Consider the following 105,945-nt stretch of genomic DNA (forward strand, 5'->3'; position numbering starts at 1 on the left):
TCCATCAAAGTCCATCTATAGACTTCTCAGAAAAACTCAAGATGTTCCACTAACTTATGCTTACTCTCTGCCTCTTCTATATGTCTAAACTTTATAAATTGCTTAATGTGGGTTAATCACTCATTTCCCACCTATTATTATGTTTTACATTTGCTATTCTTTTGATTCAGCTTGACTGGGTTTCAGGCCAGCCACGGTCAGGACCATACAAGAGATAAATGAGCAGCACTTGCATAATCCTCAGAGTATTGTCTTTAAGCACCTGCATTCTATTAATCAACCTTATACAATTACATCTATTCTTCAACCATTCTATGATTATTCTCAGAATATATATAAAAAAATCTAACAAGGTCTAAGTTACTTAAATCACTTAAAAGCTTATATCTTTTACAATTGCTCATTTCTTTTACAACCAGCAAGGTAGAAAGGTGATTTCTCAGCTGTTGTGAGCTCTGTGCAGGACTGAGGATTGGGTCCGGCCTCCAATTCCCAGCACCAGTAAAAATGATCTCCTCTACAATCAATGAAGTCTGTAGCTGCTGAGACGGTGTAGGACCATCATCTCTGTAGGGATGTAGGGTGACAATATGGCCTTGTGAGGGTCAACCCTGATGTCAGACCATCATCCCCGTAGGGATGGTGGGACCTGTAGGAGTTTCCTTTGTGGTGGTGTAGGACCTTTCACTTTTGCCTCCTGCCATAGGGATGACCACGCAGAGTAAACGGGGTGCGCTGAGAGAGCTGATTTGCACAGCTGAAGTGTTCTGGATGAGGGGAGGGAAAAAGGGAGTCTGAGACCTGACTCTTTCTGCGTATCAACACAGCTTGGCACCGACCTGAAAGCCACAGCCGCCTGCCCCTCTCGCTGACACGGCCGGGGCTGAGCTGGGCAAACAACGTTTGAGCGCCTCAGCTCCAAGCCAAACACAGCACGCCAGCACTACCACGGGCCCTGTAAGGTGTGAAATTGTTCTCGTTCATTTGGAGCAAGCCACTGAACATCTCATAATAACACAGCTAAAGCGCTTATTGAAAATACAAAAGAATTATCCTGACAATAACTCCTTGGAGTATCCTGCAATACAAAGTCTTGGCTGATATAAAAATTGATGTTGGCCTCTTGCTTATGAATATAACCTAGAACTAACTGTTAAATGTGCCAGGCCTTGTAAAAATGGGTAATTCAGCAAGAATAAGGTCTATCTACTATTTAATCAGCAGGCATCATTGCGGCTGGCAGCATGAATAAAGTCTATTCCAGGAATCAGTTAAAGGGAGTTTTCTCAAGAGACCTTGTTTTCAGAAGCAATTTCTCCATCAGATGAGAAATAAAATCAGATGAATGATTTACATGAGTGTCATCCTGGAAAGGGCAGTTTCCTGTGCCACCTCCCCCCCCAGCTTACCACCGTAACCACCTGCAGACCCGCCATTGGCCCCTCTTCATCCCTACCATCACACTGGGGACCTTGGGGGTACTAAACACCTGAGTGTTTATGGGGCAAGTGAGTTGAAGAAAATGATGTTGCGCTGTTGTAAAAACTCAGCAGTCATGTTTTTGTGATGTTTTTCTGACACATGGGGCCATCGCTGAACTGCCTGCAGGTGGAGCAGACTTACTTCATCTGAGAGCTGACCAGAATGGGTCAGAGGAAGATCACAGAAACACAGAACCTCCTAGACTGGAAAAGACCTGTAAGATCATCTAGTCCAGCCATTAAAGATGTCCTTCAAGAGGCTATTTGTCTGCACTGGCTATGAAAGGAGCCAAGAGACATCACAGTAGAGAACACCTAAAGCCAGGTGAGGTGGATGCCACCCAAGAGTAGCTTGTACAGGGCAGAGACTGGCTTTTTCGTCCTGTGATTGTACCAGGACTGCTATAAGGGCATCCAAGGCCATGGCAACATTACAAAAAAGTAATAAACCTAAAAAAAACCACAACACTGGGGCTTTGGATGTGGAGAGGAATGCTGTTTCTTCCACTATTATTTCCTTCTCAGCTCGGTGCAAGGAGCAGCAAATGCAAATAAGCTGGAGCCCCTGCCCCGGTGCCGAGCATCCCGCCTGATCCCCAGCCAAGAGCTTCACAGAACTATGTGTCCTTGAAGCGAGGAAGCCTTGAAAAACGTGTCCTCCCCCCGGGGTCTGTTTTGAAATCAGAGCCCGGCCACAATGAGGGCTGCCGCGTGTAAGCTGGTACCCGCGCTGTGTGTCAGACATCCCAGGCAGCTGCGCATGGGAAGGGGGGACATGCAGACGCTTGTCACCATTGCAACGGGCTGGACAATTCTCAGTCCTCCAAGAGACCCTTTTGTCGAACAAAAAAAAAAAAAAAACCAAACAGCTGACTTGTCTTTTTAAACAAGGACAAGGGAAAAAGCATATTATCCTCAAGGAATACGGGCAGCCCTTTGAAATGGAAGAGGAGTACCAAAGGTTAGGAAGAAAATGAATGGGGTCTCAACACTCATGAGGTAAAATAGAGTAGGATTACTGAAAAAAAAAAAAAAAAAAAGCACTCGAATCTAGCTCAGCACAATGCACTTATTTTACATGTTTTCTGGCAACTATCACAGCTGATTTCTGTTATCTGATCTCTCCAGCCTGAAACACTTGCACGGATCCCTGCTGCTAAGTGCTGCTCGTACTGCTGCTGCTCTTCACTGATGCGTTGAGCCGACATGCCAGGCTCACACAGCACAGGAATGGGACAGAAAATGCCCTGGTATCCTACCTGTGACATCCTTGGTCAAGGCTGAGTGTTAATGAGTAACAAGATGTCCTTTTCTGCCCTGACTCCAGTGGTGATAGGGTCTACCACTGCTACAACTCTAGTGAATGGAAAAGCCCTCCTTGATCCCAAAGTGAACATCTGATTGTCTAAGTCACGGTCTCCTCATCCAGAAAAGATGCATAAATCGTAGAATCATTGAATGGTTTAGGTTGGAAAGGACCTTGAAGATCATCTAGTTCCAACCCCCCTGCCATGGGCAGGGACACCTCCCACTAGACCAGGTTGCTCAAAGCCCCATCCAACCTGGCCTTGAACACCTCCAGGGATGGAGCATCTACAACTTCTCTGGGCAACCTGTTCCAGTGTCTCACCACCCTCAGAGTGAAAAATATCTTCCTGATATCTAAAGTATATATGGCTTATATATATAAATGGCTCATAACAGTGCTGTCCTTTTGAGAAACCAATAGCTGTGAAGAACAACTCTTTCTAATAACTTCCTCTGTACTGGAACAGTTTTGCCACAAACCCTATTCCTCCACTGACACCTATTATCTCTGCAGGGTTGTTTTTTTTTTTTTTTGGCGGGGGGGGTGGGAATTATTCTGTTTCCTTTCTAATTCCTGTTCTCTCAAATGCTTGTCATTCTTAATACCTTCCTCCAGACTCGAGCATGTACCCACCCTCATGCCATAGCAAAACTGAGCCAAACCCAGGCACTGAAGGCAATGGAGCAACTACCCCAAGTTTTCCATAAAACACTCCCGATGACTTCCCAGAATGGGATGTGCTTTCCTTCCAACACCTTTTTTGTTATTGACTCACATTTTATCTGCAGGCCATTTACTTCTCCTGATCCTCTTTCCAGCCAGGTATGCCACTTGCTGCCTCCTTCCCTCCCTATCACCCATTGCATTTCATTCTGCCGACTTCGGACCACCACTAACAAGATCATTTCTAATTCTCAGCCTAACCTCCCAAATGTTTGCAGACTCTTCTAGACTGATATCCTTGATCATTGCCAAATCCAAGGTGGGATTTACTTTACTAACTTTAGATGCCTACCTCGGAGCCATTGCACCTCTTACAATGCTGCAGCAAACAGCTTTTTGAGTGGTTGGGGGAGGTTGTCTGGAGGTGGTGCTCCTGCAGAGCTCATGAGAGCCTTATATATTTTAGTGGTGGACTTGACAGTGCTAGGTTAATGGTTGGACTCGATCTTAAAGGTCTTTTCCAGCTTAAAAGATTCTATGATTCTATATATTCCCTGCTTATTTATGAGAGAGCCACTGGGATGGCAAGAAAAACCTTCCCTAAGTCAAGATACGGCCAGTCGTCCTCTCAGAGTAGAAAATAAAACTGGCTTTGTATGATTTATTCTTGTCAAATCCACATTGGCTATTTTTTAATACCTTATTATCCTCTAGGTGCTTACAAATTGATTGTTTGATAATTGTTAATGGCATCTTCCTGGCTACTGGAATAAAGCTGGCTGGTCTCTGATTCCCCAGATGCTCATTCCCCTCCTTCTCAGAGACAGGCACAGCATTCGCCCTTCTCCAGTCCTCCGAAACGTCCTCACCACGTCCCCTGTGATAACCCCCAAGGAGCCAGGCTTTACTCTGCCCATTCCACAGCTACTCCTGCATAGGTTTCTTCAGGCCCTTGAATACATCAGACTTACCTCCTGTCATCTTTTAACCCTTTCTTGCCCTGCTCCATCTCTGTTCCCATTGTTTGAAATTAATTTCACTTGCTAATCCTTTTATGAAGGGTGAAAAAAAGAAGTTTTTTTCTGTGGTTTCCATTATATGTTTTTTCACTCTCTGAGAATTCACAGATTTACTGCCTCCTTCATTTTCCTCTCACTTACATGCACGTACAGAATTGCCTGGATTGGTTTTTGCATCCCTCGTTACTTTAACTGCTTTGGTGTCTTGGCTTTTCTGATTTTAAGCTAACACACATGGCCTCATATTTAAATTCTGTTTTCTTGGGTCTGCACTTTCTTTAATGACACCTTTATTAATTTTGAGTTCTTAGGAAATTTCTTGCATAACTTCTTACTTGGTTTGCTTTTTTTTACTTTGCTGTTTTGGCAAATATCATCAATATTTCTCATCAATATTGCTGTGAGCTCCTGAAAATCAATGGGTAGATTGAAGTAAATCAGCATAAACTGACCAATGCTCTGTGAGCCTCTCCAGACGTTTATCCAACCAAGGTTCAGGGAAAAGAGAAGGATCACAGCACTTACCATCTCTTTTCTGTCATCACACCACTCTTGCTGCTGAGGTTGTCTGGGAAGTCCCACCATCACGAGGGCCTTACCCTGAACAAATAAGGGGGCACATTTGCTCTCTGAAGCTTCCTGCTTGGAAAACAGCTTGGCATCAACTGAGGAGAAAATCCATAGCCCCAAAGTAAAATTTTCTTAAGGAAAATAAAGTCATAGAATCATAGAATGGTTTAGGCTGGAAGTGACCTTGAAGATCATCTAGTTCCAACCCCCCTGGCATGGGCAGGGACACCTCCCACTAGATCAGGTTGCTCAAAGCCCAGTCCAGCCTGGTCTTGAACACCTCCAGGGATGGGGCAGCCACAGCTTCTCTGGGCAACCTGGGCCAGTGTCTCACCACCCTCACAGTGAAAAATTTCTTCCTAATATCTAATCTAAATCTCCCCTCTTTTGAAACCATTCCCCCTCGTCCTATCGCTACATGCCCTTATAAAAAGTCCTTCCCCAGCTCTCCTGTAGGCCCCCTTTAGGGACTGGAAGGCTGCAACAAGGTCTGCCCGGAGCCTTCTCTTCTCCAGGCTGAACAGCCCCAATTCTCTCAGCCTCTCCTCATAGCAGAGGTGCTCCAGCCCTCGGATCATCTTCATGGCCCTCCTCTGGACCCACTCCAACAGGTCCATGTCTTTCCTATGTTGGGGGCTCCAGAGCTGGATGCGGTACTCCAGGTGGGGTCTCACCAGAGTAGAGTAGTGTTGGGCTGTGGCACCTGAGGCACCGCCTCCGGATTCGGGTTTAGCTGCTCTGACGGTCACAGCTCCCACCGTTCACAACCAGGCGGGGACACACTTTGGGAAGCATGCCCAGTATAAACTGGACCCAGTGCCTCCCTGTGCCTCTGCGGAGAGATAGAAAGCCCCAGGGGGGGCGAAAGCAGGGAGACAGCTGTGGGGCATTCACGTTGCCAAAATAATAGAGCAGAAATTGGCAGCCAGAGATCCCAGGCTCCACCTCGGCTCCGGCCCAGCCTGAAGGGCTTTTTGCACCAGTTCAGAAAACCCAAACATTTTGAAGTGCAAATCACACTTTTGATAAAGCAAAGCTGTGGTTTCAGGATGGAGTGTGGAGCAGCAATAGCTGCTAAATGGTGTCTGCCTCCTCCTGAAAGAAGGGGTGAGATTGGGGGGGGGGGGGGGTGTCTCTTTATTGCATTCCTTTACAGCAGGGTGTTCTCACACGTGTGAGGTACTGCGCTCTCTTGTAAATGTATCGGCACTTGGAAATAAGGCCTGAGACGACTTTGCGCTGCTGCATGCAGCAGCAGGGAAAATTCACCGTTAATTGGGCGAGCGAGAAAAGGGAGGAGGCAGCACTGGTTTGGAGAAAGCCTTAGGAAAACTTTCCCCTTGTGAAACATGTGCAATCCACCGATGCATCACCATCTCTTACAGATTATTTGCAGGTTATTCCTAGAAAATGAAATTTTGTTTATGAAATACCAATCTAGTTCAAACGTTTTTTTTTTTTTTTTTCCTGTGTTCACCTATTGCTGTGCCATACCTGGGCAAATAGAGTCTGAGGCGATTCCCGGGTGAAAAAATATCATCCAGCGACCCATTCTTGGAAATGGTTCTTTAGCAGCAGCCTAGGAAATTTGAGAAAATGTAAAAAGTTAGAGCCTGAGTAAATCTGTGTTAAGATACGTATTTGCTTAATAGATGCTTCCACATATAGTGTGTCCAACTGGTTTCTATGAGTACCAACTTTAATATTTGATTTAGAATTTAATATAGAGGCGACTGATTGCAAAACACAATCAGATTTACCAACTCAGGGGAATGAAGCTTTTTATGAAACTAACAATTACACATATAAAATCAGCTGAAAGTAAGTTAGCAAGATCAAACTTCCAGCTTGTTGACCGACCTTATGATTAAACCATGATTAAAGTCGGCGAGCTAAATGAACATCTATCAACCCAAAATTCAATTCACCCTTGAAAAAAGGAGTGACTATTTCTGATGGGGGTTATTTCAGCGACGGGGAGTCAGCACGTTGGTACCAGGGGATGTGTTGGCTCCGTGGAGGGGTTGAGGGAATTCAGCGCAGGCAGCGACGGGCAGCTGGAGGAGGAACCCGCTGCCCAAACTGCCTGGCACTAACAACCTCTCAAGGACAGGGGATTCCCAAGCCCGTGATAACACAATTCCCTCCTGTGTTGTAAACAGGACCTATTTGGGAAGCAGGCCAGCTCCCACGATTTTCTTGTCTCACAACATTTACCGCTGTTTTTAAGGCCATGGCTCAGAGTCATATGATATGATGAGATTTGCAGCCTCTTTGGCTTTGTAACTAAATGCAAGCTCCTACTTCTCAAAGCCAGGGAGGAAAACTCAGGCGCCTGACCTCAGTGCTCCCTAAAGGCAGCCTCAAATATACTGAAAAGAGAGAGAAAATGAAACGTACCCTCTGGGAGAAGGACGTAAAGGGGGATGGGACCAACAAAAAAAACAGGTTTGAGGCTGCAGTTTGAGATTCTGATCCCGTCAGCACACCCTGCAATGTCTCAGATCATCTTGCCATGGACAACAGGAATAGGAGCGTAGGATAATTCTGGTTAGAAAGCACCTGGGGAGGTGTCTGGTCCAACCTCCTACTGAAAGCAGGGCCAGCTCTGAGATCAGACCAGGATGCTCAAGGTTTAATCCAGTCTTGAAAACCTCCAAGGACAGAGTCTGTTCAGCCTCACTGGGCAGCCTGTGTCACTGCTGTCCTGGAGAAAAAGTTTTTCCTTACATCCAGCCAGATCCTCTTGTGTTTCCATTGATGCCCGTTGCTCCTTGTCCTCCCACCATGCACCACTGGGAAGCATCTGGCTCTGTCTTCCTAATGTCCTCCTCACATGGATGAGGAGGCTGCTATGGGCTGTTCCCAAAGCTGTCTCATCTCCAGCTCCCTCAGCCTCTCTAATCTGGGCAAGTGCTCCAGCCCTGAGCATCCTGGGAGACCCCAGACGAGGACCCCCAAACACCTCAGGGCTGACTCCATGCTTTCCCAGGACCACCAAATCCCTGGCTAGCACTACTCCCCTCCCAGCCCAGCATGCCCAAAGTCTTGCTGGGATAATCCATATCTTCACCCCACGCTTGACTCCCTGACCCTGCTGCCCACCCCCATGCCCATAGACCAGAAACCCCAAAACCTGCTGGGGCAATTTCATGCCCCCCCATTCTCACAAGCCCTGCTGGGATTTACTCTGTCTTCCTTCTATCCTTATTCATATTCTATTCTATTCTATTCTATTCTATGATACTTCTATGATTCCATTTCCCAGCCCAGTATCCCCAGCCCTCCTGGCAACCTTCCTACACTCCCCAGACTGGTACTCAAAGTCCCACCAGGACTCCTCCCCAGTCCAAAACCCCAAACCCTGCCTGCCCTCTCCAGCCTGGCAGCCCAAACCCCACTGGGACCTCCCCAGCCTGGAACCCCACTCCCTGTCAGAACTCCCCAGCCTGGCACCCTGAGCCTTGCTAGGACTCCCCCAGCCTGGCACCTCAAACACCTTCGGGACTCCCTCAGCCCATCATCCCAAACGTATGAGGACCCCCACCCACCCTCCCTAGCCCCACAACCCAAACCCCCCTGCCACACCCCCAGCCCAGCATCCCAAACCTTGCCAAGACCTCTCCAGCCAGGGCACCCCAAACCCCACCAGGACCTCCCCATTCTGGCACCCCAAAGACCTCTTGGAATTCCCCCAGCCCAGCATCCCAAACCCCAACAGGACCCCTACCCACCCTCCCCAGCACCCTTGTCCCCACCAGGTCTCCCCCAACCCGGCACCCCAAACCCCACCACAACTTCCCTAACCTGGCACCCCTGTCCCTGCTGGGACCCTCCATCCCCAGCCCCATCTCTACCTCCATCCTCATCCTTATCCCCATTCCCATCTCGCTACATCCCCACCTCCACCCCCACCTCTGTCCTCATCCCTATCCCCACCTCCACCTCCATCCCCACCCTGATCCCCACCTCCACCTCCACTCCCATCCCAATTCCACCTCCACCCCCATCCCCATCCCCACCTCCACCTCCATCCTCACTTCCACCTCCACCCCAGTCGCCATTCCCATCCCCATCTCTGTCCTCGTCTTCGTCCCCATCCCCACCTCCATCCCCTGCCTCCATCCCCATCCCAATCCCCATCCCCACCTCCATCCTCTGCCTCCATCCCCATCCCAATCCCCATCCCCACCTCCATCCTCTGCCTCCATCCCCACCTCCACCTCCATCCCCACTTCCACCTCCACCCCAGTCGCCATTCCCATCCCCACCTCTGTCCTCGTCTTCGTCCCCATCCCCACCTCCACCCCCACCTCCATCCCCATCCCAATCCCCATCCCCACCTCCATCCTCTGCCTCCATCCCCATCCCAATCCCCATCCCCACCTCCATCCTCTGCCTCCATCCCCATCCCAATCCCCATCCCCACCTCCATCCTCTGCCTCCATCCCCACCTCCACCTCCATCCCCACTTCCACCTCCACCCCAGTCGCCATTCCCATCCCCACCTCTGTCCTCGTCTTCATCCCCATCCCCACCTCCATCCCCTGCCTCCATCCCCATCCCAATCCCCATCCCCACCTCCATCCTCTGCCTCCATCCCCATCCCAATCCCCATCCCCACCTCCATCCTCTGCCTCCATCCCCACCTCCACCTCCATCCCCACTTCCACCTCCACCCCAGTCGCCATTCCCATCCCCACCTCTGTCCTCGTCTTCGTCCCCATCCCCACCTCCACCCCCACCTCCATCCCCATCCCAATCCCCATCCCCACCTCCATCCTCTGCCTCCATCCCCATCCCAATCCCCATCCCCACCTCCATCCTCTGCCTCCATCCCCATCCCAATCCCCATCCCCACCTCCATCCTCTGCCTCCATCCCCACCTCCACCTCCATCCCCACTTCCACCTCCACCCCAGTCGCCATTCCCATCCCCACCTCTGTCCTCGTCTTCATCCCCATCCCCACCTCCATCCCCTGCCTCCATCCCCATCCCAATCCCCATCCCCACCTCCATCCTCTGCCTCCATCCCCATCCCAATCCCCATCCCCACCTCCATCCTCTGCCTCCATCCCCACCTCCACCTCCATCCCCACTTCCACCTCCACCCCAGTCGCCATTCCCATCCCCACCTCTGTCCTCGTCTTCGTCCCCATCCCCACCTCCACCCCCACCTCCATCCCCATCCCAATCCCCATCCCCACCTCCATCCTCTGCCTCCATCCCCATCCCAATCCCCATCCCCACCTCCATCCTCTGCCTCCATCCCCATCCCAATCCCCATCCCCACCTCCATCCTCTGCCTCCATCCCCACCTCCACCTCCATCCCCACTTCCACCTCCACCCCAGTCGCCATTCCCATCCCCACCTCTGTCCTCGTCTTCGTCCCCATCCCCACCTCCATCCCCTGCCTCCATCCCCATCCCAATCCCCATCCCCACCTCCATCCTCTGCCTCCATCCCCATCCCAATCCCCATCCCCACCTCCATCCTCTGCCTCCATCCCCACCTCCACCTCCATCCCCACTTCCACCTCCACCCCAGTCGCCATTCCCATCCCCACCTCTGTCCTCGTCTTCGTCCCCATCCCCACCTCCATCCCCACCTCTGTCCTCGTCTTCGTCCCCATCCCCACCTCCATCCCCTGCCTCCATCCCCATCCCAATCCCCATCCCCACCTCCATCCTCTGCCTCCATCCCCACCTCCACCTCCATCCCCACTTCCACCTCCACCCCAGTCGCCATTCCCATCCCCACCTCTGTCCTCGTCTTCGTCCCCATCCCCACCTCCATCCCCTGCCTCCATCCCCATCCCAGTCCCCATCCCCACCTCCATCCTCTGCCTCCATCCCCATCCCCACCTCCACCTCCATCCCCATCCCCATCCCCATCCCCATCCCCACTTCCACCTCCATCCCATTCCTATGTCCATCCCACCCCCACCTCCATCCTCACCCCCATCTCCATCCCCATCCCCACTTCCACCTCCGTCCCATTCCTATGTCCATCCCACCCCCACCTCCATCCTCACCCCCATCCCCATCCCGGCCGGTCCCTCCCCCTCCCCGCCCGCCCCCGCCCGTAGCCACCGCCCCGGGGGCCGGCCGGTGTGTGTGGCGGGGGGGAGTGTCGATTCGGGGCCGTCTTTGTGCGCGGCGGGGCCGCTCCGCTCCGCACCGCACCGCACCGCACCGCACCGCACCGCACCCGCCATGGCCGCCCCCCGCCCGGCGCACGGCTGCGGCAGCGGCGCGCTGCTGGGTCGCTTCGGCGTCTTGCTGCAGGCGCTGCTGGCTCTCTGCGCCTTCAGCACCCTCATGTGTGAGTACCGGGGGATGCTCGGGGGGGGGGGGGGGGGAAGAGGGGGGTGGCATCCCTCTGCACCCCCCCGGGGACCGCCGTTACCTTCGCCGGGCTGTGGCCGAGCGCTGCTCGGGGCGGGTTGGGTACCCGTTTATTTGCAATGAGCACCGAGTTTTGCCTTATCTACCGGTGGGATTTAGGGTGAAGCGCGGTGTTTTGTGGCTGCTGAGCCGGCGGCAGTTGAGGCGCCAGATGCTTGTTCCTCAAACTCTTGTTTCGAGCCTTAATCTGATGGTAACGAAGCACCACGGACTCGCCGGCTCTAATTTGTAAAGATTGGCTCCGCTTGTGCGAGCGATTACTCCATCGCTTAGAAAATTTTAACGAAGGGTGAAAATTAATGGTGTAACCCGGTGATTTACGAGGAAGAGGAAAGTAATGGAAACAGGGCGGGTGTCAGATACAACGCTGCTTCGTTAGAGGAATAGCGCCCTTAATTGCACTGTGATGTTGTTTTGTTTAACTTTGCTCAAACCGGAAAGTTTTAGGGTTTGAGAGGGAGGTTACCGAGAGAATGTGTTTTGCTGATCAAGGGTGGTGAGAGAAAGCAGCTGAGCGGTGAGAAAAGGGGGGGGGGGGGGGGGAACACTAATACTGAAAGACCCGAGAAAATTTACTGTTCGCTTTGTGCTACAGCTGCGTTTGACTCACAGCAACGTGTGCACCGCTTCTCTTTAGGGTTAAGTGGTTTAACACAAGTTGAGTAACGTGCCAGAACGCGATCTGTTTTCCTTGTTTAAAAGCCTGTGGTGACGGTGAACTAAATCTTCCAAGTTTTCTGGCTAAGTAGCTGCAGATTTTGAGGCTCGCTTGCCCCTCGCTGCCTTCTGCGAGCCGCTTTCGCAGGCTCCGGCGCTGCGGTTTAACGCCAAGCTGCCAGGGAAAACTGCAACAAGTTCTTCCTGCGATAATGGATAGGTCTTTTTCCAGCTGGAGTAGCCCAGTTGCAACACTTCACTGCTTGTGTTTCACCAAATACTGACAGTAAGAACAGATTAATTTTGTGTGCCTGGTGCCCTCGGTGATGTGCGCATGTGGGTTAATTGTCCTGTAAACTCCATGGGGTGTCCCATAAAATCGAGGATGTGAGTTAATCATATCAAAATACTCCTGCGGACGAAGGCTTCGTAATCCCTGCTAGCAAATCATCAACTCTGGGCTAACCGTTCTCCCCCTGGTGCAAGGGCTAATATTTCCTTGAACATTAACAACCTGAAACCGAAAGCTGATCTTATTGCGGTTTCGCTGTGAATCAGCTCAATGACTAAAGCTGCAAAGGGAACTGTTGGCTGGGACCCCGAAGGCAGATGTGTTTACAGCCTTGGGATCTCAACCGCAGCACCTCCTCTGGCCACAGCTGGGCTGGTGGTCCCTAATTCACCCCAGCTGTTTCTTATCTGTGCCCTATTCACACACTCCCAGCTGGAGGCAGATTTCTAACCTGCGATGGGTGCAGTGGGCTTCCCAACAAACTTCACGTTAAGCAGTAAAGTGCTTTGAAGCAGCTTTTGGGTTATTTATGTGGCCCATTCAGTTGGCAGCCTCCTGGGGAGGAGAAGGCTCCAGCAGCTGGAAGGTATGGGAGACTCTTGAGCTGGGGTGTTGTGTGTCCAGAGTCAAAAAGTTTCCTGCGAACCTTGATTTGTGTTTTCCTTCCATCTAGCCCAGCATCAAGTTTGGCAGCGCCAGCTGGATGACTTCCCCATCTAGATCTTGGGACACTGCTGTCACTAGAGTCAGCGTTTCTTTGATACTTCTACCTTCAGTACCTGTACCCAGTCCTTCAGTACTTCACCCAGTCTCTGGGTGTGTATTTCTGTCGTTTGTATGTCTGCGATTTTTGCTCTAATGGGATGTTGCAGACCAGCTTGGTCCCTCTTACAGGTGCTTTTTGTGTTCCTTCTACTTTAAAGTCCCAGTTGAGCTTAGCTGAACTTAGCACCTGAATTTGAATAGATAAGATTTCCAAATTGTGCAGATACTGTTCAGAGCACTTGAAAACCTCTAGAGGAACTTGGACTAACAGTAATGTGGTGTTCTGCAAAGTTTTGCAGGTCCTTGTGCATGGGATGTGCTCACAGAGCATACAGCCAGAATGTGGGTCCCAAGTACGGCCCATTGCAGGAAGGACAAGTTAATTTGTTGTTATCAGAAGAGTTTGTGTCCTTGCATTTCTGTCTCTTGGGGCTCTGGAAAGATTCTCTCCTGCCAAACTGGTAGGAGAACCCAATGGAGGAGGAAGTTAGTCTTGCATGATTGTCGGAATGGGATGAGTGGGGTGGTTGCTCCTCATTGCTGTGGGACATGTGAAATGGGTCCTTCGTGTGGTCAGAACAGGACCCAGAAGTAAATGATGCCCAGCCTTGGCAGGGAATTGGGAAAACTGTTTAGTGTGGTTATATTAATTTGTCAACTACTGTGAGCAATAGCGATGACAGTGTTCACTTAAGCCTATAAACACTCTCTCACTTTTCCAGCAAGAAGGTCTTTGGGGTTGTAGTCAAGCCCGATTCTGATATGGTCCAGGGCTTGCTCTGATTGCAGTTTTAACCCATTTGGTAATTCAATGACAATGAGTTGTTATCCTTCCCACCTGCGGTGGCTTTGGAGGTGCTTTGGTTGTAAGGACATTTGCTACAAGAACTAAGACACAAAGGTTTGAAAGAAGAGGCAGTAAAGCCCAGCAGCTGCGTGTGTGTGGCACTCCAGGTTCCTGGGCAAGAACTTGCCCTTAGGGAGGCCATGACATGGAGGAGTGTGGATAATTGTGCAATCCCATCTGAAGTAGTTTTTAACGACCATCACTCAGCTGAGTGGAGGAAGCATGTTGCAGTGATCTCAGCTGCAGATGCTGGCTGTGATTTGGGGGTTGACTCCCTACTATTTGTTTAAACCTTTTTTTGGGGAAGGGGCTGTACACTAGCAAAGGTTGTCCAGGTTTGCACCCTGGAGAACAAAACCCTTTGAAATGAAGAGAGATCTTGCAGAGAAATTTAACCATAGCCTTCTTTGTGGATTAACTGGGATGCAAGAGAAACAAATCTTTTTCTTCATTGTGAATGGAAAAGGCTTTCCTTGGAGAGGGTATTCTTGTTTTCTACCCCACTACAAACAATGTGGAAGACATTTAAGTCTCTACCAATTTCCTCTCTTCCTGAAACTGTCTTGGCAGCCCTCTGACCTCTTGAATGAAGTTTAGTAGGACTTGTGCTGCACGTGTCAAAACAGACTTAGCTCTTGGAGAGAATTCATGCTGCCCGGCAAGGAGAGCTGTACTGGACTGAGCTCTGTAGCTCTCTTCACACAGTGAAACCTGGTTTTCAGCTTGACTTCTGAAAATGTCTCTATCCTGATAAAGAACATAAGAAGTACCTCCTTGCTCTATGGTCGGTGTTTTCCTGTCCCTGTGGACTTACCAGCAGACCTTCCAATACATTTTTCTCCAGGACACTGGGCAATTGAAAATAGGAAACAGTCTCCCACTCAGTGGAAGTATCTGAACTTCAAGAAGGATTGATGGAAGCCATGGTACTCATCTCCATTGGATAAATAACACTTAAGCAACCTTTTGTGACTTTTTAGTAGGCTCTGTAGTGATAGGACAAGGGCCTTTTAAACTAAAGGAGGGAAGATATAGACTAAATGCAAGGAAGACCTTTTACACTGAGGGTGGTGAGACACTGGCCCAGGTTGCCCAGAGAGGTGGGAGATGACCCAACCCTGGAAACATTCCAGGTCAGGTTGGACGGGGCTCTGAGCAACCTGGTCTAGTTGAAGATGTCCCTGCTCATTGCAGGGGAGGTGGACTAGATGGCCTTTAAAGGTCCCTTCCAACCCAAACCATTCTATGATCCTGCCCCACTGCTAAGTTCAGGCTTGTTGCTGAATACATAGTTTGAGTTGCTGCACTGTTTCTGTGCTTCCAAATTTTCCCGAGTGCTTTCTGTGTTGTGTTTTGACTTTTACACTGAAAATCTCTCATAAGGGGAGTGGGGGTGGAGGTGTGAGTCCATGTCAGGAAAAAGAAGAAATAAATGGTAGAGCACTTGATCTGTCCAGATTTCTATTCTGTTTCGAAATAAACTTGCCTGGGACAGGAGAGCGCTACGAGCTTACTTGTGCCCAAGACAGGCTCTGCTGACTTCGCTTCCTCCAACACAAATGCGTAACTGTGTGTGATTTTGATTATTCACACGTGTATATTTAAATGGGAACTTCACCACAGCAGATGCTTTTCCCTCTAGGGGAAAAACAAAACCACAAAGGTTAACTGTGTGTCTGGAGGTGCGCAGCACGGGGCTTAATAGCCAATTTGCATGTAGGTTTGTGAGTTAAGCAGAAAGCTGCATATGGCAGGACTCTCAAGGCGTTTTTCTTCTGCTTCGCTACATCTGAAAACTGGCTGAGCTTGAAAACGCACGTTGTGCTTTGTAAGCTGGAAGCACTTGACGTGCTTCATTAAGCCGAACGAAGCTTTCTACAAAGCTTTTGAATTTCAGCTGTTGATTACGTTGACCTCTGCTTGGAAGTCACCTTTTGAACAGCTAAACCGAGCGGTGAAAGCTGCGTGCTAAGCGAGGACCGTGAGGTTCCTGGTTTCTGGAGGAACGCATGGGTTGGGTGAGCCGAGAAATGAGCTGGCAAAGGAGAACTGCGTGAGAAGTTATCCGTGACCCAAGCGCTGCGAAGCAGCTCGCACCTTGCTGAATTGGTTCTGCGACAGGTGGTGAACAGTTGATATTCTAGGTGTCTTTTAACTCTGTACAAGAAACTTGACAGGGATACTAGTTTTCTGTAATTCGGGGATGGAGCAAGTAAAGCTTTAAGGAGGAGTCTGTTCAATTTCTGGCTGTTTTGTGAGAAAACTGTATGGCAGATAGACTAGTGATAACTACTAGCCCAGTTGCATCACTTCATTCTTCAGGTGGTGTTCTCTTAATGATCTCGTATCTTATGGTCTTAAGGTAAAGCATTCCTTGTTTAAAGGAATTCCATTTTTTAAGGGACTGACTTGGAATGTAGCGATGCTTTAGAAAGAGTCACGACTGCCTCCCTCAGGACAGCGTTGAATAAAACACTCTGCATTTGAGCTGGAGCCCAGCCCCAATCCAGGTCTCCTATAAGCCCTACTGTGTCATCAAATAATGTGCCCTGTTCTCAATGCGCAAAGCACAACTAATGCTTATTATCTCAAAGCTATGGTTTATGACCATCTGGCACTTGGCTATAAAGACAGCCGTAAAAATCCACATAAGACATATAGGGTAGAGCTTAAAACCGAGAACCATACCAAAGTACTGTATGGCCTTCATCTGGGGAGTTAGGGTCCCCAGATGGATCAGTGTTCCAGCTGAGGCTCTTGATATGTCTCTGCAGGGTGAACGAGATGGTGCTGTTCTGTGGGTTCCAGAGCTTCACCTGCACTGGACCTGCAGATGATTCTGGATTTATATGGAGAATAGGAATAGATGGGCTGAATAACATCAGAAACTACACAAGAACGGGGAGAAGAGCAGCTGTTAGGTGAGATCTCAGGGAGGAAAGATGTCCAAGTCTCCTTCTTTTTGGTTAAGAAAAATCAGAACTATTTCTTTCTTGTGGTCCACCAGCATCAGCCTGGGAGCTCCAGTATGCAGCACCATGCAGGACTTTGCATAGGGCCATTGCTCCAGCAGCATCTTCCGGAGTGCCTGCTGTCCATGCATCCTCCTCTTGCAAGTCAGAGCACTCTAACCCAGAATAAACTCTTATGTGAAAGATGCTGTAGAGTAGCCCAGCAAAAGTTGGATATCTGCAGTAGGACCTAGTTCAGGCTATATACTTCCCTGCTGCCTCATGTCTTGTAGACCCAGAGATGACAGGCTGAGAGAGTTGGGGTTGTTGAGCCTGGAGAAGAGAAAGCCCTGGAGAGACCTTATAGCCCCTTCCAGTACCTAAAGGGGTTACAGGAAAATGGGGAGGAACTCTGTATCAGGCAGTGTAGTGATAGGATGAGGGGTAACGATTTTAAACTGAGAGAGGGGAGATTTAGATTAGGTATTAGGAAGAAATTCTTTACTCTGAGGGTGGTGAGGCACTGGCCCAGGTTGCCCAGAGCTGTGGCTGCCCCATCCCTGGAGGCGTTCAAGGCCAGGCTGGACGTGGCCTTGGGCAACCTGGTCTGGTGGGAGGTGTCCCTGCCTATGGCAGGGGGTTGGAACTCGATGATCTTCAAGGTCCCTTCCAACCCAAACCATTCTATGATTCTGTGATAACCTAGAACATATCTTCTGTTCCCATTCCTTCCTCTGCCAGTTTTGCTATGGGTGGTTCCATTCTTGAAGCATTGGTACAAGGGTACTTGGGAGGGAATGACTAAATACATCTAGTGCAGACTAGAGGGTGTAAGTCGGTAGCACTCTGTCTCCTCAAACCACTGATGCAACTTCTGCTGCTCCCTGAACTGATGGAGGGTATAAGTTTTGATCCTTTCCAGCTCGGGCGCGCACTTGCACGTTGGCTGCTCTCTGCAAACGGTGGCTGCTGCTTCCTCTCATTGTGTCTGGGGTCGAGCTGTCTGAGTCGCTGCATGCTCAGGCTAAGAATAGTGCAGACCCCAGGGTTTTGGCCTCTGTATCCTGCCTGTTGGCTTCTTTCCTGCCTGGGGCTTGGAAAAAAGCCTGGGAAAGGGTGTGTTCTTTGAAATAGGTTGAAAAGTGTTATTGGAGACTATACTGCCTATAAATAACGTGGAGATTGGGCAGGGGGAGAGCTTCTGTTTCCTCCCGGCTACAGTAGCTCCGAGTCCTCTCCTGCAAAGGCCAGAAATAAGGTCCTGACCCTTTTGCTAATATGATGTTGCCTCAGAGATGGGCTCTTCTCTTAAAAGCAGGTGACAGCGTAACCAGTTCTGGGCGTTGCAGCCTTTATTTTTGGTGGACCGTTCACAAGTTAAGTGTGTTAACACTGCAGCGTTTTCTCTGAGTACTTCTAGTATCGGGTTCATTTTCAGTATCCATCCTCTGGGGTCAGGCTTGCATCTCCTGTACATCGGGTCCTGAAAGCTTTGTCTGTTGAGTTGACGTCTCCCTTCCAAACCTCATCTTCTGAATCCTTTGGTCGATTGCAGTAAGACTTATCAAGGAGGTGGTCTGACTCCCAGCCGAGCACACCTAAGCTCCTCCTAGGGAAATAAGTTTCCCCCTTTAATTTTGTAGAAACCTGAATTAGTAGTCTGTTTTGCTAATCAGCAGCTAGTTGCTACTGCACCTAATTTTGCTTGGATTAAGGTTTTTATGTCCAAAAGGGGTAAAAGGCACCTGTGCCGATGCACGCACCTGCAACAGAGCTCTCTGAATGCAATGCAGGGTCAGGAGATGCAAGGGAGGATGTTGCACGTGGGAATGCTCCACCATAAACGGGGTGAGGAACAGCATGAGGGAGTTGGGTGGTCAGTGCTGTGCTTGTCTTAATTAATTACGAGAATCGGAGAATTTGTTTAAAAACAAAAGTAGACTGTAGGGCAGCATTGCTGCAGGCTCAGGTAGCTTCAGGGAACTACATGTGTCTACGGCAGGCAAAGGTGTCCCCTTCCTACTGCATCAAGAAAACACCATAATAAATGTCTACCTCTTTTTGCTCTGGAAAAAAAAAAAAAAAGTGAGGATAGCTTTTCTATAGCTTTTATGTAGCTTTATAGCTTTTGTCATTGAGCTTTTATCTTCCAGTTTTCTCACTATTTACAGACATACAATGAAAGGCTCTCCTCCCAAATATTTTAATTTTTTTTTTTTTTTTAAACATTTCACTGGTGCTTATTCGGATGTCCAACTTTCACCCAGCCTGGTGATCCTCAGGGAATATCATGCGTATATGATCTTTATTGTCCTTGACTGAAGAGGAAGGGCCTGGCAGTATTTTGCTTCCTGCCCTGCCCTTTCTCAGCCATGGGCAGGGTTTGTCTCTCAAACTGTCGCTCATCTTCCTTCCCTTTTGTTTAATTTCATGGCTTTTTACCTGCAGTAACTGGAGCCAAGTAGAGGCAGAGTGGTAACGAAGAGGACACCAACTCAAGAAGGCGGGGTGTCATCTCAGTGGTGCTCTACTCCTGTTGGATGGGATAGACCTGGCTCCTCTTCATCTGACTCTTCTAGGAGCATCTTCCCATCTGCCTAGCCTTTTCCTGAGGTGCTTTAGAACATGTGGCAAGTTTAAACGGTCACACAGCACTTCACCTCCACGCTACATCAGGGCTGTGCACTCTGGAGCAGCCTGTACGCTTCAGGTTGGGACTTTACGATGCTTATTTTTGTTGTTCTTGAGGACTGTCTTTGCGTCGCCTTCAGAAAGGCTTCGTTTCTGTGGTGTGAACTGTTTTACTGTCGACATCCACCCGTTTTACTGTTAATTGGAATTCAAATGGAATAAGTCAGGATCAGATTGAAATAGGTTCAGTGCAGGGTTGGGTCCTGCAGGAAGAACCTGGACAAGCAGTCTCCATCTTCCTCTGTTTAGCAGCCCAGTTTTCTGTATAGTGTTTGCTCTATCATCCAGCTCTGTTATAAGGCCCCTCAGCCATGAATATGGGGTGTTCAGCTTTATTTCGTCCAGCATGTCCTATCAACCTGTGGTGTCCCTGCAGGTGGTTTTGTGCTGTCAGATTGTTGACTTGACACAACTCCCAAATTTGCTGCTCTGTAGAACATGAGTAGCTCTGCTCGGTGATAACACCGAGGGTGGGTAGGCCATCGACACTAGCTGGGGCTCACCTTCAACATGCTGCAAACATCCAGACTTTACACCACCAGTGGATATGTGAGTTGAGGCTGATTTCTCAAGCTTCCCTGCTTGAAGTCAACCCTGGAGCAATTGTTTCCAGCCCGCGTTCACCTTTGAGGTTCATTGATTCTTTTAGACTTCAAAAGATTTGTCTGAAAGCTCACCTGTGCTTCCACTGGTGTTTTCTTCTCCTTAAAAATGTTTGGGGGGCAAATCTAAAGGTTCATGTGAATTTTACGTGCTTCGTCTGTTACTAGAACTAGTTTCCTATTTAGTGATGATGTGAAGAGGCACGAAATGAGATTGGGATCCTTACTGTGTGTGTGTAGAATGCTTGCAAAGGCTTAAAAAGCAGGGACTAGCACGTGGGTCCGTGAGAAGCAAATGCGTGCCAGAAGGCTGGGGGACCTGTGCTTTCCTGGCCTGTGGTGTGGTCCAGACTGCTGCCCTGACTAGGCTCGCAGGTATCTGGCAGTTTGGGAGGGTCACTTAGCTATAGAGATGGGCAGTAACGTTGTTTCCTTGCAAAAGTCAGCTCCCTTTAAACATGAATAAAGCTGAGAAGAGTTAAAATAATCAATACTGTGGCTGGTAGCACTGTTGGGAAGACAAATCATAGAATTGTCTAGGTTGGAAGGGACCTTTAAGATCGTTGAGTCCAACTCTCAACCGAACACTGCCAAAACCACCACTAAACCATGTCCCAAAGCACCACATCTACCCATCTTTTAATACCTCCAGGGATGGCGACTCCACCACTTCCCTGGGCAGCCTGTTCCAATGTCTGACAACCATTTCGGTGAAGAAATTTTTCCTAATCTAAACCTGCCCTGGCACAACTTGAGGCTGTCTCCTCTTGTCCTATCGCCTGTTACTTGGGAGAAGAGACTGACCCCCACCTCGCTACACCCTCCTTTCAGGGCGCTGTAGCGAGCAACAAGGTCTCTCCTCAGCCTCCTTTTCTCCAGGATGAACACCCCCAGTTCCCTCAGCCACTCCTCAGAAGACTTGTTCTCCAGATCCCTCACCAGATTTATTGCCCTTCTCTGTGGACACGCTCCAGCGCCTCAATGTCTTTCTTGTAGTGAGGGGCCCAAAAGTGAACACAATACTTGAAGTGGGGTCTCACCAGTGGGACAATCACTGCCATTGTCCTGCTGGCCACACTATTCCTGATAGAGGCCAGGATGTTGTTAGCCTTTTTGGCCACCTGGGCACACTGCTGGCTCGTATTCAGCTGGCTGTCGACCACAATTTCCTGGCAGATTCCTGGCGTCTCCTGGTGTAGATCCGTACACACTAGTCTCATTTTTAATCTAGTTGGATGGGGGTTCTCTCACGTCTTGTGCAGCTCTGTGTGCACTAAACTCAAGTTTTTATTGGTCGTAGGTGCTAGAACTTAAATTTCACATATTTCTTGTTTGCTTGATGCATGCATAAGCGTGCACAACTTTCCTTAAAGTGAATCTTAAGGGTGGACTGAGCCATGGTAGCAAACCCATGCCTATAGTCGGTGGAAAAGTGAGTTGACCCCAGTGAGCAGAGACACATTTTGAGAAGAGGAAAGGAGACTTCAGCCTTTCTCCAGCCCTGGCCAGCTGAACCTGTGGCAGTGCATGCCATAGCTTGGCTCTCTGCAGGGCTTGGAAGAGGAGAGGGACACTTTGCCATTGCTGCTCAGCCCATTGCTCCAGAGCCCTACTGTGCTCCCAAAGCACAAAAGCAGCAGTGCTGCTTCAAAGAGGACTTCACCAGCTCCTTGAGTTTTCAAAGACCTGGTGCTACTTTTGTGTGGATTTAGTATCACCCCTAACCTCTGGGTCACAGCTACCAAACAACTCTGCTGCCTGTTTAAGATCTGGTAATCTTGGCTGGATTTCTGGTTTAATTTGGAGACAGCCTGCTGCAGCTTCGCACAGTAAATGCCCTATTAAGCAGTTAATTATTTCTCTATAATACTAGCTTTTATCTTTAATACAACAGTTTTACTGTCTCTGATAATTACACAGTCTCGGATAACTCTCTTAAATCTAATGAGGCATGACAAGCTGTGTTCAACAAGGCACCACACCATTAACTTCTTACCTCTTACTTGTCATCTTATCACACTGAATTACTATATTTCTAGCCTGAGTGGCTGTGGATACATAACATGTCGCTTCTCATTAAGACAATAATGAAAGTCATCCCTGGTGCTCTCAACAGTCGGGCTAGCGGTCAGCTGACTGGCTTGGTGGCCTGCAGACTCCTTCAACAGCTTCTCTGCAGCATTGTGCCCTTTGCCCCATGGGCTGTGCAAGCTGGTTAGGTTCGGTTTAAATACTTGTGGCCTCTCAAACAGCCTGGTTGGTCCATGGGTCTCTTGCTTGTGGGTGGGTGAAGTGCAAGTGGCCCTTTGAAAAGCCTCAGTGATGGTGTACCTTGTTTGTGCTGATGGAAGTCATCGCTGCTGGGATATCTCATGGTGGGATTCAGCTGGATAAGGGAAACCAGGTGGGGTTTTTTTCTGGACAGGGATAAGCCACAAACTGCTGTGGAAATGCTTGGTATAACCTGAGCCGACTGCTGCTTTGTTACCTATTAATGGCAACAGGAGGTAGTTGGAGTGTTGGTCTTCTGTGGACTTCAGAGTGGCACTGAACCCCCTGCACGTGCCTGACCAAAGTCCTGGGGTTGGGGATTGTCTCTTCATATATCACCGCATCACCTTGCCAGCAAGCGAAGTGCAAACTTGTACTTTTGAAACATCAAGGCCTTCTGACAGGGAAGTTCCCACATCTTTCCAGGCTGGACCAGGCAGGCCTTGCCCAGGGAATGAGCCCAGGCTGTCCCTCAGGGTGGGTGGTAGGGCTCCAGCTGGCAGGCTGAGTGCTCAAGTACAGCCAGACTGAACAGATCCATCTAGATGCAGAACTGTAGAGATACCTTTGTTTGGAAATCATCTGTATCCAGCCAGTGTTTTGGTTTTTCATCCCAGACTTTACAGAGCTTGCTGCTGACTCTGCTTTTGGGGGTGGGTTTGTCTTCTGGTACGTGGAGCCTGCATGAGTTGTGCTGTCAAAGCTGTGTATTTCCCCACAGAGCAGGGGAGGAAAACCCCTTGTTTCGAGTTATAACACATGTCAGATTCCCTGTGGGTGTTTTATGGGGTGCCCATGGGGCCAGCTACTGTGATGTGCTTGGATTGGATCAGTTCCTGGCTCCAAAAGGTTGGTTTTTACTTGAGCAGAAGCTGATAGTTTCTCAGCCGTTTCATCAACTGAAAGGCTAACCAGTGGGTGGAATGTAAATCTGGAAAGAGAGCCGGATACCAGGTTATGTTTAGAATTGTGCTGGCCTTATCAGCAGCGTTAGTGATCTAAAATAGACCAGCGATGTTGCTTGTGCCTTGTTCCTCCCACAGGCAGTAGGAAAACTCGCGTCTATAAAAGTGCATCTCCTTTGTGGGAATGACACTGGAGAGCAAGTGGAAGTGTGTAGCTCTGAAGCCCCTGCTTTCATCCATGGCACTCCGGTCCCTGTCTTTATATCCCCAAGTTGTCCTGGGAGGTGTCCTCATGTGCCAAGAACTGTCAGCAGTAAGAAGAGTGCTTTTGCTGGTTGTAAACTCGAAGGCAGCGGTTGATTACACGTAGCTGGGAGGGGGATGAAGAAACAATAGCTGTGACAAGTGGGATGGTGTGTGTGTGTCTCTTTTGGCTTTTGGTCACTTTTTAGAGGAACAAAGTAGGCTACAGGGCTCCCAAGGGTGCAGACTTAGTGATGACAAAATAGGTTAACTGATGGTCTGTTTGGACTTCTGCAGTCTGTGTACTCTTCAGTACTCATTGCAGTGATCTGACTGGTTTCGGGCACAGCTGCGTTATATAGAAGGATTTGGTGATTAACACAATATATACTCCTGCGATGGCTTCTCTAACAGGGTTGTACGTTGCACGTTGATTCTTACTTATGTGTCCCGCTGCTTTCAGGCTTCTGGTTTCGCTAGATGGCACCACCAAGCAGCTGCTCTATTTGCGTCCCTGACTGGACTATCAGGAGTTAGAGAGGATGCGCTGAGTTACTTCTTTCCATTTCCCTCCAAAAATATGTCACAGCTCATTATTTTTAACTCTGAGTCCTGTTCAGGCTGACAGTGTGTTTGGGAGCTGATGGTGGCAGATATAACCCTCAGTCCATCTTCAGCTTCTTAGCACTGGTTGAGGAGGAGAGCAGTTCCAGCGGCCGGGGTGAGGTCGGGCATCTGCAGCCTCCGTGTCTGCCTGAAGTTTGGAGCAGCGTACTCGGGGCAGCAGCTGTAGTGATGATGTCTCTAACTCTAGATATAACTCTACTAGCAACCTTACCACAAAGCAAGACAATTCCACTGAATACCCTTTCCTTTTTTTTTTTTTTTTTTTTTTGTTTGGTTGGTTGGTTTTTTTTTTTTCTTCTAAATAATAAGGCTAATGTAGTGGAAAAGCCTCTTCCAGGTCTGCTTGTTCCAGAGCATTGGTACCTGCAGAAGAGTTGACCTGGTAGCTGGTGCTTTCTAAAATGGCTTTCTATCTGGACTGACAGCAAAACAGTCAACAATGACTTCTGCTTGGGATGTGGTACTTGGTATTTTTACATTAGCAGCACCTATTTGCATATGTAAAAGCTGATTGACCCCAAGAAGAGCATCGAATCTCTGACAAACTAACTGGGACCCTTTGAGATGCTTCTGCAATGCCCACCCCACCTTCTGCAGACCCCACTCTGAACAAAACTAGGTAAAAATCCAACTTGCTGTTATCTTCAGGCAGTAACGAGAGAGATCAGAACAGCAACTGCGATAGACACCACTGGAAGATTCCTTAGAGGAGGACAGACCTGAAGGACTGCAAGGAGCAAACTCATCTATGTCCAGAGGGACTTCGTTTAAAGAAACATAGAATGGTTTGGGTTGGAAGGGACCTTTACAGGTCACTAGTCTAAACCCCCTGTAGTAAGCGGGGACACCTCCACCTAGTTCAGGTTGCTCAGAGCCCCGTCCAACCTCACCTTGAATATTTTCAAGGAAGAGTTGCTTCAGATATCTTTTCCAGGTTGGTGGCACTGAAGCCATGTGCCTCGGACTGCTGCTCCACAGTGGTAGCCAGTGGGCATGCAAAATGTTGTGTAATGAAATAATGTTGTCGCAAGCTTGGAGCCATCCCCGCTTGCAGGACTTTGTGGCTTGGCACTGGTACCTTTATGCTGGACATGTGTGGAAGGTGCTCTGATCCTGTTCACTGTGAGGAGGAGATGGCTTTATTGCACTGCTGTGGCTCAAAAGCTTAATGTACTCTTGAGCTGTATCGTTTCACTGTCACTACCATAATTTTTATTTGTCAGGAAGAATTATTAGAGGTGGTAGGTAGTGATGAACCCTCCCTAGCTTCCCTCAGGTCACTTCTTGTGGCATGAAAATGCTGCTGCTGAAGGACGCCAGAAGCACCCATGTACCTCCTGGACACCTTTGCTGTTCATCCATCTGGCCTGTGGGCGCATGCATTGCCTCTGGTCATTTTGGAGCCAGGTCCTTTGGCTTTGCTCAGCTTTAGACTGGCAAATGCTGAGGGGCCTCCAGATTTTTTTTGGACTGTAGCTGCATTGAAGATCAGCACAGACTGCACATATGTATTGTTTCAGTTCTGCCAGTTAACGTAACCTCTCTAATTTTCTTTGCAGTAAAACGATTTAAGGAACCAAAAGAAGAGAGGCGTCCCTGGAGGATATGGTGAGATTTTTAGTTTGGAGATTGAAAGGACCACGTGTCTAATATTATTTTCTCTTATACTAACAAACTCCTGGGCCTTTTGAATATCCTGCATGGTATTTAGTCATTAAAGGAAGTGCTGTGCTGCCACTTCCCAAGGAAAACTCCATGAAGTAGATGGTGCTCTCTAGAAACAAAATTCCCTGCCTAGTTCCTCCAGGAAAGGTTGTTTTTGCTGCAGGTGACTGAACTGAGGGGTTATGGCCCTCTCTGATCTGCTGGCACACCTGCACATGAGCTGTCTCCCAGACAGGGTCAAGTTGTGTTCTTGAAGTCAATTAATGACTTTGATGTCCCCTGACCCAGCGCAGTCGTAGGCCAGGCAACGCATTTGGCTGTGTCAGTGGAAGGTAGTTGGGTATTATTGTCAGCTTTGGACACCTCTACAAAGCCTCTCTGTATTGTAGGATTTACCGTATGCCAAGAGGTGGACGTATGGGTGAGATTAGGGTATGGTCTGGCTGGCTTGGCAGCACAGAGCTACGTTAGCGATGAAAAACATGTCAGTGTCCTCAGTTCAGTTCTCCCTCTAAAATATCTTGGGAATTCAATTCAGTTCCTAGTGGATGGGTACAAAAGTTGCCAGTAGCTGAACATGTTTCATAGAATCAAAGAATTAGTGAGGTTGGAAGGGACCTTTAAGATCATCAAGTCCAACCGTTAACCTACCCTGATAAAAACACCACCACTTCTAAACCATGTCCCTAAGCACCTCATCTACCCTTTTCTTAAACACCTCCAGGGATGGTGAATCCACCACCTCCTGTACCTACTGCTGGTTGGAGAAACCAAGGCTGGGCTGGGCACTGGAGGGTGAACTGCCCTTCGCTGCAGCCTAAAACTCGGCAGCGAGTGTCAGGAGCAGATCTGCCAGACTGAGCTGCTACCCGCTGCGGTGCTGTCTGTTTTTCAGAAGTATCCGGAGTCAGTCAAACTGTCCACTTCCACCATGTACAACTTGTTGGGCATCAGGAATGCAACTTGGCGGAAAGCAGATCCATGCAGGGCCTTCACTTGGGTGGCTGCTGGTGCTCCAGGGCACAGATCACAGAATGGTCAGGGTTAGAAAGGACCTCTGGAGATCGCCCAGTCCAACCCCCCTGCCAGAGCAGGGTCACCTCCAGCAGTTGCACAGGACGGCGTCCAGGCGGGTTTGGAATGTCTCCAGAGTGGGAGACTCCCCCACCTCTCTGGGCAGCCTGTGCCAGTGCTCTGCCACCCTCAAAGGAAAGAAGTTCCTCCTCACATTTAGATGGAACTTCCTATGGTCAAGTTTGTGCCCGTTACCTCTTGTTCTAATCTTTACGCCCTTTTTTCTTTCTCCAGGTTTTACGATACCTCCAAGCAAGCAATAGGTGCCCTCTTCATCCACTTTGCTAATGTGTTTCTGTCAGATCTTACTGAAGAGGACCCTTGCTCTCTGTAAGTACACACGTGCCTGCGTTCATGTCCCACGTCTGTAAAAGGAAGAAACAAGCCTGTTGAAAAATGTCATATGCAGTGGAAACCGCTCCGTTTAAAGTACAAGGTGGGGATAAACCATGCTGAGCTTATTTTCAGGGTCTGGGTTGTCTCCTGGTCTGATGGAGATAAGGCAGTGTGATTGTGCTTTGCTGGTTATTAAAAGCACCTTGATATATATTGGAAAAAGCTGCAGCAAACACCACAGTGGTGCCCCACGCGATTGCAACTGATAAATGGGCCATTTGTTTGCACACCAGACTTTGCAGTTTGGTTGGGCTCAGAGCAGTGTTGAGGACGCTTTCCGAGCTGTGCGGGTGAAGGCCTTTGTCCAACGTAAGGATGGCTTTTTTCTTTTTTTATTTTTGAGCTACAGTTGCACCTAGCAGGTGTATTCATATAATCCTGTTTGAGGACTTTCTAGGCCAGAATTTGGACTTTACGCAGAAGTGCCACCTTTACCTCAGACCAGCCGCTTTGCAGCTACAAATTTAGTTTCAGAATGGAATTTATCCTCTTTTGAGAAACTCCTCAAGGCTTCAAAATGCTGCTGAAAACAGTCTGGCCCATCTCCTTTTTATATATTAAAGTGCTGCACCTTGATACGTGTCTTTAAACAGGCACAAGTTCGGTTGAGGCTAAATATAACCTCTAAAATGTTTCGTCATTGTTTTCTTTAAATAGACATTGTTTTAAATTAAACCCTTTCGTGCTTATGCTCTGCCCTTCAGTTTTGGGTTGTTTTTTTTTTTTTTTAAAGTGCATTTTACATTTCCCTCTGTTGCCCGACTTGTAATCCTGGACCAGGCAGTTTAAAACTCTACAGCCCCGTCCGTGGGCTTAGAGGCTTATACGCTACATGTCCTGCCCAGTATAAACCACCAGAGCCTCGTGTTTGTACGGGAGTACACCAATTTCAGCAGCTGGAAACTGTAATAAGCTAGTCTGAGCCTTTGGATGTAGAAAAACTTAATGTCATGTTTTAAAAATGGGTATCAGCCGCAGATTGTTATTTTCAGTGTCTTTATTCAGGGGCCGTATCAAGTTCTGGAAAAGGAAATGTTCATTCCTGTAGCTCTGTGCTTGGTATTTTCCTTGCGCTGTAGAAATCTAGCCTGGTTTGGCAGAAAATATTCCAATAATGGAAAACTGGCCGGAAAACTGGCCAGAAAACATTAGTCTGGGAGAGGTTTTATTTTTTTTTTCTTTTTTCCTCTGGAGTTCATTAAAATACCAAGCCCTGGATTAGAACTTGGACCCTGCAATCCCCAGAAGGTCCCTGCAGGTCTCCTACTTCTGGCGCTCTGTCCAGTGAGGCTGAAACATCCAAAGCTGCAGAGCAAACCCGTCAGGCAAAAATCTCCTGGTAGGGATGGGTTCAGCTCCTGGATCCACAGCGAGGACCCTCAACCGGAGGCTTTTGGGGACCCCGGGATGTCTGCTGTTGAGCCAGGGCTTGTTGCCTCTTCCAAGACCTTCTGCCTCTCAGTCTATATCTCGGCTTATAGGAGCCTCTTGCAGCTGTCCAATAAAATGGACTTTTTTGCCTCTTCTGCTGTACAGTTTGCAGAGCAGCTGTGGTGTCCCACAAGCTTCCATTTTCTTGTCTGAAATTCCAAAAACGTTTGGTTCTGTTTCCCCAAAACTCATGATATAGGAGAATCCAATAAAAGAGAAAGGAAGTGAGCTTGGACTATTCAGTAGGAATTTTTTTAATCTTTATGTTTTTTAAGGATTCTTGTATTGAAATAAAAGATGATGAATGATACTTAAGAACATAACTGAAACCTGAATTTTCCTCTGTTCTTAGGTACCTTATTAATTTCATCCTTGATGCCACACTGGGGATGCTGCTCATCTGGTTTGGCGTGAAAGTTGTCTCCTGGATTGTGCAGCGTAAGAAGTACACGTACCTGGTCTTTGGAGAATATGGTAGGTGTCAACCACTCCACACAAAGGTGGTTTTGTTTGATCCCAGCTATGGATGAGGATAAGAAAATGTCAGAAACTGAGGTTTGGGGAGAAAACATGTGAGGACCCTCCTTGTGTTACCTCTTCTGCAAGGAGCTCAGAGAGTATGGTAGTCATCAGTGTGTAAATGCTGGGACATCACCAGGTTGCAGGTAACCCTGCCTGCTGCCTTGCAAAGGCTACTTCAGCGTAGCAGGTTGGTGATGAAAGGTTGAATGTTTCCTTGGGCAGATAATATAACCCAGGACATGCGTACAGTAAATTAAGGCATTTGGGTGCCGTGGTGGTGGCTTCTGTGGGGTTCTTTGGTGAGACATTGGGACAGGTTGCCCAGGGAAGCTCTGGATGCTCCATCCCTGGAGGTGTTCAAGGCCAGGTTGGATGGGGCTTTGAGCAACCTGGGCTGGTGGGAGGTGTCCCTGCCCATGGCAGGGGGCTTGGAACTAGATGATCTTTAAGGTCCCTTCCAACCTAAACCCATTCTATGATTTTTAATTCTTTTTTCCCCCTAGCCTCTCAGTTCAGAACATGGAGTTGTTCTTGCATTTGCCTTGAGCTGTAGGCATCAGCAAGACACAGCCTGTCCCCAAAAATGAGTTTTCAAATGACTTTAGGGTTTGTTTGGTTGGGGTTCTTCTTGCCAGTCGATGTTAAAAAAGCAATTTTAAGGCTGCCTCAGTCTGGCAACCTCTCTGCTTCGATTCCTGTCTTGAGATGAGGAAGAAAAACTGTTTCAGAAGAGCCTTTCTCAGCCAGCCCCACTAGAGGGTAGCACTTCTCTTCAGAAAGTGCAGAGCCAGCTTCCAGGGGAGCAGCGCTTCTCTTCGGCTGCAGGAAAGGGAAAAATTAACCCTTTGCCTATTTTATATTTACCTAATACAAAGACGAATTCCAGCTTAGTTTAGAAAATACATCCTATTCATACCAATCACATTCCCACCTTTAAGACCTTAATAATTAAGTCTGTTCTGAAGGTAGTCTCGTTCCTTTGTGGTTTTAGTAGCTGGTCTAATAACTGAGCTGGTGGAACCTGGACCTTGTGAGCTCTTACTCAGACTCAAGTTCAGCATGTATAAATGGGTCATGACACAGGATGAAGGGGATGGTTGCATTTGTGAGACAGCAGAAGCAGCTACAGACTGGGCATGAGATGACAACAGATGGGTTGAAACGATGGGATGTGGCAGGGCTGACTCTCATCAAACCTGAGAGTGGCTTTAAAGGCTGCAGTGGTCTCCAGAGCAGGTTCAGCATCCTGACAGCATGCATTTGGTGGGAACTGCCTTTCTTCCCCTAATGGCTCTTTCTCAAAGAGCTGAGGGAGCCAAGCAGAGAGCACTAAAGTCATTGAGATGAGGTGATAGAGGAATCCAGATGTTCCTGGTTCAGGGACTGGCATTCTTCCCCTTTTGAGCAACAAGGACCTGAAGCCCAACCGAAGCCATCCCAGGGCACAGCTTCAGCTCCACGTGCCACGTCTGCAGTTGAGTAGAAGCGAGGGAACGTTAAAGTGTATTGACAGCTTGCTTTAACCTTGCAGAGCAGTAATGAACTTCTGTTGAGCTGTAGCTGGCCCCTCGTGAAGGCTGGCTCAGACTACAGAAACAGCTCACTCCTCTGAGGAAACCTTGCTTTCATTAATAAAAAAAAAAAAAAAAAAAAAAAAAGAAACAACCACACATTCATGCTTTTCCTTGAACTGATGATTAAATGTCTCATCCACCGAGTACCGCTGTTGGTGCAGGTCTCTGGCCAGAGTGACCACGATGGAAAAGTTGGTAGGAGTCAAGTGGCATGTCCAATGCACTGCTGTCCTCATCTCGGGTGTTAAGTAGTTTCCAAAGCAGTTTGGAAGATGCTAGTAAACTTTGTACAGTTTGATACAGGCTCCAGAAATATGATTCATATTCTGGTCTAATTGCTGTAACAGACTTTATGTTGCTTTCCTCAATTCTCCTGAGGAGCAAAAGCATCTCTTGCAGTCCTGCAGAGGAGGAAGGGCAGGAAAGCACCAAATCCATGTTGCGGAGAGTGGTGAGTGCCGTTGTTCCAACCATCAGGAAAGAGCAGTTATGTCTTTGTGCAGTGTAGCCAGTACCTATCGACCTGCACAGTCTTCGAGGGGAGGGGGGAAAAAAAAAAATATCTGTTGCAACTGCTTCCTTTCTGACCCTCCGGCTCTCGGTTGCATCCCTGCAACTGATGCAAACCGCTGCAGTTATCCTTTGGTTTGGGCTCCAGCAGTCCCTTCTGCTCTGCTGTTGGTACCCGTCTCCGTGGCCACGGGTGGCTCTCCCTGTGTGAGCTCAATAGTTCCATTAATGGAGAAGCGAAGAAAAGGGAAGGGGAAGCACCTAAATCTACGCTACTATTTTAAGCATCCAGTTATCCAGAACTGTTTAGAAAAATCAATTCCTTTCGTATTAAAAAAAAAAAAAAAAAAAACAACCAAACAAAAAAACCCAACAAACCACAAACAAAACAAAACAACAACAAAAAACGGGAGACACCCATGCTGAGATCAGCCTCTCTTGTGCCTGAGCTTGTAGCCAAAGACTGCTGCAGCCAGGAATGACCTGGTTTTTAGCTAGTGGAGAGTCAAAGGCTCATATATGCTTATGTTCCTCCCTCTTTGCCTGACAGCTTTTGGTTACTCTTTGGACTGCATCTAAGCACAGAAAACTGCATTTTTAAAGGCTGCTGTCTCTTCTGCAGATGCTTGGATCCAAGGGTCAAAGATTGGAGAAGTTTATTCTTGATCTTGGTTCAAGTAGGCTTTAGACAACAATGGTTGCCTTACCACATACTCAAAGCTAACAAACTCCCCGGTTGCTCTGTGCACCGTTGCTCTAGCAGGGCAGCAGCAGGCCATGTCTATAGGTGCTCTCCCTGCAGGGGACTTCTGTGGGGAGAAGAGCAGAACTAAAGCTGCAAAGGACTTGGGAGGTGGATACCCAAGGTCTTGGAGGTGCTGCTGGGTCCGTACAGACTGAGCAGGGGAGGTGCTGGCTGGAGTCAGAGCACGCAGTTGGAGCCTGGTTCAGCTTCGTGCCCCATCTCCAAATTGCTCCAGCCCTCTCCTCCCTCCCCCATTCCCATGGCAATAAGCATCTCCCTAGAGGGAAGGTCTGGATGACTGCAGTGTCCTGGCATTGTAGATGTGTCTAATAACTCTAAAGTATTACTTTAGGAATACCGGAGTGTTTGTTTTAGGTAGGCAAACACTATGAATTTGCGTTAAGAGATGGCTTCTGCAATGTGTAGGTAAAATGCTTGAAGAGGAGCATTAAGAAATGATGGGGAGAAAAAGAGGGTGTTCTGGCTTGAAAATGCCTCTGTGGATGCCCATCTGGAGGCGGACTTGTGTACAACTGTGGTTGCGGTCACTGACTAGTCTAAGCTCGATGCTTTGTGCTCATTCACTGTCTGGAAATGGAAAGGCATGTTGCTTGGAGGGCTTTACAGTCTGTTTAGTGGCCTGTTGAACTCTGCTGGTCAAATTTAGTTATAGGAGAATAACGCTCTGTGCCAGCTGCTGAGTTTAACTGAGGACCTGTGTAGGCTGCTTTTGGCCCTGTCGTGATGTTGTACAAAATTTCCATAACAAATATTCCCACGTCCTGAAGCAGCCAAGGGAGCTGGCTGTTAACGCTTGAGGAAATACTGCTGAGAATAGCTCTAACCTGAGGGGCTGTCGTGTCCTTAGCAAGCCTGGCCTTTCCACCCCTAGGACCAGGGTGGGGAGAAGTAAGGAGAAGACTGAGGAGCATCCTCAAATGGTCGAACGTGTGTTCTGAGCAGGGGTGCAAACCTTTGAACCTCTTGCATCGGGCTGGTAGCAGCAGTGTTTACCCCGCTGCAATAGCAGTTATCTCCAGGGACCGAAGACCCAGAGCAGTGGTGTGACACTGCGAACTGCGGGCTGGTTCCAGCTGTACGCTCACTTTTAGTTCAGATGCAGAACATGGCAGAGAGGGGCTGGGAAGTCCACTGGACCCATCTGGCTGCTCTGATGGGTCAGGCCCCAATCTCTGAAAACCTGTTCTTGCCCTCAAAGTGAGCACTTCTATGCAATTCAGATGCTTTATTGCTATTTCTTACCCTCCTCTGTACTTGGCAATGATAGTTAGATCCCTTCGTTTTGGAGGTACCATTTGAGTATCTCTAAAGAGGTTTTTATTGACTTTTTCCATCCCCACCATGTCACGCAGTACAACTCCCAGTGCTTTCAAATGTTTGGTTTTCCTCAACCTCCCTGAAACCCTCTGCTTTGGCTGTGGTTAAGCTTTTTCCTACCTGCTTGGTGCACACACAGTCCCCAAAAGACCGTAAATAAAGCTGTGTGCCAGTAACACGTGGGCTATGCTGACAGCTCGGTACACTAGACAGCCTGGATTAAAACTAATCCTGTTGTGTGGTAACAACTCGAATACCTCAAGCAGTGCTGCTTTTGCTCTGCGAGCGGTTGGGCTCCCACGCACAAGTGGAATATGAGACATGTGTTTGTGTGGGACTGCTGCAAACACCAGTGGTCCTAATTCTGCACCAAGGAGGTATTGCTGATGGTGGGGTGGGGAGCACCAGCAATGCTGCTGGAGGAGAATCATCCAAATGCAGTGTCTGCATCCTTCGGGGTGAAGGAGGATATTTATTTCTATCAGGGTGGGAGATGGCTATAAGGATCATTGAATGGTTTAGGTTGGAAGGGAGCTTGAAGATCATCTAGTTCCAACCTCCCTGCTATGGGCAGGGACACCTCCCACTAGACCTGGTTGCTCCAAGCCCCATCCAGCCTGGCCTTGAACACCTTCAAGGGATGGGGCAGCCACAGCTTCTCTGGGCAACCTGGGCCAGTGTCTCACCACCCTCACAGTGAAAAATTTCTTCCCAATGCCTAATCTAAATCTCCCCTTTTCCAGTTTGAAGCCATTCCCTCTCATCCTATCAAAGAAGGTTTGAGCCTTTGAGGTGTTCATTAAGCTAAAAGGAGAGGTTGACGGTAGAGTCCCTGCATAGAGCTGAGGTGTCCTGGGTTACCTTCCAACTAGGACTGAGGACAAGAAACTGGAAGTGTTCAAAGGGAGCATGAGACATGTAATCTCCTAACAGGTGTGATGTGGAGGCTGCAAAGATCTGTTGGACCTGTTCCCCACTCTCCTACAAGGAAAGGGAAACTTTGAACATAGCAGAGAGGAGGGCGTCTATTTATTTTTAATTGTTTTTAGCCTCCAGGTAGCAGATTGGGTTTTTGCTGGCTGATGATCTTGTGTGGCAGAAAAAGTCTTGTAGGCACTAGCCTAGATTTATGTAGTGGAAACACTTCATGTAAGAAGAATCATCTCCCGTCCGTGGAGCAGGGCACCTCTGGACAGCACTTGATCCATTAAAGACATTAAGGTGCATCTGAGGATGCCTCTGACCATCTTGCTGTGGGAAGCCAGCGCCTAATGAGGTGTGTGGCTAGCTGGGATCAGCTCAAGTTTTCCAGCCTCGCTTCCTAGCTGTGGAATCACAGCATAATTTGGGTTGGAAGGGACCTTTAAAGATCATCTGGTCTTTATATGACAAGATAATGTGGCCGATATGTCTTATGGACTTGTCCAGGGACCACACCAAAGGCTCTCTCTTCCCTGATGAGATGCCAGCAGGTGGTGACTTGTATGTTACTGGCATTAGTCAGAGTTAAATGAATTAGTGGTGAGTTAAACTTGGATAATGGCCACTCTGAGGTGGATTGATGGTCCTTGGGTGACTTCAAACCTACTGAGGTAAGGAGCGGACAGCTGAGCTCCTTGATGAAGAGGAAACAAGGCACTGTCTATAGCTGAAATCGTCCTTGTAGCGCTGTGGGCTGTGAAATGTGTTTCATTTTCATCATTGTCCTGAGTTATTTTGGTACTGAGAAGCCTCCTGCCCTTGAGAGACCAAGATGCTGTAAAAAGTAACATGGATTCCTGCACAGAAACATCTTATCCCATAGTATGAAAACAAAGCACAGATTGGAAAAGAAGGAGGAAGAGGTTGCAAAAGAGCAGGAAGTTTGAGCTGCTTAAGGTGATAGAGCAGACAGCCAAACCTGGCCTCTGCATAGGTCTGTGAGTCTCTTTCCATATCCTTGCACCGTCTACCCTGGACATTTAAGAAGTGCTGATGTCCCTCTAACTGTGGAGGAGATTCACAGCATCTTCTGTAGGCGATGCAGAAAAGACCAGAGTGAGAAATATAAGTAATTGAAGCTCCATGCTGTGATGGAGGCACCTTTGACAAGGTGGGATGTGGTGGGTAGTAAGGGGTGCAGGTCTGTCTGGCGTGGTAGCATGAGCTTGCTGTACACTCTAACCAGTGAAGGTGGCCTAACTGAGGCAGATCTCTGGTCTCGGAGAAGCGGGGTTCCCAAAATGGGATCTTGCTGTTGCACAGTAAAAACTGTTCTCTAGCTAAGGGAGAAAAGGGTTTCCTTTTCCAAAGGTTGTCAAACCTCAAGAAAACTCAGGAGCAATTTGATGGCTTTCTTGCTAACTGAAAGTGAAGGAAAAACTTTTTGCGTGAGAAGCTGTTAACCTGGGAGACATGGGGAAGTCCATGCATGGGGTGGGCTAAGAAGCAGGCTTTCTTTTCTAGTGTCTGTGTGTCAGCCTGGTTAGCCAAAACCTTTCTGTAAAGATGGCTTGTTGAGGGTTAGGGCTGTCACGTGCACAGTACACAAAACTAAGAACTGGGGCTGCTTGGGATGATGAATCATAGAATCACAGAATGGTTTAGGTTGGAAGGGACCTTAAAGATCATTGAGTACCACCCCCCCTGCCACAGGCAGGGACACCTCCTGCCAGCCCAGGTTGCTCCAAGCCCCATCCAGCCTGGCCTTGAACACCTCCAGGGATAGGGCAGCCACAGCTTCTCTGGGCAACCTGGGCCAGTGTCTCACCACCCTCACAGTGAAAAATTTCTTCCTAATGTTTAATCTAAACCTGCTCTTTTCCATTTTATAGTCATTCCCCCTTGTCCTATCGCTCCATGCCATTGTAAAAAGTCCTTCCCCCCTCTCCTGTAGAATGGTAGTGACCTTCTATCCCCAAAAGGGTGTGAGGGAGCCAGGTATTCTGGAGAGATCTCAAACTTGCTGTTGCTTCTTGGGCAAGCTGAAACAGCAGAGGGAAGGATTGGGCAAGTGCCATGGTGACTGCAACGCAGAAGAGCCGACTTGCAAAGGGTGCTGTGGCTGTGAGTCCCATCTCCCCATGGGGGATGGAGCACAGCTGACAACACAGAGCAAAAGGGAAAGAGTTCAAATGCAGGAAGGACACGGTGGATGTGGGTTGTTTTTTTTCCTGTTTTGTTTGTGCTCAGAGCTCTGATGGGTGATGGTAATGTGGGGGTTTGTAGAATTGGTCGGTCTTGGGGTATGGGGCAAAAAGCCCCACTGTGCCAAAGAGAACTAGGCACCTGAGTCTATTGGGAGAGGCCATCCACGCTTCAGGAGGACAAAAGCCTCTCTGACACCGGCCTTCAACTGCCAGCTGCCTGTAACATCGGTCCCTTCTCCTCCGCAGACCACCCATTAAGCTGTTGCCTGCCAGGGAGCGGAGACGTGCGCTCTCTGAAATCCTCTGCGGGCTCTGCTGCGTACACTCACATGTAACCTCCCTGGCTCCCTCTTCCTTCCTTCCCTCCCTCCCTCCCTCCGTGCGGTTGCCTGCTGGCCTGGCGCGCTCTCTGCTTGCTGTCCTCGGAGCTCAGCAGCCTCTCTGCACCCTTGGCCTCCCGGTCCTTTCCTCTCCCCTCCTTTGATTACTTCTCAATCACGGCTGGAGCAATTAAAAGGCTGGGACACAAGGTGATGACTTTGGGGTCTCTGGCATGGAGACACTAGCTGGATGCCTCTACTTCTTAACTGTAGCTTTGCAACGAAGCAAATATTTCGGTACGTTGCTAACAAATGCCAGAATAAGGACAAACATACACGCAAACCTGTTTTGCCCTTGCTGGGAAGCAGATGCCCCTCGCGCTGGGCTTGGTTGGGTACCAGCTCTTATTAAATCCCGGTGTGTGCTGCTGGTCTCTGTGGCCGGAGCTTTGCACAGTGGTTTGGATAAACGTGCTTTTGCAAACTGCTGGTGTTGCCTCCCCCTGCCACGTCTCACCGGCACTGTGCTGAGAAAAGTGGGGCAGAGCTCCCGGTCCGCTGCCGCCCAACAGTGGGTTGAGCGTCGGCATCCCACAGTGGGTTGGGTTTTCTTGCACAGATGCGATTACAAATTCTGGGCCGATTACGCTGGAAATAAGCATTGCCAGGGGTTATCGTTCTATTCAGGTGGTAGGAGGAAATGCTGCGGCTTTCCGAAAGCCAGATACTGTAGCTCAGTTTTGCAGACCTGAGATATTCTGATGAGCCTGGGAAGGTGATAACCAGCTGGCAGGGTGCTTACAGAGGGCTGAAGCAAGCACATGTAACAGATATGGTACCATTATCGTTGTTAACAATACAAATATGCTTTTACTTATTACTTGGTGAGTACCCCATTGGAAACATTCATATTTAATTAGCATTGATTCTTTTCGAGTGAATTGCTCTAAAACCTGGGGCGGTGGAGCCCCTGTCTCTTTCTCAGACAGCGAGTATCACATAACGAGCTGCTCGCTTCATCAGCAAAAAAAAATTAATTCTTTTTAGAACTGAAAATTTATGCTTCTTGTATTGAAAATGATGACCAGAAATTTTCAGACTATCACTGGCAACTGGGTGGGTAAGGCTTGGCAGGAAGCAAATTGCAGGTGATGTCTTGGATTGATTTATTTGATTTATTTTTTATAGGGGAGTGTAGGATATTAACTGGTCCTTGTATAGAGGAGGGTCAGTCCAGCAGTATTGTGTCTTGGGGATTGCTATTGGGATTACCTTTAATTCAGAAGGGATTGTCAGTCAGCCATGCTGGTCAAAATGCTCCAGGATTTTGTGAGCTACTCCTACGAGGTTCCTATCTACTGGAAGGGTGGGGGAAAAGTCAGGGGGACCCATCTCTGCAGATTTTTCTGGGTTTGCTGAGGTGAAGAGAAATGAAATCTCTGGCACCTTGACAAAAGGGTACCAGAGAAGGCACAAACCAAATGACTGATGCCCCAAAGCAACATATGCTTGTAAGGAACCATTTGAGTAGGATGCTGAGATTTCTGAGCTTTCGAGCTTTCCCTATGTAAAGGGTTTTAGTGGTCTTTGAGGAGATGGGATACTTGCCCCCTTGCACAAGCTGGGCTTCCTCCTCTCAAGTCCCTGCATCCATCCGGCTCAAAGTAGCTGAACACTGTCGGGTGGATACTGGCAATGGAGAAGGAGAGGGAGAGGGAAAACATACGTCTCCAAGGCTGTGTGTCCTTTTCCCCCGAGTGGAGGAGAGTGTATTTGTTATCCAAACCAAGATTCATAAAACTTGATCCCATCTCCTTATAGTTACCAGGAATGGCTTTTCCATTAAGCATTTGTGATGCTGCTGGGCTGTGGCCCTTGAGAGACCAGGAGCGTCTGTAAGTGCTGGGGTTGCTGGATAAATATGGAGAATTTCAGGTCTTTAGGCAGAGCCAGAGCTGTGTCTCTCCCCTTTACAGAAGGTGACTGCCTGCCTTGTAGGACACTTGTAGGACTCTTGCTCGAGCAAAGCTGTTGATCTAGGAAGAACAGGCAATGGGGGAGAAGGTGCAAGGCGAGAAGATTTTTTTGGTGCTGGTTTTCTCTTCTTGGTGGATTTCAGAGGCAGGTTGGTGGAATGGAGAGCAGGACAGGAGGAGATAAATACACGTAGTGTTAGCATCCGCTAGGTAGGTAGGACTTTTTGATTCATGTCTGAAACTTGTTACTTGCTTGCCCTTCAAATTAACCAGAGGTCTGGTTAATTGCCATCTCTGTTTCAGAATCAGCCCTAAAAGGAGTACAAAAAGAGAACCAGCTTCTAGAACAGAAAGCCAGTGGCGGTAGCGGTGTGTGTCGTGTCTCGTGAGGGAGAGCTCTCTTGCTTATAGCCAACTTTAATTTGGAAGCACAACTGCAGTATGAAAGCTGAATAGCTGCCCCGATACAGACAGTCTGCACAAGTGGGACTGGGATGCATTTTCCCCTTTCCGCACTTATTTCTCTACATCGGTTTGCAAAGGTGCAAAATGAGCTGCAACTAGTGAGGGATGCAAGTCTGCTAAATGTTCTCTAATACAAGTCAGATTTACTTTTTTTTTTTTTTTAAGACTAGAAAGATTTGATCTTAAATTGTAATATGTTTTGATCTTTAATGGAGTAATGACTCGTAGACCCAGTAGGGACACCAAACCTTTCTACCCCGGGCACATTCTCCTACAGCTATAGATAGAAAATCTCTCCGCTAATTTTCAGTTTGGCGTTGAGTATTTGTCTCACTGCAGAACTTGCAAGATGGAAACACTTCCCTGTGCCTCTGATCAGGTCAGGTATCAAGCACGAGGCAACTTTTCTGCGAGGCTGTCTCCTCCTGTCTGCTGTCTCAGACCGAATGTGCTGTTTTCCCAGGTGACCCTCCACAAGCTGCTGCCTGGATCGGCCAGTGTATCCTCTACTTGCTGATAATGGTTTTTGAGAAGACTGTGATTAGCCTTGTCTTGCTTATCCCTGGTTGGACAAAGGTAAGCTCCTAAGCTGTATTTTTTCGAGCCACAGCTGTTGTGGCTTGTTTCTGTCAGTTTTGCCTTATTAGTGGTCCTTATCATCATAGGTCTTTAATCCTTATGACTTGTTGACATCTCTCTGTAATAATTAGCTGTTACTTAAGTTTGGGGAAACATGACTTTCGTAACAGTTTGGCTTTTGGTACATTCTCTTGCTAGTCAAAAGCTAGTGGAATAAGATGCTGCTTTAATTTAATTTTCTATCCTTGGAAGGATAAAATGGGCTGGGCTGGCAGCTCAGCTGCTTCAGTTCTGCCAGAGGTTTTCTACTTTATCTTGTCAAGTCAGTTCATGCTGGGGTTTTGGGATCCCATACCTAAACTAGGGGGACTCTTAGAGATTAATTTGAAAAGAACTATCCAAGTAGTACATTGTCCTCCGCCCACCCCCCAGCTGCTTCTGTATGGTAGTTCATGCAATGGTAATTGCATTGGTCATGAGTTTCTCTTTTGTAAAATAAAAATGGTAATCTATGTCACTTGTAGCCACATACGTGGTGGCAGGTAGGTGTGGTGGGTAGTCAATGGGTAACTCCAGTTTTGAGTGCATTTACACATAGCGCCTAGTACCTCACAGGCTGATGTGACTCGACTGAAGAGTTATTTACAGCAATCTGGGAGCACTTATCTGTTCCTGTTCAGGGCTTGTGCTTCAAACCCAGCAGCCTACTGTCCTTGGACTCGGATGCGAACATGTTGTTCAGGAGCACGCGCTGCTAGATCCAGAGATGCTGCTGGATTCCTCTCCACGTTTATCGCGCACGGCCGGTGTCCTTATTTTGCAGCTAGGCTCCAAGGAGCCAAGGAAAGTCCCACCAGTTGTTTTGATCAGTAGTTACGCTGAAAGACTAGTAGTAATTCTTTCTTGCTCTGTGCAAAATCGTGCGTTTGGCAGCTGGACTAAAGGAATAGCCCGTGTGATCTTTCTAAGAGCTGGGCTAAAGCGAAGGCTGCGGAGCCCTAGCTGTAGGAAACTGCTGGTGTAAGAAAGCAACCAATTTGCAGCAAAGATCTCGCCACAGAGCTGTTCAAATAATGCTTCTAAATGCTTTCTCCTCTGCAGCTTCAGCAGATCCTCCTGGGTTACATCCCAAACCCTCAGCTGGAGCTTGTCCTGGTCATGCTTGTTGTGCCTTTCATAGTCAATGTAAGTGACGCCTCTGCAAGCACTGGGTGGGGCGGTTTGGAAATCGTGGTCCTCCCCTCAATAGGGAGCATGTACAGAAACTGGCTTGGGGTGGCCTTGAGTAATTGAAGTGGCTGGGACAGGGTGGAGGGGAGTGGAAACAAATATACTTGTTGCCACGAATACACAAATCTGTCACTGCTGCACTGCCGTGGTCCTAATTTCCACTCCCTTGTCCAAGCTGCCGGGTGGCTGACTCTTTAGCTCTTTGAAGACAGCTGGGGCTTATTAGCTGAGGGCTGCATCTCTGCAGCAAGTTACAGGCATGGGGATGCCCCAAAACCCTTTAAGTTCCTATAGGATGGTTTGTCAGTGGTGACCTTTGGCAACTTGTCTATCTAGCCATTTGGCTAGACGTCAGATTGCATTACAGCAAGGCAACGTGTTCAGGTTACCCAAAACTATTATCTCCTCAAAACTAGTTTGGCAAAACCTCTTGAAAGCTCAGCTTTTTTCCTAGTGCCCCGGATTCTGGGTAATCCTTGACCTGCTGCTCAGTCCCTGCTAAGACGGGAAGTGAGAACAAGGTGTTACTGTTCAGATGCCACCTGGACAAGGAGTGAGTTGAACTCTTTTCAACTCATACCACGAGCATTGCAGTGGATGCAGCGTTGGGTTTACCTGCCTCTGCTACCAGCCCCTCTCCGCCACCTCAGGCTGTGTTTCCTTATTGGAGAGCAAATTCTTGTTCTCATAGAACTGACCAGGGACTGGTGCAGACAGAGCCAATGAACCATGGATGGAGCTTGGTTCAATCGTTATTTCTTGGTGGAAACTTGGCCTATTGTAGTCTCCTTCCCCCCCCCCCCCCCCCCCCCCCCGGGTTTTCAACACCTGTGAAATCAATAGGATTTATATGAGAAGAGACCTCAGGAGTTTGACTCATCCAACCCCCATGGACACGCTTGATGCAGGGTTAATTTAGATGTTAAATTAAGTTGATCAATGCTGGATATATGGAGAAAGCAAAAGGAGAAGAAATAGCTGTGACTGAATTACTTTGGTCTCTGTAATCTATTCATATAACTTCTTTTTCCTCAAGGCCATTATGTTCTGGGTTGTGGACAGCTTGATCATGAGGAAATACAAGCAGAAGGACACCCTGGACATCAATGGATCCATAGAAACTCCCCGGGCTAGGCGAACTGAGGAATCTCAGGTAAGACCAAAGATGTCCTGTATCTGAGACCAAACTGCAAGTTTGTGGTGTGGTCGGTGTGCTTTACCACCACTGTGCAACATGCCCTCACGTCGCCTAGACCTAGGGTGATGCTCCGTGATTGTGGGTGATGAGCCTCCTAAGTCAAACAAACTTTCCATGTATGTGGCTGAGGTCCACAGAGGGGTGTTTCTTGGGAGGATCTCGCCCCGTCTAACAACAAGAAATACCGTAGTCTATGAAGTGGTGTTGAAATATTGCCCTAAATGATGACAGCATCTTGTGGGATGTGGGCCAGCTTTTGCAGTAACCTGTGTCACCTTGTTGGAGTGGCAGGCTGAAGCTGCTGGGTACCTCTGTACAGTCTCTCTCAAATTTCCCATTTTTAATTGTAATTAATCTTGGCTTAGAAAAGCTTGCTTTCCTCACTGTAATTGGTAGCATCCTGTTTAGAGGACAAGGCCTAGCCAGGAATCCTATTTTTGTCAGTGTTTGGTGTTTTTTCAGCCAGATGATGGTTCCTTAGCTGTTGGAAGCTCTATTTTGTGTAGTGTGAGCTTGACATGTAAAAGTTGTGGAGGGGGGAGGGGGAAGAAATGCTGCAGTCCCAGCAGACTTTGTTGTTAGTAATGACACATGGTTTTCTGGACAGGTGGTGTGTGTGCTTCTCATCAGCTTTTGGGCAGAGACCACAACCTGAGTCACCTGGGTTGAATTCCCTTCCTTCCCCTGGCACCCAGACCCTGTTTCAAAGTGCTCTTTGGACGGCTGCTGATGTCCTGCAGTTCCCTGGCGAGACTCGCTGAGATAAGATAGCTCCTGGCAGTTGCAGGCTGGCTCCTGGAGTAGCTTCTGCTGAGGAATTTAGGATGAACAGAAATAGCTCTTGCTCTCTGAGAGCTCTTTTATAGAGAGTAACTCAGCTCTTGTGCTGATGGGTGGGATGGCCAATTACTGGTGACATTGCAACGCACATGGAGGTAGTAGTGTTTAACGGTGTGCTTGGCAGTCTGCACAGCAGCCACGGCTTCCATGGCTCAAGAATGCAGTAGGGAAGTGGCCGCCGCTCGTGGGGATGCATTGTCAGAGGAATCCTCCCTCTGGCAGGAAGGCCAGGCAGATGTGAGCAGCTGTTGAGACAAGTGAGTCACTTCTCCTGGCCCTGCCTCCAGATAAACAGTTGTAGCTCGGCAAGGTCACTAGAAACATGCAGATGGTGTGCCCCAGGGAGTTTTGAGTGGTGCGTGTGGTGAGGGCATCCTCCAGAAATCTTTATTGTTTTGGAGAGAGAAAGGAAGAGAGGCCTGAGCTGGGTGGTACCAGTATGTCTTGATGGTTATGCATTGAAGCTGAGAATTCGTACCTAGGATGTGAAGGTGGATTAACTTTGGGCATGAACATGTCCCTGGTTATGGCGCAGTCCTGGTTTCTTGGTGGTGACTGATGATCAAGAGTGGCTCTTCCTTAGAAGAGCTAGGTTGGAGGTCAGTTCAAACTGTAAAGCTGGTGGTAAAGCTCTGCCTTACTGACTGGATGTGCTGGTGTGTTCCTGAAGGTTTAAAATCAGTTAAAATTACACCAGCTCAGAAGCAAGGGTAAGGAGGCAACATCTCCAGTTGAGACACCAACCTCCTTTCCAGCCTTCTGAACCTAAACTCACAGCATCCAGTCCCATAGATGGTGGCTGCTGTGGATACACAGATGGTGTTGCAGTTACTAGTCCTCTGCCTTACTCCACTGTGGGGGGCAAGTGTTTTGTGGACTCTAGCTCAGTTTTGGGTAGTCTGAAGGAAAGATATGTGTAATCTCCAGAAGCTAGGAAGGGCTTTTCTGGTAGCTCAACCCAGACAGGTTGTTTCAAGTGATAGAAACAATTTCCACAGTCTGACTCCTGAAGTCAAAGGCTTCTCCCATCTTCCAAGTACTTGACTCCTTTTCTCAGACAAATTTCTGCTGAGACCTTCAATGTGCAGGTCATCTGTCCATCTTGAAACCCTCTGATCCATCACTGCGGTGGAGCTACCAAGGGGACCGGTTTGTGCCTGGAGCAGTCTATGGGAACTGCCTCCTTTCTGCTCAGACGTGTTCCTGTGTCTCTGGCCCACAAATAATTCGGGCAGAGAAGGAAAATAATAAAGAAATACAGAGGTGGGTGACCTGCTTTTCCAATTCTGCTTCTTGGCGCTGGGCCTCAAGGTGTCAGCTAATGTGACTGACAGGTAGTGTCTTGCTTCATGTGTCAACTTTTTAGGCTATTAATTAAAGGTCATGTTGGCTGGCTGGGTCCTACAGCTGGATTGGCTGGAATTTAGGCTTGAAAACAGAAAATGAGGGTTTGCTGGGCTCATTGCTGCTAATAACCTGTTTGAGTCGGGGAATTTCTTTCCCCCTTGCTGCCCAGCAGAGGAGGAAGGAGCGGGGCTGAGAGGCATCTGTACAGGGCAGAGCTGGCTGAGGCTAATGTGTCCCACGGTTTATCAGGGTTCATCAGGGCTGTCTAGCAGCAGGCGCCGACAGCTCCCCATCATGCCGCCTTCTTGAATTTCAACCCTCTGCCTATCTTGCCAATAGAGGGTGTCATTATTTTCACTTGAAGTAGCAGTTTGTGTTTGGAAAAGGAGGGGGAGAGAGAAAGGAGAGCGGAAAGAGGGAGGCTGAAGTTAACCTATTAAAAACCCACACTCAGTATTTTCTATAGGGATAGCAGGAAAACTCAGCTTTGTCCTTGGCTCGGTAGACCAGCTGGGTAGCAAGAAGAAACCCAGCGAGCAGGAATCCTGCCGCTGATATCACTCACTGGCTCGGTGGCTGCAGTGCAGACCAAAGAACTGGCAGGCAGGCTCTTGTGGGTTTTAAGGCTCTTCTGGTGAGCCACAGATACAACAATGGGCTCTTGGTTATAATGGAGCAAATGCTGAACTCTCCTACATCGAAACCCTGAAAGGGACAAACTTACTCTTATGGCTGCAAGACCTTAACCATTCCTTCCATGTCAGTCTTAAAGCTTTCTGTTTCAGACTTGTGCTCTGCCTTGATCTTCACACAGTTGGGTTTTTTGCCCTCTCGTGGGATGGAAAGAGATCTCTCGAGCGCCGGTCTGAATCCAGTGCTGTTCCGGCTGGGGAAGTGCATTCATCTCCATGGCCCTTATTTCTGCTTTGCATGTGTCCTGCCCTTGACCTGAGTTTCTTTTCCCTTGCCCTTGTGAGTGCCAATAAACTTTTGATCTTATCAGTGATTTCTTTGTTTCCTCGACTCGGGGAAAACAACTCAGTTTTAATAATGTTTTTTTTGATCTTTTTTTGAACTTGTTTCTAGTTTATTCCCAAGGGTGATGTGTGAGTTTCTGCTCCTTTCCTTAAGGCTTACATTTCCAGAGATGAGCCTCAAAGCAGAACTGGGTCTGATAAAAGTGGTACTTGTGAGAACCATTAGGGTGAGATTAGAGGTTAGTTTAAGGTTGGGAGGAAAGCTAATATACTACATAGGGGCCCGCCTTCGGTCAGCGTGGAGTTCGGCACTTATCCCAATTCCCTTCATATGTGCTTCATAGCACATAGGAGCTGTGACTTTTGAAAAATCCCTAGACTGAAGACGCTGATGAATCCCAATACCTATGCTGCTTGTTTTCAAGTATTGAAGAATACTTTAAGAGAGAGTTTGATTTGCTGGTTGCTTAACTGAGCTGACTTTTAAACAGCTCAAGGTGAACTAACGTGCCTGGTCCTTACGGGGAAGCTAAGTGAAGGTGCCTCTAGAAGGAGGCTCTCCCACCTCTCAGCCCTACTGACTCATGGGAACCTATCTAAGCTCAGATGCAAGAGGACGGTGGGATGGTTCCTACCTCTAGACCAGGCTGGTAGAGCTTTAGGCAAACAGGTTTCCATGGCTAGCAGAGAAATGTCCCCAGAGCTGCTTTGTTTGACAACCTGTGTCATAGTTCTCATCTGCCACTAAGGTGACTTAGTTATCTGAAGGGTCTGCTTGGATGGAGTATCAAACCAGTAGGCAGCCTCTTCCCCCAGACAGGAGGGGCTGGCAGAGCGCACGGGCAGCCCTGTCTCGGTAGCGTGACTCACATTGTTTTGCAAGCTGCTGGCCTCCTGGTGTGGGGAGGAATGCATGAAGTATTTGAGGGCTGCTGAGCGAGACAGTAGCACATTGTCCCAGGACTGGGAAACCGTGGTCCATTCCCAGCTGCGCCACCGACCTGCTGTGATCCTGACCTGAATGCATCTGCAGGGGAAGCGCCTTGTCCAAGTTGTGCTGAAAACTCCCAAACTGGGAGTTTTGGCTTGAAAACCATATCTGAGGGTACGTCCCATGACTGCCATAGTGATGAGGTGCCCTCTGGTGATGAAGCTCCCTGGGGAATTATGGAAAGGTTGCTGGGCGAGCAGCTTTGTGTGAGCTGTACGGCGGGCAGGTAGCAGCCTGAATGGGTCTGGATGCGCGACGCTCGGTGCCTGCTCTGTCATCCACGCTTGGCTGCAAGGGGATTTGAGTTTGCAGCTGAAACCCACAGAAATTACCAGTTCATTAGGCCCTAAAACCAGCCTGTTGCAGCCTGCCAGAGTTCAGTGAGTTTATAATGCTGCATGTGACTAACTACCTGCCCGTTTTTCCAGGTTCAACAGCATCACAGTATTAATAAGATAAACAGAGGAAACCTTCATGTGGAAGAGGTAGAAACTTTCCAATGTGTGTCTTGAACAACAACAACAAAAAAAATATGCCTTGAGACCAATGCAGGGACATACACACACACACAAGAGAGTTTAATCTGATCTTCTGCTCCCCTTGGAGTGTCTGATGTGCTGCTGTGAAGATAACAACATCAGATGGAGGGGCTGGAGTGTGCGTGAGGGTGGGGAGGAAATCTTTCCCTGCGGCTCTTCTGCTCCTTTGAAGTCATTGACTCACTGGAGTTTGTTTTTCCTGTTTGGTGGTTTTGTTGCTGTGGTGACTGGCTCCGTGGTGCTGCCTAAGCGCTAACGAGTGGAGGGCACACTAATTTGCAGCTGTGCAGGGAGATAGCCACAGATGAGACTGATTCCCTCATGCTCCTGGTTTTGCCCAAGGAATACTGAGCTCTGGGACCGGTTGAGCTGTTGGGGACACTTTGTGTGTGAAAGTCCCTTGATTTGTGCCTTTGAGCTGGAAGGCTGCCGCTGTGGGTCGTGCAGGGGGAAGCTTCTTAATGCATTGGGTCAGTCTTCGGAGCAAAGTGGGGTCAGATGGGGCTGAGGCTTGGGTGGGAGGTCTACACCGCCTTGCTGGAGAAGGTATGTTTGTGGGGATGGTAGTGGTACCTGCCCTTGTCCCTGCATCAGGGACGTAATGATGCCATTTGGGTTCTGTAATGGGCAAGTGGAGGAGGGGGAAAGGGCTGTTGGCATTGCTCTTTTGGGGAAATAAAGGCCCTTGGCTGTGCTGTTAGGTTTGTGCCTCTGTAGAGTGGGGTGCTGAGGTGCCAAGGACCTGGCCAGGCTTCTGATGTGGATGACTAGTGTTTACCAGAAATCCCATGCTTCGACCAAGCTCCCGAGTACTGCTGGGCATGACAAGCTGTAGCACAAGGGTTGACTGCACTTCATATGTGCTTGGAGGTAGCTGCTGTCAGGGGTCATGACAGTAGGGCTTTTTTTGCTCAAAGCTGTGTTTTTGAGGGGGTAGGATGGGGTTTAGCAAACAACCTGTCGAGCCATGAGTGTTACCCACGCAAACTGCTCACCCAGTCAGCCTGCTGGCTTCAGCTCTTCTGCAGTCATTGTAGCCATTGCCCGAGTAAAACCCGGCCTTTTTCCTCTTCCAGATGATGTGGCTGGAGGATGTCCCACGTGTGGCTCTGTCTGCATCCTGCAAACGCTCCAGGCCGGTGGCAGCCAGTTAGCTCAAACCAGCCTGTTGGTAGCTTCAAGTCTGAAGTTAGCTACTGAGAGCGTAGGTGTTCCTGGAGGCAACGGGCAGCCTTTTGATCGCGCAGCAAAGCCGTGGGCTTTCTTACCTGGAGAGGTACCAGGGAGAGGTGTCAGTGCCCTATTTTGGCTCCCACAATTCAGGCTGAGCCAGGAGCTGCTCTGCCAGGTAGAAATAAGATGCTACCAGGCTAGGACACCACTCCTGAGCTTGCTGGCCATGGCTGAAGCTAATTCTGTAGCTCTTCTTGCTCTCCTGGCGGAGCTCTGGAGATGACGAGTAGCTGGGGGCCTGGGAAAAGGTCTACATTGGTGCAGCTGTTTGCAAAATATGTGGCCTATTTTTCGTACATCTCCACTGCGGCTGCAGCCTGGCCTGAACATGCATGTCTCTGTGTGAGTCCTGTTCCACGGTGAACAGAGCTTTGAGCTGCCTGGTCTGTTTTCAAGGTGGGGAGGGGGTGGGGGTAGGACACCAAACCATCAGGATGCCTGTGCCCAAACCTGTCTGGCTGTTGTTGGAGAGATGGTCAGTCACCTTGAGACACTTCCCATCTGCCAGAGAGGATTAGATCTTGCAGCAGACCCCTCTAGGGGGGCTTGACCCCTTCAGCAAGAAGTATCAAGAAGAGCTGAGAACTTTCACTCTGTCAGCGTCTGTCTGTTCTCCTTTCTAGGTGTTACTCTCTCCAGACATGGATTTTGAACAGTCTGAAAGCGACCAGGATATTTCAGGACACCAGGGAACGAACCAGAAGATGAAGCAGCCCAGCTATCAAGTGGTCATCTGACAACACTGGGACAAGGGAGGTGGAGGAAGGGAAGCAGCACTGTGATCCTTGAGACGGCCGAGGAAGGGCAGGGTGGGGGAATGCTAGTTGAGCCCTGTGGATCTGCAGAGATCCTTTTGCCTGCCTCATCTAGACCTGTCCTTCTGCAGTTGTCTTTTCGGTATGGTGTCTATGCATCCTGTACAGGCTCTGAGCGGTATCTGCTTTACCTGTCTGCCCCTAACCTGTACACATGCAGGCACGGTGAGGTTAGGGGTACGGGTATGTGCTGCCCCTGGCTGGCCAGCTGGGTGTAACTTTTTGTCAGGGCTAGAGACTGAAATCAAAAGATTGTCTGGTTTGTTTTTTGGTTTGGGGTTTTTTTGGTTTGTTTTTTTTTTTTTTTTAATAGGGGGGAAAAAATAGATCTATCCTGTACTACCTGAACTGTGACACTTTTATATTCACAATACTCAAAAGAATTAGTTTGCAATACATATTTAAATGTCTTGAATTGGGAAGATTGTCTCAGTGGATCTGATGCTTTTTACTGTTTTATAAGGAATGCAATAAATATTTGACCTAAAACTGCCTCGTAATTGGAATGCTTCCATGTGCTTAATGTTTTGCAAGACCCTGACGCTGTAAAGGGGAGGAAGGGAATCTGTTGAAATCTTTCCCAACCAGTTCCTCACAGAGCACTTGGCCTTTCTGTAGCAGGGCTGTCCTAGTAAACCTACAGAAGAAGAGCTGAGCCACGGTGCTGAGTTTCGGTAGATGGGTTGTATGAGCCACTGCAGCGCAAAGACCTGATGCTGCAGCATCAGCCTGTGCTGACTCCAGATGAGAATAGACTCAGAGATCGATCCCAGTTGCCACCTCACAGGTGAGTGTTTACTGGGAACTAGAAGTTGACTACTTGCCTTTGACCTAGTTCAAAATAAACATGTGAAATCTCTGCAGGACCGGATTCAAAAACTAGATCTGAGGAGTCAGCTGAAGCCCCATTAACTAGCCCTGATGTTCTGGGTGTAAGAGAATGGCCTCAGGTAGGACCGTTGTAGGAGAAGACCCTTGGGTCATCCCAGATCCTGGCTCCAAGTGGTGAGGTGCAGGGCTTCGCCCTTGCTCTCTTGTTAATGCACCGTATCCATCTATAAACACACAAAAATGCAAAACACTTTGCAGCTCTCCCAGGGAGAGAAAGAGAGCACAGAGCAGCTGCATGATGCGCTCCCAGACTGAGTGCAGACACGCAGCTGTGATGAGACCCACTCCGTGTCCAAATGGTGGACGGTCCTCAGAGCAGGGCCTGATCCAGCATCCTCTGAACTGAACCGATAGACCCGGTTGAGCCGTAGACAGGCTTTGCTTATTGCAAGATGGTCCCCAGAAGTGTTGAGCAGGAATTGCCTTTTATTTTCCCTCCCTCCTTTGTATTTTCCCAAGAAAACACTCCTTATTAGGGAGTAGAAAATAAAAGATTTGGATTTTTGAACGTGGATGGATTTTGACTTTTAAAAGCTGAGCTGAGGATGTGTGAAGATGTTTTGGTTTTGTGGGGTTCTTTGGTTTTGTTTTGTGGGGTTTTTTTCCTAACTTCAAGGTAGTTTAGAAGCACTAGGTGCAACTCAAAGACTCGCATGCCCCTTAGTGAACTAGATGTGCCTGGCCACACTTGCAGCTGTGCAGCTTTACACTGTATTTCTGGAAATTAAGTCCCTTTTTGTTTCTTCCTTACTTAATGAGGGGTGAAAATCCTAGTTGTGCTTGCACATCAAATGGCTTTTGGAACACATGGCACACAGCTCTTTCAATAGATCATTTGTATTCCTTAGTGAAATCAGTTTCACAATGTAACTTTTGCTTGTCTGGCGGAGTTCTGTGCTGGTAAGGACTGGAATAACTCCTGTGCTGTTTAAGGTCTTGACTGAAAATAGATTAAAACAGCTCTCCTATTAGAAACTTGCTCCCTGTTTTGAGGTGTGTTCGGATTTGGGGTTTTGTTCTTGCTATAGGGCTGCACGGTGCAATACTGCAGTATGTGAAGAGCGCAGACTCCACCACAGCAAAGTCCTTGTCCTAAAATGGAAGGTGAGTGATGTGATCTTTGTCTTAACCCTTAGTTGAGGCTGGATGAGAAGGCTCACAGTAGGCAGTAGCAGGGCAAGTACTGCAATCAGCTCTGGAGTCCCCAACATGAGAAGGACATGGACCTGCTGGAGTGTGGCCAGAGGAGAGCCACAAGGATGATCCGAGGGCTGGAGCACCTCTCCTATGAGGAGAAGCTGAAAGAGTTGGGGCTGTTCAGCCTGGAGAAGAGAAGGCTCTGGGGACATCTTATTGTGGCCTTCCAGTACCTAAAGGGGGCCTACAGGAGAGCTGGGGAAGGACTTTTTACTCGGACATGTAGTGATAGGACGAGGGAGAACGGCTTCGAACTGGAAGACGGTGGGTTCAGATTGAACATTAGGAGGAAGTTTTTCACTTTGAGGGTGGTGAGGCACTGGCACAGGTTGCCCAGAGGGGTTGCTGAGGCCCCATCCCTAGAGGTGTTCAAGGCCAGGCTGGACGTGGCCTTGGGCAACCTGGTCTAATGAGAGGTGTCCCTCCCTATGACAGGGGGGTTGGAACTTGATGATCTTCAAGGTCCTTTCCAACCTAAACCATTCTATGGTTAGTATGACATGGGGGAACGTTGCCCCTCTCAAGCTTCGCATAGCCAGTGCTGTTTCAGCAGCCCTAAATTCAGGATTCTTGTTCCCTCCTCTGAAATAGTGGTGTGCAATTGTTTCTGTTGTGCTTCAGACTGATTGCTCAGCCCTCATTCCTGAGCTGTATGAGCAGCTTACAATCTTTAACTGTATCAACGCAAAACAAAGTGCTCCGTGGCGCTCTCAGCGATGAGAACAGATGTGTGCCTATATGTGCAGTTGTCGCAGTGCACCTCCTGTGAGCTCTCTGTGCTACGGCAAAGGACTGTGAGGACCAAGCATGGACACATTCTCCTTCTGAGGGAGGGAAGTGTGATGCTCCCTTTATCAATGGGGGAAAATGAAGTTTATGGTCTGTGACCTGCCTTTGCTCTTACTGTTCTCAGGGCAGCAGGAGCACAAACTCTGATTTCTGTGTTCTATGCTATTGTATTTAAAGGCCGGATCAGTCTTCTCTATGTGGTTATATTCTCAGTTTAATGTGGGAGTAGACCACTAGGGTCTTTTCACATAACACATTTCTTGCTTCCTACCAAGTGTATAGAGGCTGAAGAACATAATTGACCTTTAATTTTCTGCTGAAATTACTTTGGTTCACAACTTATTGTTATCTTGTGAGTGATTCTTTCAGCTATCTGGTAATATGAGCTTGTCCAGTAGCATAAAACATACATAACCTTAGCTTCAAAGCTCATTTTATCTTTGCCGAATGAAAGCTTCACTGCAGTGTTCACTGTAAAATATTTATTGTGAAATGGATAACTGGAGCCTTAACGAGAACTTGAGTATATTGCTCCAGGTGCTTCACATGGCTGGGAAGCTGGGCTTGATCATTGTTCTTTTTAGACCCTAAAAGAAATATGTTTCCTTGGCTGGAGGACGAGGAAGAGAAGTAATGATGCACCTGAAGCGTTAGCAATATGTGTGTGTGCATATATGTATGTACACATATCTATATACAGGAGAGATAAGACAAAAGGAGAGCCTAAGCCAATTGCTCCCCTGAGCACTACATTTGAACAGCAAAATGTGGGAGAGTGAAGACTTCAAAGAAATCCCTTCTCAGTAAGGACAGTATGAAGAAAACAGCTGCTGAACCCTGGACTGTCTAGAAGTTCATCGCCACTATCCTGTTCACCCCGTGCTAGTGAAAAGGGAGGTTATTTGGAAATGGGCTGGATGATCTTCCCGCTGTTTTCACGGGTGGAGGAGTCAACTTCAGAGATGCTCTTTCTCATCTCATTTCTGGTCCATTAACACGCTGCAGAGCATTAACCCCTTTGGTTATTGCATGCTCAGGACTGTGCTGAAGGTCTTACCTTCAGTTCTTCCTTGCAGAAGAGCTATTTCTCAAGACAGCTGGGCCCAAAGCAGTAATTTTTTCTTTATGTTTTGTTCCAAAGCATGAGCCTTGGCATAAGTTTTGCACTAACTGAGCTTTCTGTAAGGATCTTCCGCAGTGCAATTAAATCTAGCTGGTTGCTTTGGGCTGTTTCCCTCTTCCCGACAGCACGTGGTGTGAATAAGCAACCATGCTTGCTACCTGCTCTGCTGCCACGGTGCTAGCAGTACTAACTAGATGATCAAGCAACTGGAAAATCACAACCACGCCAGCCCCCAGCAGCTGGAGCTCCCACAGCAACAATATGATTTAATTGTTAAATATGCAAAAAATCAGTTAAGGTTGAACCTATTTCTGTAGGTCTCTGGCAGCTCTGTTTTCTCCTAACACATGGATATCATTTAGCTCCTGGAGATGCTTCCACGCCCACCCGCCTTCCTTTCAGTTCTGGAAAGGCAGAGTATACATGAGCTCAATTTGGCCTTGCCATGTAAATGTGTTTGTAGTTGTCAAAGTCCTCTTTGGCCAAGTTCTCTACTAAGCAAACTCCCCTGAGGCTGATCTATAGTATTATTCAGTGATGCCTCACTTTAAAATAGACCACAGCCTTGCAGTTTGGGTTTGGAGGATTCTTTGCAGAGCAGTACCACCTGCAGTGGGGGTGGCTGGCGAACCCTTCTGTAACCTCCTGCTGCCAAATTCCTTCAGCGTACAAATTCCTGCAGTCTAAGGAAGGCAATGGAGCCAGGGGAAATGAGGATGAAAAATTTTTGACAATTTGGAGTAAATAAAGACTCCCCGCTGATTAGAAACGCAGCTAGAAATGTCTACTCTGCTTTGTAGGTTCATAAGCTGTTGCAGGTGCTGGTTCATCATCCTTTAGAGAATTTAAATCTCTACTAAGGAGAAGTGATGCTCTGCTCAAGGACGTGGCAACTCTGTTGGAAGCTCATGGTGGAACTTGTTTCTCTCTGAGGGAGTCAAGGCTCAAGAAATCACTAAACCTGCAATGTTATTGAAATAAGATGATTCACAGAATGGGAGCCTGCACCACTCCTGTTGCTGCTGAAGACTGGAGGTGCTTTTTAAGTGTGCAGCCTGTCCACTGAGACAGCAATAAACCACATGAAGGATTTCACCACAGTTTTAAGGGTCCATAGTTGTTCAGGGAACCTCAGGCTTAGTGGCAAATCCAGACTCCATCCCAATAACCAAGAAAGCAATACCCTCTTGTCGTCTGTTGGTTTAAGGTTTTGATTTCTTTTGTTACCTCTTTGATGCTAATGGGTCACTGCAGATGAATATCCACCCACCTCTCCTCTCACTCTCTTCTTTCCCCAGGGACCATGGTTGGAGCTGGTGCTTCAAATCACTTCTTTACAAAGCCTATCACCCAAGGATGCCTCTCTAGATAGGCACTGTGCTGTATGATCTGTGCCTCTCACTGGGTGACTCACCAGCCCCTGGGGGTATTGCACAGATCCCTGCGTGGGTTTATTTTGAGACCAGCAGCTCTCTGCACAGTTCAATATGAGTGCTGGACCATTTCGCCCTCCCTTCCCACTGGGAGAGCACCGATCACACCTTTAACCATGTCCTCAACTCTTCCTTCCCCCCTCCCAACCTCCTTGTCTTCAGGAATTTGATCAACAATGTTCATCTAGCATGAAAGAGAGACAGCTGATTTCCAAGGGCAAAAGCCTTGGTTTCTTTGGCACCAAAAAGTAAAGAAATATTCATAAATTGCCTAGCACTAGAGGCTTCAGAAGGGAACCGCTGTCACACATGCTGCTGCAATGCACTGCTATGATCGGTCTTAAAGGCTGCTAACCATCCCAAAGCTGGTCCCTGTGTCGAAAGGATGAGAAGCCAAATAGTCTTTATAGCTCCCATCGATCAGTTTGTCCGCATTGTTTTTGGCAAACCAGCAGTCAACTTCCTGCTGGCCGTTGTAGATCCTCCTCTGCTTCCACACAACAGGAACGAGCCGTCCCTTCACTTTTAGGGTATTCGTAGGGTTTGGCTTCAATGCTTCGGTTTGATTCTGACCAACCTGCTGATGACTTGTGTTTAGAGATTCCTGAAGAAGTTTAACTTCATTGTTCAAGAACTGACCTGCAAGGCAAAATAAAATAGAGTCCATGACTGGCTATTCTGTGCCTGTTTATAAGTAAGTTGTTGTGTTGTTGGTTTTTTTTTTTTGATAGGCTGTGTTTTGATAATTCTTAGTGTATGGAGTTGTAAAGGGCTTCTCTGCAATAGCAGCATGAATCTAGGTTCTACGATTCTTTTTTTAATTCTTAAAAACATAGAGATAGACATTAGAATAAAATCCTATTTCTTTTCTCTCTTGTCAAGATACACTGGCTGAGCTGAAGAGCTTTTTGAGCTGCTAGTAGCAAGTTCCCCTCTGTAGGTGATGGTTACTAGAGATAATATAACCCATACAAAGCCCATCAGCAAGCAGAAAGAAGATCTAGGCTTGACGCTCCAAGTCCTCTTCCCTTGTCTTATTGGGGACAAGCTCTTTTCAGCCAAACCCAAGCATGGATTTAGAGGTTGGCACATGCGAGCAGCCTGAATCCAAAAATCCACTCCTGACAGAGCATTTCCTGTTTAACCTTGTGGTACCTGAATGTCACAGAAACTATGGCTTTGGTCTTAGAGTTCTCCATTTGTACACAGCCATAAACATCACTGCTTCTCATTGGCTGGAAGAACCCAACCATCTAGATATTCTCTGAGGCTTCCTAAAGCCTAATTGCTCTCAAAATGTGGGGACAGCTCTTCTTTCATTTCAATTTTGAAAGAAAGGGGCCGCAAAAAGTACTAATGTTTCTTGATCTCAGACTCAGGTGTAAAGAGCTCAGTCCTGTGAAAACAGACCCTTTGGACATGTGCAAATGCAGTACTTGAAGGCCCAGCCAATGATCTCTGTCAACGTGCTAGCTCTGTGACTAGAGCTCTCTGAGAATCTGTAAGACCTCAGTTGACTGTTGTCTTCGCCAAGAGTCAGACCCTACTTTGCCATGTCCCTGAGAGCACATTAGCAGCTGGGCTATTCTGAATCAGGACTACTGTTAGAGAATGTCTTATTGGTGCCTTATTCAGGGTTCTTGTGTAATATTTGGGTTTTATCTCTGTATTGGGAACATCAGGCATGTGTATTCTAATGATAACTGTATTGAAAAATCATAAAAAGAGTGGAAATGTGAAAAACAGGCACAGCCAGATAGCTACGATAGTGGGAAATAGTTCATATAGGAAAAGATGGGAGAAGAGTTGGGGATGCTAGCAATGGAGATGTTTGGGAGTGGGAGTAAGAGTCTCATTTGTGAACTTAATCCCCACGTGCCTTGTTTGTTACCTCCTGTCCCCATCCTTTAAAACTGTTTGGAAGGATCATTTTTCTCTGGCTTACAGCTCTGAATCTGAGAACCTGTTACCTACCCAGTAACCCGTGGGAGTCGGAAGAGAGACCTTTACTGTTGGAGATGTAGAACCCCAGGTGATCCCTCTGATATGGGGCTGGCTTCTTGTAATGGTGTATGAGGATGACAAAGCTGATTGTGTCTCTTATGGTCACAGTGATGTTAGAATTGGCAGAGATGGACACCTCGAGGCTGCTGCTCCGCACAACAGCACTCCGATCACAGGACAGAAGAAGTCTTTCCCCATCATCCAGGATGATTCTTTTGGGTGTGATCTCTAGGTAAGATCTCTCTGGCTTATTGCTGAGGATAGTGATGGTGCTGAAGTAAGTCCGATGCTTCTTGTGGCCGTTGGGTGGTGCAGGAGCTCCAATTAGTTGACCATTCACAGTTACACCTTGCAGGAAAATAATCAATAAATGAAAGCTGGAACCAAGAATAGGTCCATTGTTTAAAATATAGGTGCCTTGTTACCAAGGACATGCAGATACACCACCTCATGCTTGATTATTTCACCTATCAGTATTCAAAGCAGTATGGTCAGTCTGTTACAAATTGATTACCTTGTACAGAGCACCTAGATTTACCCAAGCTCAGAAATACTGGCCTTCCCTGGAGACGCGTGCCCCCAGCCCCATTACTCCTAACATTTTGTACACAGTGCTACAAGATAGGATCAGCTGCTCCTCAACACAGCCACTTCCTAAGCTCCATCCAACCTTAGACATACCTATAACCTAGACAATGATGTGCAGAGGTTTTGAGCTGCATAAGACAAATACTTATCTTCGTGACTGCTGACCAACTGTAGTATGATTTACCTCAACCACCTATTTGTTCATGCATAATTCACCTGGGCAAACATACCAGATCATGGAGGACCAAGAAAAGCTGCTGGCAGGCTTGCTTTTCCTCATCTGACTAACTGGCATAGGGACTGAACTTCTAGGAAGAGGACTTGGGTGTATCTGAATGCTGCTGTCTCAGAGTATCTCAGGGTAGTAGCGAGTTGGAGTTTGATGTCCCTCTCTACCCGACTCCTAAGAAGAGATCTAGCCTGGGAAGCCACAGAGTAAGGGGTGTTACCTTGGCCAACATGCTAAAGAATGAGCAGGACCTGTAGTGAAGTGCTAAACCTCCTCAGGTGGCAGTGTAAGAAATTCAGGTTCTCTCCGGATCCCTCCAGAATAGGACCCTGAACCCTGCACTCCCATTGGGTTATTTTCAGCTTCACCGATACTGCTCTTCCAGCTTTCCTCAGTTTTTCCCCAAAAGAACCACTTTTGATTAGTCTAAAATGCAGATCTCACTGAGTCAGCTGAAGCCTAGATGTCCACACGAATATTTCCAACCATTTTAATGATTTTCGTGGCTCCCTGTCCTTAAGACACTGTCTCTCTTCCCACAGGTCTCTGAACAGCTACTAGGCAGTAACACTAAAGGAGGAGGCTTGTGGCTGACCCAAGCCATCAACAGTGAGATGAAATCTCTCCATATCCCATCATTGCTGATGGAATCTCTCATTTCTGTCTTTATAGATTCAACTTGCTAGTGCTACAGAGTCTGTTTTTCTCAAGCTCATTCCACGTTTGAGCCACAGAATCACTCAAGCAGCAGCACAAACACAGTCTGTGAAAGAAGTTTAAGGGGAACACTGCCAAGAGCCGGACCTTATTCACTAAGGTAGGCGTGAACACAGAAATACGGAGGCAAGACCGCTGCCACACAGAACAGAATTCTTGTAACTTTATAGCAGGGTTGTTTATATTCTTTGTAAGACAAGTCTGTGCATTGTCTCTGGTTTTGACACCCCTTCCTCCCACCATTTCCCTGCTGAGGACATAATCCGCTTATTAGCTGCCCTGCTTAGAATTCCAGATCAGATCAGACCACAGTTTGGGCCCCTGGAGATCAGACTGGCTTGGGCAAAGCAGATCCTGAAATGTGTGGGTTTTCTCAAGGCTGTCATGACTCGGTAACCAGTTTGGAGGTCCCTTCACTGAAACAGCCTCAGAGCTGTTGGTTAGCCTGTTTGGATACTTTGCTCTGTCCTGAAAGAAACAGCGCTAGAAGGAAAGAGTGAAGTTCCGATAACAGAGCACTCTTGGCGAGTCCAAATCTTTTATTTGCGTGTTGTGACTTTGTAACTAGAGGGCTGATGAAGTTGCACCACCAAAGAAATGCACCGTCTCTGCAGCAGAAAGCTGAAGCCCCTGTGTAATCTCTCGTCACGGAGGTGGCTATGTGGTTTATGTGACCTGTGGCTGTGTGGTTTTGTGTGGGGTTTATGATTTATTACTACATGTAGCGTGCAAAATGCCGGTGGCTGTTCATTAAGCTGAAGCTGTTGTAGCACCGGTCAAGTGCAACCCACAGACCATACCGGATCATCAGGAGCTGAGTTCTCCAATCTAGCTGGAGTGAAGGTGCACCCCTTCACGTGGTCCTCATGCATCCAAGCGCGTCTCTTGGCTGTTTATATGTAACTGCCGCTCCCTTGATTCCGGTCAAGGAAGACCAGAACTAGGGAAAGTTTGCATACACATAAAGGACATTTCTATCTATGGTTAGGTCTAATCTGTTGCCAAAATCTCCTGTAGATGAATTGTGTAGGTAACAGTGGCGAGGCCTCCTCCTTGCTTAAGTTTGCTGTGGATTTACCCATAAGCTATGATAAAGTTGGAGGTCAGTAAGTGCAAGTCAGCAGTTTACCTCCCCTTCTAATAAGTCAACCTCCCCTTCTAATCCAGGTGATTAGAGATGGAAAACTGGTGTGCACCAATTTTCCATTCCCTGGCCAGAAAAGCAACTTTTTCTAATTTTCTGCCACTTTCTTGCCTATGAAGCACCTTGGTGCTTAGTGTTATAGCTAGAGAGCTGGCCTTGCACTTCAGCTTTCCTCAACAAGCAACTGCTTTGCTTGGCTGCTCACCAGATTCCTTATGATCAGAGACCAGTCGGAGTATGTCCCCTGGTTCCCCGTCAATATTGAAGCAGACGGAGAACTTGCTGGAAGGAAAATCAATGACAAAGTGAGGGTCTCCATCCGCTGAGAAGACATGGAAAAAGAGACAAATGTGAGAGACTTACACAAAACTGCAGTGTCCAAGAATGCACCAAAACTGCTTTTCAAAGTGTGTTTGTCCCTGTTTTTTCTAAGATTTCCTGGTTTGTTGTTTTTAGAGGGTCGGATGGAGTTTGCCAGGAAATGCCATGTTTTGCTTCATTTATCACAAAGATTATTTTATTTTGTTTTGTTTTTCTCACAGAAGAGGTTGGGTTTTCAATGAAAAATCAAAACCCAAAACAGTCCAAGTGAAAATCAGGATATTTTCTTCCTGGAATATCATTTCAGTGATTTACGGGAATTGTCATGCAGGTGTTTTTTACTCCTCCATCCGCTGTTGGGAGGCTACATCCCCCACAGCACATAAAAATATATCCTCTAACCAAGGACTGCTGCATGGACACCTTTCACACTGAACCTTCCTGGTTCTTAATATCAGACTGGAGCAGTCAACAGATTTTAAACAATTCCACAACCTTTATTTTTCAACAATCCTTGGCCTATCATCAACTACCAGCTAGGTCAGTCGGTAGAGTATCTGTCATCCATCTCAGTGGCCAGCCTGGACCAAACCATGACACTGTTATGAATAAGACCAGCCAAAACCCCTAGTTTGTAATGTAAATTTGACCTTATCCAGTGAAATTCAAATCTAAATTGACCTGGGTTTATTCTTCAGTGTTTAATGTATGAAAAGGATGTTAAGTAGAGGTGCAGAATCAACAGGGAAATAGCAAAGCACTATCAAATTTTCTTTTTTTTTTTTTCCCTTCGACAACACTTTCTATGTTTCAGCAACTTTAATTTATAAAATGTTTTTTGATTAGTTCTAGTAGAAAGAGAACAAGCTTCCTGTTCTCCCCTAATCTACAGCAGTCTCAAATGTGAGGCTCAAGTGTTGTAGATCATCTGCCTTGCTATCTTTCCTCACCCTTCTCATTACTGATCCTCTCTGTATTTTGTTTTTGTTTTCATTTTCCTCCTTATGCTGCAGGTCTAGTAAATAGGATTTTCGCTCATCCATTGGGACAGTTATACCACAGTGGCATGCAACTGAGGTTTCCATAAATCAACCACTATTACTTTGGATTATTAAAGGCATGAAAACAGGCACTGACCTGAAGTTTTGGAGATTTTAATTCTTTGTTTATCTTGCCGCCTGTGTATACCTAAGAGAGGGGAAGGAAGGCTGTTACAAATACTTACTGAACAGCAGGAAGAGCCATAGTATAAAAATATTCCCAAAATATTATTCAACAAGATTGTGGGACTTATTCTTGCAGCTACTTTAAGCTTCATTTAGAATACCAATTTTTCCTCAATAGTTTCTACAGAGCAGTAAGTGCTTCCGGGAGCAAGTCAGGTGCCTAAAAAGTTTGCTCGAGGTCACACAGCCCCCAATTAGCAAAATCAATATGATCTCAGCTTTCCGTTTATCACCCCTCGGTTCACAGGCCAGATCATCCCTGTTGCCAAAGTCAGCCATGAGACATTGCCGATGCAAAAAAGATTTCTTACCAGTACACAGTTATTTTTATCTCATACCTGGTGGTGCCTTGTGTCCCTGCAAGCTCTGCAACTTCTCACCAATGCCATCAGTAGAAGGGCTGATAAACTCCTCCTGAGGTGGTTCTGAATGGAGCCCAGCCTCTTTCATCTTCAGAACGGTGAAGGGAGTAACAAAATTGTAAGTCAGGGCCATTGACTTGGCTTTCTCTGCCAAATAGTCTTTTTCCTGATTATCATCACTCTTCAAACGGGAGTTAAGCAATTCCTTGATAGTGAGGTAACTCCATGCCCTCTCAATGTAATTTTTGTCACCTTTGCCATCTTCCAGGCCAGGGACACCTCTGATGTCATTCCTGCTTGGCAGGTCAATAGCCACATCTGTTTTGAGGAGGATGTACTTCTTAGAGTTGCTAGCGGTCACCTCCACATGCAGGCTATCTGAGGTACGATTGATGAGTTTGCCAGCTATTATAATTTCAGAGCCATTGAAGTAGTTAGGGAAGAAGTTCTGGGTGACTTGCTCCACGTTGTCTTCAGGGTAATCAACACGGATGTCAGAGAGAAGGGGTGTCCCAATTTCATCATAGAACCTGAAACAAAGACACACTTCTCACTGTTAGTACTGTTCCTCCAACTGTACGCACACACTCTTGCACTTATACATGGCCAAGGATACAGTCAGGCTATCTAATATGGCTCCTGAGACATTCAGGAGCAGTTAGAGCTACCAGGCCCCAAATTTAACTACTGCATCTGGTGTAACTGTGTCTAGAGAGACAGGATAGTCTCTACCCTTACAGATTTTCAAAACTTGAGTGGACAAGGCCCTGAGAAACCTCACCTAAATTTGAAGTTAGCTCTTCTCTGAGCAGAAGGCTGAATTACATGACCTCCAGAGGCCCCTCTCAACCTGAAGTATTCCCTGCCTCATTTTAGTTTTCATTGTTTCTTAGGCATCACAACAGAGTCTCTTAAGTATGTTCAGAAGCATCGCAGTATGGTCTGGCAGTCACCTACATTCCACTATGATTCCAGAGCTCTGCATGGAGATATTTGTGACCACTTAAGTTTGCTTAAGAGGGACCATCCATCAAATGTAAGTTCTTGGCTTCTCAGGCTCACAGAAAGCACCCTAGTTATTTCAAAATGTACTTTGAAAAGATGCTATTACCCATAGTTTTCTGGCGGTATTAAGCATGGTATTCCAGAGCCAGGAACTGTAAGACCAAGATGCTAGGCCCCTCAAAGCTGGAGAGTATCTGAACCAAAGCTTCTGTATCACTGGAAGAGACCTAGATAATACGGTTTGGGATGGTCAGCGTGGGACAGGTAGGAAGGTGGTTTTCTGAGGGTCAGAGGAGAAATAAAATCAAGAAGGAATCTCACTATGGCCCCAGAAATGAGGACATTTCCAAGGAATGGTGTAATCTTAACTACTAAATACAGGAGGACTGGCAGAAGAGAACTTGCTGCTACCTTATGGCCGACTTTCCGTTGGAGCTAGCAAGGACTTGTGTGGAACCAGAGAATTTAACCCTATAATGCTTTATTAACGTGACCTACCATACTTCTGAGAACACTTTGCACTGGACAGGCCAGAAAGCCTTTATGTGGGGTCAAGGCCTAAGTTTGGAGTACTGTGCGATGTGTTTTTGATGGATCTTCCCAAGCTGCTCCAAGAATGCCATCTTTCCCACTTAAATGCTCAGACTCCTCATCTCTTGGCAAGTCATTTGAGTTTAATTTGGTAAATAAACAAAGAATAGGCCTCAGCCCTTTTTTAGTTCTGGCTGCATTTATTTTTCACATCTGCTTAAACAGATTGTCTGGAAGTCACACTTTCTGTTTTATTCTCTCTCCAAGGAAACCCAAAGCCTGAATTGGCTGGCTTTATTTTAAAGTCTCACTGAGCGGTCACTGTCTTTGATGCAGAGACCTTGATGCATTTTAAAATACAAGTGAATTGAACCTGAGGACTTTCTGTAAAACAGCTCCTGGGGTATAGCAGATAGCGGAGTGAAGGACACAACCTGTTTTATAGTACAATGCAAGGAAGTATCTGTGTAAAAATACAACGCACCGACTACAAAAATCAGAAATGACATTGGCACCCATGTAGATTTTTCCCTCCAACAGTGATTTGAATTGGCCTCCAGCAAGCGATGGTGCCTTTCCATATAAATTTGGCACCAGATGCCAAATGGGTTTGCCATCACTGAGCTTGGTAAACAGTGAGCTGTTTATCAGATAGAGGTGTTTGAACAAGTACTTGCAGTGCTGGGTTCCTGTGGCCCAATCAATCAGCACATCCTCCATTTGCCAGGGAATGCCACTTGCTATCCAAAACGCACGTTCTGAGAAGCAAATGACATAGATGGAGTAGCAGATGGATCTACAAAATCTGGCTTAAAAGGAAGACACTCTTGTCCAACCATAGCCACCACAGAAAGAAAAGCTGTAGTGGAAGGTGCATGGTCTCGTTGCTCCAGATGAATTAAACACTAGCTAGGTGAGAGGTCTCTCCTCAATGACTGTCTCTTTTTGGTTTCTGACGTTCAAAACACTAATATTTTGGGAGTGAAAGCCAAACGTTCTTGCCTGGAAGTATTGACACACTGCCTGACTTTTTAGACAGAGCTGTGGTTCAGATATCATTTTGCTGTTCCTCACTAGGGTCTCCTCTTGGACTACAGCTGCCTGAGAACAGAAGAGGAACGTAATCTCTGGTCCTACTGAATGATGAAGATTACAAGAAACTTGTTAGGAGTTTGGGTCACAAAGAATGAGGGAATAAAGCAACTACATGATCATCACAGGAATGACCCTTCTGTATTTTCCCAAGTCAAATATTTTGGAGTTTGGGCATAAGGTTATCTTTTTCAAAAAATAAAGAAATCATTTTCTGTCCCAAACTGGGATCTCCATTCCTGACCCCTTCATGCTCTTTCTGTTGTCAATGTGAAGTGAGCAATGCATCCTTTCCTCCCTCTGTCCACCTGTGGAGAGGTGGTACTCATGCCTCCCATGTCTCCAGGTTTACATGCCCAAACCAATGATCTGAATTAGGGAAACAAATAACTTGTTCTGAGGGGTTGGGAAGCTCCAGTAGGAAGGAGACTATTTCTGTGTAGGCATCCTCAGTGTCTGAGCATACTCTGCCTCTCTCAACCAGAGCTGAGCCTCAGAGAAACTCCCATCTCTTGCAATGTCTCCTTAGAGGATTTTCCTTCCCAAAACCCTTGCCCAGAGGACCCAATGCAGCCATAAGCACAGGAAAAGCAGAACAAACCCTTTGAGGTGGCTAGCTGCATCCTCATCCTCCTGGAAATGCCTCGTCATGCCACAATTCTCCAGTGCCATCCTCTCCAGCAGCTTCTGGTCCACATCATTGCCAATGCCAATGGTGAAGAGGCAAAATTTATCACGGATGGCATCCTTGGTGTTGCTGAGGATTTTGGACGACTGTGTTTCCCCAACAGTCGGCCTCCCGTCCGTGAGGAAGATGATCAGAGAGACGGTCCTGGCATCGATGTCGTTCTGAGCAATGTAATCATTTAACAGCTTTGCACCAGTCTGGAGAGCACCATTAATATTAGTCCCTGGGAAGGTACCAAAATGATTAGCTCATTTCTCCTTCTAAGAGTGGTAAAAATAATTTCCCTAAGCTCCCATTAGTACAACAACAGCATCTCTGTTCATCAGGATGTTCCTTTTCTCTAGGTGAGGTTGCGCTAACCCTTTAATTCAATTCAGCTCTGCTCCTCAACACCAGTTTGACAGAGGTGTTTATAGTCTTATGAATAACAGTTTATTATGTGCAATTGCTGTTTCCTTGAATGTCTCAATGTACAATAGACGGCCATGGTAAGCAGAGTCATAACACATACCATGTCCTGCCGGTACATACAAAACCAGTTAAACTTAATTAGGGACTCTCCCAGATGGTATCTAAACTGGGAGAACAAGTTCTGCACATTTTGTCTGAAGGGCACAAGATTCGAAGAGAGGAAAAAAGCCTTCTAATGGGAAAACAAGTGGTTGTGTTTGTTCTTCAAGCCCCAGGGGCTAACAAAGGTAAAGGGAAGAGAAATGGCTTTGTTAGCTGAGGAGTGTGTTTTCACAAAACTGGCTGGTGAAGAATGGAGCTGCCTGAAGCAGGGAGAGAGGGACAAAACAGGAAATAAATGAGGGACTAGATGTATTGTAGAAGAATTACCATGAGAAGGATTCAAACCTACTGTACGCTCAGGGAAAAAGAAAGCAGGAAAAGGATTACAGGTATCTCCTTGGTCTGTGTATTTTTTGTTCTAGTTAAAGCAAAAAGGGATTGGTTGTGGAACCTTTGCAAGATTAGCATGGGGAAAAAACAGGTCTTGGAAAAAAAGCAGGTGAACTGTGTTGAGCCATACACAACAGATTCCTCCTAGGGGTCTAGAAGGGGATATCTAGGGAGGTTATCAGCAAGGATGGGCTAGCAGGTCTGACCATGCATCATGTACCTAGAAACTTCGCATGCACAGCTCCAGTGACTGAAGCGAGACAAGGAACAAGAAAGGGGCTAAGGCTTCTGGAAAGTCCTCAAAATCATAGAATCATAGAATGGTTTAGGTTGGAAAGGACCTTGAAGATTATCGAGTTCCAACCCCCCTGCCATGGGCAGGGACACCTCCCACTAGACCACGTTGCCCAAGGCCACGTCCAGCCTGGCCTTGAACACCTCCAGGGATGGGGCCTCAACAACCTCTCTGGGAAACTTGTGCCAGTGCCTCACCACCCTCAAAGTGAAAAACTTCTTCCTAATGTTCAATCTGAACCTGCCCTCTTCCAGTTTAAAGCCATTCCCCCTCGTCCTATCACTACATGCCCGAGCAAAAAGTCCTTCCCCAGCTCTCCTGTAGGCCCCCTTTAGGAACTGGAAGGCCGCAATAAGATGTCCCCAGAGCCTTCTCTTCTCCAGGCTGAACAGCCCCAACTCTTTCAGCTTCTCCTCATAGGAGAGGTGGTCCAGCTCTCGGATCATCCTCGTGGTTCTCCTCTGGCCACACTCCAGCAGGTCCATGTCCTTCTCATGTTGGGGACTCCAGAGCTGGATGCAGTACTCCAGGTGGGGTCTCATGAGAGTGGAGTAGAGGGGCAGAATCATCTCCTTTGACCTGCTGGCCACACTTTTCTTGATGCAGCCCAGGATACGGTTGGCCTTCTGGGCTGTGATCGCACATTGCTGGCTTATGTTGAGCTTCTTGTCAATCAGCACACCCAGGTCCTTCTCCTCAGGGCTGCTTTATTGCAAAATGGTTTTGAACCAAAACCCTGCACCTAAATATCATAATACTCTTTCAGTCTCCATCCAGATCCAAAATTCCAGAACGATTTTTTTCCCCAGAAACAAAAGAAAACCATCCTATGCAGCAGATATTGTGTCATTTCAAACCCAACCGTATCACAGAGCTACCAAGTACTGAAAACTGCCTTTTGTCACATGCACAAATATTTAGCAGCAATATTTTTTTCCCATTTCTTTGGTGTGCGAGTACGACAAAACAGTGTAAGCACAGCATGTTCTTTGTGTGTGCGATCTGTGAGCCTGAGCACATTCATGTTGACTGGAAGATACTCAAGCAACAGCACCTTTACAGGGAAAATGCAGAGTTAGCCCAAACTGAAGGACCGCTGGCCTGTGGTGGAGAATCACTGCACCTTCCTGTTGAACCTTAGTTAATCATTTCCTTTTACTTTTGTTCTCTGGCAGGTTCATGGGCAAACTCAGTTGGTTCCTGCACAGCTCTTTTGGCACTTCAGGAGTAAAAAGCTTTGTACTCTGAGTTTAGTCCCACTATTGGTAATTGTTTAACTGGGTAGGTCCCTTGGCCACTTCCTAAACTCTTCCTCTCACAATACAAAGAGTACGGCAAACCATCCTGTTTGCTGTGTTTTTCCATCAGAGAGTTTCCTTTGCTAGGAGTGGTCACTGCTCAGGGGCAGCCATGGGAAGGCCCTGTCTGACCTTCAACCACCTGTGACTGCTTGCATGGGGAAGGTTTTGCATAGGTCATTTTGCAGCTCTGCTTACCTGGGGAGTGTTCAGCTAGGATGGGCACAGCTGCCAAAGTACGTTTGATTACAAACCTCACTATGTTTTTTTTATACTAGTGTCCATAGCCTCACAGGAGACCACTGAACCAAATTCAAAATCATGCCTGCACTCTGCTACTGTTCTGGGGTCTCCTCCTCTCCCCTCTTCGCTCCTGGCAACAAGGCACAAGCAAAAAAAAAAAGGACAAGAACTTCTTAAATGTCATTCTGGCTGCTCCTTGGTAGAGATAAGAAGAAGACAGTACTAGGTGAGAAACTATCTCTTGCAGAAGGCAATCCCGCAGCCCACACTAGGCAGCCCATCCCTGGAGTTTGCAGCCCAGACAAAACCATGCGTCTGCATTTACATAAGCTTTCAGAAACTGCACAAGTACTGGCTCCTGTGTGTCCTCCACCAGGATATGGTATTTTTTCCTGTGTCCTCGAGAAATAACCTTGGGAACTTTCCCACTCCAAGGGTCTCACCAGATAAATGGGAGAATGGAGCCAACTTGGATTTAATAAGTATATCATGTTTTATGACTGGATCTGGGGACACCTTCCCATCGTGTACGCTGATAAAGGGCACGTATCCTTCTGTCACATAACCCTGAGTGGAGGTAGGGAAGGAGCCCCCTTTTGTCCCAGAACCTAAGTCCCAATGTCATTTTATTGCTCCATGCTACAGGACCACATACCCCTCTCCATTCTGGTGTAGTTAATCGAATAGCAAAATTAATCCCGTTCATATCTTTGCATCGTACCTCCTGTAGGTGACATGTTATGAATGTACTTTTTGGCATCTCTTATATTATTTGGAGTGACTGGCACCAGCCGGTCCTGCTGCCAGACCTTTATTCGGTTGGAAAAGCCAATGATATTGAAGTGGTCTTCAGGCCTTAGGTCCTGGAGAATTGTGAAGAGAGCTTCTTTGGTCTAGAAAGAGAAGAGAACAGAGACCAGTAGGCACAACTGTCACTGTTTTAGTGGGCAAGAATTTAATTCTTCAGATGTTTACTGATATTAAAGACATTTCTACACTGGCAGTTTGGCTTATGAAGCAAATTGGGATGTCCTTCCTTGTCTCAAGGCCTGATCTCTGTGGTGCCAGGTGCTATGCTAAGAGGAAAGAACAACTCTTGCCCAAAAGATCTGGCAAAGATCTATGTCCGTGAGACACATGTCTTGGCCTAACTTAGCTTAAAAATCATGCATAACAATTAGGATAAAAGCTCTCGGTGACTGAGAAAACCATGCTCTGAACTAAGGGCTACTGAATAATGTTGACTAATACCAAAAACCTCGTGGAGTTCTTCTAAAGCCCTCTAGACTTGCAGTAAGCTGTAAGTGGCATATAGTTAAAAAGGTTACTTATAAGTTGAAATACCTCTAAATATATCGAGGATGCACATGCTCTGTTCATAATTAGGATACCAATTGGTATATACATACTCCAATGCATAGTTCGAGCAATTCACAAATGTTTAAGCTAATACGTTCAAATGAATAAGATGATACAAAAAGAAGACCTGACTAATCATTGCAGATTCTACCTGCTAGTCGGTTTTGTCCCAGGCATGTTGTTTTTCCAGCAACATACCAATGTTATATTGCTCTGCTGTTCATCATCCTGTGTAAATATATAGGCAACAAGAGTGATGAAAGCTGGTATCAAGACAAGCTCATAGCAAGAGAGGTTAAGGTTCCTGGGTGATGGGAAAGACAGACCACTAAGGGTAAGCCAACAGGAAGAGTGCAGATGTGTCTGGTTCTCCCAAGTGTGACCAACTTTGATTTAGCAGCGGTGCAGCTGTGTTCACATGAAGACAAACTTCAGCTTAGTAAGACCAGCTGAGAGAAGATGCCTGTCCTGGTTTGAGGCGACAATGCCCAAAAGCAGCCTCTGTCCATGCAAACACACCTGATATTTAAATGCAAAACACATGGGAGGAATACGAGGCAATATCTGTAAGCAGAGGGATCAGCAGCTTCTCAGCTCTGCCCCTTCTTGGCCACCATTAAGCCTTTCAAATTGAAAGGAAAGCTATGCAGGAAATAATATGGTGGACTCATCAGCATTTAAAGGTTTCTCTCATGTCTATCAGGGAAATATGTGAAGGGCTTGTCCAGAAAAAATACAAAAGGTAATCAGCAGTGCTGGAAAACACATGTTTCTAGGCCTGATGTTGCTATGTAAAGACAGTTTGGAAAGGAGCTCAAAGGACTGATGAAGCTGTGTCATCAATATCCCTCTGGATTCTGCATCGAAGCTGATGATGCAATGATGCAACTGCAAACAAATTAACCACCGCAGTGGAATCTCTAATCCTCCCAGCTGGTGACTTGGCTTCCAGTCCGTCTGAAGTTAAGGGGAATATTTCCCATAGCTTCAAACATTTTGGAGCCAGGTCTGGAGTCCCTCCCTGCCTGTTTCTGTCCTCTCTATAAACTATTTTCCTCTGTAGGGGTCACGGGATACATCCCTCCATTTGCTTAGCTGGAACATTGCTCCACGTCTCACCATGATGCATTTTATGAATGTTTCACAGATAAGAATACTAAACCAAATAATGGTGAGAGAGTTTTCTTCACCAAATAATGGTGAGCTAGGTTCACATCACGATGCACACCAAATAAACATTCAAGAAGATGAATGCCTGCCCCAAACATGAAGGCTGTCTCACCAGTCTAACAGTCCATAGAGAACTTGCTAAGATGAGCTAAATAGCAGCAATTTGAGAAAGAAGGAAGGGTTTTATGCTCTCATCTCCTCTTTTACAATAGCCTTTTTAATGTATTATCCAATGCATTTTTACAAGACATCGCCCTTCAGAAGCGATTCACAACATTCACAGTCCCATTTTACAGAAGTGAACACCAAGGAACAGACTACTTTAGTAATGATGTCCAGGCCACAAATGGAGAGCTTTCCAAAACTTGGAGCTTCCAGCTCTCGATCCAGTAGGCCAAAGCATCTCTCATGCATGCCTAGAAGAGCAAACCAGGAATCACATAGTGGAGAAAAGGACTCATTCCATGATAACAAGAGTGGTCCACGCATTTGTTCCTCAAAACTAGGGATCAAAGTAAGCAGAAAGTGAATATGGAGAATCTTCTATCCTGTGTGAGTGTGATCAGGCCTTCGTGCCAACCTCTGCTGAAGGAAATTTGGGGCAGAATGTTAAAGCAAGAAACAATGAGACCACAACGGCTTCCTACATGCAACATTCCCCCTCCATTGCCCCTCAGGGTAGGCAAGGGAGAGAAACAGAGGTGCCTAGAAGCAATGATATGGAAGGAAATGCCCCAAATCTCATTATCCATATTACAGCTCTGATTATAATTTACATGACTTGACCTTTCCCAGTACAAACCCCCTCTTTTCAGTTTTTTGCAATTCTGTCAAACTGCACTTTTCTCACAGGGATTTATTGGGCCCAAACAGCTCTGTTGTTTCTGAGAACAAGGCAAGAGGGAAAATAATCTTGCTTTGGCCTTTTTGCAAAGAGACTGCATCTCACTTCTAGTGTGCTCAGAAATTCCTTTTGACATTCTTGTCTGTGTTCAGCCAAAAGAAAAGGAAGAGGTGAAACAACGCAGAGCAGCAGTGTAGTTCGAGGTACACAGCATCCAGGCTAGAATTGCAGAAGGGGTCAGGAGGGAACTGAAGCAGACTTTCCTAGAAAACACAGCACTTCCCCACACCCTTATACAGGGGCCAAACGTAGGTCTGGGACCATCTCTCTCTCCCCTTCTTTCATTCTCTCTTTCCTTTTTGTCCTTTATTTTTGTCACAGTTAAGTCATTTCCATGGAGCTTGAGTCAGTTTTTCCCAGGAAAATGTTCCATCATATTTTACTGCTCATGCACAGACAGCCTGGATTCTGGCATCTCTAGCATGTGCTTGCCTCTGCAACTTCAATAAAAAGCCTTTGAATTTATGTAATGTATATACACTCAAACATATGTACAAGGGTGTGTGTGTGCACATGGTTTCGCTCCAAAGCAAACAGAATGAGGGAGGCCATATGATTCATTCTCCTGTAGCTTTTACCTCATCCCAAGTAAAAATAAAGGGTGGGATTCAGCTTTCCCAACTCAGTCATCAGAAAGCTGGGCATTGCATCTAATCCCCTCTCTAGGCAGGGGAAGACACCTCCAGAGAGTAATCCATCCCATCTGTTTTGGATAGGTTTTAGGATGGGCTGAGTCACTGTCTGGAAGTGCCTGTCTCCCAGTCCCTCCAAGAGGCTGAGTGGCTCAAGTATAGAGAAGGTGGGACTCACCTCAAGACCAAATCCTGCTCAGTCCCGAGCATTATAGTGCTTACCGGAGCTAAAAGGATTTCAACTGGCTCTCCACCTCTCCCAGAGTGCTCTGGATTGCCTGGCTCATCCTATGCGTTTCCCTCTCTCCTTCCAACCCATAAGGACCTCCAGGTTTATCCTAAAGACTGCAGTCCTCATGGGGTGGCAACACACGCTTTGCTAGCAATATCTCTCACCCACAAAAGGGCTGCGAGAGATACGTGACTTCCCTCTGGAGGGTTGGATGTGATTCAGGAGCTGGCAGGCAGAAGCAACTTTAAATAAGGAGAATATTTTGGTAAAAGTGCACTGCTTGAAATCCTTAAGTACGCAGCTATGACTGAGTGCTCTTGGTGCCCAGCCCTCTCCTCCAGACTCCACCAGCCCCTAGGCAAGGATTTGCAGAGCTTTCCGTGCAGAGTGTGCCTGGCAGCGGCTTCAGTCGGAACACGGCAGCAGGTTTCTCGTTCCGGCCTTGTAAGGCCACAGCTGGAACTTCTCCTGGCTCCGAGGAGCCAAGGGCTGAGGCTGCCGTGCGATTCCCAAGCTGCTCCAATGCCGATGGGGTCTTTGCACTTCCAGTCCCCCCTGGCCCCAGTGAGTCACTGCTGCTGAAATTCCTGCCAAAGGATATCTCCTGTGAGGCAAAAAAATTAACTATTTCTTCCCTGGTGAGATCCATATCATTCCTCCCTGGCTGTGCATATGACACTGATTCATTTTGGGGATAAGCTGGGCACAGATCTAACCCACTCACCCTGAGGAAGTCCAGTTTAAGGGTGCAGCGCCCTTGTGCCGGGTGCTCTAAGATCAAACACTTCTCCCAGTGTGTTTGCCTGGGTAGATGAATTTTTGTGTGGAGCAAGGATTAAAGGAGAGGATGTCAAGAAGCAGCAATACAGAACAGTTAAAAAAAAAAATCTATTTTTTTCCAGCTGGGAATAGTTTGTAGCTGTCAGAGTCAAGTTTTAAATCAGGATTTAAAACAGAGTAACTCAGTGGAGGAAGATTCCTCCATTTCCCCCAAATTAGAGTGGATGAAATTGAGCTGAAAAGTAGAGACTGAATTGCCACTCCAGTGCATTTGAGTCACGAAGCTGTGCTGGTGGATAAGCTGTCAGCACAGCTGAAACCTAGGGCTTGAACCAACCATCTCCAGGGCTACAAAATATCACTCTGCAAGTCTGGAGCAGAAGAGTCATGGTCTACAGCTGAGGACAAGGGGGATGACCATGGCTGCCAGGGAGCGGTCACAGTTTTGGTCTGTGCTTGAGAAATGATGAGAAGCTGAAGATGGGTTCTCACTGCCTAAATGACAGATGTGCGGATAGTGTCTTCTCAAGCTTATAGGTCAAGGATAAGCCCAACCACCACTCTGGTCTTCATTGTCACCTCCACGCCAATACCTGGACATGCAACACAACTGCTGCTTTTCTGCTTCGTGCTTACTGAGGACCTTGCATCACGGCCAAGATTATTCACAGCTGCATGACCCCCAGCAACAGCAGGAAGAAGGCAACTATGATTCTATGATAACTCCCTCAGCCACACTCCAGCTGTGAATTGTCACCTTTGTACCTGGCCCTTGGGGCTAGCTCTAACAGACCCCACAGCTTAAACAGTGATGGAGCAAAGCATGGGAAGAGACACACTCCCATGGGAGACCCAAGAGCTTTCTTGGGTCAAAGAGCTGTCTCAGGGACATCTGGGATGATGTCAGACCATCTGGGTACCTTTTAGGAGGAATCTGAGTCCCGATGACATTTCTCCCACAGTCTCTTGGTTGTTTGAGGAGCAGGGTGAGGGTGAAGCCTGGCTACCCTGAAAGCTGTGCAGTTCAAAGGGAGACAATGTGTGGTTGTTAAATGCCACGGCATTGCCAGACATTGGCCCTGCTATGAAGCAAGCAGGGAATTCAAGCACCTCATTATAATGCATGTCCCAAGCCCCCATATTCACATTTTCCACTGCCTAGGAGCACTTGTAAGTGCTTCATCCCAGGCCCACATCCTCTGTGCAAGCTTCAAGTCAGCCCATTAAAAAAAAAAAAAAAAGAGAAAAAGAAAGTCAAAAGTCTTTCAGTTCATGCTGAATCCAATTCTGTATGCCTAGTGGGTATCTGCAGCGCTGCAGTGTATCTCCCTTGGAAACAGCTTCCAGATACAGAGGCAGCTCTCCCAGCACCCACCCCGCCAGTGCCTCTGAGATCACTTTGGCAATCCTCGCCTGCACCCTGCATGCCCAAACACAGCTGGCATCTGCCCTCGCAACGGCTGTGCAGTGAGACATCGACACCAGTGACACAGCTCCTTTCCAGCCTCAGCCAGTACCAGGGAACCACGTGGGCTCCAGATCAATCAGTCTAAAAGAGCAGAGGGGAAAGCATCCACCACCAAAGGCTTTGGAAAGCGGTACCCGTCAGCTGAAAGCGCTGCACGAGGGCAGTCTGCAGATAACAGACAGGGGACCATCTGCAACCATATACTGAAGGATGTCACAACTAGAAGACAAAATTTCAGCAGGCTTTACTTTGTCCTTCCAGATCCTCTGTGAGAGACCGTATTTGACAAGAAAGGAGCTAAGGCACAAGATGTAAGCTCAAAGGGAATTAGGAACCCACAGCTCTGTCCAAGGGCTCAGAAAACAGATCTACTACAGTGAGAAGGAGAAAAGTACAAGTAAATACGTTGTTCGGCAAAACACTGCAAGGAAGTACAAGGAGAAAAAACAGAAGAGGTCCCTCTTTCCCTTCAATGTCCTCTATGCTTTGGTTCATATCAAACATGCGCAGGCAGCTGGTAAAAAGGTCCAGAGCTGGCTTTTCCGAGCTACAACAGCCATATCTGGTCAAATCTGCCCATCGTCTGTCAGAGGAATTAATACTGTGACTTCAGGAAAGGCCGGCGTCAGTGTTGCACCTGAAACGGTGCTATCGAGGTCAGCCAAGGTACTGCCATAGATTTGGTTTGGGATCCAGCAGCCAAGGGAAAGGCAGTGCGAACCCCATTGCCATTTTACACAGAGGAGATGAGGTACAGAGCGAGCAAAGGTTTGGGCAGTGTCATTCCTGCTGAGGCTTGAAACCGCACCGTGTGAGTTTTGCCTTCCTCTATGTCCCTGTTTCCCTTCTGTCCACGTAATGCAGATCACGTGCCAGTTGCCAGTAACAGGGACTTCTGTACCAAAAATGGGGTTTAACCCAGAAGTGTATCCTTGGAAATTTTTTTTTTTTTTTTTAACCTTCCTCCATCCCCCTTTTGTGGAGGACAATCTGCCCTTTCTTCCTCTACAGGGAGCGCCATGCAGTTCAGGAACTGCAGCTCACCCTCTCCCTATCAATGTATCTTTGTGCTTTCTTCCTGGCAGACACTGAGCGCGTAACCAAAGAAAACTCCTTCACAATTCTGGACAACAAGCATTTTGTTTTACACTGACACTGGCCTGTGACGGGAGGCAGTTTGGTTGTAGAGCTCTGGACAATAAAGGTCTGTCTCCAGTCCGTGGTTCCGTCTCTCCCGCCTGAACATCACAGATCCCTCGCGAGTAACTTGGACATTGCTGACTCCCTACGTGGCCTTAGAAACAAATTGCTTTGTAGTTTCCCTGACTGCGAAAGAAATTCTCCATCATTTAGAGCAACTGTTTCTATTGCCTTTTCTGAAAAAGATTTTCCACTTAACATTGAGTAAACCATTTAGCTCCACATTCATCCAGGGCATTTAAGCACTACATTTCTGCTCAGTGGAAGATAAAACTGTCTTCAAGGATGTGGACAAGCTTCACTATCAGTTGGGGTAACTTCTCTCAGAGCCAACAGCGTGGTGAGGATAAATATATGAAAAACTGCAAAGGGATCTGATTTGTCAGAAACTGGAATTTCACGTGGCCAGAGGGCAGAGTAGATGCTAAGTCTTTGCAATCTCACTGCAGCATTGAGGATATAAATAAATGCCTGTACAAAAATTTAAGGAGGCGAGTTCTTATCAGCACCAAGCATCACTACTTCAGGTCCTTATCAACAGTGCAGTATGGATTACAGTCGGAGCAGTAAACTTTTCCGTACAATAAGTCAAAGGAAAAAGCTTAAAGGCTGCCTGACAGAGCCATGCTGAAATAACCCCACTGGAAACAACGGGGCTACCCAGGCGGACAGCCAGATTGACACAGCAGTGTCTGAAGATGACATTCTTGTCTTTGCTTAGCTCATTTTCAATGGCATCACATCTCATAACATGCCAGTCAGACACTCAAACCCCCATCCTGTCAGCACAACAAACAATTTCCATGGAGCGAGCAGCTAAAAGGTCAACACCAAGGGAAACGTGCCCCACGCCCTCAATACAGAGCTTGACATCTCTCCCTCTGCCCATCCTCAGAAGATGGACTTAGTCCCAGCACATGAAAACTGTTCCAGCAACTCAGGACTTTCGTTCTGTCACACACATCAGCGACCGACACTTCTGGGAAGAGCTGACGTGCCCAAGAGGCTGTCCACAGCACATCCCCTCAACTCCAGCAACCATTAGCTGCTACGTTATGCGGCAGGCATTCGGCTGAGACACGGGTTGCTATGCTTTTCATGTTGATTTGCCTCCATTCTTCACCACGTAGCCACCCTCGCACGGTGGGGCCTCAGCAGTCGGAAGCCTGCCGGGTTTGAAGCTTTCTAGCCCCTTCCCAGAACACCCTCCCTGCGCGTGTAACCTGCTAGGTGCATTGCCCCTTCACGGAGAGATGTTTCCTCTCCATGGAGAAGAGGTCTGTGCTATTTCACCAAAGAGAGATTGTGCCGTTCCTACTCAGGGAGAAGGTTTATTTCTCCATGAAAAGGAGTCCTGTGCTTTCACAGAGATAAAGTATCTGTTATCCCTCTGCAGAGGCTGTGACTCTGCAGCCACCTCCTCTCATAGCCCTGGCCCTTTTTCCTTGAACTGTGATACCTCTTACTTTTGGATACAACTTCTCCATTTTCACCTCCAGTGAGTGAGGGATAGTGACAATGGTTGGTTTGTTGGAGCAAAGACCCAGCACTTTTGCTCAGGGTTAGCATTAAGCAATACAAAAGCACTAAATTGTTCTTTAAAAACTGCAAACTTGCCTGTTTTCCCACCTGAGAGTCTGCCACAGTGCCCTCCAGTCCTCCAACACCTGCTCCCCTTCCCATTTTCCCAGTTTCCAAATCCCCTCAAGCATCTCCAGCTCCAGGATCCCCACTCCCACCCGCACATCTCTGCCTTCAACCCTTCTCCTGCCCACTTCCATCCCAAGCCACTGCCTCAGACGTGAGCACAGGCCAAATCTTTGCCCAAAACTCTGCAGAGAAGAGAGCAGATGTTTTGGAGGAGATGAAGTCACTGCATCAGGGGTAACTGTCCAAGCAAAAACCCTCTTCTCATGACACAGGTAGTATCGTATCCCTCATTCCTAAGGGACCTCAAATTACATCATGAGGACCTCAGAGTCAGAACTGCTTGGGAACATGCATGTAATATAACATGGAAGACCTCACTCCAGCAGACTTCTACATGAGATCCCACAAGCACTTGTGAACTTCAACTGCTCTTCACAGTTAACAACAGACTGTCCCAGTTGAGCAATGTGTAGCACACACCCCATATTAGGGTGAAGGGGTATTCACATGGAAACAGCAGTGTTGTTGCAAGCAGTGTTAGACTAATAGCTTAAGTCTTAGCAAAGATCGGATGTCTTTTAGACTTGGGGGATTTTGCACAGCCATAAGCCCAGCCATGAGTTTGCCAGCTGAACAGACAAGACTCTGCAAAGAGACAAGCACAGGCAAAGAAAATAACCTACTTAAGTTCACGTAACAGATCCATGATGAAAACACAAATAGAAGCCAGGTCTAGCTTCCAGGTATTGCTCCAGCAACTGGAAAAACACAATTCCAGCTTGGAAAGCACTATTAAAGAAAGCCAGATCTATAGCTTCATAGACTTGCATGCATGTGCTAGAACCTTGAGCATACTAATAGGCTTTAAGGGCTCTGATCAGGCCCACCTGGGGCCTCCAACCACACTCCTGTCCATTTAAACTCCAGCCTGGGCCCTCCGTCCTGGTCTGAATCTCAGACCAAGAGCTGTCTCTAGCTCTGTCACAGTTTTGCTGGGTCAGAGACCTCAATGACCCTGATCTATGGAGTGACTTCCCAGCTTGATTTAGCACCTTTCTTTTCACTATGGACTTGTCTGGTGATCACTGGGCTGTGTCTGTCACTCCAGTAGCACCTGTTTTCAATTCATCCTTTGATGAATTCAGCAAAGGTCTCATTGAAGCCTTTGGGAGAACTCTTATTGTCTTCATGGGGTTTCAGTTCAAGAATCAGCAGCATTTCCAGGCCAAACTCTACACTTGTTTTTGCATCCTATTTACTCTGAACCCAATTAAAGGACTCGCCATTTATAGGTGGGCTGGGGTCTTCCTGGGAAATTCTGTCTCTACTTCTACTGCTTCAGCATGGAGTGAATCAGACGGGGGCTGTTAGTCCTGAGACCAGAAGCAGATGCTCCCTGTCCTGAATATCTGAGGGCATCTTGCGCTGAATGTTACTTGCTTCTCTGTATGACCCTGTCACTGTTTATAAGTTTTAGGGCTTAGGGAAGACAGACTATTTTGCTGCGTGACAAGTACGCGTGTCTTTCTTTGAAGCTGGGCAATTAAAGTCTATATGGATCTGCTGTCTTATTTACAGTAGTAGATCCTATATTCCATATTCACACCTACAGAGAGGACTGAGATGAAACTGCTGTTGTGTATTCCCAAGTAGGAGGCAGCTGCGTGAAGTTGTTGGAGTTGGAGACGCTGCGTACAGCAATTCGTTCACTCAGGCTGTTGTTTTCCAATAGAAATGGAAAAGATGACAAATCTTTCCTCTACACAGTAGCTTTAAACTCATTAAAGGCTGTAATTAGAATTAGCATTTTTTCCAAAGTCCCCTGGTGATTTAAGGCAGTTCTCTTGGGCAGCAGCCATTATTTGGACCAGTAGTCAAAAGGCCTGCAGCCAGCTCTACAGCAACCAGCAGAAGTCAGTGGAATTTCAAGTGAGAACATTACATGTTCGGGTGCTTGTCTGCTCTCTCACCACCCTCAAATTACTCGGAGGGGGTCCATGTGCTGAGGCAGAGATGTTTAGGGATACATGTATATAAGGCACTCGGGCCCTCAGAAGGGTCAGCGTGGGTCACAAGATCAAAGGTGCCAACAGGGTCCCTTGGATGGATGCAGGCAAATAAACTGAAGCATTTGCAAATACGCAGCAGGTCCCAGCTTCAGCTGAGTTCCTCCTAGCACAATTAACCTCAAAGAAAATTACAGTCTGGCACACGACCATTGACAAGTTGCCAGGCTTGCGGTGTAGCCAACTGTTTAACTGAGTGTGTGGGCATTTATTGCCTGTGGGAAAGGTAAGGTGAAATGAATCTGTGGTTGAAACAACTACGTTTTACCACGTGTCTCCAAAACATCTGCAAATCCATCCTCTCGTGGACACATACATAGCTTGGAACATGCTTGTTCTACAACACTGAATTGCAGGCTGATAAAGGTCCTTTTCCACCATGTTTGTTGAAGCTGGGGTTAATCATGGTAGTCACAAGGTGGCGAACCTGTAACTGGCTCCTCTTTCTCCTAGTTATACCCATGTAAAATTGTTATGTCCCCCTCCACCTCTAAAGCCAAAGGTACCATCAAAACCAGATCAGACTGCTCAAAGGGCAAGTCATTTTGCTTCCCAGTAAACCTTGTAGATACAACCTGTTCCCCGGGCTCTTCTGGCTCCTGTTAAAAGCAACTATTCTGCACAGAGCTTGCTGTGTTTTTTTTTCAAATGAAGGAACAAAGCCTGTGAGGACAAATCCAGTATTTTCCTTGCCAGTGGGGCAGCAGTAGTGACATGCAAAGTCTTGAACGCATGATGCACAAGAGTTTGCTCTTGCTGACCTTTGTGTCCCTGCCAGTGCTAGGTGGTGACTGTTGCAAAGGCCCAGATTCCCAGTGGAGGTGGACTGCTGTGACACAGTTGAGTCTGCCAGACATTACCAGAGTTCAGAGGCTGTGAAAACTGTAGGAGGAATACGCACGTTAGCTTATCTTCCCCACAAAACTGATATATGTGATGTGAGGGGAATGTCTCAAGGATCTTAATGATTTGATTACAAGCTGGTCAACCAGTTTCACCATATATGTTTGCAACTGGGTCTGGACACCTTGTTGCTTCAGACTGAGATATCTTAGGAAGAAAAGGATGGCACAAACAGATAAAAATTCATGTAGGAAAAGGAAAAACTTGGGAGAGGAAAAGAAGAAATGACTCACAATCAGATTGTCGGAACTGCAGGATGCTTGAAAGCCTGACCTCATTTGAGACCCCATCTGGAGTACTGCGTCCAGCTCTGGGGCCCTCTGCATAGTAAAGACATGGACCTGTTGCAGTGGATACAGAGGAGGGCCACGAAGATGATCAGAGGGCTGGAGCACCTCTCCTATGAGGACAGGCTGAGAGAGCTGGGGTTTTTCACCCTGGAGAAGGCTCCAGGGAGACCTTATAGAGGCCTTCCAGTACCTAAAGAGGGCCTACAAGAAAGATGGGGAGGGACTTTTTACAAGCTCATTTCGTGATAGACAAGGGGTAATGGCTTCAAAGTGGAAAAGGGTAGATTTAGATTATATATTAGGAAGAAATTTTTCACTTTAAGGGTGGTAAGACACTGGAACAGGTTTTCCAGAGAAGTTGTCCTCTGTCCCTGGAGATGTTCAAGACCAGACTGGATGGGGCTTTGAGCAACCTGGTCTAGTGGGAGGTGTCCCTGCCTATGGCAGAGGGATTGGAACTAGATGATCTTCTGGGTGTCCTCCAACCAAAACCATTCTATGATTCTATGACTCACTTTGCCATTAACTTCATGAAGGCTGAAGAGCACAAAACCTCCTCGAGCTTCTGTAGAAAAGGGTGCACAGCTGATGTTTCTCATCCTTGTTTATAAAACCCTAAAAACTGTCCTTTGCCATAGTTGCTGCAACTGACCTGCAAAAGCACTCTTTACAAGTGCTGACTGTATTTTTAGCTGATCTTGCATGTGACTCAGTAGAGAGAAATGAGGCAAAACAGTCCCATGGGATTTCCTAGCTCTCCACACACCACCACAGATCACCACAGCTGCAAGAGTCCTAGAGAAGAAAAGGAGGCATTTCCTCTGTTCAGATGTATTCTGCCACCAGGGGACGTGTCTGTAATTTAACAAATATCTTAATAACAACAACAATTGGGTAAAAAGGCCACTGACCAGACCAGACGGGTCATGGCTGTAGCTGATCATACTTTCTTAGCATACCAAAAGAGGCGTATTATGCAGCCAGTCCTAGAATTTGATCTTTCCTTGACTAATCGGGGGGGGTGTGTGTGTTATGATTTAGGTCATCATTCCAAGAAGTTCCATTTTCTGGAGCAGTGGAAATCACGGGAAGGGAAGCGCTTCCTGCACATAGCACTCCTCCATAACATACCAGTGGTTCCCCATAAAAAGAGTACATCTGAGAGAACGGGGAAAAAATTTGGTACCCCCTCAACAAAGGTTCTGACTAGACACTTCTCTCACTTCAGGCTCAAGAGACACCTGTTTGTAGCTAATTAGCCTGTATTTTTAGCAGTAGGAGCTGGCTAGGCTATGAAGTAGACCTTCAAGGGTTAATCCCTGGCCATGTTATTTCTAGTGAGTATATGAAAAAGAAACACTAATATGCTCAGGAGGAGAATAAAAGCTTTCATAGCACAAGGTTAATCTGCTGACCCAAGGCACTGCTTGTGCAGCTCACATCAGCACCAAAGCACTTCAGAGTCTTAATCTCCCTGGTTCGGCGCTGTATTGCTTACTGTCTGCTTTCAGCATGCAGGACTGGGTGCATTTGTGCAGTATTTGTTTATTCTGTGAGGCAAGGAAGACATTTTTCAGCAGGACGATAACAGAAAGCCAAGAGCCAGGCTCTGTCCACAGGAATTTGTAAAGATTCAAAGGCATCTTCATTCAACACCTCATTCAACATAGTACTTGGTATGTTTGTTAACAACTCTCTGTTTGCTACTCCAGTCACTGGGGAAGATAATTAAGAGCCATAAAAGTCATACTCCATTTTAGCTCACAGTGGAGATAATTTGATTTAATAGGGGAAACAGCTTCTAAATTAAGATTTATGATCACCAATGAAACCAGATAGTAAAGTTTTTAGGAGAGAAAGGCATATACACCCCCAATGTCCTTGCTTAAAGAAAGAGAACTGTCAGAGAATAACCATGGTCTCTGTTTTCAAGGACACTTGGACTAATGTTGGCAGCCAAGGAAACAAAAAACGCCCTCAAATAACCACACTTTCCAGAAATATGAACATGTTCCAGGCAGGCAACCAATCAGAGCTCCTTAGCTGGCCAAGATGCAAGTCGAATCCATTGGCCTTCAGTCATTCTAGTAGAGTTACAACATCACACCATCCATACAAGCTGAAACTGCCCCATATTGGTGTCAACCTCTGTGGAAAGTGTCACTTTCCACTGGCATTAGCTTGGCCATGGTGAGAAAGTAGGAGGTAAAGATGTTGCCATTCAACAGAGAGAAGCCAACTAACCTCTCCATCTTATGCCTGTGGGACAAATCTTCAATAGGAAGGAAAGAATACTAACCCTACCAGGACTTTTCTCCTTTTCTGCCCAGACATATAAGATGGAAACCGGACTTACCTCTCCAATGTGAGTACAGACCTGAGATATATCTGTCAAATCATTCGGAGCAGAATTAAAGTCTTAATTCATCTCTGCTTCTAGTTTAGACCGATAATATTGTGTTGAGAGAGAAAAGTATATTTCCCCAGGCACAGTCTGCTTCTAGTTTAGACTGATAACACTGTGCTGAGAGGAAGAGTACATTCCCCCAGGCACAGTGCCCTTCCAAGCCAACTACTTGGCTTCTGAGCTGGAGATGATTTCCATCTGTCCAGCTCAGAGAATTGAAGAAGCAAAAATGTTTAGGAACCAGCCTGAACCCTCCATGTCAAAGGTCAATTTTAAGCATTGGTGATGTGCCCTTCAGCTTGGTATGTTGGCTCATGTTAAGATCTCTGTCCTGGAAAAATGTCTGAGATTTGTGCTGAAAGACTCAGATTCTCAAATAGGACAAACTGACCTTTCTTTCAACAGAACCCATTGAGTTACACATTGCTAAGGGTTTTGCCAAGGTAATTTAAAGGCAGCAGTATCTTCTCTCTGCTGTTGAGCTGGATAAAATGGTCTGCTGAATGCACTTTGCTGGGAATTCTCCTTAGTCTGCCTCTCTTCAAACTGCTCAGAACAGAACTGCCCAGGACAATCCTATCTGCACCATCCTAGCTCAGTTTTGACAGCACCGACTTTTTTTACGGAGTGATGAAGTCCTCTGCACTTCCTTTTCCTGTCCCATTCCCACTAACATGGTAATTTCTCGTTGCAGGTAAATCATCTCACCTTGAGGTTTCTTCAGAGCCTCCTCTCACCTCAGACATAGAAAACATTTTGCAGAAGAACCCAACTGGTGAGATGATGCCTGAACCAAGCTCTCTGCAACTTTACAGCCAACCAGTCTATAATAAACGCAAGGACCTCACCTGTTTCAGCTTCGTTCCCACCATGGAGGCACTGCTGTCAAGCACAAACACAACGTTCTTTGGTAATGGAGGAAGATCTGTGGGGGCGAAGTAGTGCACGAAATACCCATTAAGAATCTGTGGAAGAGCAAGGAAGTCAGGAATCAAAGGTAGATCATGATGCAATGTTCCACACACATCATTATGGGATATTTGGTTGGGCACACCTGATCCTGCTTTCAATGTCTGTGTCTACATTGGATGATATGAGTACTTCATGGCATCCCTCTTAATCCTGGTCCCCTGTTTATCCAGACTGGGGCTTTCTGGAACTCTCCACATGTCCTTCTGTGGTGGACATTGGGGGTTCCTTCCAAATGCAGTAAGGATATAATGTATGTACCCAGGGCTTAGAACCACAACATGCATTTGGGCAACTGGCCTCGTTTCCAGATATATACAGCCAGTATATGTTGAGAAACTGAAAAGCAGATACAAAAATCAAACTCAGTGAAGTAGGTATCTGTGGTTTTCAAGTCCATCTTGTGGCTGCCAACTGACTGGTTTTATTTTAGACAGTTCTTACTAGATGGAGAAGTAGCCTTCACTTGGAAAATATTTTCTAGGATGTTTGGAGCATGCAAGGCAATAGAACCATTTCAGGTATAGTTAATAAAACAGAAAAGATGAGTACAGTACCTGAACATCCCCAACACTCAGCTCCCTGTTGACATCATATCTAATTATGAAGTCTCCCAAAATGCCATTTCGGGCGATCCTGGTTTGCTCGACAACACTGGGATTGAACGTAACTTTAGCTAAGGTTTTGGTATGTCCAACTACAGTAGAAGGAGGAGGAGAAACATCACCTGTTGAGATAAACCAAAATATTACAAGTTGTTCCCATCATCTTACAGATGTCTAAGCGTAGCACACACAGTATCACTGTGGGGTCGGGTCAACAAGCATAGTTACATACTGACATTAAAGATTCAGCTCACCAGTGATAAAAAAAGAACTTAATAACCTGTGGGGTTTGGTATGTAAGAGATTCACAATGCTGATGACCCCTTATCTCCTGTGCAAACCCAGTGGGACGGGGGGAAGAGCCAACAGGTAGTCCTGAAAAACAGCCAAAGGAGGGAGTCTTGTGGCAGCAGGACAGTCCTGTTTTGGCTCAAAACTGCAGGAATGCAGGAACAGGCAGATAAACGTCTTCAGCACAGAATCTTCAAGGCCGTGGTGTGGCTGAAGTGAGACTTTTGCTTAATTATCCACAAAATTAATATTAAAGTTGACACCCCTAAGTACGATAACGAGCAAAAAGAAGAATATGCTAAACATATATGACTATAGCACCCGGCTCTCCACCCAAATCATGCTAAAACCTCACCTCAGGGAGGGGATCAGATAAGGTTAGGATATAAGGGGTAATAAGGAGAGTGTCTGTATGAGAGATCTCTTTGAGGGAGAAGAAACTTGAGACCGAGAAGAGACAGTCTGTGTTCTGTCCCCCTACCATGACAGGCATACTTTTGTGGTAAGCATTGCGCCTTCACCTATTGGCAAAGAACTCCTGGAATAGCGTTTATTCATTACTCGTTTATTCATTTATTCACCTATTCATCTATTTTGCTAGCAGGGCTTTGATACAGGCAAAAGCTGAGCTGTCTTAGTCAGAGCCCTCGGCTCTGAAACAGGACTTGTCAGGGCCCTGAAACAGAAACAAGACGAACACTCTTTTAACATGACATAACTCATCCCCGCTAATTCTAAACGGAAACCAACAATGCAATGTGGCCAGGGATATCAATGTTTAGGCAAAATTCCTGTGCTCACTTCTGTTCGGAGGTCACTGAACTCAAAGGCCAGATATTCTCTGTATGACTGTCGATTGCTTTCTGTATGAACATACAACTACAGACCCGTGTGCGGTATTTGTGCCAGCCGACGCTAGACGTCTAGAGTGCAGATCCTATACCTGAGATCCTGCCAGTCGATGCAAGTATGATTCATTTGACCTGTTTAAACATTTCCTCTAGGATTAGGTGAATCATACGGCAGATTTCTCCCTATTGATTTTAAAGAGTTCTTGAGGTGACTTGTTCAGATGCACTGTAGGCACATGAGGTGGGATTGATCTGACTAATTGACCACTTGATCTGACAAGCTTCTTATGTGTAATGTCTACTTCTGAACAAGTCATCTTACCAGCCTTTACATTCAGCAAAGAGTTACAAGTATAGCTGCTGCAATTTCCGTCTTACTGACAGAAACAAAATCCGGCACTTGCTAGTGCAGTCATGCAAACGGCATCCCTGAGATGTAACTCACCCTAATCTCCAAAAGCCCTTCCTGAGTCAATTAGGAGAGATGTACCTTTCAGACAGCATCCTGAAGGAACCTCTTCTTGTCTTGTTATCTGTGTTCTTTTGCTAAAGTTGAGGCTTATGAAGATTCCGTGTAGTCTCTCTGTGTGGCCAAAATCCCACCTTACTCTCTTTTGGTGTGCCATCTGTTCATTCCCTCTGAACTCCGTAAGGACGCTTGCATGAGACTGACCAAAGGCCACATTTGGCCTTGAACTTCTCCAGATTTTGAGGGCTTTCCCCCTTATCCTAACTAGCTATCGAAAACACCAAAATAGATTCTCAACTGGGGTTCTTCTTGGGTGCTTCAACTCTCACAGTGATTATTCCAGCACTCCCCAGAGGCACAGAAGTTCTATTCTATCCGCTCGTGGGATGATTAAAACTGGTGGGAATGAGCTGCTCAATTATTCTGGGGGGGTGGGGGGGTGTCTCAAATCTTTGACAAAGATTTAGCCCAAGAAGTCTGTGGTATGGCAGGGAAAAGAAAAGATTGGTGAGATTCGGTTCCAGTTTAGGTGTGCACAGTGCAAGTTCCTACATCTGAGCTTATTTTCTAGGCTCACGTTATGCTCAATGGAGATCAGGTCAAGGGTGTCAGGGGACATTAGGGTATGTTACATCCGGCCAGACTTAGACATCTGCTTTAGGATAATTTTAATTATGTGCTGTACCCCATTAACAATACTGATCACAATTAGAAGGTGCAGGCAGTCTTGGAAAGCTCCTCTCTAGGGGATTCCTCCTATAACGCTGTCTGTGTAATGAAGAGTGGCACCTCTCCATGTTTGTAAAGCACTTTGAGCAGCATTAGAGGAATGCAACATGACATCTGTATGCAATGTTGAACACAATCCACTTCACATCCAGATTCCACAGTGATTTACGAAATTGGATACATATGATTATGTTCATTTAACAAGTAGGAAAATGGAGGCATGGAGTGGTTACGTAACTCCCCTGACTTCCATAGTCAAAGTCCATAGAAATGCCAAGAATAGGGTTCTTGTTGGTTTAGAAAATGGTTAGCCAAAGCTGTGACGTTTACTAAGTAAGTGCTACGTACAATCTAGACTCCTCTAGGCAAAGGAATGAAAGTAAGAATCATAAATCAATAGCAGTCTAAGATGTTACTTCCATATTGATTTGGCTTTACTTTTATAGCTGCCCTGCGAATGCATTGGAATAGACGAGGCAAAAGGCAGGTGGAGGCAAGGAAGGGTTTTCTCATAGGTCAAACTTCTACACAAACAAATTATAATTGGAGAACCTGGAATGAGGACCAGCAAAAGTCTTGACCAAGGAGTCTGAGTGACAGATATTACTCAATTTTAGTAAAGTCAAGAATTGATTCTGCATCATGGATTCTATGACTATGCCAATTCCAGTCCCTCCATCCTGACAGAAACAGGGAGAGAGGTCCCAGCCAGCCCATTGAAATCCCTTAAGGACACTAGTGTTGGATCTCAAAGGGGGCTTATAAAATTATTACCCAGGGCTTTGACATTTTTTCTAGAATCTGTGTACAGTTCAGATTTCTCCTGGCAAAGAAAAGTCATAAATCAGTAGCTGTGTAAGATTTTACCTCCATCTTGATTTGTTTTTAGTTTTATAGCTGCCCTTTGATCTCATGAATCAACAGATGTAATGTGTTTTTAATACACAATGCATCAGATTTGCTTGTATTGGCCTTCCTGGATTTTCCATCTCCCTTCTATCGTTTCCAAAATCCCATTTAACTGTCAGTGTGTAGGAGATGCCCAGAATTCAAATAAATTACTTAACAGTTCATTTTTTTTTTTTCTGATCTATTTGAGGGTTTCACATTACTTTTCCTCAGCTGCTGAAAAGCAGGCATTGCTGTCGGTTAGGCTGTCTGGCCATATCACATCAGGGTTAGTGAAAGTCAGCCTCAGACTGGAAACAGAAGGTCTCCCCTTGTACCCACTGCGCATATACATCTGTTGCCTTTGGTCTTCACTTCTGTGTTTCTCTGCCATAAGTACATTGATGGGTGAGCACGATATGCTGTGTGCCACAACAGGATGAGTTCCAGTCCTAGCATTTCTATGGACTCCAACCATCTGAAATTAGCTGAGTTGGGTAACCACTCCATGCCTCAGTTTCCCCACCTGTTCAATGGGCATAATCACATGCATCCAGTTTTGTAAAGCACTGTGGAATCTAGATGAGATCATATGGATCACACTGCAGTCCTCTATTACTCTTCAAAACACTCTTTGGAGGTGAGACACGTCATCCCCTGTAACACAGACAGTTCTTTAGGAACCCCTGGTTCCCAAGGCTGCCTCACATAGCCACTGTCAGTGACAAGAATAGATGGGGAAGCTCCCCCATCTTCATAGCCACTCATCTCCCATCCCCAGGACAGAGATTAAAACCAAAAAATAGTCTGATAGAAATAGTCTGATCCAAAATAACTTTTTTCCCCTGGAATAATAGAAATCAGGTCTGGAAGGCAGGTTATCTAATTTATCCCATGTTCCCAGATTGAATCCCTTTCTGCTTGGTTTTATGTCATGGGCTGGAAATGCTCCAGACTTCCACTAATGGAAACTCAGTACCTGCCCTTGCCAGTCCTTTCCAGAGCATCGCTTTTTCACTGTTAGACATTTTCAATGTCTAATTTACATTTTTCTTTGTGGATTATAAACCCATGACTTCTTATTCTTTCTGTTACCGACACAGAACGCACGGTATTCTTTTCCTCCTTGCAGCAGCCTTTTATATATTTGAATACACTATGTCTTCCCCTAGGTTTCTTTTTTAGGCAGCACTTGATATCTGGATTGCAATTACTCTCCTCTGTTTATTGGCCCAGTTCTTTTCAAACAAGTGACTGAGAGAGGAAAACCTATGAGATATTGCAGAGTACAGAACGTGGATGAGCTCCAAAGACTTGAGCTGGTCTGTGCTCCTCTGAGGTAGTTAATAGGGCCTTTAGAAAAACTTTCCATCAAATTCAGCTAAAGAAGTAAACAGAGCAGGAAAAGGCATTTTTCATATGAAACTGTAGTCCTCACACGGTGAACAGTTAAAACTAAATTATTTTGGAGACTGGTAGAGTTGGGATTAAAGCTCAAATGCAAAGTTCATCCTTTGCTAATGCATGGGAGCTTCTATACAACCGTGATAAGAAATAAAAACCTTTATGAGACCTACGACTTTGAAGAGTGTCGTGTTTTTGTCATTCTCAAGCAGCCTAGTGTCTCCCTGCCCAAGTCCATGACTAGTTCTCACACCACTGTGCTGGAGGAAAAGAATGAGGACACTTATCCCAGAAGATGCTGAGTAGGACATCATTCAGAAATCGGCTCTATTCTGAGGTCACCAGAGAAGGCCAGGATGATTGGCTTCAATGTCTCCTGGTTTGGGGTTTGGATGTGACAGAAAACGACACCTGCACATGCCAAAAGATCACTTTCCAAAACTCACATGTTTTGTATCTTCTTTTGGGAAAAATACAAGTCCCAGATGGAGCTGTGTGTGCAGGAGTCACTGACAAAGGAAATATCCTGGAAAGACCTGTCATCGTATTGTCTCTGCTCCATATACAGAGACAATGTACATAGGACTTTCCAAGACCCTCTGTCTATAGAAAAGCACTGCTTGAATTTTCATAAATCACTGGAAATCTGTGGAAGCAAGTCCAGTCTTTATATATTGGGATCCTACAGCCAAAACCAGGCAAAACTGGATTCTTTACTGCCTCTGGTCCTACTGCTGTGATTTCTGTGCTGTTTTATAAATGGTAAAAAAAAGTGTCCTTCATTCTTTCTCATCAAGGGACAGCTTCTGTCCATAGGTCTTTAAGTTTTATCTCTTCTGTTCATCACAGACTGTATGGATACTGGCAGTTTGGCTGCAGTCAAAAGTGCAAATCACTGATAACCATTAAACAGAGAAGTTGCTTTTTCCACTATGGTCCTGCACGGTACACTGATTGGGTCTACAGATGGCATGTAGAAAGCACAACAAATGTAAGAGGATTGGTCCATGAAATAAAGACAGATCAGCCATTCCTCCACTTTTTGGCCATCTAAACTATTGTTATTATTGTTTTCATTGGTTTTGCTAACAGCATTTATTGCCACAACCAGTGGCCATTTCAGTTATGCTCATCAGTAACTGCTGGTGCTCATCATGTGGAGATATTGATGGCTCCAGAGCCAAAGAGATTTGATTTTCAGCTTAATTTTCCTATCCTACACTGGATCTTCAGGACCAGTACTCATAAAAAGAATGTCATTTCTTATCCAGGTCAGTCAGAGTCAAAAGTATCTAAATGACTTGTGAAGCTACATCCCATCTTCAACAGTGGTTTCACGTTGGTGGTGCTTTGGACATATTACTCAAAATGTCACCTAACTGATGACTTAATGTCACATTACATTTTTCACCCAATAGTCTCAAGGTAGTTTATCAATACTTATCAAAATCGCACATTTTATCATTAACCGTGAGATACTACAGACTTCTTTGTAGACACAGGAAATTGAGGAAGAGTTTTCATGACATATTCAAACTCAAACCAGTCAGGCAGTACCATCTACCAACGTGCAGGCCTCTGTTCCTTATTTGGTCATTTTTTTAAGTCTCATTTGGGGCACCACAGGTCACACTGTATGGCAGCACCAGGTCTGGCTGGACACTTATTTACTAGATTGCTGCCAAGCTTTCTAGTCAAATGATACTGAAGAGTTTTAAGCCACAGGAGCCTGAGAAGAGACCAGGCACTGTGTTTTTCTTGGTTTGCTCCCAGTTTGCAGACTATCTGCCAAGCAGCCGCTCCAACCTGGCACACAATTTACCTGTCTTTCACTTAAAAACCCATAGCCTTCTCTGGAGGTCTCACTTCGTGTGCAGATCTCTTTAGTCTTTGAGTGCCGTATGAGCAACAAGGCTTTGCAGGGAAGATCTAACAACTCAGATGGTTTGGTTTCTGGATCAAGCTTGAGAGATGACAGCTGACTGGAGTACAGTGGCTTTCCAAGCGAAATGTTCCTTGACTTGACCTTGGCTTCCCCAGGAGTATTCTTCTGGTTTCCACTTCCTAAACTGAAGGCAGGAAGTTCATGTCTGTTCTGTGTGATTGATTTTGCTGGCCAGAAGAGGTTATGAGGAATATATCCCTCTTATCCAGAAAAGCCATCCTTCTCTGTGACCTATATTAGACCCTTCTGAGACTCTCTGCTGCCTGCTGATAATGTCCTAATCTCCTCATCTTGCTTTAGATCAGAAAGAAGCTCAGCAAACCTGCTGCATTCATTAACCCTGCACACTCATCTGAGTGGTGCTCACCTGAGTGGCACTCATCAACGAAGACTCAATCTGGCAGAGGCATGACCCACTTCTGACTACCCCAAAAGTGTGTTTTTCATTTCAATGACTTCCATAGCAGTGATCTCACCACAGCAAACAGATGTCACCAACTGTATAGGGCCATTCCACGTAGAAAGTGTCTGTAACTGAATTCTGAGCGAGGATAAAGCACAGGGAATCTTCGGTTGCATAACCCATCCCGCGATAGGACATCTATTTTATATAAATTTTACCAGCTAGGGAGGATTATGGAATCCCAGAGCTTGGGCTCATTTTTATACGAGCTGTTTTAAATCTGAAGCGCGGTGCCAAGAATGGTCAGTGCTCACAGATTGCTGTTTTAGGCAGCAAATTACAAGAGTTTTCCCTGTATGTCATTCACATATAGGAATTTCCATACAGTACTAGACCGACAGTGTGTCTGCTCTGCTTAGTCTGTCTCTAACCTTGATCAATGCCAGATGTTTTGCAGGAAATCGTATACCACAATGCACTGTGATACTCCCTGATAGGTGAAAAAGTTTTCCTGTCCCTCCTGTTGAGGGGCACAGCACATTTATCACACAATGCATGGATGTACAGCAGAGAGACTAATTAGCTGTATGAGGCTTGACCTGAAGTTAGTCCAAGTCACTGAGAGCCTTGATTTCACCATGATTTGCTTGAAATCAGTCGGATCACACTGAGCAATCAGCTTAACTCCAGTTCATATGCTTTAGGATCTTTACCTGGCAGACATGAACAGCTCCACTGGTTTTGCTGGCGTTATGTCACTTAGAGCAACCAAGGATCGAGTCCTGCAGAACTCCACATCCTGCTTCCAGCTCCGACTCACCCTCTTTATTTTTCATGAGGGATTTTTGGCAACACACAGCAATCACGGTATCCTGTGCTCCTCACTGTTAGTTTACACTAGAAAGATTACCTTTACACTGTCTGAACAGCGAGTGAGGACGGTTGGGGGTAAGGGTAGGTACTTGCACGACACTTAGTACTTTGGCAAAACATGGATTTTCCTCTTGGAATTTCCCATGTTCTAAAGTGCAGGATTTCCTATCTGCCTTGGCATGGATGGATGGAAAAAACAATTCACTTAAAATAAACAGTTCCCAGGAGATGTGGAGCCAGGGAAGAGCTTCATCAAACGCTGAGCACAAGGCCTGAAGGCCCAGTTCAAAGCTTGTAAAGACAACAGAACAAAAAAAAAAAAAAATCCTACTGAGCTGGATGGGATCAGCCCTATATTCATTAAGCTTCAAAGTTCTCACATGCTTATGCACAGATACCACATAGACACAGTCATCTACAGAAAACAGAACAAAACCCATCAGCCTTTATGATGACTGGATTCCCACCACTGAACCACAGAGTTCATAATTCTGAAATCCCTTTCACATAGCCATTTTACCAGCTTTTATGGACCCGTGCCAGTGAATAAGAGATCCCTAAATAAGAGTTGTTGATGGCCTGCGATGCTTAGAGACCTGCTCGTCACTCAAAGGCAGCCACCTCTGGGGTGGAATGTACCTGTCATTCAGTGAGTGCAGCAACAGTAAACAAAGTGAAGTAAAAAATGTGTCTTTCTAAATAAAGTTGTAGTTGGAATCTGCCAGAATAATTTATGCCTAATGAGCTGCTACCAGTCATCTTTCTTGGTGTCTTCATGAGATGTGTCCTCTAGTTTCTAATACAATCTTGATCCTAGCCAATGGTGCTTTAATACAATGTTGGGGTTTTGTTTAATGCGTCATTTAGAGCAGTGGGAAAATGAATGTAACACCAGTCTACAGTCTACACAATTATCCAAGATTGTCTTGGAGAACTCCCAACGCTGCCAGTCCAGTTCTTGAGAGGTGACTAAGGCCCAACGAGTAACAGAACCACGGGTCATAAAATCTCTCCTTACCTTCAACTTTCCCATTGCCTTTATGCTTGCTGTTTCGGAGAGGTGGCACTTCCAGTGAAACTATGCCTGAGTTCTCCAGAATGTTCACCTCCACTCGTAACCTCCCCACCAGCTGCTGGGGCCGGATGCTGACTGTATACTCGTATTTTCCCAGTCGCCTTTGCAAAAGCTCTTCATAATGCAGTAGGAACTTGGCCTGCATCTTGCGAGGAATGAAGACAGAAGCTTTGAATGTCTCATAGCCATTCTCCCTGGAAGGAAAATCCAAAGACACCTTCACACCCCATACACATCACACACCACCTCCTCCAGTGAATGATGAATCTGGATTTTGTTGGTCCAATAAATTATTTCCTATCATTGAATATGTGAAAACAGCAAGAAAGAAAACACAGTAATGCTTCACAAAGCATTGGGCACGTAGGAGGTTTCCACAGGAGGAAAGGTCTCAAAAGACAAGGTGACTTCTTATGGAGAGGAATACGACGAATGCATAACATGGAACAGAGCCAGAGGAAAAGCTGTCTCTTCGTTTCTTACACAGAGGATTTGCAAGACCCATATTTAATTCTTGACTTTGCCACTGCCAACTCATTGCACTACCTTAAGCAAAATAGAAATTAATTCCTTTTCCCTAATATTAGCAGTTTATAGCCATATACTCAATGAGGAGAAATAGGACCCTTAAGACAATTCCATCACTAGAGATCTCTTCTATTCTGATTGACCAGAGTGTGCTATCAGACATTGAGCATACAACTCTCAGTCAGCTTTCTGTTCACTAATTTGAAGTGAGATGTATTCCCACCTTTAGCCTCTATTGGCTTCTGCTGCCCTTCTGTTAAACAGAGACAACTTAAGACATTCTACCTCCCATAGAGTGCACTGCAGTGTCCAGCTGCCAGGCACTGACGTGATGCCAGGCACTACTATTTGTGAAGAGAAAATAAAAAAGCCACATAAAGGAGTGGAAACTTCTAATGCCATGTAGGGGTAACTTCAGGACTCACTGGTGTGAGATGTTGGTGATGCCCACAATTCAGTGAGTACTGAAAAGGATTTGAGACTTTGATTTCTCTAACACACGTAAAAAAATATTTTTTATAATCTTAGCCTTTAGGAGAGTTGAAATGACCATACCAGTGGTCTAACAATGACAGGTAATAATCGTCTACAGAAGAACATGCAACAGGGCAGGACAAGAGAAATATAGTGCTTCAAGAGAAATATAGAACTCTCTCAGGTTCTGCCAGTCTGTGTCTGTATCCTGAGACAGAATCTTTTGCTAAAGGTTTGTGATGGACTTTTTCTACCAAAAATTCACCTAGTCACTTTTTGAACCCACATTAAGTTTAGCATCCACAATTTCTACGAGTAAGAAACAAAATTTATGTGAACTTACAGTGATATGCAGAAGGAGAATAAGGAATTTTTATTTTCTGTCTTTCATAGAAAAACTAGAGAAAATTGAATGAAATGATCAGATGTCAGGTGCAAAATGGCCAAAATAAGGTATTCATCACATAAATTTTGTTTCTTACTCGTAGAAATTGTGGATGCTAAATACATCCACATCTCTCCCTCCCCACAGTTCATCATTTCTCTGGTCTGAAAATCACAATCTGTTTCGCTGTTCCTGATCATGTGTTCACATTGGGATAGTGCTACTGTCCCAGGTAACTGAGAATAGGGCAGGATTTTCCGGAACAGCAAAATCCGTCCAATGGTCTCTTTAAGAGCTATTTGGGGGAATTTGGGCAGCTGTGAAATTAGAGTGCTGCTGAAGAAGTACATTCAGTTGAACATACAGGCTTCTAGATCATTAAAGGGATGAGACTTTCTGCCAGTGCTTGGCCCAGAGGACTAAAAGCAGTCAAGCGCTGAGAACAGGGAAAGTAAACGTGACTGTAAAAGGCTATTTGCGGTTCTACCATTGACTAACTTTGTAGTCTTAAAGTTGTAACTCATTGAATTTCTGTGTCCCTTAATTTTCCTGCCTGTTCTTCAGGAAGTAATAAGATTTCTTTCCCTCTCAAGGACATCCTGGAGCATCTTGGACATGAAAATGTTGTGTAACAAGGCTAGAAGAGGCCACATGCAATTTTACATGACTTGGAGTATGGAAATGACACCAGGCAGTGTGAGTAACATTTTGATTAGTTCTTTCTTCCCACGAATGGATACTCCAAAACAGCAAAAATAAAGATGGGAGGAGAGAATACAGACCAACAGAACACAGATAAATACACGACACTTACCTTCCATCTGTAGGGCTCGGAGGTTTCTTGTGTCTTGCTTTGTCATCACTGCTATGTTTCTTTTCTTTCCCTGTGACCTCCCCATAATAAGTCTTGTTGCCGATGCTCCTGGAGAGACCAGAGATGTCAACATGACCACTCTGCACCCATATACAGTGACAGCTGCACAGCTTGCTGTAGAAGGCTTCACAGACTGTGCACATGAGTAGGCTAAGTGTGCTGCTGGTGTAACTCTCCTTGAGTCCACTTGAGTCACTGAGACAGAAGCCGACTTAGAAGTTCCCTGGCTGGTTATACCAGCAGAGTACATCTTTAGGCCAGAAGTTTACCTCTCTAAAATGCCAGTTCAGTAGGTAATCTCCAAAGCATAAGGATGCAAACTAGAAAGCATAGCAATTGCCAAGAATCCCAACGACAACCTTTTTTTGCCTGGTCTCAGATCCACCATATGTATCAATAAAGCTGGCAATACTCAGGATGACTGCTCTCGAATAGCTGCCTCCCTGACTAAAATGCTTCTCCCTGGGAATGAGTTACAGGGCCATGGATTACATAAGGAAACAGCCCTTAACATACATTTTGGCTGACCAATGGCAAAAGACTGTTCTTCCTCCTATTCAGTCCAAATGGAAGTCTTTCTAGAAGAGCTGGTCCCCTATCTGCTATGCTTAGATCTGAAGCTGGGGCCCCAACATCTACCCATAGGGAGGATCTGAGCATGACCAAACCAAATATGTTTTTGAAACCAGAAGCTTAATTTATTCCTTAATGAGTCACTTCAATATGAGCTTGGCTGCTCTCAACTTGCTCTATTATCCACATAGAGAATCTCCAGCAGCAAGGGAACCTATCTGCTAGTTGGAGTTGACTGTCCACTTCCATTGATGGTATGGAGAACCTGGAACCACTAGGAGCTGCTTAGGCACCACTGTCAGAGTTAGGTGGAATAACTATGGTGTGCCAGTGCTGCTGAAACTTCAATTGAAAATGTTTCTGAGGGCTAGGAGAGATATTTTTTGTCCAAATCAAAGAGAAAGGAGGAGAAAGGAGTTGCTAAAAGACACTCAGATGGGAAATAGAATCATTTTTTTCCCCATGTACATTGCGGACTTGAATCTTAACTTCATGTCATCCAAGGACTTGCTCTGTGCTTTGGGGCCATGACGAGTCTCAGATGGAGTTTATTACGTGTGTGGTTTTATTTTTCCCAAAGAAAAAAGGCCTTGATATGGTCCTACTACTGATCAGCCAACTTTTGAAATGTGAGAGAGCTGTCCGTGGGATGGGACAACCACTGTCCACCCAGCTGCCACCGTTACTTACTTACATAGTAAAGTTGGAGATGAAGGCTGCAGCCGGGATCTGCATCTCAAACACACCTTCACGTGCCTCAGATCCGCTGTTCACCATTGTGCACGACACCGTGGTGAAGGCATAGCGAGAGATAATTGTGGATTTCACAGTGAATTCGGACATCCGAGGCCTGGTTTCCTATAGATGTCAAAAAGTTACCTATTAACTGTGACTGTTAGATAACTCACCCCTTCAGTGTTTCAATTAATACTTTATATGCTCAAGCAAATTACCACCCTATGAGTATTAGACTCCCCTATGAAAAACAGTCAACAACAGGCAAGGTGGGCTTGCACTCAAAATTTCAGGTGAGCTGCAAATGTAAACCAGGAACACGGCACTGCCTTTGTTCACACACAAGGGCAGAGGCCACAGTCATTCTCCAATGCTTGGGAAGGGTCCAGGAAGGATGAGAGGTCTGATTCTGCCAGCCTTTATGTTGTGAAACACACTGACAAAATCCATATGTATCCTAAATTGCACCCTTCAAGTCTGACCGTGTGAAAGGAACAGGATTAGTCCCTTATGGCCTGGGAAGAGAAGCCCAAAATGTGTCCCCATAGGGTCCAGAACTGATGGCAGAGAAACTGCCCTGTGGACTGTGCACAAGAGCAGATGTAAGACCTCTTGAAAGACTGAGATCACTGCGTATGAAACAGCATCTTCAAATTCACACAATCAGATCCATAAGTTATGCAAACAGAAAAACTGCTGTCAATGGAGTAGGTAGAGTCCTCCTCTGCTGAGAGTCCATCCTGGAGGTCTCAGCCAATGGATGGAGCAGACTTAATAAGAAACACTGACACTGTGACGTCTCAGGCAAAATATTTTAAGCCTTTTAGCCCGCCCTGGATTCCTTCCAGCAGAGAAGCAGCAGAGACTGCAATGAATGACACATGATGTAGCAATGGAAGTTGAAAGCCAATTTCTGCTTCTTGGGAATGTGTTTTTGTACACAAGTCCTGGGTTGTAGCATTTCTCCAGTCTAATGTGATTTTTTGACAGCAACATCTCCATGGAGCTCAACAGTTTTCTTCCTGGAAGACTTCAATGTATTTAACCATAAACAGTCCATGTAAAAAAAAAATTCTGTATGTTGCCTTAAATAGTCAAAGACCAAACCCTCAAGAACAAAAGGAAGTTAAAGAGTAAAATATATTGCAAATACAAAGCTACTCACTAAGCCAAATAAACTGAGACTCTTCCTATTGAGGTTGATAAAGTCACAGCCGCATAAGACTTGTGAAGACAAGAAGATGTTCTTCAGCTGCACTTCCAGGATTTATTTTTTTTTTTGCAAACAAAAATAATTTTGACAAATTGCTTAACAAAGGCAGCAAGTGTTTGTACGAACAAGTATGAAACGGGAACATTTCTGCAGTAGCTGATGGCATCGGGAGCAGTGATAAATGAGCATCCAACTAACCAAGCTGCTGGGCTAGTGAATTCCAGGCAAACGGAAGGGTGAGGATCCACTGGAAATAAACACAAAACTGTCAATGGACTTTGAAATAAGGCCTCATCTTCCTACACTTTCAAGGTTTGGAAAGATTCTGATAAACATGTCTCAACTGAACCTAATTGTGATAGATATCTTTAACAGCTGGAGTATGCGTGATATGCTCTGTGTCCATGAACATTCTACTTAGCACAGGCTCAGCTCACATCGAGCACAATGGCAAGAAATGAGCACTTTTAGGGTGTGTTTCATCTCACTGATTTCAAATAGCTCAGTGAGGTGGATCTAGAATGGAACACGTCTGCTCAGATCTAATGTCCCCCCCCCCTTAGGCCACTAATGGCTTTTACTCAATTGCTATTGATTAGAACTAGACCCTGCTGTTCTTAGGACTTTCCTTGATACATAGGCATGGCTTTCCGTCTCATTATCCTGAAGGTGGAGAAGATGGGGAGTTTTGATCTGAGGTAGTTTTGTAGGAACGTTTCCAGATATAATGAGCTGACGTTTCAGTCAGTCTTCAATACCACTAATTGCCTGTGGCACAGCAGGAGATATAGAAGATTTAGTAAGAGAAACAAAAGAAAGAACCTGAAACTACCGCAAATTCTTTGGTTCCAGATCTTCTGCATCCACTCCCGTGTTCTGTATGTCATCATAAGCTGTGGGTTCAAACACAGTTGACAGCTCAATAGCAAAAGAGGATCAAGCCCTTTGCCTTTTATTTGAGGTACAAGCGGTTCTGCAGCGACAGCTCTGACACGGAGACTAACACTGTAAATGCAGTGATGGATTCATCTGAAGTCAGAAAGTCTTTAGAATATGACATGGGACACGGACTTGTTATGACAAGAATATAAGAATAGTTGTATTGGGTGAGAACAAAAGCAACTCTAACCCTGTAGCCTATCACTGGCTGAGATCAACAATACATGCTTAGAGAAGAGTGTAAAATCAGTCCAACCTGTACTGATACTACCCAGAAATATTCTCTCAGTTTTCTCTGATTTGTGGCTGAAGGAACTCCTGAACCAAGGGTTGTATTTTTGTGAGTAGTAAACCTCTGTGGATTTTTCTTCTGTGACTTTACACAGTTGCTTTTTGAATCCATGTAAACTTTTAGCAGCCACAACATCTTGTAGCAAGGAGTTCCACAGCTTAATGATATTTTACCAGGAGAACCACGTCACTTAAGGTTATTTTTCAGAATGTATTATTTTCTGGCTCTGGGTGATCTCTGTCACACCTTTCCATCCCACTGAACAAGCTCCAGCTCTGATATCCTCACAGGCTAAGGAATGGCAAAAACAAATGAAAAAAAGACATTCAACACCTCTCCCTCTTCCTGGTGGTTAGGAGTTGCTGCTGGGGAAAGCAAACACTGAACAAGGGCATCGCATCCAACTGAGGATGAAAGAACTGATTCATCTTCCCATCCCTGGAAGGGATCTGCCGTTCCTTGTGTATAGAAAATATAAACAGCGGGGACAGAGGCAGTTTCCAAACAGGTTGCTAGGTCGGGCTTGGCGGGCAGCCCAAGTTCTAGTCTGCGATTCTCGCGCGTTCCCTGGAGCTCTTGCACAATCCATCAGCGCCTGATGCCCTGACTTACAGCTGCGCAAAGGCCTGTTTGTTTTCTCCTCTTTTTATTAAGGCCTTCAGAAGATGAGAGGCAGCACAAAGGGAAAAAAAAAAAAAAAAAAAAGAAGAAAACAAAACAAACCATTTGTTTAATATTATTATTAGTGTGATTTATTATCCCTATTAAAAATAAAGCTAGGCAATGCCAAGGCGGCAGATTAGCACACTGCTATGAGGCAGGTTGGCTGGATGCTTTATAAAGGTGTCCTGGTTATTATGATGAACAAGGAGCTGAAATTTTCTTGCCAAACAAGTGATTTTATGCTTGTTTACATCAAATGTTTGGAAAGACAGAAGAGAGCTGAAGATAAATGAAATACACTCCATGTTTTTACCTTTATCAGTTGCTTTCATCAAAACAAATTGACCGTATCTCAGATTAGAAGTAATAAACTGGTAATAAGACTGTGAGTTGCTCTCCTCTAGGCTGCTGATTCAAATCCGTCAAAGATCAAAGCAACCAGAAGCTATTTAAACTGGAACAGGGCAGGTTCAGATTGAACATTAGGAAGAAGTTTTTTCACTCTGAGGGTGGTGAGGCACTGGCACAGGTTGCCCAGAGAGGCTGTTGAGGCCCCATCCCTGGAGGTGTTCAAGGCCAGGCTGGACGTGACCTTGGGCAACCTGGTCTAGTGGGAGGTGTCCCTGCCTATGGCAGGGGGGGTGGAACTCAATAATCTTCAAGGTCCTTTCCAACCTAAACCACTCTATGATTCTATGATTACGATATGATGACTGCTCAGTGTGTGAAATGAGTTCCTCCAGTTCTTAACTCCATACCTCAGAAAAGCCAGAAAAATAACTGGCTGTGAACAGCAATTTCACTGGCTGCCTCTTTAGCCAAAGTGCAGCAATATAGCCAGATCTCACGGATTTGCTGTACATCTCATGATGGCAGGTTTACATCTTAAAGCATAGGTTCCTGTGTCGAAAGAAGGATGTTGGTTTCCTTAGTTTCTTCCTTTCTTCGGTAAATTTTGACCTCTGCATCAACAGAGGACAATAGAGACCTTCAAATTGGGAAGCAAACTCTCCCTTTGTCTTCAAATTCAGTGAGGTTTCATCAGGCTTATGTTCATTGTTCTATCTCCAAATCTGGGGTTGAGAAGATGGATTGGGAAGTACTAGAAGAACCTGTACCTGTTGCATTGATCAAAATGAAGACTGTTCATTCTAGAATGTCACCCTGCTATCACCCACCGACACAGCTTAATCCTGGACACAGGGATGCACGCACACATACACACGTAAAGCAAGCATAATTCCCATCAGGTGAAATAAAGGCACAGTGTGATACGTACCAGCCTCTGCAAAAATTTGGCCTGTCTTGGAACACGGCGTGCAACCTGCAAAGAGTTAAGGGAGTTAATGGAGCCTACTCAACTTACAGAAGACGTATCACCTGTTTAAATCCAGACACGGGTTTGTGTGACTGATCACCCGTGGCCAGGTTCAAATGTTCCGCCGGTTAAAATTAAAACCTAAAGCTCTTCTGTATTAACAGACCCGCTGATCAAAGCTCAGCAGTGGAATGCGGCTCTCGCAGGCGAGGAGGTACTGTGCGTTTTGCAAATGCTACTTGGCAAGTGACCCTCTATATGAAGACAGGAACCTCAGCCTAGACCTAGCCCTGGACACTATGTCTTGGCCCTTGGAAGCGTGTTCTCTTATAGCTTCCTATGGAGTCACGCAAAGGCTCTGTGTCACTGTTTTCGCCCCGTTGCATAGTAAATGGGGACACGATGAGATCTGTTGCCTGAAAACTCTCCACAGGTACTGTGGATTTATTGCGTGATGACAGAAAAGCACTAGTTATGTGCAAAAGGGAGATAAAGATATTTAAATTCGGCCACAGATTTTATTATGAAATGAAGCGCTTCACCTATGACAATGCAATTGTACTCATTGTATCACCCTTCACAACAACTCCTCTGACTTCTTCCCTGCACATGGTGTAAGTCTCAGCTTAGCAACATCTCCAAATTAAATCACTCCCAAAACAGAGTGTACAAGTCTCTTGTCAATGAGGGAAGCCAAGTGACTTCTCAAAATGTCGGTGAAACTCCAGAGAGCAGAGGAATGCAATATTTTTTTACCTGATTTGCCCTTTCTGTTGATTTACACTGAAATAACAGCACTCCATGCCAAAGAGATGATTTTATATCTGTTTATATCATGCATTGAAAAGCTCAGGAAAGCCCAATGGAGAGATTAAACAGTCTCCTCTGCTAGAATCTTTATTATTTCCTTCTGCATTATTTTAGCTAACATCTTGTAAAATTAGAACCAAGGAAAAACAGCTCCCTTGGGAATTTCTCGATGGAGAGGAGAGGAGAGGAGAGGAGAGGAGAGGAGAGGAGAGGAGAGGAGAGGAGAGGAGAGGAGAGGAGAGGAGAGGAGAGGAGAGGAGAGGAGAGGAGAGGAGAGGAGAGGAGAGGAGAGGAGAGGAGAGGAGAGGAGAGGAGAGGAGAGGAGAGGAGAGGAGAGGAGAGGAGAGGAGAGGAGAGGAGAGGATTTGTCTGCAGTTTAAATTTTGGAAGAAACTTTCTGAGGATGTTATCTCAGGCAAGTAAAGCACCTCAAGAACCTGCTGTGAGAGGCTGCAGAGTCTCCAACACTGTAGGTTCTTCAGAACAAGCCATACAAATGTCTGTGAAGTGGATTCTGCTTGGAGCAGAGGCAGGGATGAGAGATCAGTGCTCCTCAGTACTTTTTTTTACTAAAGGATTACCTTTTGGAACAAATCTATCTGTTCTCCTGTATGGAATGGTCACAATTTTTTTACTGACTAATTGGTGAAACCGGAAATTGGTTACTTGTTTTACCTTTCCCCATCACGCACCCATTTTATTTGCTTGCTTATTTGCATAAGAAGGCTTTGTATGACTTGGCTCCTTCAAAAGCTACCTTCTAAAGTCTTGTGGATAATCAGCAGACACCAGTGAGTAACTAAGGAACCCCAGATAACAGTATTCTGTTTGCTAGAAATTCGTGACTACTGCCCAAGCACTGCTGCAGGGTTTATGGTCCTGATCAGTCCATCTATGTGTTTTGAACAAGCCAGCTCCACTAGCATCATCTAATGGAACAATTTCCAAGTTCCCATCAACCTTTTTCTCGAAGGCCTTCCAAAGCGCTCATTAAAACCCAATAATTGCTAGTGGTGACCCCATAGCTGTTGTCATCTGCTAGTCTTAATGTGATATACAGAGAATAAGCTGGGCAGTAGCAACCCAACTACCTGAAAAGAGCTGTCCAGAAGAACCACCTCTAGTGCAACGGTAATAACTAACAACCTTGTCAAATACCTTAGCAGAGTGGTCAATCATTGGATAATTCAACAAATAATCCACACTCGTTGCAAATGCCACAATCCTGCAAAGACCTGTGTCTGTATTTGCCTTTGTGGGTGGAAGATCCTCCCAGGATGTTACAGTAAAACACAGCCCTATACACTCTCCTGAATCCGTTAGAGATTTGTTTATAGTGTAATATGTTGATCTAGGGAAGCACCTGCCTGTTCTTAACCTGGCTCGTGTTCAGTGAGGATGGACAGATGTCCTCTTCTACATCTGGCTGTCCCAGTGGATGAGGTCACCATCTCTATTTATACATCACTGCTTTTCTGTTGGAAGTTACTGCTGCCACTGGTCTGCCAGCAACACAGCTCCTGTGAAAACACCCTCATTTGCCTCAAGCAAGATCAGCCAGGTTATTTCAACACTGTGAGCCAGTTGCTTGAGCTTTGCAACTGATTTTCCCCCTAAAGCCAATAAGTGAGTATTCCCAGATACCCCACCACTGGCAGAACAGTGGTGGAGATACTCTCTCCCACTGGGACAGGTGGGTCTGCAAGACAATGTTGGTTTGCAGCTGAATTCCCCAACAAGGAATATGCGTTCATGGTAATCAGGATTGACAACGAAGTTGCTGAGGTCCTCATAGGGCACTTCTGGAGAGAGATTCTTCCAATTCTAAGTGGGATGAACAACTGAATGACCAACTCTGTGACTGGTACAGATGTATCTTGAGTCTCACTCTTCCCGCTTACTGTATGGCATAAGATGCCAAATACAGGCATACACTGACATCTGAGACTCACTAGGGTATCCCACCTGGCCTCCAGCAAGGCACAGATCTTCAATAGGTCCTGCAGTCCCACATGGATGTCTCAGATACTACAGACCCTCTCAGATCTGATCAAATTTAGATAACTGATTGATGCCCTGAGTGACCCAAAGTCACAGATGGTATCTGTCATGGATGTGAAGGATGTGAGCACAGATCTGAAGCTCAGCCTTTTAAATCACAGCCTCCCAAACCATCACCCAAACTCTCTTGCTAACTTACAAAAAACTTCATTGCCCTTTCAGCCCTAATTCCCCAGAAAATCTAAAGCCACACAATGACACAAGATAACAGCCCTCACTTGCAGAATTTTTTTTTTTTTTCTCCCCCGGTCAAGAAGCACCTTACAAGCTGAAATTCATGTGGTTCCTTTCATCCAGCATGAGTTAAAAACCAAGACTGAGACCACAGGCAGAAAAACTTTCCTCCGACCCTGAAATACTCTGAATTACTCAGCCTGGCGCGCGGCCAGGGCACAGCGTTAACTCCCTTGTCCCTGCGAAACGCCTCATTAGCACAGCTACGGGGCTGTCAGCTTTGGACCCCTCCATCCCCTGGCAGTAGCACCCATCATCGGACAGTGCTGGCGCTCTCCTGGCTTAGCACCTCCATCAGCTGCCTTGCTCGTTAGTAGCAGCCTCCCGTGGAGCTGAGCTGCCGCCGCAGCCATGGGCACACTGCAGGGACGGGTGCAATAAATGCAGTTTTAACAGACTGCCCTGCGTGTCAACACTGATGAGACAAGCCAGCCTCAGCCACCAGATGCTCCCAAACGATGACCGCCTTAAAACCTACTTGTTCCATGATGCTGTAATCTGCCAGCAGCTTCTCTTCCAGGTACCTCGCCATCAGCTCCGAGTCAGGCTGCCCTGCCGAGGTGGAGAAGCCCCAGCAGAGCCACAGCCAAAGGATCATGGTGGAGAGGGAACGCCGGCCGGGACTCCCTGCCCCGCAGGTGAGAGGAAAGCCCGGCTGCCTGCAGCTGCTGCCTGCGCTGCTGGATGGACGGGCTGCGAGGAGGCTGACAGGAGGCGAGACGATCCACCCTCTTCTCCTCCTTCCCAGCTCGGGACCGGCCCCTTTTCCACTCAGGGCGGCTTCCCGAGCTGCCAGGGGCTGCCGGGGGGTGGAATCCTTGCAGAGTTTCCATCTTTCAGCTACTCCACTCAGCCAGGGGTCCCATGGGCCACCGGGCTCGAGCCATCGCCATGTTCCTCTTGATGCTGTCCTCAGCTCCCATCTCGCCTTGTGCAGTGGAGAGAGGTGGCCCTGGGCCACCAGCAGCTCCCCAGCCCTGTTGGTGGCCCTCGGCAGGGGCTGAGGAGACATTTCCTCCCCCTGGCTGGGGGCTGAGGCAGGGCCTAAGATGGCCACTGTCTCCCGGTGCCCATCTGAGGGGCTGGTGCCCAGTGCCAGTTAGAGCTGGGAGGACACACTGGGCTGCCAGGGTGTCTCCTCACGGGGTCAGCCATGGCCTGCCATCCTGGAGCAGGGCAGGGCTCCCTCCACACCCTCGCTTCAGCACTCGGGCAGCCTTCCCACCAGCAAAGATGGCTGAGACACGTACTTTCACCCCTCTCTCTTGTTGTCTGGACTCCGTTTCTCAGCTGGGCAAAGCTGGGTTGAGCCTCCTTCTCTCCCCTTCCTTTCCCAGAGGCAGAGCCCTCTCCTCCCTGGCCAGCCCCAGGGTGAAGGCGGTTGCAGGCTGGGGCCCCTCCGGGCACGGCTCATCCACAGGAATTCGGGAACTTGTACGTGCAGCACTCACCTAAACCCAAATCAGACGTATTTACCACTTCATTTTTCTATGCCAGCAGTAACGTCTTAAATCCAACAGACCCAAATTTCCTCTCTTTTTATTCTTTTTTTTTTTTTTCTTGCACGTGCTAGGTGCTGCACACACAAATCTGTCAACATTCAAACAACTGTATTTTCTTTTTCCTTTCCAACTCTGGGTCATCTGTTTTGCTTCAGCTCCAGTCCATGGCAGTGACAGTCCAGTGAGCGGCCCAATGTTTCTCCAGCCTTGCTGGGATGTATGAACACACTTTTTAGGCCTGCCCTGTTTTGAGGTAACTGGAGTTTCTCCTTCTGGACAGAAACACATTCACCCACCTGAAAACATATGTCCACTAAAAGCATATGTCCTGGGAGCATTATGTTCTCCAAACCTGGCATGTGTAATGGAGGAGCAGGAAGGTGCTTGTTCCCCATATAGAAGGGATGAGGGGTGCTGGAGACAAGTCAAAGAGAAGGGACAGCAAAGTTGATGCCTTTGGAACTGCCCTTGAGCAAATCGGTGGCCCAGACCTAGGATGTGGCCACAT

At 46.6% G+C, this 105,945-nt stretch overlaps 2 protein-coding genes across 2 annotated transcripts; one reads left to right on the forward strand and one right to left on the reverse strand.

Moving 5' to 3' along the window:
- Window positions 1–11,258: 11,258 nt before the first annotated feature.
- LOC309681315 (store-operated calcium entry regulator STIMATE-like) lies at window positions 11,259–49,191 on the forward strand (the record flags this gene model as incomplete). The annotated part of the gene is given in 10 exon segments (XM_082495162.1): window positions 11,259–11,367; window positions 25,861–25,909; window positions 27,275–27,370; window positions 29,220–29,341; window positions 39,909–40,021; window positions 41,126–41,209; window positions 42,291–42,407; window positions 48,223–48,248; window positions 48,250–48,334; window positions 49,003–49,191. Coding segments are annotated over 10 exon segments (915 nt in total). The 3' UTR covers window positions 49,117–49,191.
- Window positions 49,192–54,855: 5,664 nt separating this feature from the next.
- On the reverse strand, window positions 54,856–104,606 carry ITIH5 (inter-alpha-trypsin inhibitor heavy chain 5). Its single transcript, XM_082496080.1, has 14 exons — window positions 104,414–104,606; window positions 100,792–100,836; window positions 96,365–96,528; window positions 95,038–95,145; window positions 92,780–93,030; window positions 83,861–84,030; window positions 83,183–83,299; window positions 67,995–68,166; window positions 64,448–64,757; window positions 61,195–61,748; window positions 60,768–60,818; window positions 59,515–59,631; window positions 56,602–56,979; window positions 54,856–55,266 (listed from the first exon to the last, which is right to left on the reverse strand). The coding sequence occupies exons 1-14, from the start codon at window positions 104,531–104,533 to the stop codon at window positions 54,968–54,970; spliced, it is 2,856 nt and encodes a 951-aa protein (XP_082352206.1). The 5' UTR covers window positions 104,534–104,606; the 3' UTR covers window positions 54,856–54,967.
- Between the last annotated feature and the right edge of the window lie 1,339 nt (window positions 104,607–105,945).

The sequence above is a fragment of the Vanellus vanellus genome (assembly GCF_965231255.1).
Source record: "Vanellus vanellus genome assembly, chromosome: 1".
Taxonomy (NCBI): domain Eukaryota; kingdom Metazoa; phylum Chordata; class Aves; order Charadriiformes; family Charadriidae; genus Vanellus; species Vanellus vanellus.

Coding starts and splice junctions, on each gene's coding strand:
- ITIH5 (XM_082496080.1), bottom strand. CDS start 104,533: ATGATCCTTTGGCTGTGGCTCTGCTGGGGCTTCTCCACCTCGGCAGGG. Junction 96,529..100,791: donor CCAAATTTTTGCAGAGGCTG/GTACGTATCACA, acceptor TGACATCTATAG/GAAACCAGGCCTCGGATGTC. Junction 93,031..95,037: donor CCGAGCCCTACAGATGGAAG/GTAAGTGTCGTG, acceptor TTTTCCTTCCAG/GGAGAATGGCTATGAGACAT.